The sequence below is a fragment of the Ranitomeya variabilis genome, chromosome 3 (genome assembly GCF_051348905.1).
Source record: "Ranitomeya variabilis isolate aRanVar5 chromosome 3, aRanVar5.hap1, whole genome shotgun sequence".
Taxonomy (NCBI): domain Eukaryota; kingdom Metazoa; phylum Chordata; class Amphibia; order Anura; family Dendrobatidae; genus Ranitomeya; species Ranitomeya variabilis.
The window spans coordinates 361,149,690-361,293,447 of NC_135234.1; the positions used below are offsets into that span (position 1 = coordinate 361,149,690).

At 50.6% G+C, this 143,758-nt stretch overlaps 2 long non-coding RNA genes across 2 annotated transcripts; one reads left to right on the plus strand and one right to left on the minus strand.

Annotated features, from left to right (window-relative positions):
- Positions 1-24,769: 24,769 nt before the first annotated feature.
- On the minus strand, positions 24,770-108,401 carry LOC143818237 (uncharacterized). The gene is made up of 3 exons (XR_013224407.1): positions 108,327-108,401; positions 70,173-70,201; positions 24,770-24,876 (listed from the first exon to the last, which is right to left on the minus strand). It is a non-coding gene; the product is annotated as an uncharacterized LOC143818237 (long non-coding RNA).
- Positions 55,790-57,260, plus strand: LOC143816006 (uncharacterized). Its single transcript, XR_013223871.1, has 3 exons — positions 55,790-56,457; positions 56,563-56,713; positions 56,794-57,260. It is a non-coding gene; the product is annotated as an uncharacterized LOC143816006 (long non-coding RNA).
- Positions 108,402-143,758: the final 35,357 nt, after the last annotated feature.

Genomic DNA, 143,758 nt, shown 5'->3' on the forward strand with positions numbered 1-143,758 from the left:
GAGACTCTGTAATGTGCACCATCTGGGGGTATTTTGCTGGGACTGTTCTGTGTGTTATCTTCCTGTTTTGAGGTTCAATAAAACAATGCCACACTGTTTTACCCTCACGCTGGGATGTCTGAGTAGCGTTATGCCCACGGTAAAAGGAGAGCGAGCGTTCGGTGGGATGATCCCTGGTCCATGTGGTTACAGCTAGCGGACCTGGGCGCCCGCAGATTCCCTGTGTGCACACCACTGTTATGACCCCAGTGGACAGGGTCTCAGAGGTACGTGTAAGTCTGCGAGATACAAAAATCCAGCTCATAAGGCAGTGGTAACTGAGTTGACCAAATATCTACTCCTAACACCAACACTAGAAGTAGCCGGGGATCATGCCTACGGTGATCGCTAGATGACTCGCGCCAGCCGGAGAATCTAACTACCCCTAGGAGAAGAAAACAAAGACCTCTCTTGCCTCCAGAGAAAGGGACCCCAAAGCAAGATACAAGCCCCCCACAAATAATAACGGTGAGGTAAGAGGAAATGACAAACACAGAAATGAACCAGGTTCAGCAAAGAGAGGCCAGCTAACTAATAGCAGAATAAAGCAAGATAACTTATTTGGTCAACAAAAACCCTATAAAAATCCACGCTGGAGATTCAAGAACCCCCGAACCGTCTAACGGTCCGGGGGGAGAACACCAGCCCCCTAGAGCTTCCAGCAAAGGTCAGGATACAGATTGGAACAAGCTGGACAAAAATACAAAACAAAACAAACGCAAAAAGCAAGGAAGAGACTTAGCTTTAACAAGCAGGAACCAGGATCAGTACACAAGAGCACAACAGATTAGCTCTGATTTCAACGATGCCAGGCATTGAACTGAAGGTCCAGAGAGCTTATATAGCAACGCCCCTGAACTAACGGCCCAGGTGAGCATATAGGAGAAGACAGAAGCTCCAGTGTCAAATCACTAATGACCACTAGAGGGAGCAAAACGCAAAATCACAACAGTACCCCCCCCTTAGTGAGGGGTCACCGAACCCTCACCACGACCACCAGGGCGATCAGGATGAGCGGCGTGAAAGGCACGAACTAAATCGGCCGCATGAACATCAGAGGCGACCACCCAGGAATTATCTTCCTGACCATAGCCCTTCCACTTGACCAGGTACTGAAGCCTCCGCCTGGAGAGACGAGAATCCAAGATCTTCTCCACCACGTACTCCAACTCGCCCTCAACCAACACCGGAGCAGGAGGCTCAGCAGAAGGAACTACAGGCACAACGTACCGCCGCAACAAGGACCTATGAAACACGTTGTGGATAGCAAACGACACAGGAAGATTCAGACGAAAGGATACAGGATTAAGGATTTCCAATATCTTGTAAGGACAAATAAAACGAGGTTTAAATTTGGGAGAGGAAACCTTCATAGGAACAAAGCGGGAAGAAAGCCACACCAAATCCCCAACACGTAGTCGGGGACCCACACCGCGGCGGCGGTTGGCAAAGCGCTGAGCCCTCTCCTGTGACAACTTCAAGTTGTCCACCACAAGATTCCAGATCCGCTGCAACCTATCCACCACAGAATCCACCCCAGGACAGTCAGAAGGTTCCACATGACCCGAAGAAAAACGAGGGTGGAAACCAGAGTTGCAGAAAAACGGCGAAACCAAAGTGGCGGAACTAGCCCGATTATTAAGGGCAAACTCAGCCAACGGCAAGAAGGTCACCCAATCGTCCTGATCACCAGAGACAAAACACCTCAAATAAGCCTCCAAAGTCTGATTAGTTCGTTCCGTCTGTCCATTAGTCTGAGGATGGAAAGCAGACGAAAACGACAAATCAATGTTCATCCTACTACAAAAGGATCGCCAGAATCTGGAAACGAACTGGGATCCTCTGTCTGACACAATATTCTCAGGGATGCCGTGCAAACGAACCACGTTCTGGAAAAACACAGGAACCAGATCGGAAGAGGAAGGCAGCTTAGGCAAAGGAACCAAATGGACCATCTTGGAGAAGCGATCACATATTACCCAGATAACAGACATGCCTTGAGACACCGGAAGATCAGAAATGAAATCCATGGAGATATGTGTCCAAGGTCTCTTAGGGACAGGCAAGGACAAGAGCAACCCGCTGGCACGAGAACAGCAAGGCTTAGCTCGAGCACAAGTCCCACAGGACTGTACAAATGACCGCACATCCCTTGACAAGGAAGGCCACCAAAAGGATCTGGCCACCAGATCTCTGGTGCCAAAAATTCCTGGGTGACCTGCCAACACCGAGGAATGAACCTCGGAAATGACTCTGCTGGTCCACTTATCAGGAACAAACAGTCGGTCAGGTGGACAAGAATCAGGCCTATCAGCCTGAAATCTCTGCAACACACGTCGCAGATCTGGAGAAATAGCTGACAAGATAACTCCATCCTTAAGAATACCAACAGGTTCAGCGACTCCAGGAGCATCAGGCACAAAGCTCCTGGAAAGAGCATCGGCCTTCACATTCTTTGAACCTGGCAAATACGAGACAACGAAGTCAAAACGGGAGAAAAACAATGACCAGCGGGCCTGTCTAGGATTCAGGCGTTTAGTAGACTCGAGATACATCAGATTTTTGTGATCAGTCAAGACCACCACACGATGCTTAGCACCCTCGAGCCAATGACGCCACTCCTCAAATGCCCATTTCATGGCCAACAACTCCCGATTGCCCACATCATAATTTCGCTCAGCAGGCGAAAACTTCCTAGAGAAAAAGGCGCAAGGTCTCATAACAGAGCAACCAGGGCCTCTCTGCGACAAAACGGCCCCTGCTCCAATCTCTGAAGCATCCACCTCAACCTGAAAGGGAAGCGAGACATCAGGCTGGCACAAAACAGGCGCCGAAGTAAACCGACGTTTCAACTCCTGGAAAGCCTCCACGGCAGCAGGAGCCCAATTAGCCACATCGGAGCCCTTCTTGGTCATATCCGTCAAAGGTTTCACAATGCTAGAAAAATTAGTGATGAAACGACGGTAGAAGTTAGCGAAACCCAAGAACTTCTGAAGACTCTTAACTGACGAGGGCTGAGTCCAATCAAGAATAGCTCGGACCTTGACTGGGTCCATCTCCACAGCAGAAGGGGAAAAAATGAACCCCAAAAAGGGAACCTTCTGTACACCAAAAAGACACTTTGAGCCCTTGACAAACAAAGAATTTTCACGCAAAATTTTAAAGACCATCCTGACCTGCTCCACATGCGAGTCCCAATTATCAGAAAAAACCAGAATATCATCCAGATAAATGATCAAAAATTTATCCAGATAGTTCCGAAAAATGTCATGCATAAAGGACTGAAAAACTGAAGGGGCATTAGAGAGCCCAAAAGGCATCACCAAGTACTCAAAATGACCTTCGGGCGTATTGAATGCGGTTTTCCATTCATCACCTTGCTTAATGCGCACAAGGTTGTACGCACCACGAAGGTCTATCTTGGTAAACCACTTGGCACCTTTAATCAGGGCAAACAAGTCAGACAACAGCGGCAAAGGATACTGAAATTTGACAGTGATCTTATTTAAAAGCCGATAGTCAATACAAGGCCTCAAAGATCCGTCCTTTTTAGCCACAAAAAAGAATCCCGCACCAAGAGGGGAAGAAGACGGACGGATGTGTCCTTTCTCCAGAGACTCCTTGATATATGAACGCATAGCGGTATGTTCAGGTACCGACAGATTAAACAGTCTTCCCTTAGGAAATTTACTGCCTGGAATCAAATCTATTGCACAGTCACATTCCCTATGAGGAGGCAATGCACTGGACCTGGACTCGCTAAAGACATCCTGATAATCAGACAAATACTCCGGAACTTCCGAAGGCGTAGAAGAAGCAATAGACACAGGCAGGGAATCCTCATGAATACCACGACAGCCCCAACTTGACACTGACATAGCCTTCCAGTCCAGGACTGGATTATGGGTCTGTAACCATGGCAGCCCCAAAACAACCACATCATGCATTTTATGCAAAACAAGAAAACGTATCACCTCGCGGTGTTCAGGAGTCATGCACATGGTAACCTGTGCATGGTAAACTGCGGTTTATTTTCTGCTAATGGCGTAGCATCAATACCCCTAAGAGGTATAGGATTTTCTAATGGTTCAAGAATAAAACCACAGCGCTTAGCAAATGAGAGATCCATAAGACTCAGGGCAGCACCTGAATCTACAAACGCCATGACAGGATAAGATGACAGTGAGCAAATCAAAGTTACAGACAGAATAAACTTAGGATGCAAATTACCAACGGTGACAGGACTAACAACCTTAGTTATACGTTTAGAGCATGCTGAGATAACATGTGTAGAATCACCACAGTAGTAGCACAAGCCATTCCGGCGTCTATGAATTTTCCTCTCATTTCTAGTCAGGATTCTATCACATTGCATCAAATCAGGTGTCCGTTCAGACAACACCATGAGGGAATTTGCGGTTTTGCGCTCCCGCAACCGCCGGTCAATTTGAATAGCCAGGGCCATGGCATCATTCAGACCTGTGGGAATAGGAAAACCCACCATAACATTCTTAATGGCTTCAGAAAGGCCATTTCTAAAATTAGCAGCCAGTGCACACTCGTTCCAATGTGTCAGCACGGACCACTTCCGAAATTTTTGGCAATACACTTCAGCCTCGTCCTGGCCCTGAGACATAGCCAGCAAGGCTTTTTCAGCCTGAATCTCAAGATTGGGTTCCTCATAAAGTAAACCGAGCGCCAGAAAAAACGCATCAATATCAGCCAATGCCGGATCTCCTGGCGCCAACGAAAAAGCCCAATCTTGAGGGTCACCCCGTAAGAATGAAATAACAATTTTTACTTGTTGAGCAGAGTCTCCAGACGAACAGGGTCTCAGGGACAAAAACAATTTACAATTATCCCTGAAATTCCTAAACTTAAATCGGTCTCCTGAAAACGGTTCAGGAATCGGTATCTTGGGTTCAGACCTAGGATTTCTGATAACATAATCTTGTATACCCTGCACACGAGCAGCAAGCTGGTCCACACTTGTAATCAAGGTCTGGACATTCATGTCTGCAGCAAGCTTAAGCCACTCTGAGGTAAAGGGGAAAAGAAAAAAAAAAATGAGAGAGGAAAAAAAAAAAAAAAAACTCAAAATTTTCTTTCTTATAATCCCACTTCTGCAATGCATCAAACATTTAATACTGGCCTGGCATACTGTTATGACCCCAGTGGACAGGGTCTCAGAGGTACGTGTAAGTCTGCGAGATACAAAAATCCAGCTCATAAGGCAGTGGTAACTGAGTTGACCAAATATCTACTCCTAACACCAACACTAGAAGTAGCCGGGGATCATGCCTACGGTGATCGCTAGATGACTCGCGCCAGCCGGAGAATCTAACTACCCCTAGGAGAAGAAAACAAAGACCTCTCTTGCCTCCAGAGAAAGGGACCCCAAAGCAAGATACAAGCCCCCCACAAATAATAACGGTGAGGTAAGAGGAAATGACAAACACAGAAATGAACCAGGTTCAGCAAAGAGAGGCCAGCTAACTAATAGCAGAATAAAGCAAGATAACTTATTTGGTCAACAAAAACCCTATAAAAATCCACGCTGGAGATTCAAGAACCCCCGAACCGTCTAACGGTCCGGGGGGAGAACACCAGCCCCCTAGAGCTTCCAGCAAAGGTCAGGATACAGATTGGAACAAGCTGGACAAAAATACAAAACAAAACAAACGCAAAAAGCAAGGAAGAGACTTAGCTTTAACAAGCAGGAACCAGGATCAGTACACAAGAGCACAACAGATTAGCTCTGATTTCAACGATGCCAGGCATTGAACTGAAGGTCCAGAGAGCTTATATAGCAACGCCCCTGAACTAACGGCCCAGGTGAGCATATAGGAGAAGACAGAAGCTCCAGTGTCAAATCACTAATGACCACTAGAGGGAGCAAAACGCAAAATCACAACACACCACTCTGCTTCACCGCTGACAATGACACCATTTTACTACCCAGGGCCTGCAGCATTGCTCCACTTCTGCTGGTGTCGGCTTCCTGAGGAAGGGACCATGCCAACTGTGAACCAGCTCAGCAGCCGCCCTTTCCCAGGTAAGATACCTTAAAATCGGACTAAACAACGGACGCCCAGCTTATAAAAAACTTGTTTTTTCTATTTTCTACCTTAAATTTGGGGTGCACCCTATAGTACAAAATACGGTAGATAAAGTATATCACATGCTAGTAAAACAAAGTAAAGAGCAATAAGCCTACATATAATATATACCTTGAGACATGCTGAACCACAAACTAAAGACTGAGGAATAAAGAGCGCACTGCCAGCTTTACCACATGTCTACTTTATGATGACATGATTTGTCAAACATCCTTATCATTTTAACATCATCAACTTTTCATAGTTTTCAAAGAAATGTTAAAAAAATGCATTTTAGCTACCTATTCACTTTTGAAGTGACTTTGAAGGGAATCTTTATGGTAGTCTCTCAAAAGTCACCCCAATTTAAAGAATGCAGCCTTCAAAGTATACAAGACGTTTGCTAATCCTTGAGGAGATTTACATTAATTCATGAAAAATGGAATAAATAAATAAAAAATTCCATTTAGTCAAATACCATTCAAAAAATGTTACCTCAGACCCAAATTTTTGCCTCCACAATTTATTATGCAATTTTTCCTGAACGTACCAATGCCCTATATATGGCATACACTAATGTTTTATAGCTATAACCAGTATATGTCATTAAGGGTAAACAATTAAAGGAATATTCCGATCTACAAGATCTTATCCCAGTATGTAGTAGAGGTAATAATAATAATATTAGCAAAGAATTCCAATTAGAAATGTAGAATAGTTTTTTTTATTAGCTATGTCTCCTTCCTCATATGCAGGCATTGCAGGATCTTAGGTATCCATCGTTACCACCACTAGCAACTAGCTGTCAATTCATCAATGGACGTAACTATAGATACCTAAGATCCTGCAATGCCTGCATATGAGGAACGAGACATAGCTAATCAAAAAAACTATTCTACATTTCTAATTCGAGGTATTTGCTAATATTATTATTATTACTACCCCTACTACATATTGGGATAGGATCTTTTAGATGGGAAAATGCCTTTAAATTAAAAATTTGCACATTTTCAACATTTCCAGAAACTGTGTCATAATTTCATGAATAAAGCAAACCTTATTAATCTAAATCTACCAGTAGTAAAAGGTACAATGTTTTACAAAAAGAAAATCGCAATCTCAGAATCACTGGCAGAAGCAGAAACATTTCAAAGTTATTACCACTTAAGTGACGTGTCAAACTTTAAAAATGGGGCTGTCAGGAAGGTTAATACTGATTACCACGAGACAGGGTTAGGAAACATGGAACGGTAATGTGCAGTACATACCGACATTGTCCTCATGGTCAGCGATACCTATATAGTAATTAAAGGAAATACTCATCAGTCCAGGCGATAAAATAACATGTAACACGTAGGTGTGTGATATATTTATGAATGGATAAATACAAGTTTTTCAGTGCTCAGCATAAAGTGACTACAGACCGTCTAAAAAGTAAGATCTTAATTAATACCTCACTGAACACAAGAACAGTTTCCAAAATGTGGACAAGACTGCGTTTCACAAAAATGAATACGCCCCACATCAAAACTACTCCGTCTAGTATTTGGTATGACCTCTATGATTGCTAAGGACACCACCAAGTCTTCTAGCTTAGGGATGATATTAAAAATAAATGACATTCATATACCGTAATTTTTGGACTATAAGATGCAATTTGTCCACATAAGATTGGGAGAAAAATGAAGGGTGTGTCTTATAGTCCAAATGTAGATTGCGGGGGGGAGGGGGTGGCATCGGTGATGGAGCAGAATCACAGGATACAGGGACACTTCTTCCCTGGAGGCCAGAGGCGGCAGAAGCCCACATGCTCCTGATGAGGTGGGGGATGGTCTCCTGAGGGATCTTCTCCAAGACCTGGACTAAAGCATCTTCATCTTGCAGGAACTTCTGACACACTCTAGCCACATGAGGTCTGGCATTGTCCTGCATTAGGAGAAACTCAGGGCCAACCGCACCAGCATATGGTCTCACAAAAGGTCTGAGGATCTCATCTCGGTACCTAATGGCAGTCAGGCTACCTCTTCGAGCACATGGAGGGCTGTGCGGCCCTCCAAAGAAATGCCACCTCACACTATTACTGACCCACTGCTAAACCGGTCATGTTGAAGGATGTTGCAAGTAGCAGATAGCCCTCCACGGCATCTCCAGACTCTGTCACGTCTGTCACATGTGCTCAGTGTGAACCTGCTTTCATCTATGAAGAGCACAGGGCACCAGTGGTGAATTTTTCAAGCAGAAGATTGATAACATCAGAGAGCTTTGGTCGACAACCCCCCAGAGCCCTTCCTCCCAACTGCCCAGCCCTCCACATCCAAAACAAACTTCTCCACCATTACAGAAGATCGACTCTCCACTCTACTCTCAAGATCGCATCTCAATACCTGTGCATTGTCCCGATCCCTTCCCACTTCATCCCAAACCTCGCCACAGTCTTCATCCCAACCCTAACACATCTCTTCAACTTATCATTAAAAACGGGTGTTTTCCCCTCAAGCTTTAAACATGCCTCAATCACACCTATCCTCAAAAAGCCCTCTCTTGACCCATCCTTTGTATCTAGCTATCGACCTATATCACTTCTTCCCTATGCCTCAAACTACTGGAACAACATGACCATCTTGAACTGTCCTCCCATCTCTTTTCCTGCTCCCTCTTTGACAGCTTACAATCTGTCTTCCGGTTACACCACTCCACTGAAACGGCCCTAAGGTCACCAATGACCTATTAACCGCCAACAGCAAGCGACACTACTCTATCCTCCTCCTCCTGGACCTGTCCTCTGCCTTTGAAACAGTGGACCATTCCCTATTATTACAGACCCTGTCATCCCTTGGCATCACACACTTGGCCCTATCCTGAATCTCGTCATACCTAACAGACCGTATATTCAGCGTCTTCCACTCACACACCACCTCTTCACCTCACCACCTATCTGTCAGAGTCCCGCAAGGTTCAGTCCTAGGGCCACTGCTCTTCTCCATTTACAGCTTCGGCCTGGGACAGATCATAGAATCTCACGGCTTTCAGTATCACCTCTATGCTGATGACGCACAGATCTACATCTCTGGACCAGATATCACCAGCCTACTAACTAGAATCCCTCAATGTCTGTCCGCTTCACCAGCCTACTAAATAGAATCCCTCAATGTCTGTCCGATATTTCATCCTTTTTCTCCACTAGATTTCTAAAACTTAACATGGACAAAACAGAATTCATCACCTTTCCCCCCCATCTCACGCGACCCCCCCCCCAATGAACCTATATATTACAGTAAATGTCTGCCCACTCTCTCCAGTCCCACAAACTCGCTGCCTTGGGGTACTCCTTTACACTGATCTCTCCTTCAAAATACATATCCAAGCCCTTTCCACTTCCATCTGCCTTCAACTCAAAAATACACTTTACGTCCTACCCTATTTAACGATAATCCTGATTATTGTTTGAAGTATATACAAATCCTTAACAAATGTTCCTTTGATTTAATGACCCTTACGGTTGAGTACCTCCATAAGAAGATTGATGCCAACGCAGCGGAGATTTGGAATATCGAAACGCAACTTGCAACAGCAGGTACAGCTGAGGAACTTAGTACTCTCAAAACACAGATACAAACCCGAATCGACCAGCACAAGAGGGACACAGAAAACAGGAAGAGGAGCAAGTTCTCAAGGGACACTGTCGACTACGAGCAGAACCAGATCTATCGATGGCAGGCCAACTCTACTATAAGGCGTTCGTCCCCCCGCAATCCAAGAAACTCAACGGACCTCTCTACCTCAGGATCAGAAGTGGAACGGGACGCCCCTTCTGCCAGCCAATCTGCTTCTTTTTTAGGTCAAAGATGCCGTTTTCCACGAAGAAAACGAGGTGGGGGCGGAAACAGAGACTACGATCCGGACAGAACAAGGGTGACACGCTCCATGGTACGGACTCATTGGTGGTAAATATTTCCTCCAGGTCTCTAGGGATTGCAGAATTAAATGTACTCCAGAAGGGCCTCTCCTTTTGCCATTCGCGCAAATGCCAAACATTTCAATTAGAAATGGACCTACAGAGATTTTTTCGCCTTCTTAGATTAAAGGCACACTTCTCCATGACACCACCTCCTCCCCCCGACCTAGAAGCCTCTCCTAACCCGTTGTCTATTACACAACTAGGGTTACGAAATAAGAGCAGTTTCCGCCCACCACACGGGCTACACGCAGTAGAAACCTTTATTGATTTCATAAATAAATCCTTTCACGATTTACGTGATGATATCGAGAAAGGGAGACTACACTTCCCTCCTAATTTGTCTGCTATCGAAAACCAGGCCCTTAGAACCCTTCGGGAAGATGGGAGCTTAATAATAAAACCAGCGGACAAAGGAGGTGCTTTGGTGGTCATGGACAAGTCCCTTTACCTGTCGGAAATCATCCGACAACTCCAAAACGAATCAATTTATACCAAACTCACTAAGCACCCCGTCAGTGACATACGGGCGAAAATAGAGTCCATACTAAAGAAATACTCGACAATGGGAATCTTGGATTCCAAAACTATGGAATTCCTAACTAAGCGGAGCCCCAATACACCAGTCTTTTATACTTTGCCAAAAATTCATAAGGCTCTACAAAACCCTCCAGGGAGACCCATAGTAGCCTCCACTGAGTCCATCTTGTCACCGATTTCAATCTTTCTCGAAAAAATCTTTACACCTTTAATCAAAGAGACACCTTCCTTTTTATTGGACACAGGGGCATTCCTTAACAAAATTTGATTCATTGGCACAATACCACCCCATACCATTTTGGTCACAATGGACGTAAAGGACCTCTACACTTTGATCCCCCATGTAGAGGGTATCAATTCTGTACATCATCTCCTTACTACAGCGGGCTTGCACACCAATGCGATTAATCTGTGTGTGGACCTCCTTTCCCTGATTTTGTTCAATAATCATTTTCTTTTTCAGGATCAATTCTACCTACAGACCCGTGGGACCGCCATGGGTTCCAACGTTGCGTCCCCTTATGCAAATGCCTACATGGCCCACTTTGAAGAATCAGTCATCTACAAACATTCCCTTTTTGAGGCCCACGTCCTATACTGGACCAGTTACATAGATGATATTTTTTGCCTGTGGGGGGGCACGTTGGAATCCTTGGAGATATTCTTTTCTTTCCTAAACGGGGCGTGGCCAGGTATACAGTTTACCATGACCCACGATAGTCAATCAGTGAGTTTTCTAGATACTGTGGTTTTGAAAGACAGGAACGGATATCTTACCACTGATCTCCACATAAAACCAACTGATCGGAACAGCATCCTACATTATCAGAGTTTCCACCCCCCCCGCTGTAAAACGCTCCATACCTAGGTCATAGTACCAACGCATACAACGCATTGTCACTGACAATAGCCTACGGGATCAACGCACTCATGAAATGACGACCAAGTTTCAACATCGCGGTTGTCCTACTGATGTCCTGAATAGACAAAGAAATCCTCCTCCCCGCAAACAAGCCAGAGACCATGACAGAGGCATTCCATTCGTACACGTCTACCATCCGTTTACCTCCATCTTACACAAGCACATCAGAAAACATTGGCCCCTACTCTCCACAGCATACCCCAACGTCCCGGAGTTCAGACTTCCCTTTCTTCCGTGTTACAAGAGACCACAAAATCTCAGAGACAGTTTGGTAAAGGCCGACTTCGGCCCCACACAAATCAAAAAGTCGAGATTTTTGACACAACCTAGAATGGGTACGTTCCCATGCTTACATTGTGCACAATGTGGGAATGTGCAGAAGGGTAGCACCTTCCAGAACCCACACGCGGGCAAGAGTTTTGGGATTAGAGACTATTACACATGCGATTAATCTTTCGTAGTGTACTTAATTAAGTGTCCTTCTGGATTATTGCATATATTGGTGAAACCACGCAGTCTATACGCAATAGGATTTCCAAGCACAAATCCACCATTCGCTGCAATAATTTGCTCCTACCAATACCTCATCACTTCTCTACACAAGGACACTCGATCTCACAGCTAAAATATCAGGTCATCGACTCAGCTTCTCCGCAGAAACGTGGCGGAGATAGGGTTACATTGTTAAAAAGACGAGTAGCTTATTGGATACATACCCTGGAGACCCTGTCCTGTTGTGAATTCCGTTCTTGGGCTCCCTCCGGTGGTTGTGAATGGCACTTTTGTGAATTCTGCCCTTGGGCTCCCTCTGGTGGTTTCAAGTGGAACTGCTGGTCCTTGGGTTTAGCATTAGCAGCTGTTTTCACTGATCGTCTCTCCTGGCTTTGCTATTTAACCTGGCTCTGGTCTTCAGTCCGTGCCAGCTGTCAATGTTTCTGGGTTGGATTCAGATCTCTCCTTGGATTTCTCTTATGGCCTGTCCATTTCAGCAAAAGATAAGTTCTTGCTAGTTCTTTTGTGGTCCATTTGCTGTGGACTTAATCGCTCAGCTCATGTTATGTCTTTTCTTGTCCAGCTTGTCAATATGATTTATTCAGTCTAGCTGGAAGCTCTGGGGAAGCAGATTTGCCCTCCACACCGTGAGTCGGTGTGGAGATTATTTTTGTAAACTCTGCGTGTACTTTTAGTTTTTAATACTGACCGCACAGTATCCTTTTCTATTCTGTCTATCTAGATTAGTAGTGGCCTCCTTTGCTAAAATCTGTTTTCATTTCTGTGTATGTCATTTCCCTCTCCACTCACAGTCAATATTTGTGGGGGGCTATCTTTCCTTTTGGGATTTTCTCTGAGGCTAGATAGCTTTCTATTTCCATCTTTAGGGGTAGTTAGTTCTCAGGCTGTGACGAGGTGTCTAGGGAGTGACAGGAACATCCCACGGCTACTGCTAGTGTTAGGATTAGGAACTGCGGTCAGTACAGATACCACCTCCTCAGAGCTCGTCCCATGTTGCTCCTTAACCACCAGGTCATAACAGTACAGCTGGCCCACAATGTGTTGAATGCATCTCAAAAGAGGGGGAAAAAAAGTTCTGAGCCATTTTTTTTTTCTTTGCAGTCTGTTTGGTCTTTTTTTTCCCCTTAACCTCTGGGTGGTTCAGGATTCTGGTGCTGACATGGATATTCAGGGTTTGTTCTCTCGTGTGGATCAACTCGCTGCAAGGGTACAGAGTATCCAAGATTGTGTTTTTCAGACTCCGGTTTTAGAACCTAGAATTCCTACTCCTGATTTGTTTTTTGGGGATAGATCCAAATTTTTGAATTTCAAAAATAACTGCAGATTGTTTTTTGCTTTGAGACCCCGTTCCTCTGGTGACCCCATTCAGCAGGTGAAGATTGTTATTTCTCTGCTGCGTGGAGACATGCAGCACTGGGCATTCTCCCTTGAGTCAGGAAATCCTGCATTGCTCAATGTAGACGCATTTTTTCAAGCGCTCGGTTTGCTGTATGACGAATTTAATTCTGTGGATCAGGCAGAAAAAACCTTGCTGGCTCTGTGTCAGGGTCAGGAAGCGGCAGAAGTATACTGCCAGAAATTTAGAAAGTGGTCTGTGCTCACAAAATGGAATGAGTATGCCCTTGCAGCAATTTTCAGAAAGGGTCTTTCTGAAGCCCTTAAGGATGTTATGGTGGGGTTCCCCACGCCTGCTGGTTTGAACGAATCGATGTCTTTGGCCATTCAGATTGATCGGCGCCTGCGCGAGCGCAAGGTGGTGCACCATATGGCGTTGTCCTCTGAGCAGAGTCCTGAGCCTATGCAGTGTGATAGGATTTTGACTAGAGCAGAACGGCAGGAATTCAGACAGCAGAATAGGCTGTGTTTTTACTGTGGTGATTCTGCTCATGCTATTTCTGATTGCCCTAAGCGTACTAAGAGGGTTGCTGGGTCTGTTGCCATTAGTACTGTACAGCCTAAATTTCTCTTGTCTGTTACCCTGATTTGCTCATTGTCGTCCTTTTCTGTTATGGCATTTGTGGATTCAGGCGCTGCCCTGAACTTAATGGACTTAGAGTTCGCCAGACGCTGTGGTTTTTCCTTGCAGCCTTTGCAGAGCCCTATTCCCTTAAGGGGGATTGATGCTACTCCATTGGTCGAGAATAAACCTGAGTACTGGACACAGTTGACCATGTACATGGCTCCAGCACATCAGGAAGATTGTCGTTTTTTAGTGTTGCATAATTTGCATGATGTTGTTGTGCTGGGTTTTCCATGGTTACAGGTACGTAATCCAGTGCTGGATTGGAAATCTATGTCTGTGACTAGTTGGGGTTGTCAAGGGATACATAGTGATGTTCCTTTGATGTCAATTTCCTCTTCCCCCTCTTCTGAGGTTCTTGAGTTTTTGTCGGATTTCCAGGATATATTTGAGGAGCCCAAGTCCAGCTCCCTTCCTCCTCATAGGGACTGCGATTGTGCTATTAACTTGATTCCTGGCTGTAAGTTCCCTAAGGGCTGACTTTTCAATCTATCTGTGCCAGAGCATGCCGCCATGCGGACTTATGTTAAGGAGTCTTTGGATAAGGGGCATATTCGCCCGTCTTCGTCACCATTGGGAGCGGGATTCTTTTTTGTTGCCAAGAAGGATGGCTCCTTGAGACCCTGTATAGATTATCGCCTTCTCAATAAGATCACGGTCAAATTCCAATACCCTTTACCTTTGCTTTCTGATTTGTTTGCTCGGATTAAGGGGGCTAGTTGGTTTACTAAGATTGACCTTCGAGGGGCGTATAATCTTGTTCTTATTAAACAGGGTGACGAATGGAAAACAGCATTTAATACGCCCGAAGGCCACCACCTTGTGATGCCATTCGGGCTCTCTAATGCTCCATCTGTGTTTCAGTCCTTTATGCATGATATCTTCCGGAATTATCTTGATAAATTCATGATTGTATATTTGGATGATATTTTGTTTTTTTCCGATGATTGGGAGTCTCATGTGAAACAGGTCAGGATGGTATTTCAGATCCTTCGTGCTAATGCGTTGTTTGTGAAGGGGTCTAAGTGCCTTTTTGGAGTTCAGAAGGTTTCTTTTTTGGGTTTCATTTTTTCTCCCTCGGCTATTGAAATGGATCCTGTTAAGGTCCAGGCCATTCATGACTGGATTCAACCCACATCTGTGAAGAGCCTTCGGAAATTTTTGGGCTTTGCTAATTTTTATCGCCGTTTCATTGCTAACTTTTCCAGTGTGGTTTGACGAAGAAGAGCGCTGATGTAACGAATTGGTCCTCTGCGGCTGTTGAGGCCTTTCAGGAGCTTAAACGTCGTTTTACTTCTGCCCCTGTGTTGCGTCAGCCGGATGTTTCTCTCCCTTTTCAGGTTGAGGTTGACGCTTCTGAGATTGGGGCAGGGGCCGTTTTGTCTCAGAGAAGTTCTGATGGCTCTTTGATGAAACCGTGTGCCTTCTTCTCCAGAAAGTTTTCGCCTGCTGAGCGTAATTATGATGTCGGTAATCGGGAGTTGTTGGCTATGAAGTGGGCTTTCGAGGAGTGGCGACATTGGCTTGAGGGAGCCAAGCATCGCGTTGTGGTCTTGACCGATCATAAGAATCTGATTTACCTTGAGTCTGCCAAGCGGTTGAATCCTAGAAAAGCTCGATGGTCCCTGTTTTTCTCCCGTTTTGATTTTGTGGTCTCGTATCTTCCTGGATCTAAGAATGTGAAGGCTGATGCCCTTTCTAGGAGTTTTTTGCCTGATTCTCCGGGAGTCCTTGAGCCGGTTGGTATTCTCAAGGAGGGGGTGATTCTTTCTGCCATCTCCCCTGATTTACGGCGGGTGCTTCGGGAGTTTCAGGCTGATAAGCCTGACCGCTGTCCAGTGGGGAAACTTTGTTCCTGATAGATGGACTAGTAAGGTAATTTCTGAGGTTCATTGTTCAGTGTTGGCTGGTTATCCTGGGATTTTTGGTACCAGAGATTTGGTTGCTAGGTCCTTTTGGTGGCCTTCCTTGTCGCGGGATGTGCGTTCTTTTGTGCAGTCCTGTGGGACTTGTGCCCGGGCCAAGCCTTGCTGTTCCCGTGCTAGTGGGTTGCTTTTGCCTTTGCCAGTCCCTGAGAGGCCCTGGACGCATATTTCCATGTTTTTTATTTCAGATCTTCCCGTTTCCCAGAAGATGTCTGTCATCTGGGTGGTTTGTGACTGATTTTCTAAGATGGTCCATTTGGTACCTTTGCCCAAGTTGCCTTCCTCCTCTGATTTGGTTCCATTATTTTTTCAGCATGTGGTTCGTTTGCATGGCATTCCGGAGAATATTGTGTCTGACAGAGGTTCCCAGTTTGTTTCTAGGTTTTGGCGGTCCTTTTGTGCTAAAATGGGCATTTATTTGTCTTTTTCTTCAGCATTTCATCCTCAGACAAATGGCCAAACTGAGCGAACTAATCAGACCTTGGAGACCTATTTGAGATGCTTTGTGTCTGCTGATCAGGATGATTGGGTGACCTTCTTGCCGTTGGCCAAGTTTGCCCTGAATAAACGGGCTAGTTCGGCTACCTTGGTTTTGCCTTTTTTTTGTAATTTTGGTTTTCATCCTCGTTTTTCTTCAGGGCAGGTTGAGCCTTCTGACTGTCCTGGTGTGGATTCTGTGGTGGACAGGTTACAGCACATTTGGACTCATGTGGTGGACAATTTGACGTTGTCTCAGGAAAAGGCTCAGCGTTTTGCTAACCGTCGTCGGTGTGTTGGTCCCCGGCTTCGTGTTGGGGATTTAGTCTGGTTATCTTCTCGCCATGTTCCGATGAAGGTTTCTTCCCCTAAGTTCAAGCCTCGCTTTATTGGTCCTTATAAGATTTCTGAAATTATCAATCCGGTATCTTTTCGTTTGGCCCTTCCAGCTTCTTTTTCCATCCATAATGTTTTCCATAGATCTTTGATATGTGGTGCCCGTGGTTCCCTCTGTTGATCCTCCTGCTCCGGTGTTGGTTGAGGGGGAGTTGGAATATGTGGTGGAGAAGATTTTGGATTCTCGTTTTTCGAGGCGGAAGATTCAGTATTTGGTCAAGTGGAAGGGTTATGGCCAGGAGGATAATTCTTGGGTTGTTGCCTCCGATGTCCATGCTGCCGATTTGGTTCGTGCTTTTCACTTGGCTCGCCCTGATCGGCCTGGGGCCTCTGGCAAGGGTTCGGTGACCCCTCCTCAAGGGGGGGTACTGTTGTGAATTCCGTTCTTGGGCTCCCTCCGGTGGTTGTAAATGGCACTTTTGTGAATTCTGCCCTTGGGCTTCCTCCGGTAGTTTTAAGTGGAACTGCTGCTCCTTGGGTTTTGCATTAGCAGCTGCTTCCACTGATCGTCTCTCCTGGCTCTGCTATTTAGCCTGGCTCCGGTCTTCAGTCAGTGCCAGCTGTCAATGTTTCTTGGTTGGATTCAGATCTCTCCTTGGATTTCTCTGATGGCCTGTCCGTTTCAGCAAAGATAAGTCCTTGCTTGTTCTTTTGGTTGTCCATTTGCTGTGGACTTAATCGCTCAGCTCATGTTATGTTTTTTCTTGTCCAGCTTGTCAGTATGATATATTCAGCTTAGCTGGAAGCTCTGGGGAAGCAGATTTGCCCTCCACACCGTGAGTCGGTGTGATTATTTTTGTAAACTCTGTGTGGATTTTTAGCTTTTAATACTGACCGCACAGTATTCCTTCCTGTTCTGTCTATCTAGTTAGTATTGGACTCAATTGCTAAATCCTGTTTTCATTCTGTGTATGTCATTTCCCTCTCCACTCACAGTCAATATTTGTGGGGGGCTATCTTTCTTTTGGGGATTCTCTCTGAGGCAAGATAGCTTTCTGTTTCCATCTTTAGGGGTAGTTAGTTCTCAGGCTGTGACGAGGTGTCTAGGGAGTAACAGGAGCATCCCACGGCTACTTCTAGTGTTGGTGTTAGGGTCAGGAACTGCGGTCAGTACAGATACCACCTCCTCAGAGCTCGTCCCATGTTGCTCCTTAACCACCAGGTCATAACAGCAGCGTGTGCGCGTAGCCTAAACCTCTTACTGATCTTAGACATAAGGGGGCAGATCCATTGAAGCCTTTATTAAATTGAAAGTGTTTGATGTCCCAGATTTATTCCAACTAGATCTCCAAAAGCCATTCATTGTAGAGGTGGATGCTTCAGAGGTCGCGAAGGGGCTGTTTTGTCTCAAGTTCCCCAAACTCTGAAGACCTTGAAGCCATTTTCATTTTGCTCTAGGAAATTTTGTCTGCTGGAATTATGACGAGCTGCTCGTTGTCAAACTAGCTTTTGTAAAATGGAGACATCTTTTGGATTGAGCAATTTATCAGGTCACTGCTGTGATGGATCATAAAAATGTATGTTATATTGAATCTGCTAAACGTTTATGCACAAGAGAGAACAGATGACCCTTATTTTTTTCTAGATTATAATTTTCTATCACATTCAGGTACCAAGAAAGTTACGGATGACGCTTTAGCACACAGCTTTCATTCAATTCAGTTTCTCCCCTAGAACCAGCATTCTCCATTCTTCCTCAATGTATTGTGGTTTCTATGGTATCCTCGGAGTTGAAAGCAAGAGATCCGTGAAGTTCAGTCATTGACTCCTTCCGTTACTCCAGAGTCCAAATTTTTAGTGCCCATGTATCTAAGATTGAATCCGTCTTTAGTGAGCATCCTGGGGTCACAGCTACGCATAACGCCATTGCTAGACTCTTTTGGTGGCCATCCATGCTTAATGATATTAAAGATTTTGCATCCACTTGTGATGTTTGTGTCAGTTACAGAAAGACCTGAACTCATTTGTCCATGGAATTCAGTACACATTTGCCTTTGCCTGGAGGGAAAACTGTTATTTCAGTGGTTGTTCATCAGTTCAGCAAACATGCACATTTTCTTCCTTTATCGGAGTTACTGAATGCTGAAACACTTTTCAGGTTTTTTATCAATTATGTGGTGAGATTGCTTGGAATCCCTTTGAACATTGTATCTGATAATGGGTGGTGCAATTTGTCTCCAAGTTCTGAAGAGCGTTTTGTTAGAAATTGGGGACTGTTTTGTCATTTTCCTCTGCTTGCCACCCTGACACCAATGGTCAGAGAAATTAATCATTGCAACAAATTTTAAGGTTTTCGTTGCGGCACAATCGAGAGAACCAGCGTGCGAGAATCTCGGCTTTCTTTTTTGTAATTATGGATTTCATTCACATTTTAGTGAATTCTCTAAAAAGAGTTTTAAGTGTCCTGGAGTAGACGCTGCTATACAGAAACTCTGAAGGGAAGCTCAAAAGAATATTGGGATGGCTCAGCTTGACCAGAGACGAAAGACTATTAGGAAACGTTAGGCAGGTCCATATTCAAAGTATGTGAAAAGGTTTGTCTGTCATCCAAAAATATTAATTTAAAAGTGCCATCAACAAAGTTATTTGACCCTTTTGAGATTTTTTATAGTTAAACTTGTAGCCTTTAGATTAAAACTGCGTTCCCTAGATCACTGCTATAGGATTTTTTCCCTTCAGCTTTGTCTCTCTCAATCCCACCTCCTCTGGTTTCTGTTAATGAAAGTTTACAGTACAATGTACAAAAGATTGTTGATTCTCGAAAAGTCAGTAATTTCCTCCAGTAACTCATCAATTGATATTGATAAGGACTGGAGCAGAGATTCTGGGTGACAGCTCGAGCAGTGAAGACTGATCATCATCATAAGTTTCCTGGGAAGCCTGGGGGTCCGATCCCCCTGCAATAAAAGAAGTGGAACTGTTATGATCCCACCAATCACTGTGTTGTATGGATACTGTGACCAACAGCTCTGTCGCCCTTTGGAATCGAGGGCTTGCCGAGTGACGATTGTGAGTGACAGCTCGACCACCGAAACTGAGACAGAGGTGTGAGTATTGTGAATGACAGCTTAGCTGTCCTATCTGGCGGAGTCTGTGGGATATCCAGGTGTCATCCGTTCTGGGTGAATTTAAGGCTATTTAGCATACTGACAATGGTCCAACCACGTCATCTGCTGGTGTAGGTCCACTGTGTTTTATCAAGACCAAAGTCAGCACAGCCGTCTACCAGGAAATTGTAGCGCACTTCATGCTTCCCTCTGCTGACAAGCTTTTTGGAGATGGAAATGTCATTCTCCAGCAGGACTTGGCCCCTGTCCACGCTGCCAAAAGTACCAATACCTGGTTTACAAACAACAGTATCAGTGTGCTTGATTGGCCAGCAAACTCGCCTGACGCAACAATGCAGACGAGCTGAAGGCTGCTATCAAAGCAACCTGGGCTTCCACAACACCTCAGCAGTGTCACAGACTGATCGTCTCCATGCTACACCGCTTTGATGCAGTAATTTGATGCAAAAAGCCCTGACCAAGTATTGAGTGCATTTACTGAACATACATTTCAGTAGGCCAACATATCGGATTTTAAAATCATTTTTTCAAGCTGGTGTGATAAAGTATTCTAATGTACTGAGTAATGACTTTTGGGTTTTCATTGGTTGTAAGCCATAGTCATCAACATTAACAGAAATAAACACTTGAAATAGATCACTCGGGTTTGTAATGACTCTATATATGAGTTTCACTGATTGTAATGAAGAACTGAAATAAATTAACTTTTTGATGATATTCTAATTTTTTGAGAAGCACCTGTATATCCTTGGTCAAAAAGTAAACCTATTTCCAAGGAAACTGGTGATCCAAAGGCAGAGCGCCAGTGTACCTTACCCACATGGTAAACAAATGTCATATTGCGAACAAAGAAAACAGATGACAACTGTTACAGGTGGTAACGGACTACTGTTTGTTTCTCACAAGGAGACCCATAGCAAGGCACGTCACTTTTGCTAAAAGTGGCAGTCTTTTTTGGAGTGTCTCAAATTAGTTCAGCTGACTGAAGCACTAGAGACACAGAAAGCAACACGTATCGAGGTCTGGCAGGTTATTCCCCACTCAGCTAATCCTCATTCTGTGAAGCATCTCTACATTCTAACAGATTTCACATCTATACACAAGTAGGCATAGATTTTTTTATGTAGGATTCAATGCATCAATCATAGCGGGTAATTACTTAGATTATATTTTTGAACTGTTACTGGTGGCTGCATGATTGGGTCTTCCCAGGGTAAAGATGTTTTGCATAAAATAATAAGCCAAGCACATCGCCAAATGGTGCCCGGGAGGGTTCATGAACCATGAAACCACAAAACTGTGTCCCCAAATGAGGTAGACAACAAAGAGGTTGATGGAGACTGCAGGCTTCTGAAGTGCTGGAAAACCAGGAAAATGAAATGCAGACATAAAAAGTCTGTGCCAAAGAGAAGCTATGACTAGAAAACAGGAGGACAGTACAGAAAAAAAAAACATTTACCAATAATAAACGTCAATAAAGTACTAATTGGGAAAAAAGACCACTCTCCATCTTCCATCCAAGGAAGTGGTTCGGAAGATGGACCAGATTGCCCATGGCTGGAACAAAGATTGCAGCCTAGCTGAAAGTTAAGTCGTCGCCTCAATTATTTGGGCCTTCCAGGTGGCACTCCCTGACACAAATGTCTGCGGCAGAAGACATAAAGACGTAGAGTCCAGTCCAGGTGGGGCAGGGAGGACACCTACAGTAGAAATAAATCACAAAAAAGACGCAATGAAAATATCAGCTGCCTGCAAGTGACCAGGAGGGGAACCTGACAGTTGGCCATGTCAAGAGAGAGAGTGGCTTAAGGTGGGAATAAAAAGGAGGAACAAACACCTAAAAAAAACAATGAGGGCCCTCTAAGTACTAGGCCAGTCTGATGTCTTGAGATGCGAGCAGGGTCACCCGTCTGATGACCTCATGATTGTGGAGTCACCAGCACACCACTGCAGCAACAGCTTCAGGGAACAGGTGAATGGTGGAGATATAGGGTCTGAAGGAAGGTACACTACTGTGGAGTGCAGTGGGTCCTTCCACAGGTGATGTCTACTTTCTAATTACACTAGGCTAAAAACTGAGCTGGCTAGTGTCCTAAAAAGGGGAAGAAGCCACCAGGCAGAGCCAACACTTAATTTTTTCACCTGTGGTCAAGCCTCCTAGTGGCAGGCGGTACACCGGTCATCCTGTGTTCCCCAAAGCTAACAGAGAGACACATACAATTACCGTATATACTCGAGTATAAGCCGAGATTTTCAGCCCACTTTTTTGGGCTGAAAGTAACCCTCTCGGCTTATACTCGAGTCATCCCCAGGGGTCGGCAGCGGAGGGGGAACGGCAGCTGTGTAATTATAATCACCTGCTCCTGGCGCGGTCCCTGCAAGTCTTTTCCCCGGCGCCGGCAGCTTCTTCCTGTAGTGAGCGGTTACATGGTACCGCTCATTACAGCAATGAATATGCACCCGACTCCACTCCCATAGGGGTGGAGCTGCATATTCATTACTGTAATGAGCGGTACCATGTGACCGCTCACTACAGGAGGAAGCTGCCAGCGCCTGGGAACAGACGTGCAGCGACGGCGCCAGGAGCAGGTGAGTATGACGGGGGCAGTGCGCGATATTCACCTGCTCCTCGTTCCACCGTCGGCGCCGCTGCGTCTTCCGCTTCCTCTGCAATGACGCTCAGGTCAGAGGGCGCGATGACGCGATTAGTACGCGCCACCCTCTGCCTGAATGTCGGTGCAGAGGACGGGAAGACACAGCAGCGGTCGTCGGTGGAACGCAGAACAGGTGAATACTGCAAGTGCCGGGGGCCTGAGAGGTGAGTATGTGATTTTTTTAATTTTGTTTAAACGCAGCAACAGCATATGGGGCAAATATCTGTATGGAGCATCTTATGGGGCCACGTGCAGCATTATATGGGGCATACCTTGGTTAATGAAATCCATCTTGTGGTTGTTTAATCTTAATTTGTAGTTTTGAGTTAATTATATGTTTGTGCTTCGGGGCGGCCTGTGGAGGGGTCTTCATGTGGTGATCTGCTTAGCTATTCATAATGGAAACTGCTGACAGGTCACTGATCCCTCAGTGACCTGCCACCCTGATCCCTCAGTGACCTGCCCCCATGACTCCTCAGTGACCTGCCCCATGACCCCTCAGTGACCTGCCCCATGACCCCTCAGTGACCTGCCCACCTGATCCCGCACTGACCTGCCCCCTGATCCCTCAGTGACCTGCCTGTTATGATCCTAGTGGTAGAGGATCTCAGAAGTTCCAGCTAAGTCCGCAAACACAAAAACCAGCTCATAGGGAGGTGGTAACTTGGCTGACCGTATATCTAATCCTAGCACAACAACTAGAAGTAGCAGGGGAACGTACCTACGTTGATTCTAGACGTCTCGCACCAGCCGGAGAACTAACTAACCCTTTCAGAGAAAATAAGACCTCACTTGCCTCAAGAGAAAGGACCCCAAAGTTATAATACAAGCCCCCAACAAATAATAACGGTGAGGTAAGAAGAAAAGACAAACGTAAGAATGAACTAGATTTAGCAAAGAGAGGCCCACTAATTAATAGCAGAAAATAGGAAGGAGACTTATACGGTCAGCAAAAACCCTACAAAAATATCCACGCTGAATATCCAAGAACCCCCGCACCGACTAACGGTGTGGGGGGAGAATATCAGCCCCCTAGAGCTTCCAGCAAAAATCAGGAATCACATTATGAACAAGCTGGAACAAAATAGAAGCAAGCGAATAAACAAAAATAAGAAAGCAGGACTTAGCTTATCTTGCAAAGAACAGGAGACCAGGAGACAGGAGCAAACAGACATAGACTGACTACATCGATTCCAGGCACTAGACTGAGTTTCCAGGAAGTCTAAATAGGAACACCCAAGGCCTAACGAACCAGGTGAGTACCAACCTGGAGAAAGATGATCCAAGTGTAATACCGCTAGTGACCACAAGAGGGAGCCAAGAAATATAGTTCACAACACCTGCCCCCTGATCCCTCAGTGACCTGCCCACCTGATCCCTCACTGACCTGCCCCGATCCCTCAGTGACCTGCCTCCCTGATTCCTCAGTGACCTGCCCCCCTAATCCCTCAGTGACCTGCCCCCCTGGTCCCTCAGTGACCTGCCCACCTGATCCCTCAGTGACCTGCCCCCCTGATCACTCAGTGACCTGCTCCCCTGATCCCTCAGTGACCTGACCCCCTGATCCCTCAGTGACCTGCCCCCCCTGATCTCTCAGTGACCTGCCCCCTAGTTTGCATAATGAATATCTGTATATACAGTAGAAAAAAAAACTTCTGCAGGCGGGTGATAGCCGTGGCAGGCGCCATCTTGCTGGAGAAGAAAAAAGTTCTCCTCCAAGATGGAGCCATCTGCGCCTGCGCAGTAGCAGCTCTCAGCTATCTCCGAGACATTACAGATATTCATTATGCAAACTAGGGGGCAGGTCAGTGAGAAATCAGTGACCTGTCAGCAGGCTGCATTGTGAATATCTAATCAGAGCACCACATGAAGCCCCCCAGAGGCCGCCAAGGAGCACGAGCATATCATTAACTCCAAACTGAGAATAAAGATTACACAAGAACCACAAGACGGATTGACGGATATGACCAGGTGTCATAGTAATCAGAATAATGGTGCCAAATCTACCATGCTATCCTTCATGCTCCACATCCTGCTATGTCTCTGTTTGCCTTGGAGTTGGTTTTCATTGCAAAAGTGGCTGCACCTATTGTTTTCCATTTAATATGCAACTGGGTTTAAAAACATGTAAAACAAACACACACAAATATAAACCTTACCTTCTGGTGGGACAGAAAAGGCCGGACCTCCAGGCTCAGACACATGCTGCGGCATGGGATCACCTTCAGGTCTGGCTCTGCCGCTGCCAAACAGAACACGAAGCAGAGGGCTGAAGGACAGAAAACATGTGAAATACAGTTACTAACATTTGCTACGTGTCTAATTTACATCAGCAGCATTCCTGAAATCCCTTTTTTTTTGCGTATTAAAACGTTTTAACATTCCGCAGAAAATTTTTAATAAAACGTACAAACCTTTTTACCTTAGAATGGACCACTTCAGTTCTGAAGTGACTTTGCGGGGCCTAATTTTCAGAGAACCCACTAGCGAGACCACATTTTAAATATGGCACCTTTCAAGGTATTCACAACCACCTTCAAACATTTGTTATCCCTTCAAGTCCTTCACAAAGTGAAGGAAAAAATGAAAAATGATATTTTTCTTTTAGTAAAATGTTACCATAGCCTTATATTTTCATTTTCCCAAGGGTAACAGCAGAATGTGTGGTGCACTTTCTCCTGCTTATGCCCGACATGTAGTCAGAAACTACTGTTTGGGCAAACCATAGGGCTCAGAAGAAAAGTACGGCTACTTGACTTTTGAAGCGCAATTTTGGCCAAAATGCTTTAAGGGTGCCATGTAACATTGGAGAAGCCCTGAGGGTGCCAAAACAGCGGAAACCCACTGCAAGTGAAGCCATTTTGGAAATTACACCGCCCCCCCCCCCCCCCCCCCCCCAGTTACGACTGTAACAATTATGACCGCACAGGTGTTTCCCAGAAATCAGCATGCAATTTATGCTGCAGAGTGAGAGTTGCTAATGTGTCATTGTATTAATCCAATACGTGACCACTTGTATGTAAAATTATTGTGTCATGCACCAATAAATACATAAATCATCCCAAATAAAAAGTGCAATTAAAGACAATATGTTAAAATTATTTTTGTTGAAAATATTAAAGCATAAACAAATAATATAAACATAATATAAACAAAATATAGCTGATAAAATTGAGCACAATATAATGGTATGATAGGACACCAACCAAAATATATCATCAGCCACCATCCATATGTGACATATCCCTGCACTATTTACCACTTGCGCAAAATTTAGATAGAAATAATTAATTAAACAGTGCAAAAGTAAAAAATATAATATATATATATATATATATATATATGTGATGTGAAAAATAAGAAATAAATAATTCATCCCAAAAAAACCTTTGAAGTGCACTAATTAATACAGTATATATAAAAAATATGTGAAGGATGCAAAAATCACAAATCTAATATATAAAGCTGAATGTGTGTGTGTGTGTATGTATGTATGTATGTATGTATGTCCGGGATTGGCATCTGAACCGTCGCAGCTACAGCCACAAAATTTTGCACAGTCACACGTCTGGACCCCGAGAGCGTCATAGGCTATGTTGTGAGGTGAAATTTTAACCCCGCGCTTTCCAATTCACCAAACAATTTTGCCCCTATCGACATAATGGGGAAAAAGTGAAAGGAAAAGTGTTGGAGGCGTCGCAGCTACAGGCACAAAATTTTGCACAGTCACACGTCTGGACCCTGAGAGCATCAAAGCTATGTTGTGAGGTGAAATTTTAACCCCGCGCTTTCCAATTCACCAAACAATTTTGCCCCTATCTACATAATGGGGAAAAAATGAAAGGAAAAGTGTTGGAGGCAAATTAACAGCTGCCAGATGTGAACAAGGGGGACTTAAAGAATGACAGCGATGGCGCCAAAGAGTATATACTGTACAGTTGCTAAGGTGGGGCCCCAACATGGGATAATCACCACACCACCACGGGGATATGAACACACACACAAAATGCGCCACATACTACCACGTGCTCGAACACATATACCACCCTCAGCGCACATTTCACCACACATACACCAACCTCGCCACATAAAAGTAGAAACACAAAAGTCGCCGCTCAAAACTCGCCACGCGCAAAACTCTCTACATGCAAAACTCGCCACACGTGCAAAACTCACCTCATGGAAAACTCGCCACACGCAAAACTTGCACACGCAGAAAAATTGCCACACGCAGAAAAATTGCCACATGCACAAAAGTTGCAACACATGCAAAAGTTGCCTCACACAAAACTTGCACATACTCAAAAGGCACCACACATAAAACTCGCCACGCGCAAAACTCGCCATGCGCAAAACTTGCTGCACACAACGCTAACCTGTCACATGCAACTCGACACACAAAAAGTTGCTACACGCATGTCGCCACACAAAACTCATCTCACAAAAGTCCCTACATGCATGTCGCCACACGCAACTCAACACACACAACTTGACACACGAAACTCGCCCTAAAACACACACAAGTCTGGTATTATCCTTCAAAAATAAAAATCTGCTTAATAAGCAGACAAACTACAAGAGCAACAAATGTACCATATAGGAATCCGGCAGCTGTCAGTCACATGACCAGTCTATTATGTGTATGTGTGAGCTAATATATACTGCCAGGGGGTGGGCTTACTGTTGGCTGGGGATTTATCAGGCTGCCATTTTAGCTTACAAATACTGAGGTAAAAATACTGACCAAATAACGTGTGAACGAGGTCTAATACAGGAGGAGATGACATACAGATATATACTATATACAGGAGGAGATGACACACAGGTATATACTATTTACAGGGGAGATGACACACAGGTATATACTATATACAGGAGGAGATGACACACAGATATATACTATATACAGGAGAGATGACACACAGGTATATACTATATAGAGGAGGAGATGACATACAGGTACATACTACATACAGGACGAGATGACATACAGGTATATACTATATACAGGAGGAGATGACACACAGGTATATACTATATACAGGAGCAGATTACCTACAGGTATATAGTATATACAGGAGGAGATGACATACAGGTATATGCTATGTATAGGAGGAGATGACATACAGGTATATACTATATACAGGAGGAGATGACACACAGATATATACTATATATAGGCGAGATGACACACAGGTATATACTATATACAGGAGATTACATACAGGTATATCTAATATATAAAGCTGAATGTGTGTATGTATGTATGTGTGTATGTCCGGGATTGGCATCTGCACCGTCGCAGCTACAGCCACAAAATTTTGCACAGTCACACGTCTGGACCCCGAGAGCGTCATAGGCTATGTTGTGAGGTGAAATTTTAACCCCGCGCGTTCCAATTCACCAAACAATTTTGCCCCTATCTACATAATGGGGAAAAAGTGAAGGGAAAAGTGTTGGAGGAAAATTGACAGCTGCCAGATGTGAACAATGAGGACTTAAAGAATGAGAGCGATGGCGCCAAAGGGTATATACCGTACAGTTGCTAAGGTGGGGCCCCGACATGGGATACTCACCACACACGGGGATATGAACACAAACACAAAATGCGCCACACACTACCACGTGCTTGAACACATATACGACCCTCAGCACACATTTCACCACACACACACCAACCTCGCCACATAAAAGTCGAAACACAAAAGTCACCACTCAAAACTCGCAACGCGCAAAACTCGCTACATGCAAAACTCGCCATATGCAAAACTAGGCTCACGCAAAACTCGCCACACGTGCAAAACTCACCTCATGGAAAACTCACCTCATGCAAAACTTGCACACACAGAAAAATTGCCACATGTACAAAAGTTGCACCACATGCAAAAGTTGCCTCACACAAAACTTGCACATACTCAAAACGCACCACACATAAAACTCGCCACGCGCAAAACTCGCCATGCACAAATCTTGCTGCACACAACTTGCTACACTAACCTGTCACATGCAACTCGACACACAAAATGTTGCTACACGCATGTCGCCACACAAAACTCATCTCACAAAAGTCGCTACATGCATGTCGCCACACGCAACTCAACACACACAACTTGACACATGAAACTCGCCCTAAAACACACACAAGTCTGGTATTATCCTTCAAAAATAAAAATCTGATTAATAAGCAGACAAACTACAAGAGCAACAAATGTACCATATAGGAAATACGGCAGCTGTCAGTCACATGACCTGTCTATTATGTGTATGTGTAAGCTAATATATACTGCCAGGGGGTGGGCTTCCTGTTGGCTGGGGATTTATCAGGCTGCCAATAGCAACCAATCACAGCTCAGCTTCTATTTTGCTACAGTTAATTAACCTGAGCTCTGATTGGTTAATATAGGCAACAAAGACATTCTCAGTATAACAAAGCTAATATATGTTGTGAAATGCTTCTATTAGCTTAGTTTTTGCCTTTTAATAATTACATTTCTATCTATTTGTTTTGTGGTTTTTGTGTGCAGAATACATTTTTGTTAACACATTCTATTTTGCTAACAGCAGTCATTAACCCGGGCGAAGCCGGGTAGTACAGCTAGTACAAAATATATATATAAATGTTTGATGACATCAAAACACTAGTATTGCACAATATATATTGCAACACACCCTAACCACCAAAAATTTAAAGTGCTAATAGTGCTATGAAAAATCTTTTGTATGAAATACCAGACCTATAAGGTGCAAAAATATAAAAAAAAACAATATTATTGTACACTGCAATGGGTGCTGCTTGTGCGCCCTCTTACGCCAACCTGTTCCTGGGGCTGTGGAAGAAGGAGCTTTTCTCTATCGATGCCATGGATCGGGTGGTGTTTTGGACCCGTTTTATTGATGACATATTTTTTATCTGGCGTGGCACTTCGGTTGAGCTTTTAGAATTTATTGAGTTTTTAAGGCTATGTTCACACTTTGCGGGTTTTGCCACGGATCCGCAGCGGATTTGACACTGCGGATCCGCAGCAGTTTTCCATGCAGGGTACAGTACAATGTTACCCTATGGAAAACAAAACCCGCTGTGCCCACGCTGCGGATTTCCACGGGAAAACCCGCGCGGCTTTTCTGCGGAAAAAAAGAAGGAGCATGTCACTTAGAAATAGAAATGCATTGATCCACTCACTTTCCGCACGGGGCTGTGCCCACATTGCGGGAAGTTAAGCGGATAATGTGCCGATGGTACCCGGGGTGGAGGAGAGGAGACTCTCCTCCAGGCCCTGGGAACCATATTTTGGTGTAAAAAAAAGAATTAAAATAAAAAATAGTGCTATACTCACCTCTCAGCGTCCGGTCTCAGTTGCTGTGCGAGCAGTACCTGTGGAGACGTCGCGGTCACATGACCGTGATGACGCCGCGGTCACATGACCGTGACGTCATGAAGGTCCTTGTCGGCACAGCCGCCTGCAGCACCGAGGAGATCCGGACATCGGAGGGCGAGTATAACCAATTTTTATTATTTTTTACATTACTATTGATGCTGCATATTGCTGCATATGCAGCATCAATAGTACAGGAGTAATCCCGCAGCGGAAACCGCAGAACAAACCGCGATAAATCTGCAGGGATAACCGCAGCGGTTTTGCCCTGCAGATTTATCAATTCCGCTGCGGGATTAACCCGCAGAGCAGGCCGCAAAGTGTGAACGTGGCCTAAATGTGAATCTTCTCAACATAAAGTTAACACGCCATTTTGATGCCAATGCCGTCGACTTCTTAGATATAACTATCAAGCGTGATAGTTTTGGTGTTTTACAGACTGATTTGTTTCGCAAAAAAACAGCTGTAAATTCAGTATTGCATGCTGCCTCCTCTCATCCGAAACATGTCATCAATGTCATACCTGTTGGGCAGTTTTTGAGGCTAAGACGTGTGTGCTCGTCATTTGAGGATTTTAAAATGAGGGCAGATGAAATGAAGAAAAGATTTTTGGACCGTGGGCACAGCCACAGATGCGTTAAGAAGGCCTATTATCGGGCTTTGAAAACAGAACGTGAAAATTTTTTCCACCAGCAAGCCCCAGAAAGAAGCCAAGGTGAGATTGATTACAGAATATCACTCTCATTGGGAGTTGATGCGTGATATTCTGTCTAAACACTGGTCTATACTTACGAGTGACCCAATTTTAAAACAATATTTACCCGAACGACCATGTGTTACAGCACGTCGTGCACGCAATTTGAAGGATCATCTTACTAAGAGTTTTTATCCTATTAATAATCAGTCGCTACTTTTTCCATCTCTTAATCCAAAACCAATTGAGAAATGGGGTTGTGCCCCATGTGGTAATTGTATTGCATGTTCTAATGTTGACCGTGCCACAGGTTTTGTTGGGTCAGATAATAAATCGTATAAGATCACACAGACAATTACATGCAATACAAAAGCAGAAATCTACCATGCTACATGTCCATGTTCGAAAATCTATATTGGGCTCACAACTAGGCCTTTGAAAAAGCGTGTGCGCGAACATGTAAGAGAGATAAAAGCAGCTGAGAAAGAAGCAACTGTTGAACATTTAAAAACGTTACCAAGACACTTCAAGATCCATCATGGATGTGATCCAACTGGTCTTCGTGTGATAGGTATAGATAGGATTATTACTGATTTGCGTGGGAGAAATGTTAGTCGTAGACTTGCCCAGAAAGAAAGTAGATGGATATGGACACTTCGCACACTTCAGCCTCTGGGTCTCAATGAGGCTTTGAGTTATTCGCCTTTTCTCTGACCATTTTAGAATTACATGATTTTTTATCATTTCTCTTTTATGCATTTTATCATGCTCACATCTTTTAACATCAATAATTGTTATTTTTATATGTTTTTTATAATAATTTTTACAATCGTAATAATTTCGTTTTAATCTTTCAGTAATGGTAGAATGTATTGGACCGATGCACAGTGACACCATCTGCAGCAAGTTGATGCTGCAGATCTCTGGAGGTGGCCTGAGGATTGTTCTTGACTGATCTCACCATTCTTCTTCTCTGCCTTTCTGATGTTTTTCTTGGCCTGCCACTTCTGGCCTTAACAAGAACTGTACCTGTGTTCTTCCATTTCCTTACTATGTTCCTCACAGTGGAAATTGACAGGTTAAACCTCTGAGACAGCTTTTTGTATTCTTCCCCTGAACAACTATGTTGAATAATCTTTGTTTTCAGATCATTTGGCAGTTGTTTTGAGGAGCCCATGATGCCACTCTTCTGAGGAGATTCAAACAGGAGAACTTGCAAGTAGCCACTTTAAGTAGCTTTTCTCATGATTGCATACACCTGGCTATGAAGTTCAAAGCTCAATGAGGTTACAAAACCAAAAAAAGTGCTTTAGTAAGTCAGTAAAAAGTAGGTATGAGTATTTAAAACAAGAAAATGATAAGGGTGCCCATACTTATGCACCTGTCAAATTTTGTTTGAATGCAGATTGCACATTTTCTGTTAGTACAATAAACCTCATTTTACGGTTAAATATATTTTTATTAAAGAGAAGAGAATTTTACAAGAAAAACAGTAGTTGAAAACTACGTCAATGATCAAAGTACTTTTTCTTATAATATACAATTCGAGAAGAGTAACACAAAAAAACACTCATTCACAAACCTTGCATAAATCTTACAAAAAAGAGAAAAAAAAAAAAATTAGAGGGAGTAAACCCTCAAGAATGACTACGGTATCTTTAACATATAAGCAATGACTCCTTGCCCCCGCAACAGGCGAGGACTTTCATTACCGTAAATAAAGTAAAGCATACCTAAAATCAGTTCGCCCATGTCCCCTAAAGCGAGACATGCACGCAGATAGTATCATTATAAAAGTAACTGGTAAATCATGGTACAGACCTATCACACCGAGCTGGTGGAAGGTGAACAGCTCACCCAGGGGGGAGATAGACAGAAGAAAAAATAGAGGGGGGAGCCCAATTAGGTGGGGCTCAAGAAAAGATATATAAAATGAGAACACGAAAAGAAAGGAAGAGTAGCTTAGTAATCGACTGTAGAATAGACAGGTGTATTCAGGTAAACCGGTCAGGGAAACGAGCAGAATCTTTAAATAGAATCCATTCAGTCCAGGTACCTAAGAAGGAGACCCTTGTCTGTGAAAATAAACCTCATTTTAAGGCAGAAACATTACTGTGTCCAACAGTTATTAGATATATGAAACTGAAATAGCTGTTGCAAAAAAAACAATTTTTATAAAACATTAAGCTTAAGATTAATAGGGGTGCCCAAACTTTTTCATATGACTGTATATTTGTTCATGGATAATAACGTAATATTAATTTTACGTGAGCATTTGTGCTTCCTTTATGGCAATTTGGTATACGTTATATTATTTGTACAATTTATTATTTTATTTAGTATTTCACATGCTTTATTTGTTTATTTATTTTTCTTTATTAATTGTTATATGTATTTGGTGCATAGCGCTATGAGCATGTATGAGTTTATTTATTGTGTAATTTATCTATTTATATTTATTACTTATCTATTTATTGTATATTTCATTTATTTATTTACACTTTATTCATTATTTTTCACTTTATCTATCTATTACTAATTGTCGTAATTACTGGATGCACAGTGCAATTATATGTATTTGTTTAATGTGAGCAGTTTCCCTTGTTCTACTATACTCTTACATTTGCGATTCTCTGAGTTCCAGCTTGGCTGTGGTGCGCGTGCGCGGTTTTCCTTGCTTTGTGGTCTCATTCATCTCGGCGTCTCCTTCCCTGGCTGTGTGTTCTCCGCCTTCCCTGGTCACGTGTTACACGTGGGCGGGGTTTTGGGTGGCGTGCACGTTGCCGGGGTGATCCTGGGTGGATGTGGCCATTGGCTGGGCGGCCGCGCATGCGCCGATATACACCGCTCAGCTTGGTTAACTCAGCGGTAATTAGTACCCTATATAAACATACCCCAATAAGCCTTTGTATACGCCCCCCGGAAGAAGGCAAGCGCCGAAACGCGCGTAGGGTCTGAGCACTTATAGGTATGTGGAGCCTTTGAGATTCTTTGATTTTATTTATGCCATCCACGTTTTTGTGATTTTATGCCAGCCTTTTATCCATTATTTGCACTGTCTGCACCTTGCTGCTTTTGATTAGTATAGCACTAGCTGCACCATTATATCTTGGGCTTATGTGCAATCCATTTATATACACTGTGCAATAAATTTATATACACTGTGCAATATTGATATATATTTGCACTTTCTGCACCTTACTGTGGCATTGATTATTATATCACTATTTGCACCATTATATTTTGGGTCTATGTGCAATAAATCCATATACACTGTGCAATAAACCTATATACACTGTGCAATACTAATTTATGATAATCACTAGTATTTTTAGTACTCTATAAAACTTATCTATAAGCACATGGTTATATTATAATTTTTGGTTGCAGTGTACAATAATATTGGGTTTTTTGATATTTTTGCACCTTATAGTCTTGTCTGGTATTTCATACAAAAGATTTTTCATAGCACTATTAGCACTTTAAATTTTTGGTGGTTAGGGTGTGTTGCAATATATATTGTGCAATACTAGTGTTTTGATGTCATCAAACATTTATATATATATTTTGTATTTGTGATTTTTGCATCCTTCACATATTTTTTATATATACTGTATTAATTAGTGCACTTCAAAGGTTTTTTTTGGATGAATTATTTATTTCTTATTTTTCACATCATATATATATATATATATATATTATATTTTTTACTTTTGCACTGTTTAATTAATTATTTCTATCTAAATTTTGCGCAAGTGGTAAATAGTGCAGGGATATGTCACATATGGGTGGTGGCTAATGATATATTTTGGTTGGTGTCCTATCGTACCATTATATTGTGCTCAATTTTATCAGCTATATTTTGTTTATATTATGTTTATATTATTTGTTTATGCTTTAATATTTTCAACGAAAATAATTTTAACATATTGTCTTTAATTGCACTTTTTATTTGGGATGATTAATGTGTCATTGTAGTGCCCAATACGTTGTGCCCAGCTTGTGCTTCTGGAGACTCGCACCATGACAACTGCTACGTGACCTCTCCCTGCAACAGTAATTACAAAAACAGATTTGCCAAGAATATTTATTATGTCAGCCTTCCGTGCCCACGATCCGGAAGTAGCAGCGCTTTGTTCACTGGATCCAAATCGCTGCCTAAAGTTGAACGCAGGTAAATCCACGTGATCACTGAACCGTGCAGATTTACTGCATTCAATACATTCTACTGGGTGACATTTTGGTTGTGGAGAACACGTCTCCGCAAAAGATATTGTGGGCTTGAACGTTGCCCACATGTCAGTGTCCGCAGGTGATTCGCATGCATGCAGCCATAGTAGACACGGCATTTCTAGAAATCCCATCCACTATGCTGTAACGTCTAGCAGCTGCGGATTTGATGCTGCATAAATAAGCAATCCCTGATCGTGGGCATCTGCCCTTAGAGACAGATAAATGTTTCACCAACGTTTCGCTTCTCTCGCCTTTTTCAAGGTTATCTGTCTCCTTGTGTGCTATGGTATAAAAGTGAAGTTCACCAGCAGAGACCATCTTTGCCATGACGAGTCAACATCATCATGTCATCATCGGGCTCCCCAGGACGAGCAAGCTAGTTAGATCCTGCTCAGTTCATGTGTGGCACCCAAAGAGGGATGGAGGGATTCCATAATCAGGTAAGGCTACGTTCACATTTGCGGTCGGCGCCGCAGCGTTGGGCGCCGCAGCGTCGCCACATGCGTCATGCGCCCCTATATTTAACATGGGGGCGCATGGACATGCGTCGCACTTGCGTTTTGCGCCGCATGCGTCACTGCGGCACCCGCGTCCGGGCGCAGAGGACGCAGCAAGTTGCATTTTTGCTGCGTCCAAAATCAATGGAAAAAAGGACGCATGCGGCGCAAAACGCAGCGTTGTGCATGCGTTTTGCTGCGTTTTTGTTTGCGTTGTGCGTTGCGGCGCCGACGCTGCTACCTGTACCCTGGACTGTACCTGCATTCCACCGGTAAAAGGTAAAAGAAACTGCTATCCCTGTGTCCTTGAATTATTTCCTGCACCCTCAGTCCTGCATCCCACCGTCAATCATCCCTCTTACCAACTGTACTGGTAGCCCTCGGGACTAAGCTCTACCTGTGGGAAGCTATACCAACTCTGCTGCAACTCCATCAGCCCCAGTGGACCCCTTTAAGCAGGGTCAACCATTCCTGGCTGAATACCACAGGTTGCGTCACAAATTATCCTTTATAGATTTTATTCTCCACTTTCATTCACCAGGGCCACGGACCGGGCCACTGCCAATCTGACCACCCCTTTAAGTACCGCCGGACCCAGCCCGAGTACACCACGGCCCCAGGGGCACTCCACATGGTCTAACTAGCTTGTATCAGTGCAACACTGACAGTGTAGAAAGCACTGCAATGTTTGTGCTTTAGAACTACGATCAGAGATGTGAAAGTGAAAGTCCCATAGAGGGACTAAGTAAATAAGTAAAAAAAATATGTTGTAGCCCCTTCTCAACATTTGCAGTATATATACGCCATGGTCAGGAAGTATTTTACAGCTACCGGCAGTTTAACCCGTTAAATGCTGTGATCGATATAGATCACAGCATTTCGATGGCAGGCAGCAGGAGGGGGCCCCCTCTGCTCTCCGATCAACGCCCCTGCGATGTTATCGCGGTGGCCCCATAGTTGCCATAGCGACTAGTGATGAGCGAGTATACTCGTTGCTCGGGTTTTCCCGAGCACGCTCCGGTGGTCTCCGAGTATTTTTGACTGCTCGGAGATTTTGTTTTTGTTGGTTCAGCTGCATGATTTACAGCCTGAATACATGTGGGGGTTGCTGTTGTGAATTAGACTTTTTGGCTCCCTCTTGTGGTCACTAGTGGTATGACTCTGGGATTGTCTTTTTTCTGTTTGGCACTCACCTGGGTCGTTAGTCCAGGGGTGTCGCTATATTAACTTCCTGGATCCTTAGTCCAGTGCCTGGCATCGTTGTAATCAGATCCTTCTGTTGCTCCTGTCTGCTGGTCCTGGCTCTTGCAAAATTAAGCTAAGTCTTGCTTCTTTGTTTTTTGAGTTACTTGCTTTGCTACTATTTTTGTCCAGCTTGTACTAAATGTGATTTCTGACCTTGCTGGAAGCTCTAGGGGGCTGGTGTTCTCCCCCCGGCCGTTAGACGGTTCGGGGGTTCTTGAATATCCAGCGTGGATATTTTAATAGGGTTTTTGCTGACCATATAAGTCATCTTACTATATTCTGCTATTAGCTAGTGGGCCTCTCTTTGCTAAATACCTAGCTCATTCTTATGTTTGTCTTTTCCTCTTACCTCACCGTTATTATTTGTTGGGGGCTTGTATCCAACTTTTGGGGTCTTTTCTCTGGAGGCAAGAAAGGTCTTTCTTTTCCCTTCTAGGGTTAGTTAGTTCTCCGGCTGGCGCGAGACGTCTAGAACCAACGTAGGCACGTTCCCCGGCTACTTCTATTTGTGGTGCTAGGATTAGATATATGGTCAGCTCAGTTACCACTGCCCTATGAGCTGGTTTTTGGTGTTTGCAGACTTAGTAATTATTTCTGAGACCCTCTGCCATTGGGGTCATAACAGTATGCCAGGCCAACATTGAATGTTTAATGCATTGCAGAAGTGGGATAATAAGAAAGGAAGTTCTGAGTTTTTTTTTTTTTTCCCTCTCTTCCTCCCCTTTACCTCTGAGTGGCTTGTGCTTGCTGCAGACATGAATGTCCAGACCTTGATTACAAATGTAGACCGGCTTGCTGCTCGTGTGCAGGGCATACAAGATTTTGTTACCAGTAGTCCAATGTCTGAACCTAAAATACCTATTCCTGAACTGTTTTCTGGAGACCGATTTAAGTTTAGGAATTTCAGGAATAATTGTAAATTGTTTCTATCTCTGAGACCCCGTTCGTCTGGAGACTCAGCTCAGCAAGTTAAAATTGTTATCTCTTTCTTGCGGGGCGACCCTCAGGATTGGGCTTTCTCGCTAGCGCCAGGAGATCCGGCATTGGCAAATATTGATGTGTTTTTTCTGGCGCTCGGATTGCTTTACGAGGAACCCAATCTTGAGGTTCAGGCAGAAAAAGCCTTGCTGGATATTTCTCAGGGCCAGGATGAAGCTGAAGTGTATTGCCAAAAATTTCGGAAATGGTCCGTGCTTACTCAGTGGAATGAGTGTGCTCTGGCCGCAAATTTCAGAAATGGCCTTTCTGAAGCCATTAAGAATGTGATGGTGGGTTTCCCCATTCCTACAAGTCTGAATGATTCCAAGGCGTTGGCTATTCAAATTGACCGGCGTTTGCGGGAGCGCAAAACCGCTAATCCTCTGGTGGTGTTGTCTGAACAAACACCTGATTTAATGCAATGTGATAGAATTCAGACTAGAAATGAGCGGAAAAATCATAGACGTCAGAATGGGTTGTGTTTTTACTGTGGTGATTCTACACATGTTATATCAGCATGCTCTAAACGCCTTACAAGGGTTGTTAGTCCTGTCGCCATTGGTAATTTGCAACCTAAATTTATTTTGTCTGTGACTTTAATTTCCTCATTGTCTTCTTACCCTGTTATGGCGTTTGTGGATTCAGGTGCTGCCCTGAGTCTTATGGATCTGTCATTTGCCAAGCACTGTGGTTTTGTTCTTGAACCGTTGGTAAATCCTATTCCTCTTAGAGGTATTGATGCTACGCCATTGGCGGAAAATAAACCGCAGTTTTGGACGCAGGTAACCATGTGCATGACTCCTGAACATCGGGAGGTGATTCGTTTTCTTGTTCTGCATAAAATGCATGATTTGGTCATTTGGGGTCTGCCATGGTTACAGACCCACAATCCAGTCTTGGATTGGAAGGCTATGTCTGTGTCAAGTTGGGGCTGTCAGGGAATTCATGCTGATTCCCCGCCGGTGTCTATTGCTTCCTCTACTCCTTTGGAAGTTCCTGAGTATTTGTCTGATTATCAGGATGTATTCAGCGAGTCCAGGTCCAGTGCTCTGCCTCCTCATAGGGACTGTGACTGCGCCATAGATTTGATTCCAGGTAGTAAATTTCCTAAGGGAAGACTATTTAATCTGTCTGTACCTGAGCATGCCGCAATGCGTTCGTATATCAAGGAGTCTCTGGAGAAGGGGCATATCCGTCCATCCTCTTCCCCTCTTGGTGCGGGATTCTTTTTTGTGGCCAAGAAGGACGGATCTTTGAGACCTTGTATTGACTATCGGCTTCTGAATAAAATCACTGTTAAATTTCAGTATCCTTTGCCTCTGTTGTCGGACTTGTTTGCCCGGATTAAAGGTGCCAAGTGGTTCACCAAGATAGATCTTCGTGGTGCGTACAACCTTCTACGCATTAAGCAAGGAGATGAATGGAAGACAGCATTTAATACGCCCGAAGGTCATTTTGAGTACTTGGTGATGCCTTTTGGGCTCTCTAATGCTCCCTCAGTGTTTCAGTCCTTTATGCATGATATTTTCCAGAAGTATCTGGATAAATTTATGATTGTTTATCTGGATGATATTCTGGTTTTCTCTGAAGATTGGGACTCACATGTGGAGCAGGTCAGGATGGTGTTTCAGGTTTTGCGTGAGAATGCTTTGTTTGTTAAGGGCTCAAAGTGTCTCTTTGGAGTACAGAAGGTTCCCTTTTTGGGGTTTATTTTTTCCCCTTCTGCGGTGGAGATGGACCCAGTCAAGGTCCGAGCTATTCATGATTGGACTCAACCCTCGTCAGTTAAGAGTCTTCAGAAGTTCTTGGGTTTTGCTAACTTCTACCGTCGTTTTATCGCTAATTTTTCTAGCGTTGTTAAACCTTTGACGGATATGACCAAGAAGGGTTCTGATGTTGCTAACTGGGCTCCTGCAGCCGTGGAGGCGTTCCAAGAGTTGAAGCGCCGGTTTACTTCGGCGCCTGTTTTGTGCCAGCCTGATATCTCACTTCCCTTTCAGGTCGAAGTGGATGCTTCTGAGATTGGGGCAGAGGCCGTTTTGTCGCAGAGAGGCCCTGGTTGCTCGGTAATGAGACCATGTGCTTTCTTCTCTAGGAAGTTTTCGCCTGCTGAGCGGAATTATGATGTTGGCAATCGCGAGTTGCTGGCCATGAAGTGGGCATTTGAGGAGTGGCGTCATTGGCTCGAGGGTGCTAAGCATCGTGTGGTGGTCTTGACTGATCACAAAAATTTGATGTATCTTGAGTCTGCTAAACGCCTGAATCCTAGACAGGCCCGCTGGTCATTGTTTTTCTCCCGTTTTGACTTTGTGGTCTCGTATTTACCAGGTTCAAAGAATGTGAAGGCTGATGCTCTTTCAAGGAGCTTTGTGCCTGACTCTCCTGGGGTCGCAGAACCAGTTGGTATTCTTAAAGAGGGAGTTATCTTGTCGGCCATTTCTCCTGATTTGCGACGTGTGTTGCAGAGATTTCAGGCTGGTAGACCTGACTCTTGTCCACCTGACAGACTGTTTGTTCCTGATAAGTGGACCAGCAGAGTCATTTCCGAGGTTCATTCCTCGGTGTTGGCAGGGCATCCGGGAATTTTTGGCACCAGAGATCTGGTGGCTAGGTCCTTTTGGTGGCCTTCCTTGTCTCGGGATGTGCGGTCATTTGTGCAGTCCTGTGGGACTTGTGCTCGAGCTAAGCCTTGCTGTTCTCGTGCCAGCAGGTTGCTCTTGCCTTTGCCTGTCCCGAAGAGGCCTTGGACACACATTTCCATGGATTTCATTTCAGATCTCCCGGTGTCTCAGGGCATGTCTGTCATCTGGGTGGTATGTGATCGCTTTTCTAAAATGGTCCATTTGGTGCCTTTGCCTAAGCTGCCTTCCTCTTCCGATCTGGTTCCTGTGTTCTTTCAGAATGTGGTTCGTTTACACGGCATTCCTGAGAATATTGTGTCTGACAGAGGATCCCAGTTTGTTTCCAGGTTCTGGCGATCCTTTTGTGCTAGGATGGGCATTGAGTTGTCGTTTTCGTCTGCCTTTCATCCTCAGACTAATGGACAAACGGAGCGAACTAATCAGACACTGGAGGCTTATTTGAGGTGTTTTGTTTCGGCAGATCAGGATGATTGGGTGACCTTCTTGCCGTTGGCTGAGTTTGCCCTTAATAATCGGGCTAGTTCCGCTACTTTGGTTTCGCCATTTTTCTGCAACTCTGGTTTCCATCCTCGTTTTTCCTCGGGACATGTGGAGCCTTCTGACTGTCCTGGGGTAGATTCTGTGGTGGATAGGTTGCAGCAGATCTGGAATCATGTGGTGGACAACTTAAAGTTGTCACAGGAGAAGGCTCAGCGTTTTGCCAACCGCCGCCGCGGTGTGGGTCCCCGACTTCGTGTTGGGGATTTGGTATGGCTGTCTTCTCGATTTGTTCCTATGAAGGTCTCCTCTCCTAAATTTAAGCCTCGCTTCATCGGTCCTTACAAGATATTGGAAATCCTTAATCCTGTGTCCTTTCGCTTGGATCTTCCGGTGTCGTTTGCCATTCACAACGTGTTCCATAGGTCTTTGTTGCGGCGGTACGTTGTACCTGTGGTTCCTTCTGTTGAGCCTCCTGCTCCGGTGTTGGTTGAGGGCGAGTTGGAGTACGTGGTGGAGAAGATCTTGGATTCTCGTCTCTCCAGACGGAGGCTTCAGTATCTGGTCAAGTGGAAGGGCTATGGTCAGGAGGATAATTCCTGGGTGGTTGCTTCTGATGTGCATGCGGCCGATTTAGTTCGTGCCTTTCACGCTGCTCATCCTGATCGCCCTGGTGGTCTTGGTGAGGGTTCGGTGACCCCTCCTTAAGGGGGGGGGTACTGTTGTGAATTAGACTTTTTGGCTCCCTCTTGTGGTTACTAGTGATATGACTCTGGGATTGTCTTTCCTCAGTTTGGCACCCACCTGGGTCGTTAGTCCAGGGGTGTTGCTATATTAACTTCCTGGATCCTTAGTCCAGTGCCTGGCATCGTTGTAATCAGATCCTTTCTGTTTGCTCCTGTCTGCTGATCCTGGTTCGTGCAAAATTAAGCTAAGTCCTGCTTCTTTGTTTTTTTTGGTTATTTGCTTTGCTCTTAATTTTGTCCAGCTTGTTCTAAATGTGATTCCTGACCTTGCTGGAAGCTCTAGGGGGCTGGTGTTCTCCCCCCGGGCCGTTAGACGGTTCGGTGGTTCTTGAATATCCAGCGTGGATATTTTGATAGGGTTTTTGCTGACCATATAAGTCATCTTACTATATTCTGCTCTTAGCTAGTGGGCCTCTCTTCGCTAAAAACCTAGCTCATTCTTACGTTTGTCTTTTCCTCTTACCTCACCGTTATTATTTGTTGGGGGCTTGTATCCAACTTTTGGGGTCTTTTCTCTGGAGGCAAGAAAGGTCTTTCTTTTCCCTTCTAGGGTTAGTTAGTTCTCCGGCTGGCACGAGACGTCTAGAACCAACGTAGGCACGTTCCCCGGCTGCTGCTATTTGTGGTGCTAGGATTAGATATATGGTCAGCTCAGTTACCACTGCCCTATGAGCTGGTTTTTGGTGTTTGCAGACTTAGTAATTATTTCTGAGACCCTCTGCCATTGGGGTCATAACAGGTTACATTCAGTAGAGGGGTGTGCGAAACATTTGCAAGGTGGAATGCAATATCAATAGCGTTAAATATCAAGAACTATTAGCTACCTCTTATATTCCAAATCATAAAAGGGGTCAAATTATGCAGTCGGATGGTGCTCCATTTCATACATCCATCTCTACAACAAAGTTCCTCCAGGCAAAAAAGATCAAGGTGCTCAAGGACTGGCCAGCCTAGTCACCAGACATGAACATCATTGAGCATGTTTGGGGTACAATGAAAGAGGAAGCTTCAAAGAAAAAAACAAAGAATCTAGATGAACTCTAGGAGGCATGTAAGACTGCATTCTTTGCTATTCCTGATCACGTCATTAATAAATTGTATAAATCATTGTTGAACCGCATGGATGCAGTCCTTCAAGCTCATGGAAGTCATACAAAATATTAAATATGACACTAATAGCACCACAACTTCATTCACCAATATTATGCAACATATATTTGCATTTTAAGTTAATTATTTATTTGACTATCACTTTACTTTCTATGGGTGACAAAATGTTTGTCTTGCCAAAATCTGACCATTCTGTGTCCATTAACTGATCAATATTGCTGCATTGATGCCAATTTATTTTCTTAACCTAAACCACATTTCGGAGGGTTTCAGCTTTTAAAAGAATAATTTATACAATCAGTGGATGAATTTAACGTCAGGTTATAAGCTTTTATTTACATAACATGGATAAGCGACATAACTTCTTTCTGGGAGTGTAGTAGAATTACTCACTTGCTATGAGCGCTGACCACTGGTTGTCGCTCACAGCAATCAGGCAGTGACAACCATAGAGGTCTCCAGGAGACCTCTGTTTGTCATGCCAATGAACTGATGACCTGCGATCACATGACGGGGGTCACCGATGGGCGGGTTTCCGGCCGGATGGCCGGAATCGAGAATTAACTGCCGCTGTCAGAGTCTGACAGCAGCATTTAATGTGTTAATAGCCGCGGGTGAATCGCGATTCCATCTGCAGCTATTCCAGGCACATGTCAGCTGTTCAAACAGCTGACATGTACCGGGAAAGATTTGGATTTACTGCCAGAGCTCACATCAAAGGGAGGGAGTCCGACATCAGTGTACTATTACGCCAGATGTCAGAAAGGGGTTAAAAAGCTCTTATTACTTAGGACTCTTATTAGGTTAGTGTTGTTCTCAGTACCTGATGGAAAAGGAGCAACCAAAAAGTCCATCTAATTTAGTCCTACCCAAGCACAGAAAAAGCATCTTGAATGCGGACTAGTTAATTGGCAGGTTCTAAAAACCACAGTTTACATTTTTTTTTTTATCAAAAAAAGGAGTGCGGTCTCAATTTTTTTTACGTTGTATCGTATTTTTTGGATTATAAGACGCAACCCAAATTTTAAGGAGAAAAATAGTAAAAAAAAAAATTTCTCAGCACTGAAATCTCATCTCCCGAGATGTCGGTGCCGAGATCTCCATCTGCACATGCGCCACCCCCTGGCAGCCATTTTACCAGAGTCCACCGAAAAAGGAAACCATTGAACTGCGTGGTCTCTGGCCTTTCACAAAATGTCGGCAGAGCTCCTCCGCAGCAGAACGAGACTGGAAACACCCACACCAGCACTGGGAAGCACCGCCGGACAACCCCACAGCACCGTCGGACAGTCCCTCATCCCGGCCTATGGCCTGCAGCAACAGTACCGGTAAGGTATATATGCATTACACTGTGTGCAAAATTATTAGGCCAGTTGTATTTTGATCACATGGTACTTTTGATTCATGTTGTCCTACTCCAAGCTGTTCAGGCTTGAGAGCCAACTACCAATCAAGTAAATCAGGTGATGTGCATCTCTGTAATGAGGAGGGGTGTAGTCTTTTTTAAATCATTTTTTTTTATTAAAGCATATGACATACCATTAACACAGTCCGATACAATTTTCAGACAAATACATTAGATACATGACCTGATAATACATTTTCATTTTACTAAACATCACCCTTACTCTAACCAACCCCCCTCTCCCTCCCCCAATCTCTTGCCCGTTATCCAATACAACCATCTGACAACATCACCTCTTGAGAAAAGAAAGCAAGCTTTACAAAAACACACCTGTACATGTAGTAGTCCCCCCAGAATCAACTACACGACCCCCATTCTACTGTATGCGGTCACGTGGGGCCGCCGATTAGTCATGAATATGCGGCTCCACCCCTATGGGAGGTGGAGCTGCATATTCATGACTGTAATCGGCGGCCCCACGTGACCGCTCATACAGTAGAAGCTGCGGCCAGGACAGGACACTGCGAGGGAGTATTTTAATAACAGCGGGCGGGCGCACAGGGGGTGGGAGGGGGGTGGGGACCTGGATCTTTATGTTAAAGACGAGAAACAAAAACAAAAAAAGGATTATTCCTATCTTCTCTACAGCAAACGCTGCTGCAGAGAAGATATGAATGGCGGCTTCAGCACCACGTGGGGGGGGACAGCGCTTATCTCTAGCGCCGTCTCCGACACGGTGCGTGTGGTACCCAGTCGGCACACAGGCAGCACACATGTGCCGCACGTGTGCCACACTAATGTGCCACAGAAACGCAGGGGCACACGGACACCGATAATTTCGGTACAGATTTTTCCGGTACCGGAATTATCTGGACGTGTGAGACTGGCCTTAAAGAAAACGGGAAAAAAATTCCAAGTGCGATGAAATTGCACAAAAAGTGCAATCTCACACTTGTTTTTTGTTTGGCTTTTTTGCTAGGTTCACCAAATGATAAACCTAACCTGCCATTATGATTCTCCAGGTCATTACGAGTTCATAGACACTGAACATGTATAGGTTCTCTTTTATCTAAGTGGTAAAAAAAAACACCAAAGTTTGCTAAAGAAAAAAATTAAAAAATTGCACCATTTTCCGATACCCATAGCGTCTCCATTTTTCATGATCTGGGGTCGGGTGAGGGCTTATTTTTTGCGTGCCGAGCTGGCGTTTTTAACCCTTTCACGACATGCGCCGTACTATTAGGCCGGCCTCACACTTGGCGTAAGACAATACGCCACGTATTATACGTCCGTACTACGGCCGTAATACAGAGAAATGTTCCCAAAATATTGATCCGTAGTCAGGGTGTTTCAGCGTATTTTGCGCATGGCATCCTCCGTATGTAATCCGTATGGCATCCGTACTGCGAGATTTTCGCGCAGGCTTGCAAAACCGACATCTAATGGATTTATGTGCTCAAATGTTCGGGAAAACATATATACAGTATATATACACTCACTGGCCACTTTATTAGGTACACCATGCTAGTAACGGGTTGGACCCCCTTTTGCCTTCAGAACTGCCTCAATTCTTCGTGGCATAGATTCAACAAGGTGCTGGAAGCATTCCTCAGAGATTTTGGTCCATATTGACATGATGGCATCACACAGTTGCCGCAGATTTGTCGGCTGCACATCCCTGATGCGAATCTTCCGTTCCACCACATCCCAAAGATTTCATGTTGTTTACTCCAAATTCTTACCCTACCATCCGAATGTCGCAGCAGAAATCGAGACTCATCAGACCAAGCAACGTTTTTCCAATCTTCTACTGTCCAATTTCGATGAGCTTGTGCAAATTGTAGCCTCAGTTTCCTGTTCTTAGCTGAAAGGAGTGGTACCCGGTGTGGTCTTCTGCTGCTGTAGCCCATCTGTTCAGAGATGCTCTTAGGCCTACCTTGGTTGTAACGGGTGGCGATTTGAGTCACTGTTGCCTTTCTATCAGCTCGAACCAGTCTGCCCATTCTCCTCTGACCTCTGACATCAACAAGGCATTTCCACCCACTGTTATGACCCCAATGGCGAGGGTCTCAGAGAAATCAGCAAGTCTGCGAAGTACAAAAATCCAGCTCATAGGGCAGTGGTAACTGGGTTGACCATATATCTACTCCTAACGCCAACACTAGAAGTAGCCGGGGAACATGCCTACGTTGGTCGCTAGATGTCTCGCGCCAGCCGGAGAGCTAACTACCCCTAGAAGAGGAAAACAAAGACCTCTCTTGCCTCCAGAGAAAAGACCCCAAAAGTAGGATACAAGCCCCCCACAAATAATAACGGTGAGGTAAGAGGAAATGACAAACACAGAGATGAACTAGGTTTAGCAAAGAGAGGCCCACTTACTAATAGCAGAATGTAGTAAGATAACTTATATGGTCAACAAAAACCCTATCAAAAAATCCACACTGGAGATTCAAGAACCCCCGAACCGTCTAACGGCCCGGGGGGAGAACACCAGCCACCCTAGAGCTTCCAGCAAGATCAGGATACAGATTATATACAAGCTGGACAAAAATGCAAACAAAAACAAATAGCAAAAAGCAAGAAAGCAGACTTAGCTTAATCAAGCAGGAACCAGGATCAGTAGACCAGAGCACTACAGATTAGCTCTGATATCAACGTTGCCAGGCATTGAACTGAAGGTCCAGGGAGCTTATATAGCAACACCCCTGACCTAACGACCCAGGTGAGCATACAAGGGATGACAGACATACCCAGAGTCAAATCACTAGTAGCCACTAGAGGGAGCCAAAAGGTAAATTCACAACACCCACAGAACTGCCGCTCACTGGATTTTTTTTCTTTTTCGGACCATTCTCTGTAAACCCTAGAGATGGTTGTGCGTGAAAATCCCAGTAGATCAGCAGTTTCTGAAATACTCAGACCAGCCCTTCTGGCACCAACAACCATGCCACGTTCAAAGGCACTCAAATCACCTTTCTTCCCCATACTGATGCTCGGTTTGAACTGCAGGAGATTGTCTTGACCATGTCTACATGCCTAAATGCACTGAGTTGCCGCCATGTGATTGGCTGATTAGAAATTAAGTGTTAACAAGAAGTTGGACAGGTGTACCTAATAAAGTGGCCAGTGAGTGTATATATATGTCATTGAGACACATATATATATATTCTGTATTTAGATTTCATTCAGCGCGATATCTGTGAACAGCCGGTAATTCAATTGCCGGCTTTTCATTTCTCCTGCACAAACCAGACAGGATATGAGACATGGTTTACATACAGTAAACCATCTCATATCCCCCTTTTTTTTGCATATTCCACACTACTAATGTTAGTAGTGTGTATGTGCAAAATTTCAGCGCTGTAGCTGCTGAAATAAAGGGTTAAATGGCGGAAAAAATTGGCGTGGGCTCCCGCGCAATTTTCTCCGCCAGAATGGTAAAGCCAGTGACTGAGGGCAGATATTAATAGCCAGGAGAGGGTCCATGGTTATTGCCCCCCCCCGTGGCTACAAACATCTGCCCCCAGCCACCCCAGAAAAGGCACATCTGGAAGATGCGCCTATTCTGGCACTTGGCCACTCTCTTCCCACTCCCTGTAGCGGTGGGATATGGGGTAATGAAGGGTTAATGCCACCTTGCTATTGTAAGGTGATATTAAGCCAGATTAATAATGGAGAGGTGTCAATTATGACACCTATCCATTATTAATCCAATTGTTGGAAAGGGTTAAAAAACACACACACATGATTTAAAAGTATTTTAATGCAATAAACACAGCGGTTGTTGTAATAATTTATTGTTCTCTCAATCCATCAGGAACACCCTCGCTTGGAAAAATAATAAACGCACAAGATACATACCTTCTGGTGAACCGTCTCGTCCCACGAAGTAATCCATCTGAAGGGGTTAACTAATATTACAGGCACGAGCCCTGCTAAATGCAGCTGTGCTCCGTGCCTGTAATCCCCCGGCGAATGAATGAAATGTAGGTCATTGACCTACATTTCCTTCAGTCGCGGTGATGCGCCCCCTGGTGGATGTCCTCATATGACCTGGAGCGTGGGAAAAAGTTCCCAGGCTGCAGTTCATGAGAACATCCACCAGAGGGCGCCTCACCGCGACTGAAGGAAATGTAGGTCAATGACTTACATTTCATTCATTCGCCGGGGATTACAGGCACGGAGCACAGCTGCATTTAGCAGGGCTCGTGCCTGTAATATTAGTTAACCCCTTCAGATGGATTACTTCGTGGGACGAGACGGTTCACCAGAAGGTATGTAACTTGTGCGTTTATTATTTTTCCAAGCGAGGGTGTTCCTGATGGATTGAGAGAACAATAAATTATTACAACAACCGCTGTGTTTATTGCATTAAAATACTTTTAAATCATGTGTGTGTGTGTGTGTTTTTTAACCCTTTCCAACAATTGGATTAATAATGGATAGGTGTCATAATTGACGCCTCTCCATTATTAATCTGGCTTAATGTCACCTTCCAATAGCAAGGTGGCATTAACCCTTCATTACCCCATATCCCACCGCTACAGGGAGTGGGAAGAGAGTGGCCAAGTGCCAGAATAGGCGCATCTTCCAGATGTGCCTTTTCTGGGGTGGCTGGGGGCAGATGTTTTTAGCCACGGGGGGGCCAATAACCATGGACCCTCTCCTGGCTATTAATATCTGCCCTCAGTCACTGGCTTTACCATTCTGGCGGAGAAAATTGCGCGGGAGCCCACGCCAATTTTTTCCGCCATTTAACCCTTTATTTCAGCAGCTACAGCGCTGAAATTTTGCACATACACACTACTAACATTAGTAGTGTGGAATATGCAAAAAAAAAGGGGGATATGAGATGGTTTACTGTATGAAAACCATGTCTCATATCATGTCGGGTTTGTGCAGGAGAAATGAAAAGCCGGCAATTGAATTACCGACTTTTCACTAACAGCGCTGCGTATTTCTCGCAAGTCACACTGCAGGTCCGTGTGGAATCCGTATTTTTCTCGCCCCCATAGACTTTCATTAGCGATTTTTTTGCGCAATACGCTGACAAACGCAGCATGCTGCGATTTTGTACGGCCGTAGAAAGCCGTATAATACTGAACCGTAATATACGGCTAATAGGAGCAGCCCCATTGAGAATAATTGTGCCGTTTATTTTGCGAGTTTTACGGACGTAATTTCTGCGCTCTTACGTCTGTAAAACTCGCTAGTGTGAGGCCGGCCTTACTGTGCATGTCGTGTCACCTCCTTTGATGTGGGCTCCGGCGCTGAGCCCACATGAAAGTCGCGACATGTCAGCTGTTTTGCACAGCTGACATGTGCGCGCAATAGCGGCGGGTGAAATCGCTATTCACCCGCCGCTATTAACCTGTCAAACGCAGACAGCGGCATTTAACTACCGCTTCTTGCCGTGCGGCCGGAAATGAGCGCATCGCCGACCCCTGTCACATGATCGGGGATCGGCGATGTGTCAGGACAGTAACCATAGAGGTCCTTGAGTCCTCTATGGTTACTGATGCCGGCCTGCTGTGAGCGCCCCCCTGTGGTCGGCATTTTTAAAAATATGAAAAAAATATAAAAAATATAAAAGTTTAAAACACCCCCTTTTCGCCCCATCCTAAATAAAACAATAAAAAAAAATCAAACCTACACGTATTTGGTATCGCCGCGTTCACGCGTTCAGAATCGCCCGATCTATCAATAAAAAAAAACATTAACCTGATCGCTAAACAGCGTAGCGAAAAAAAAAATGTAAACGCCAGAATTACGTTATTTTGGTCGCCATAATTAAAATGCAATAATGGGCTATCAAAAGAACGTATCTGCACAAAAGTGATATTATTAAAAACGTCAGCTTGGCACGCAAAAAATAAGCCCTCACCCGACCCCAGATCACGAAAAATGGAGACGCTTCGGGTATCGGAAAATGGCATTTTTTTTTCTTTTTTTAGCAAAGTTTTGAATTTTTTTTCACCACTTGGATAAAAAATAACCTAGACATGTTAGGTGTCTATGAACTCGTACTGACCTAGAGAACCACAATGGCAGGTTAGTTTTAGCATTTAGTGAACCTAGCAAAAAAGCCAAACAAAAAACAAGTGTGGGATTGCACTTTTTTTGCACAGTGCAAAGGACCAAAAACAAGACACTTAGCTGCCAGTAGAACGCCCCAACGCGTTCTACTGACAGCTAAGTGTCTTGTTTTGGGGACAAAACCCCCCCTCCTCCTTGGCTGTTTTTTGTATCATCTATATTTTTGGTCCTTTGCACTGTGCATAAGTGTAGACACTGACCACCTGTCATGATTGTCTATTGGCACCTGTATACTATTGTTTTTGAGTGCAGGTGCCTGTGCAATATTGTTTATACATCCTTGTATGCAGTCATCATGACTAATGTGTAATACTTGTCAGATAAGTGTGGGCATGCACAGTCTCTGATTCGGACTGAACCAGGTCTTCTATATTGTATGTCTTTCCTCCTATTGATCTTTCCACTATTTATGCACATAAGTTTATATGCTTTTTTATGATTGTGCTGAGGACAATTATATCAATATTTCACTAGCCAAATTGGTTATATGTCTCTAGTACATTGTCCTAAGTGGGACTTCAAGAATGGAGGCTGACATTGTTTTGATCTAGTGTGCACCTTAGTTTTTCTACTCCTGCTTTTTTCATTACTTTAAATTGCTCATTGTTTTCCCACCTTTAGCTGGCTAGTTACTCAATAGGGCCAGCAGGTGTTAGCCGCCGCGGAGTGGGGGCGCCAAATTATCTATCAGGGTGCCAACCTCCACTGTCAGGCAGGGACAGCAGGATAGTGGAGGGCCTATTTATTAGGTTAGGTGCACCTAGTATTTTTGGAGTCCATGCTATCAATTTTTTCTTTTTTCTGTTTTTCACTGGGAAGTGGTATTTTTAAGATATCCTATTAAAGATTTAATATTTTTAAGGGGAATTTATGTCACATACTCGCAAGTGTGACCCCGGCCTTACTCTGAACTAAGTCTGGCCTCTGGTCAGCAGTGTCCTTCTTTTCAGATGTGTACAAAACTGTGGCAGATCGCGTATGCATGCTTAACCCCTTACTGACCTCGGAAGGGATAGTACGTCCGAGGTCAGCTCCCCTACTTTGATGCAGGGCTCCGCGGTGAGCCCGCATCAAAGCCGGGACATGTCAGCTGTTTTGAACAGCATGAGTTGAGCACTACAACGTACTAATCACTAAAAATGTCAGTTTGCAATTTTCACTCCACAACATCTGTTGCTGCTTGTTTCTGGAAAACAAAATCATCACTACACCTGCAGATACCAAAAGGGAATACTTTACAAATGGGGTCACTTGAGGGGGGATTCTGCTCCTCTAGCTCTGAGGGGTGTTTGTGTATGGAGTCATCAAATAATTTTAGGAAAATTAGAAGACAAATAGCGCTTAATTCCTCCCAAGTCTCTCTCCGTATGGCTAAGGCCGGCCTCACACTTGGCGTAAGACAATACGCCCCGTATTATACGTCCGTACTACGGCCGTAATACGGAGAAATGTTCCCAAAATAGTGATCCGTAGGCAGGGTGTGTCAGCGTATTTTGCGCATGGCATCCTCCGTATGTAATCCGTATGGCATCCGTACTGCGAGATTTTCGCGCAGGCTTGCAAAACCGACATCTAATGGATTTATGTGCTCAAATGTTCGGGAAAACATATATACAGTATATATATACAGTATATATATATATATATATATATATATATATATATATATATATATATATATATATATATATATATATATGTCATTGAGACACATATATATATATTCTGTATTTAGATTTCATTCAGCGCGATATCTGTGAACAGCCGGTAATTCAATTGCCGGCTTTTCATTTCTCCTGCACAAACCCGACAGGATATGAGACATGGTTTACATACAGTAAACCATCTCATATCCCCTTTTTTTTTGCATATTCCACACTACTAATGTTAGTATTGTGTATGTGCAAAATTTCAGCGCTGTAGCTGCTGAAATAAAGGGTTAAATGGCGGAAAAAATTGGCATGGGCTCCCGCGCAATTTTCTCCGCCAGAATGGTAAAGCCAGTGACTGAGGGCAGATATTAATAGCCAGGAGAGGGTCCATGGTTATTGGCCCCCCCTGGCTACAAACATCTGCCCCCAGCCACCCCAGAAAAGGCACATCTGGAAGATGCGCCTATTCTGGCACTTGGCCACTCTCTTCCCACTCCCTGTAGCGGTGGGATATGGGGTAATGAAGGGTTAATGCCACCTTGCTATTGGAAGGTGACATTAAGCCAGATTAATAATGGAGAGGCGTCAATTATGACACCTATCCATTATTAATCCAATTGTTGGAAAGGGTTAAAAAACACACACACACATGATTAAAAAGTAGTTTAATGAAATAAACACAGCGGTTGTTGGTTGTTGTAATAATTTATTGTTCTCTCAATCCATCAGGAACACCCTCGCTTGGAAAAATAATAAACGCACAAGATACATACCCTCAGCTGAACAGTCACGTCCCACGAAGTAATCCATCTGAAGGGGTTAACTAATATTACAGGCAGGAGCCCTGCTAAATGCAGCTGTGCTCCGTGCCTGTAATCCCCGGCGAATGAATGAAATGTAGGTCATTGACCTACATTTCCTTCAGTCGCGGTGATGCGCCCCCTGGTGGATGTCCTCATATGACCTGGAGCGTGGGAAAAAGTTCCCAGGCTGCAGTTCATGAGAACATCCAGCAGGGGCGCATCACCGCGACTCAATGTAAGTACAGATCCAGCTTTCCTTTCAGCACCCGGGGATTACAGGCATGGAGCACAGCTGCATTTAGCAGGGCTCCTGCCTGTAATATTAGTTAACCCCTTCAGATGGATTACTTCGTGGGACGAGACGGTTCACCAGAAGGTATGTATCTTGTGCGTTTATTATTTTGCCAAGCGAGGGTTTGCAAATGGATTGCGAGAACAATAAATTATTACAACAACCGCTGTGTTTATTTCATTAAAATCCTTTTTAATCATGTGTGTGTGTGTTTTTTAACCCTTTCCTACAATTGGATTAATAATGGATAGGTGTCATAATTGACGCCTCTCCATTATTAATCTGGCTTAATGTCACCTTCCAATAGCAAGGTGGCATTAACCCTTCATTACCCCATATCCCACCGCTACAGGGAGTGGGAAGAGAGTGGCCAAGTGCCAGAATAGGCGCATCTTCCAGATGTGCCTTTTCTGGGGTGGCTGGGGGCAGATGTTTGTAGCCAGGGGGGGCCAATAACCATGGACCCTCTCCTGGCTATTAATATCTGCCCTCAGTCACTGGCTTTACCATTCTGGCGGAGAAAATTGCGCGGGAGCCCACGCCAATTTTTTCCGCCATTTAACCCTTTATTTCAGCAGCTACAGCGCTGAAATTTTGCACATACACACTACTAACATTAGTAGTGTGGAATATGCAAAAAAAAAAAGGGGGATATGAGATGGTTTACTGTATGTAATCATGTCTCATATCATGTCGGGTTTGTGCAGGAGAAATGAAAAGCCGGCAATTGAATTACCGACTTTTCACTAAGGCCATGTTCACACAGTGCGTTTTTTACCACGGAACCGCGGCGGTTTTGCCGCTGCGGTTCCGCAGCTGTTTTCCATGCAGGGTACAGTACACTGTACCCTATGGAAAACAGGACACACTGTGCACATGGTCCGGAAATTTTTAAAAAAAGCCGTGCTGAATAGCTCCCGGAAAAAAGAAGGAGCATGTCAATTCTTCTTCCTGAACCGCAGCGGTTCTGCACCCATAGACCTCCATTGTGAGGTCAAAATCGCAGTAAAACACGCAGATCAAAAATATATCTGCGTGTTTTACTGCGGTTTGATGTGCAGAACCGCTGCTGCAGGAAGTGCGGGGGAGCGGGCGGAAGTGCGTGGGCGGAAGTCCGTGGGCGGCGTGTGTGGTCCCGACTGTGTCACGAAGAGACTGTCATCATGGAGGCATACCGTCGCATGGGGATCGATGTCGGGCGTCTGATTGATTTGGTAAGTCTGTGTGTCCGTCCCCATGCGACGATATGCCTCTATTGTGCTAAGTCGCCGTATCGGACTACTACTCCCATCCGGTATTTAGGATGGGAGAGTTGTCCCTGTGTCCGGCGACTTAGCACAATACTAAAGTTCACACCAAACACAAACACACAATACACAAACATGACACACAGTACAGTACATACAACACATAACATAGAGTATATACTCACCATACACCACACTTGTAGGCGAAGCCCTCGATCCTCAATGAAAAAATCCCAAAATAATAAAGCAAATCCATACTCCCTGTCCGCAGAATCCATAACCGAGTGTCCCACGACGATCGGCTGCTCTCCGGCCATACACTGCCAGGAGCGAAGCTCCTAGCAGTGTATCGCGTACTGTCCCGGAGCTCAATGGCGCCGGCGTCTCGGTTAACGGCAGTACAGCTGCGTTGAACTTTCCCACGCAGCACTGCCGTTAAGCGAGAGTGCCGGGGTCAATGACCGCCGGTAAACTCGCTCGCGCATGCGCAGTAACACACCGACAGGAACTATGGCTCCTGTCAGTGTGTTTCTGCAGCCGTGGAGAGCAGACATATCTCTGGATGTGTCTGTTCTCCATGGAAGATCTTCGTGGGACCCTCGATGGATTTCTGCGGACAGGGCCAGGGAGTATGAATTTGTTTTTTTGTTTTGCCTTTTTTTCAGGTCGAGGGTCTTCAGGATGGATTGAGCGTGCAATAAAAGAATTGTCAAAAAGTGTGTTTCTTTATTTCATTAAAATATTTTTTCTAGTGTTTTTTTTTTTTTTTTTAACCCTTTCATTGGCTTAATAATGGATAGGCGTCTCATTGACGCCTCTCCATTATTAACCGGGCTTAATGCCACCTTACAATAGCAAGGTGGCATTAACCCCTCATTACCCCATATCCCACCACTACACGGGAGTGGGAAGAGAGGGGCTAAGTGCCGGAATTGGCGCATCTTTTTGATGCGCCTTTTCCGGGGCGGCTGCGGGCTTATATTTGTAGCCAGGGGGGGGCAAATATCCATGGCCCCTTTCCTAGGCTATGAATATAAGCCCACGGCTGTCTGCGTAGCCTTTCTGGCCTAAAAATATAGGGGGACCCCAACACGTTTTTTTTTCGGGGCCCCCTATATTTTAGTGCCAGAAAGGCTACGCAGACAGCTGTGGGTTAATATTCATAGCCTGGGAACAGCCATGGGTATTTTAACCCCTTCCCGGGCGTCAAATATTGGCCCACAGCTGTCTGCTTAGCCTTTCTGGCCTAAAAATATAGGGGGACCCCAACACGTTTTTTTTTTTTAGGGGGGTCCACATATATTATAGTAAACCTTATTAGGATTAATAATTGATCGGCGTCTTATTGACGCCTCGCCATTACTAACCGTGCTTAATGCCACCTTACAATAGCTTTAGGGGTAGGGTTAGGGTTAGGATCCCTGTAGGGTTAGGGTTAGGATTCCTTTAGGGGTAGGGTTAGGGTTAGGATCCCTGTAGGGTTAGGGTTAGGGTTAGGATTCCTGTAGGGTTAGGATCCCTGTAGGGGTAGGGTTAGGGTTAGGATCCCTGTAGGGGTAGGGTTAGGATTCCTTTAGGGTTAGGGTTAGGATCCCTGTAGGGTTAGGGTTAGGATCCCTGTAGGGTTAGGGTTAGGGTTAGGATTCCTTTAGGGGTAGGGTTAGGGTTAGGATCCCTGTAGGGTTAGGGTTAGGGTTAGGATTCCTGTAGGGTTAGGATCCCTGTAGGGGTAGGGTTAGGGTTAGGATCCCTGTAGGGGTAGGGTTAGGATTCCTTTAGGGTTAGGGTTAGGATCCCTGTAGGGTTAGGGTTAGGATCCCTGTAGGGTTAGGGTTAGGGTTAGGATTCCTTTAGGGGTAGGGTTAGGGTTAGGATCCCTGTAGGGTTAGGGTTAGGATCCCTGTAGGGTTAGGGTTATGTTTAGGATCCCTTTTGGGGTAGAGTGCTTAGGGTTATGAGCCCTAACCCTACCCTAACTATTTCAGTTTATAGTGTGTTTTTTAATGAATGTTGTTGATTGTCGCACGAACCACTCAGGATTGACGGCGACAGAGCTAGTGGTAAAACAACTGCACACAAGCGTTTTTATTGGTGTTTGTGTTTTCAGTTTGTGCTTGTGTTCAGTTATTAGGGGTTACTTTGAAATATTTCCAGCAATTGTTTAACATTACTTGGTCGCGCTATAGATTATGAGATGACACTATTGTATTTATTGTAGGTTCGGGATTATCCGGCCTTGTGGGACCCAGCTGATGAATCCTACAAGGATAAATATTTCCGGGAACTAGCCTGGACTAAAATAGTACGAGACCTTATCCCAGATTGGGACAAGTATCCAGGGAGTACACAGCAGCAAATTGGTAATTTTATTTAAATTTATTTAGTAAACCTTGAGTATATTAAAAATATAATTTGTTTAGATCTCACAAAAAATGTTGTTGTATTTTGTAACCTTTTTTTGGTAGATAACGATGTGAGGAAACGTTGGCGCTCAATCAGAGACCGTTTCACGAAGTTCCTGAACGAATGTTCTAAGAGTGGCTCTTCGCCAAGCAAAAGTAAATTTCCCTTTAGCGAAGAGCTGCAGTTTCTTGTGTCCAGTAGGACATTGAGAAAGTAAGTTAAAATCCACTCCACATGATTATTTAAATATAATATGTTGTGCGAAAAATTGATGTTTTTTTTTTCTCCAACAGGACGGAAGGAAACATGTCGGTGGCTGATTTGGAGGACAGCGACAAAGAGGATGGAGCAGGCAGTTCCTCTGGAGTGGGAGGGACCATCTCTACCTCCACTCCCACAGCTTCTGCTGAATCAGCATCCACTTCAGCAGCTGCTGCATCAACATCTAGTTCAGCAGCTGCTGAAGCATCTGATTCCGCAGAAGCTGTGAGAGTGGAGAAGAGAGCTGTCTATCCGGTGGCAGCAGAGAAAAAAAAAAAAAAAAACAAAGAAAAACCAAGATGACCAAACTGTCCAAATAGCTTGCGACACGTTAGATCTATTAAAAAAATCAAGTTCTGATGACCACTGCGACTCCTTCGCAATAACTGTGGCAAGAAAAACACGCTCCCTGCCACCGGATAGACAATCTCTTTTCATGTCCATGGTCCAGATGTCCCTCACTGCTCTGGAGGACCCTGCTCCGATATCTCCATACAATGAAGTTCTGATGGGGGTGTTGGGACTTTTCAGGCCCCGACACCGAACACCGGAAACACCAGCTTCCAGACCCCAGTATTTGGCCCACAGCCAAGTTACTTCTGGAGATAGAGGAAGTTCGCAGCATATGGGGGGAGCACCATATCAATCAGAGGGATCAAATTTCCTCTATTCTCCAGAATATACTTTTCTGAATTGAACGTGGGCAAAAGTTTTCAGTGGCACCGAGTTTTTTTTTGTTTGTTTTTTAGCTCCAGTTGCCGGTTGCCTTTGAAAGGGGCTTTTTTTTGTTTTTTTCTAATTGAAAAATCTTTTGTAAATATTGCAAAGAATTTGTGTTCTTTTAAATATATTATATTTCACACATAATATTCTCGTCTTTATTACAATGCGGTCAAGGCCGCTATCCTGGGTTTATGGGCTATCAATTAGTGGTTTATGTGTTGATGTGTTAACAATTGTATACGTCATACTGCTATTATTTTCATAAAACACCAAAATTTTTGTAGCCAAAAAAAACAAAAAAAAACAAATTACACCCAAATAGATTTTTTATTGATATTACAACCAATTATTTAAAACTTTTTTTGGTAACATGAAACAAAAAAATTTTTTTTCAAACTTTTGTGTTGGTTGCTGGCGTTTCTCATTCTTCGGGATGTTGTCAAAACTGTTATCAGCGATGTCGGCAACATTTCTGGGGGGGTCAGTGTAGATGCATCCTTCTCTGCTGGTCAGGCTGCTCAACACCAGCACAGGAGTATTGCCAGTGCACGGCACCTTCTGGACTCATGAAGTAGTCAGTGAAGGATTCTCTCACACGCACACCCGAGTTGGACGGCCTGCCCAGACCCCCGTTGACCACTGGATTAAATACTGCCTGCTGGTACTCCACATCTACGTCAGTGTTGTACTCACGAGCATAGTTGTGGAGTACACAGCAAGTCTTTATCACAGCATCAACGGTGTCTGTGTCCAACTGAATGGCAGTGTGAAAGATCCTCCACTGACTAGTCATGATCCCAAAGGTGCATTCCACATATCTGCGTGCACGACTCAGCCGATAATTAAAAATCCTCCGTCGGGCATCCAGTCCCCTTCGTGGGTATGGGCGCAGCAGGGTTGTCGTTAAGGGAAACGCCTCATCCGATACCATCACAAAGGGCACTGGATGTGTGGAACCCGGCAAAGGTCTTGGGGCTGGGAGCGTGCCGCCATCTCGAAGAATTTGCATCCCAATCTGTGACGTTCGCAACACCCGAGAATCCCCAGTACTACCATAGGCACCAACATCAATGGCAACAAATTTGTAATGGGCATCAGCCACCGCCATCAGGACCACTGAAAAATACTTCTTATAATTAAAGAAGCGTGATCCTGATCGTGGTGGCTGCTGAACCCGAACATGTTTACCATCGACTGCACCTATGCAGTTTGGGAAATTGGCCACAGACTGAAAGCCTGCTGCAACCTGCAGCCAAGTCTCCTCGGTTGGGGAAGGCATCACTATAGGTTGCAACTTCTGCCAGATGACGGTACATGTACACCTCACAATGTTAGAGATGGTAGATTTACCAACTCTAAATTGGAGGTGCAGTGATGTATAGCTCTCTCCTGTGGCCAAAAATCTGCAAAGAAACAAAAAAGAAAATTAGAAATGTCACACAAAAAGGTAATTACAACATGTCACAAGTAAAGCCGCTATAATATGCGTCCAGCACCATTCAATAATGATGGCATTAACACCCAGCACAACACAAAGGGTGTAAAAAATTTAAATAGAAAGCCTGATGGGACTTGGGCACACACGCATGCGAGATATGACCGAGTGTTGCATGGTAATCCCCGGACCTGCTGCATGCACTCCGTTGTGGAGCGTGCGGCTCCATGTATTGGTATGTGGGTGCACACTCCGCTCCAGAGTGCAGGCGGCAGGGCCGGGGATTACCATGCAACACTCGGCCGTATCTCACGTGTGTGTGTGTATGTGTGCACCCTGTCCAACAGGAGGACTGGGTGGGTTTAATCACACATACTGGACACAGAGACGTGTAGAATAGAGACCTAACTACATTCCCCTCTGAAAAATTGTTACTTACCGCAAGGTGATGAGCAGCCTTTCCTCAGCAGAGATGGACTTCCTCATCACCGTGTCTTGCCGTTTTAAATGGGGTGCCAGGATGGTAAGCAGTCTGTCGAAGGCCGTAATTGGTAGCCGACAAAAAGAGATAAATTTTTCAGGATATCTGAAAAATTAAAAAGAAACACAAAAAAGGGTTACTTCACAAGTATTGCTAGCAAAAAAATGTAAATTAGTCATTCAATATATTTCTACTTACCTCCTCAAATCATTGTACAGCACATAAAAGTGCCCCTTCTCCGTTCGGTCTGCTACAAGCGGGTGCACCCACATTCGTTTATGCGCACGTCTTCTCTGCCGCCGCAGCCTCTAAAATAAAAAAATAAAAAAATATTTTGTAAACACAACAATGAAAAATATATCCAACATGCCTGGAAAACAATGTGGATTATGTAAGGGTACGTGTCCACATTCAGGAAGGCCCACCCCCTTCTGGGACGCAATGATGCCAGATGTGTTCATTGTACAAATCCGGCATCATCGCACCCCACGCATAGGGCCCTGTTTTATTCCTTGCGGAGCCGCAGCTTCTCAGCAAGGAACACGGACATGCTGTGATCATAAAAGACGCGCAGCATGTCCAGAGTCGCAGGGCTGACGCATGACACACAGTGGACACGTGATTTCATGAAATCCCCTCCACTATGCTGTTACATCTGGACGCTGCATGTTTGGCGCTGCGGCCCCACGCAGCGCCAAACACACAGCGTTTCCAGAACGTGGACATGTACCCATAACCCAATATATAAAACAAACAGACATCTGCTTACCTGACGTTTATGACGATTCAAGATTAGAAGAATCAACCCCAGGATCGCAATCCGGTGTGGTGTGCGGAGCTGGATCCGCGGGCTGTCATCTGGCCTACTCTCAGCACTCTGCAGAGCGCTGTCATTACAAACACGTCCACTCATTTTGGTGTGTTAAGTTCCAAAATGGAGGATGGAAGAAGAAAAGGGTTGGACAAGGAAATTACAATATTTTTTTTTTCCCCCACTGCAGGAAGCTTTATTTGTGTCAAACACAGACAATCTGCAGAGAAAACTGCATCAAAAAACGCACTAAAAACCGCATCAAAAAACGCACCAAAAACGCACCAAAAACGCACCTGCGTTTTCTGCCAAGAGCTGCGGTTTTAGTCCTGAAAAAAAAAGGATTGAAATCAGGATCGTGTGAACATACCCTAACAGCGCTGCGTATTTCTCGCAAGTCACACTGCAGGTCCGTGTGGAATCCATATTTTTCTCGCCCCCATAGACTTTCATTAGCGATTTTTTTGCGCAATACGCTGACAAACGCAGCATGCTGGGATTTTGTACGGCCGTAGAAAGCCGTATAATACTGAACCGTAATATACGGCTAATAGGAGCAGCCCCATTGAGAATAATTGTGCCGTTTATTTTGCGAGTTTTACGGACGTAATTTCTGCGCTCTTATGTCCGTAAAACTCGCTAGTGTAAGGCCGGCCTAAGTAGTTGTCATGATCCAGGGCGAGGTTTGTTACATGTCATTCTCTCCCCGTTCTGGTCATGTGGGGGTTAACCTTCTCTGCCTCGTTTTGGATTCTGTGTGGCTATTTTAGTCTGTTGTGGCCTGCAAACCAATGTCAGTGTAAATTCTTAGTGTTTGCTCCCTGTGCTTGGACCTCTTGGTATGTGACCCGGTTTGTCCTCTGACCTGTTTGACCGTCTATCGTCTCTGTTATCTCTGCTCCCGCCTGCATCTGACTTCTGGCTAGTATTTGACCACGTGGATTGCTGTGACCTCTGGTACTTCTTGTCCTGACTGTTTCTGACTCGGCCCGTCTGACCACTCTTTCACCACCAGGTGGCGCTTGTGTTGCTGCTCAGTGGTGTTGTACTGTGTGTGCAACCTCTCTTCCCTCACCTTCCCTGGTGAAGGTTGCGCTATACTGCACTGCAACAGCATTAGTACAGTACTGCACAGCCACATATGGGGTATTTCTAAGGCTAGTTTCACATTTGCGTTAGAATTCGCAGCGTTTAATCCGCAACCGCAAATGAAGGAAAAAAACGTTTTGAAACGCGTACAAATGCATTTTTTAGACGCATACGTTAACGCACGAGTTTAAAAAACGTGGCGTTTTCAAGCTTTTCCATGCGTTTTGTATGCGTTTGTGTTTTTTGCATGCATGGTGAAAAATTTAACAGGAGAAAAATCTAGATAACCGGTAACCAGACACCGCCAATGGGACTACAGTGTGCGTGTATTATGGGATATCTATATATAGACCCTTGGACTGCTGAAATCTTCACAGTTTGCTACTGTATCCTGTGTCATGATGGATCTTCGCATGGAGAGCTTTTATTTCAACCTGGATTTAAGTATCAAGCTGTTTCTTGCCTGTGAGTTTGCTTGGGAGCAACAAAGAAATAGAGAATGACAGAGAAGGACACGGTGTAGGCATTTTTGGAGACACCCCATTATTAAACTCCGGGAGAGCCGTGGAGCCTACTACATGCTATATGGAGAGCTTAATGCCAACTCGGACAAATTCCCTGAATATACCAGGATGTCTCAAGACTCTTTCCAGGAATTGCTTGGTCGTGTCCAAGGAGCCATCGGGAGAGAGGACACCCAGCTCCGTAGAGCGATTCCACCAGAGGAACGTCTCCTGGTTACATTAAGGTACGCAATAATTGTAATCAAATGCCAGTCATAATTATTGTTGGTCTGCCATGTATTTGTATTTTCCTTTAGGTCTTTAGCTAAACACCACCATGAATGGAATTTATTTTTTTATTCTTATTTCAGATTTCTGGCAACCGGAGAGAACTTATCATCCCTCCACTTTCAGTACCGGCTTGGAATTTCCACCCTGTCTGGAATAGTTGCGGACACCTGCCGGGCTTTGTGGAATGTTCTCCGGGATGAGTTTATACTCCTACCCACGGAAGACATGTGGATTGAAATTGCTGAAAAATTCTGGAGTGTGTGATTTCCCCAACTGTTTGGGAGAGGTGGATGGAAAGCACATACGCATTACCAAACCCGCCAGAACTGGATTGGAGTACTTCAACTACAAAAAATATGTTTCAGTTGTGCTCATGGCAATAGCAGATGCGGACTGTCGCTTCATCGCCGTGGATATTGGAGCTTTTGGCCATGGGAATGACTGACAGCCTTTCAAGAACTCGGATATGGACCGACGTGTGTATGGAAGAAATTTTAATTTTCCACTGACACGACCTCTCCCCAACACTCAAGGCCCACCGATGCCATTTGTTATGGTTGGGGATGAGGCCTTTCAGATGTGTGAAAACCTACTAAAGCCATATTCCAGTCGGGACTTGAACCATACTAAAAGGATTTATAACTACAGACTGACCAAGGCACGAATAACAGTGGAGTGCACCTTTGGGATTCTTGTCTCAAAATGGCGCATTCTTGCGACAGCCATTAATCTAAAAATGGAGAGAGTCGATGAGGTGGTCAAAGCCTGCGTGGTTCTCCACAATTACATAATGGCTAAGAAGCGACCCAACATTGAACTGGATGCACCTGTTGCAAACCCATTGCCAGATTACCAGCATCACCCGCTGCAGTCAACAGTTGAAGTTGGCCACATGCGGGACCAATTTGCTGCCTATTTTGATTCAGATATTGGACGTGTGGCATGGCAAGACAATATTGTGTAAAATTTCCTGTTGGATTTTGGCCTGTACCAGTTATGTTTTAAATGTTAATAATATTTGTGTTTTGCTATCTTGACCGAGTCTCCTATGTATTGCCTCTAAAAACCACTTATGTTGATAGTGGAAAGGTAGTTGACATCATTACGTCCAGTGTTATGAACTGGTGGTTTAGGAGCAACATGGGACGTGCTCTGGAGGAGGTGGTACCTGTACTGACCGCAGTTCCTGAGCTTAACACAACACTAGAAGTAGCCGTGGGATGTTCCTGTCACTCCCTAGACACCTCGTCACAGCCGGAGGACTAACTACCCCTAAAGATAGAAACAGGAAAGCTATCTTGCCTCAGAGAAAATTCCCAAAGGATAGGCAGCCCCCCACAAATATTGACTGAGTGGAGAGGGAAATGACATTTGCAGAATGAAACCAGGATGTAGCAAAGGAGGCCAGTCTAGCTAGATAGATAGAACAGGACAGAATACTGTGCGGTCAGTATTAAAAACTAGAAAAATCCACCACAGAGTTTACAAAAATCTCCACACCTGACTAAAGGTGTGGAGGGTAAATCTGCTTCCCAGAGCTTCCAGCTTAACTGAATAAATCCATACTGACAAGCTGGACAAGAAAAAACATAGGAAGTGCAGAACGATAAAGTCCACAACAAGTGGACAGCAAAGGAACAAAGCAAGGACTTATCTTTGCTGAACTGGTCAGAATATCAGGGAAATCCAAGCAGAGATGTGAATCCAAGCAGGAACCATTGACAACTGGCACAGGCTGAAGGATAGAACCAGGTTAAATAGCCGAGCCAGAAAGACAATCAGTGGAAGCAGCTGCTGACTGCTAAATCCAAGGAGCAGCCGTACCACTTAAAACCACCGGAGGGAGCCCAAGAGCAGAATTCACAAAAGTGCCACTTACAACCACCGGAGGGAGCCCAAGAGCGGAATTCACAACAGTCCAGATTCTGTTCTGCAGTAACTATTGGACACGGACTGAAGAGAAGATGGAGGTATAATAAAAAGCAGATCTACACTCATCAAGTCAGGTGTCAGAAATAATGAATTCATGAGGCAAAAATAACAGCCTCATGAATTCACTATTTCTGACACCTGTCCAGGTGAGTATAGATATGCCTTGTATGACCTACATCGTCTCTTCGGTTTGTGTGAAATAGATTACGTGCACAAGGCAGTTCTCTACTCACCAGGTCAGGTGTCATATATAATGAGTTCATGACGCAGAGTTTTGAGCATCATGAACTCATTATTTATGACACATGACCTGTTGAGTATAGTTCTGCTTTGTATTACCGCCATTTTCTCTTCAGTCTGCGACACAGATTAATCAGACTGAAGAGATTATTGAGAAAATACAAGTTATATTTTTTTTTGCCACCTCATAGCTCTATACCAAACACACAAAGCTGCAGTGTTGTACTTAATAACTACTGGACCGATGAGTTGGCAAAAAAATATAGTGTGCGGCACAGTGTTTTATTAGACGCACGGTGTTGCCGGCGGCGAAATACACAAATAACCAAACATTATTGGGGGCAAAAAACATTATTATTTATTTTTTAACACAAAAAAAAAAATTAACTGCGCCTGCTTGGGGTAGAGTGACGGAACTGGGGGGTGTGTAGCTGTGAGGCCTGGCTAAGTGTGGACGATGCAGGGGTCGCAGGAGATGGCAATGAAACTAGTGGGGTCTGGGAGTTCGGGGATGGGGCTTGACACATGAGAGGCCTGAGACACACTGGAAGGGTGAGACAAACCTGACATTACAGACACATTAGGAGGTGATGGGGGAAGAATACAGATAGTACGCCGTTTTGTTTTTTTTTTCCCTTTTTGGATCTACATGGTCTGGGGAGCCTCGGTGGGCTCATTTGTTGCGGCCTGGTCGTGGTGGGTGACCTGTCAGGGTCCTGCTGCTGCATTGTGCTCATAGAGCGTACTGCCATGCCAGAGTCCATTGTGCTCGTAGAGCGTACAGCCATGCCAGAGTCCATTGTGCTCGTAGAGCGTACAGCCATGCCAGAGTCCATTGTGTTCATAGAGCTTACAGCCATGCCAGAGTCCATTCTGCTCGTAGAGCGTACAGCCATGCCAGAGTCCATTGTGCTCGTAGAGCGGAAGGCCATGCCAGGGTCCATTGTGCTCGTAGAGTGAAAGGCCATGCCAGAGTCCATTATGCTCGTAGAGCGAAAGGCCATGCCAGAGTCCATTGTGCTCGTAGAGCGAAAGGCCATGCCAGGGTCCTGCTGCATCGTGGTGGTGGTGGAGCGGAAGGCCAAGCCAGGGTCCTGCTGCATCGTGGTGGTGGAACGGAAGGCCATGACAGGGTCCTGCTGCTGCATGGTGGTGGGGAAAGCCATGCCTGGGTCATGCTACATCATGGTGGAGCGCAAGGCCATGCCAGGGTCCTGCTGCTGCATGGTGGTGGCAGTGGAGGAGGTCCAAGCTGGAGCAGCAGTTGTCATGGTGGTGGCGGTGGGCTGTCCAACATCACTCGGCATGGTGGTGGTGCTGTAGTGGTGTCCGGCAGTGCTTGGAATGCAGGTGGCCGTGCAGTAGTATGCAGCAGAGCTCGGCATTGAGGTCAAGTGTGACAGTGTTGGCACAGGTGGATATGCCGCCACTGTCTGCTGAAAATACCGACTCTGCTGCATAGCCTGCACATAAGCAGCATTGCAGGCCTGCAAGAGTAAGGTGTTCCGACATGCCCTGTTCAATTTGATTAAAAGATGTGCTGGCCTCTGGAGGTCGGCTTTCACTTGGTCAAGGCTTTTGGTGACCTCCTGGATACGTGTATTCATATGGCTAATGGCAGTATGCAGTCGGTCACCCATCGCCTTGAGTCCATCATGAAAGACAGAGCACAAGTGCAAAAACTTGGCATGAGTGACCTGTCCGAGGCCCTCTGCCGCTGCCGAGAAGAACTCAAAAAAAAAAGGGGCAGAGGCAGAGGACAGGGAAAGGGGAACACCTCATGGACCAGCTTCCTGGTCTCCAGTTTGTGTGGCAGGCCCACTTGCTGCAGGGCTGCTGGATGGCTGGGACGGGTCCGTGGCTGTCTGATGAAGGACCGCTCCAGAACCAGGGTCAAGAGTGCTGCTCCATGTGCTGTGAAAAAGAAAAAAAAATTAATACCAAACATTTACAAAACGCCAATTAGTGTGGAATAGAAACATACAGATTATGGCAATACAACACAACCTAATACACCAAAAAAATACTTATGTTCTCTGGGCAAGGACCGGTCTCAAAAATGCCAGAATGCGGTATTTATATTTTCGGATCCTTGCACAAAGAACCACTAGGAAGCCGGCTCTCTTGATGAAGGTCCTTGTTGAAGCGATCCTTCATCGAACGCCAATGTGTTTTGACTTTGAGCACTGTTGAAAAAAACAAAAAAGAATGATTAGACAATGGACTTTTGGCTGTGATCACACAACTGTGTGTAATGAGAGAAACTCCTGAGAGTTTCTCTCATCACACACAGTTGTGTGATCTCGGCCAAGGTCACTGCTGCAGCACACCGCATTGCAATACTTACAAAATGCATTACGGACCCGAGTCGGGGCGTTGTCCCAGCCATCCAACATCGTTTTGGCCACCTCATTCCATAGCCGCTGGATCGTCACGTTGTCCGAGTGCTGCGGAACCTGGGTGTCCCACAACGGGACTTGCTCATGGACCAGGGAGATTAGGAGGTCATTTTCAATGAGGTCCTCATCCCGTTCTGGAACCTAAAAATTAAATAAATACATTAATGTTGGAGAGATTAACATAAGGAAAAGAAAAAAAACAGAGACAGAAAACTGGCATGAATATTGAACGTCAAGAAAAAAAGGAGTAAAGATGAAAAAGGTAAAGAAAGAGGAAAGTAAAGAAATGAACATTGAAGAATAGTCCAGTGAGGATACAATAAACAGTCAGCCAGGTATACTTACACGCTGCCGCCTTGCCACCCGACCGTGAACCCGGTGCTCCTGCTCAGCCTCTGCCGCAATGGAAGAAGTGCTCTAAAAAAAGGAAAACAAAATTGTCACATGTGTAGATGTGACAGTGAATAATCTGAGGAGGTGGGTACTCACTTCACTGACATGTTCGGCTTGTGCAAGCCCAGGACGTTGCTCCTCCTAAGAAGATGACATTCTGATGCATGCAGTAAGAAAAAAAAAAAAAAAGGGCAGAAATTAGGACATGTAAAGACAGAAAATAGAAAATAAAGGCATTGGCTACGATATACTCAAATTGTTCAGAATCTTGTTTCCTCCAAGATGCTTACCTCTGTCTGCTGTATATGCTGCTCGGTCTGCTTCCCAGTCTGCTGAGTAGTCACCTGCAAATGTCCACTCCCTCCCTTTATCACCTTGTATGTGGAGGGTGGCTAATCAGTGTCTAGACATGTTTTCCTGTGATGTAACACATGCGTTCCCAAACGCAAGCAAACGCATGTGTTTGTGAACGCATGCGTTCACATAGACCGTAATGCGTTTTTTTTGCCACATTCTTTCCGCTAACAACCGCATACGTTTCTAGGTGGCAAATTGACGCTTCTAAAATTACTACACGTAGCGTTTACCGCGCCAAACTGCAGACGACAAAACGACGCATGCGTCGTCAAATGTGGCAAAACGCAACCGATCGCAGACACATGCGTCCCTAATGTTGAATATAGGAATACACGACACATGCGGATAATTGCGGAAGAAGCGCTGCGTACACAACCGCAAATGTGAAACCAGCCTAAGCTCAGCAGAAAATGTGGGACAAATTTTGGTTCAATTTTAACCCATTTCCCGGTGTGAACATGTAAATTCTGTGCCGAAAACTAAATTTTGGTGGTAAAAATGTAATTACTTTTTCTTCACTGCCCAATAGTAAAAAATTATTTCACCCACCTGTGGTGTAAATATGATCACTGCACCTCTAGATGAATTCATTGAGAGGTGCAGTTTGTAAAATGGGGCCACTTATAGGGAGGGGGGCTCTGCCAGTGTGGCACAACACCCTCAAATTATTCCAGCAAAATCCGAACTCCAATATGGAGCTTCTTCCCTTCTGAGCTTTGCACTGTGCCTCAAAAGTAGTTTTATAACACATATGAGGTATCAGTGTTCTCAGAAGAAATTATGCAACAAATTTTGGTGTCCATTTTCTCCTGCTATCCTTGTGAAAAAGGAAAAAAATTGGGGCTGAAACAAAATTTGTATGAAAAAAAGTTTCTCTTCATTTTCACAGTTTAAATTTGTAAAATTCTGTGAAGCACCTGTGGGTTCAAGGTGATAGCACACACCTAGATTAATTCCTTGAGGGATCAAATTTCCAAAATGGGGTCACTTGTGTGGGAGTTTCCACTGTTTAGGTACATCAGAGGCTCTCCAAATGTGACATGACACCCATCATCACTCCTTCCTTTCTAAGCTCTGCTGTGCGCCATAATAGTAGTTTTCCCCCACATATGGGCTATCAGTGTACTTAGAACTTGCATAACAAATTTTGTGGGCCATTTTCTTCTGTTACCCTTGTAAAAATGTACAAATGTAGGGCTAAAGTAAAAACTTTTAGAAAAAAAATAAAAATGTTCATTTTTTTCCTTCTACATTGCATTAATTCCTGTGATGCATCTGAAGGGTTAATAAACTTGACTATAGTTTGAGAACTTTGAGGTGTTCAGTTTTTAGAATGGTGTCAGTTTTGGCCATTTTCTGTCAAATAGGCCCCCAAAATTCACTTCAAATCTGATGATGTCCCTACAAAAATGGTTTTGTAAATTTTGTGGGAAAAATTAGAAATCGTTGATCAACTTTTAACTCTTCTAGCTTTCTAACAAAAAAAAAAATAATGTTTTAAAAAAATGTGCTGATGTCAACTAGATATGTGGGAAGTGTTATTTATTAAAGGGAATCTGTCACCCCACAATCGGCCTATAAACTAAGGCCACTGGCATCAGGGGCTTATGTACAGCATTCTGTAGATAAGCCCCCGTTGTACCCTGAAAGAGAAGAAAAAGAAGTTGTATTACACTCACCCAGGGGCGGTCCCACTGCGGTCCGGTCTGATGGGCGTCACAGTCCGGGTTCGGTGCCTCCCATCTTCATAGGATGACATCCTCTTTTTGCCTTCCTGACGCAGCTCCTGCGCAGGCGTACTTTGTCTGTTTTGATGAGGGCAGAGCAAACTACTGCGGTGCGCAGGCGCTGGAAAAGGGCAGAGAGGCCCGACGCCTGTGCACTGCAGTACTTTACGCTGCCCTCAGGGCAGATAAAGAACGCTTGCACAGGAGCCGAGGCAGGAAGACAAGAAGAGGATGACATTGTATGAAGGTGGGAGGCCCCGGACCGGACCGCGATGCCCATTGGACTGGACCGCAGCGGGACCGCCCCTGGGTGACTATAATCTCACTTCTTTTTCTTCTCTTTCAGGTGACATCGGGGGCTTATCTACAGCATTACAGAATGCTGTAGATAAGCCACTGATGCCGGTGGCCTTAGTTTATAGGCCGATTTTGGGGTGACAGATTTCTTTAACTATTTTGTTTGACATACTGTAAATCGCTGGTTTAAGGGTATAAAAATTAAAAATTGTGAAATTTTTGCCACTTTTTTTTTTTTTTTTACACAAATAAACGCAAGTCTTAATGTTATCACTATGATGAAGTAAGTCATGAAAAAACTGTAAGAATCAGTGGGATCCATTGAAGCATTCCAGACTAATTATTACCCCATAAAGTGACACCGGTCACAATTGTAAAATTTGGCCTGGTGATTAAGGTGGAAACGGGCTTGGGGGTGATGAAGGGGCTAAAGGACCTTTGGTGACATCATGGTCACATGACCATGATGTCATCAAATGTCCTTAGGAAGTCTTAACCTCGGAATAGAAACACTGGAGACCTCTAAAGATTGGGGGTCCTGGTCAATTACCCAGTTTGATCCCCTGATGCCAGTCCTGTCTGTAATTAGGACTTAGTTTTGGAGTGGGCCTTACATTTCAAGCATACTCCAAAAAAATTTAGGGGTAGGTTTTATATCCAGGAAAACACGGTATTTATAAAGGGCTTGTCCTAATAGAGAACAACGTTTTTAAGAGATTAAAATCAGACTTACTTGTTTCGATGACCTCTCAGCTTCACACGCTGAAGAAAAAAGAATGCAAAGTATTTAGGATTTATACAGAGAGTGTTGCCACGCATCAAACACAAGTCACTCCAGCCTGGCCCAAACAGGTACTGGGCAGTAAAGCGGTCATCAAAGCTATTAGCTCATTTTCAGAGATTTGAAGTAACTGGTGTCTTTAAAACGCTAAATGACCTTTGGCCACTGATCTCACACCAACATCACACAGATAGTGATGCCCTAATATATATACTAATGAGACAATGAAGTCCCGCATTAAATTTAGGTCACTCCAGCCTGGACCAAATATAATCTGGGTATTAGAGCTGGCATAAAAGTGGGCAAATAGCGATTGTTCACTGATTTAATAAGTATCGTGTTTTTTAGGGTTAGTTCACACTGGGCGTTTTTTGTGCTCATTTTTATGAAGATTTTCAGCTGCGTTTTTTAGTACCAGAAATGAGATTTCAGGATTCTCATGCACAAACCTTGTTTTCTTTGTCATCAATATTCTGTGCTTTCCATAGTTTTTTGGACAATAGAGCAGAGGTCCCCAACCGCCGGTCCGCGGACCAGGACCGGGCCGTTGGGGTTTTTCAGCCGGTCCGCGGCGCCCCTGTTCAGCGGTCACGTGGGACCGCTCATTAGAGAAATTAATAGGCTGCTCCACCTCCCATAGGGGCGGAGCCGCATAATTCATTTCTCTAATCAGCGGTGCCGGTGACCGCTGACAGAGGAAGAGGCTGCGGCACCGAAGACCAGCTGTCCGGGGGAAGGAGCGGGACGCCGGGAGCAGGTAAGTATCGCATATTCACCTATCCTCGTTCCACACGCCGGGCGCTGTCTCCATCTTCCCGGTGTCTCTCCGCACTGACTGCAGGCAGAGGGCGCGGTGACGCCTATAGTGTGCGCGCCGCCCTCTGCCTGATCAGTCAGTGCGGAGAGACGCCGGGAAGATGGCGCCGAGGAGCTGCAAGCAAGACAGGTGAGTATGTGTTTTATTATTTTTATTGCAGCAGCAGCAGCACAGCTATGGGGCAATAATGGACGGTGCAGAGCACTATATGGCACAGCTATGGGGCAATAATGGACGGTGCAGAGCACTATATGGCACAGCTATGGGGCAATAATGGTGCAGAGCACTGTATGGCACAGCTATGGGGCAATAATGGTGCAGAGCACTGTATGGCACAGCTATGGGGCAATAATGGTGCAGAGCACTATATGGCACAGCTATGGGGCAATGGTGCAGAGCACTATATGGCACAGCTATGGGGCAACGGTGCAGAGCACTATATGGCACAGCTATGGGGCAATAATGGTGCAGAGCACTGTAATGGTGCAGAGCACTGTATGGCACAGCTATGGGGCAATGGTGCAGAGCACTATATGGCACAGCTATGGGGCAATAATGGTGCAGAGCACTATATGGCACAGCTATGGGGCAATAATGGTGCAGAGCACTGTATGGCACAGCTATGGGGCAATAATGGTGCAGAGCACTGTATGGCACAGCTATGGGACAATAATGGTGCAGAGCACTGTATGGCACAGCTATGGGGCAATGGTGCAGAGCACTATATGGCACAGCTATGGGGCAATAATGGACGGTGCAGAGCACTATATGGCACAGCTATGGGGCAATAATGGTGCAGAGCACTATATGGCACAGCTATGGGGCAATAATGGTGCAGAGCACTATATGGCACAGCTATGGGGCAATAATGGTGCAGAGCACTGTATGGCACAGCTATGGGGCAATAATGGTGCAGAGCACTGTATGGCACAGCTATGGGGCAATAATGGTGCAGAGCACTGTATGGCACAGCTATGGGGCAATGGTGCAGAGCACTGTATGGCACAGCTATGGGGCAATAATGGTGCAGAGCACTGTATGGCACAGCTATGGGGCAATAATGGTGCAGAGCACTGTATGGCACAGCTATGGGGCAATAATGGTGCAGAGCACTGTATGGCACAGCTATGGGGCAATGGTGCAGAGCACTATATGGCACAGCTATGGGGCAATAATGGTGCAGAGCACTATATGGCACAGCTATGGGGCAATAATGGTGCAGAGCACTGTATGGCACAGCTATGGGGCAACGGTGCAGAGCACTATATGGCACAGCTATGGGGCAATAATGGTGCAGAGCACTGTATGGCACAGCTATGGGGCAATGGTGCAGAGCACTATATGGCACAGCTATGGGGCAATGGTGCAGAGCACTATATGGCACAGCTATGGGGCAATAATGGACGGTGCAGAGCACTATATGGCACAGCTATGGGGCAATAATAAACGGTGCAGAGCACTATATGGCACAGCTATGGGGCAATAATGGTGCAGAGCACTGTATGGCACAGCTATGGGGCAATAATGGTGCAGAGCACTGTATGGCACAGCTATGGGGCAATAATGGTGCAGAGCACCAGGGAAACAAGCATGGTGCTCCCACTCATTCTGAACCTATGGTAAGTTGAATCACATTCTCATTATAAATGTCAAAATTATATGATAAGTATGCACTAAGCTCCATCCCTCCATAACCCCACCCCCATATGACCAAAGCCCCGCTCCTGCCCCACCCCCACCGGGCCATGGAAAACTGGTCTTGCTTAAAGCCGGTCCCTGGTGCAAAAAAGGTTGGGGACCTCTGCAATAGAGCATGTCATTTCTTTCAGTGTTTTTCACCAAATGAAATGGTGATTAAAAAACGCTGAAAATCCGCAGTAAAACCGCAGGTATAAGGTTAGCTGCATTTTTCTTTGCCAAAACATGATTCTATAGAATAGGACTTTTTTTCAGCACTAAACTTTATTAGCATGCACAAGAGACAAACTTAGCATGCCAGAACAGCAGCAAAAGCCACGCAAAAAATGCAGGCAAAACCAACAAAAACATGCTTTTTTCTGCAGCTTCTTTCCTGCCATCAGGTTTTGCTGCAGAAAAAAAAAGTCGAAAAGACGACTAGTGTGAACTCACCCAAAAGGGTTAAATGACTTTGGGCCACTGATCTCTAATCGGTTAGGCCAGTCTCACACATCCAGATAATTCCGGTACCGGAAAAATCGGTACCGGAATTATCCGTGTCCGTGTGCTTACGGAGCACATCAGTGTGGCACACGTGCGGCAGCCGTGTGCAGCCCGTGTGCCGACTGAGGACCACACGGACCGTGCAGGAGACAGCGCTACAGTTAAGCGCTGTCCTCCGCGTGCGGTGCTGAAGCCGGTATTCATCCCTTCTTCCCAGCAGCGTTCGCTGGAAAGAAGGAATGAGTAATCTTTTCTTTTTTTTTTTCCCCTTAAAAATAAATTTTGTGCGTCCCCTCCTGCCTCCCATCCCCTGTGCGCCCCCCCCCCCCCCCGCTTGCCAGGAAATACTCACCGACACCCAGCTCCAGCAATGTCTCCTCTCACCGGCTGCAGCCTGTACTGTATGAGCGGTCACGTGGGGCCGCTGATTACAGTAATGAATATGCGGCTCCACCTCCCATAGGGGTGGAGCTGCATATTCATTACTGTAATGGGCGGCCCCACGTGACCGCATACAGGAGAAGCTGCGGCCAGGCCAGGACAGGACACTGCAAGGGAGGCGGGTGAGTATTTTAATAACAGCGGGCGGGCGCACAGGGGGTGGGAGGGGGGTGGGGACCGGGATCTTTATGTTAAAGACGAGAAACAACAAAAAAAAAAGGATTATTCATATCTTCTCTACAGCAAACGCTGCTGCAGAGAAGATATGAATGGCGGCTTCAGCACCACGTGGGGGGGACAGTGCTTACTGTAAGCGCTGTCTCCTGCACGGAACACGGACCGCACACGGAACACGCACAATGGAAAACGGACCCATTGACTTTAATGGGTCCGTGTAATCTGTGCGCTCCCACAAACACTGACATGTCTCCATGTTTGGCACACGGAGACACGGTCCGCAAAAAATCAATGACATCTGCACAGATGCATTGATTTCAATGTGTCTACGTGTGTCAGTGGCTCCGGTACGTGAGGAAACTGTCACCTCACGTACCGGAGCCACTGACGTGTGAAACCGGCCTTAGTGATGCCCTGCACCAAATTCAGGTCCCTCCTGTCTGGCACAAATGTGTTCAGGGCATCAAGCTGAGCTCAAAGTGGGCAATTAGCCAATTTTAAGAAATTTTTATTAAGTACTGATATTTTAAAAAGGTCAAATGATTCTGAGTGTCAGAGCTAGATTCAAAGTGGGAAATAAGCCAATTACTACAAACATGAATAAGTAATGTGTTTTTAAAGGGTAAAATGACTTTTGGCCAGTGATCTCACATTCAGGTCACTGTAGCCTGGCAGTAATGGGTTCTGGGTATCAAAAATGGCATCAAAGTGGGCAATTAGCCAATTTTCACAGAACTAAATAAGTACCTGGTGTTAAAGGGTTAAATGACTTTGGACTACTGGTCTTACAGCAATAACACACAGAAGAGGAAGACCCATATCACAATCAGTTTCCTTCAGGAAGGCCAAGGTGGTTACTGATCAGAAAAGCTGGCATCAAAGTGGGCAAATTGCAACTTTGTACTGATTTGAATACATTACTGATTTGCTTTTAGAGTTAAAGGGGTTGTCAGGCCTTAGGCTACAAGTCTGAAGTCACTGTATGTGACTGCATACTTATGAAATCTCACATTGGACATACTGCTCACTGTGAGGATCTTCCCGTGCAGGCCCCACATGTTCATAAACTATATATCAGTGATGGCAACCCTTCTAGAGACCAAACTGCAACCCAAAGCAAACTTATTTATCACAAAGTTACTGAGGTTTTAGTTTAGAAATAACAACTCATACAGAAAGCAGGCAAAAGCAGCGGAGAGCAGAAGGGGCAGCAGAGCAAGCAGAGGCAACAGAGAGCAGTCACAGACACGACCAAGGGTAGCAGACTGCAGACATAAAGGGATATGCTTCCTATCCTGGTATATGCTCCCCCCATTCTGGTATATTCCTCTCATCCTGGTATAAGCACCCACATCCTGGTATATGCGCCCACACACTGGTATACATAACCCCATCCTAGTATATGCACCCCATCCTGGTATACATGCTCCATTCTGGTATATGCTCCCCCAATCTATGGCTATGACTTCAATCCATATATATGTTCACCCAATTTATGTATATCCTCCATCCAAGTATATGTTCCCCCATCCTAGTATGTGCTCCCCCAATCCATGTAAATGACCCCAATCCATGTATATGTTCCAACAATTCATGTATATGCCAATGTGTATGTTCCCACATCCTAGTATATGTTCACCCTTGTATATGCTCTTCATTCTGGTATATATGCTCCCCCAATCCCTGTATATGACCCCTCCCTGAGTTATGGCACTCACTCCTTGCATATGTGCCCCCACCCTGGTATATGCCCCCGTCTCACAGCTGCCGTTATTCAACGCATAGAAAAAAAAACACACAAACACGGCTACTCATCTTCCTTCCTCTCCACGCTGTCTTTTGAAGCTGGCACCGACGGGGCCGCATGACGTCACTGACACTTGTGTGTGTACGCTGACATCAGCTGCTGGCCTCTGATTGGCCACTAGTGTGTATTGTGGGGAATGGACCTGAAAAGTTTGTGCGCTGCAATACACTTGAGCTGGATGGGTGTCCTTCCATCGAGGACCAGAGGACAAATATGCGTTATACATACTCCGGGCCAGAGCTCGACTAGGGAGTATCTATAACGCATACATATACTCCAGTCCCACCTCAGAAACCAGCAAATCCTCCCAGCGCAAATTGCCTGTGCTGGGGGGATTCATAAGCCTGCAGTCTCACATAATGACTGCAAACTTATCAATTTAAAGCAGACATCCCCTTTAAACCCTTCATGCCAGGGCCATTTCCCTTTTTGCTCATCTTCTTCCCAGAGCCATAACTTTTTTACTTTTCCATCAACATGGTGTTGTGAGGGCTTGTTTTTTGTGGGACGACTTGTACTTTTGGACAACACCATGGAGTTTACCATATAATGTACTGAAAAACAGGAAAACGGGAAAAAAATTCAAAGTGCGGTGAAATTGTAAAAAAGTGCAATTACACAATTGTTTGGGGGTTTTTACCATGTTCACTAAATGCTAACACTGGCCTGCCATTAGGATTCCCCTGGTCATGACGAGTTTGTCGGTACCAAACATGTATAGGTTCTTTAGTTATGTGGTGAAAAAATCCAAAGTATGTTTAACCCCTTTCCGACATCGGGTGCAATAGTTCGCCGATGTCGGAATCCCACCCTTTGATGTGGGCTCCGGCGCCGAGTCTACATCTTTCCCGCCACATGCCCCGTTTTGAACACCTGACGTGTGCCTCTAACAGCCGTGGGTGGAGCATGTTAAGTGCCGCTGTGAATCTCTGACAGCGGCATTGAACTCGCGCTTCCGGCAAGCGCACCAGAAATCCCACCTATCAGTGACCCCGTCACGTGTCACCAATGGTTCACCAATGGGTTGGCATGATAACCTGAAGTCTCCAGCAGACGTCTATGGTTGTCATAGCAGGATTACTATGAGCGCTGCCCGCTGGTCAGTGCTCATAGCGAGTGAGCATTTCTGCTACATACAGGTGATCTGATCATTGCTTGTATGTAGCAGAGACGTTCAGACAACTGCAGCTTCTAGTCTCCCAAAGAGACTAGTGAAGCATGCAAAAACAAAAAAAGCGTTTTTAAAAATATTGAAAAAAAAAAATGTATAAAAGTACAAATCACCCCTTTATTCCCCCATTCAAAGTAAAAAATACACATATTTGGTATCCCCACGTTTAGAATCACCTGATCTATCAAGATAAAAAAAGAATTAACCTGATCAGTAAATGGCATAATAAAAAAAAATTCAACCCGTCAAAATTGTTTTTTTGGGTCACCGAGTCATTGCAATAAAACGCAATAACAGGCGATCAAAAGAAAGAATCTGCACCAAAATGGTATCAATAAAAAAGTCAGCTTGGAGAGCAAAAAATAAGCCCTCACCAGTACCAGATCCCGAAAAATGGAAATGCTACGAGTCTTGAAAAATGGCGGCTTTTTTTTACCACTTAAAAAATAACCTAGACATGTTTGGGGTCTATGAACTCGTAGTGACCTGTAGAATAACAGCTGGAATTGCACTTTTCTTTGCAATTTCACCGCAATTGGATTTTTTTTCCCCGTTAACTGGTACACAATAGGTTAAAACCAACGGTGTCTTTCAAAAGTACAACTTGTCCTGCAAAAAAACAAGCCCCGATATGGCCATTTTTGACTGAAAAATAAAAAGTTACAGCCATGGGAAGAAGGGGAGCAAAAAACAAAAACGGAAAATAGCCTGGGGTTTAAGGGGTTAAACAAATGGTGTCATTTTGCGTGACCTGGTGCTGGGTGAGGGCTTAGTTATTGCACGCTGAGTTATTTTTATTTATATCATTTTGGTGCAGGTACGATGTTTTAATCGCCTGTGCTGTTGCAGAGACCAAAAAAAAAAACAATTCTAACGTTTTCTTGTCACATCGTATACCGATCGGATTCATTCGTTTATATATTGATAGACTGGGCGATGATTTTGAACCCGGCGATACCAAAGATGTGTATTTCTTTTAATTGTTTTTGAATGGGGCGAATGGAGGGCTGAATTAAACTCTTAGGGCTCATTTCCACTTGCGAGAGACAAAACGGTCCGATTAACGGACCGAAAAAATGGATGAAAATCATGCAATTGTCATGGGAGTGTCATGCGATTTTTTATCGCAACATCCGTATGACATCCGTATGACATCCGTATTGCTGTCCGATTTTTACGCACTGGTGTCCTTTGAAAAACCGGCAAATCAGTGCTGTGTACAGTAAAATCACACTGACAGGTTAGAATAGAGTAGATATATACACATAGAATGTGTATATATACATATATATATATATGTCAATGAGACACCTATATATATATATATATATATATATATTTATACTACCTATTGAACCCGTTCTACGCCCGGGTGGCGAGCATTTATATTGGTATATGGTCTCCATCCTGGTATGTGCTGCTCCCATCTTGCTCCCCCATCCTGTCATATGCTGCTCCATCCTGCACCCCCATCCTGTCATGTGTGCGCCCCCATTCTGTCATGTGCTGCTCCCATTCTGCGCCCCCATTGTCATGTGCTGCTCCCATCCTGCGGCCCCATTCTGTCATGTGCTGCTCCATCCTGCGTCCCCATCCTGTCATGTGCTCCCATCCTGCGCCCCCATCTTGTCATGTGCTCCCATCCTGCACCCCCATCCTGTCATGTATGCGCCCCCTTTCTGTCATGTGCTGCTCCCATCCTGCACCCCCATTCTGTCATGTGATGCTCCCATCGTGCGCAACCATTCTATCATGTGCTGTTCCCATCCTGCGCCCCCATTCTGTTGTAATGTGCTGCTGCCATTCTGCCTGTTCCAGTTTCCATTCTGCCATATGTTGCTCCCATCTTTCTCTCTCCGGCTCTACTGCCCGAGTGCGGCTGTGCTGAGTGCGGGCCGCTGTGCTGAGTGTGGGCGGCTGTGCGAGGCTGTGCTGAGTGCGGGCGGCTGTGCTGAGTGCAGGCGGCTGTGCGCGGCTGTGCTGAGTGCGGGCGGCTGTGCTGAGTGAGGGCGGCTGTGCTGAGTGCGGGCGGCTGTGCTGAGTGCGGGCGGCTGTGCTGAGTGCGGGCGGCTGTGCTGAGTGCGGGCGGCTGTGCGTGGCTGTGCTGAGTGCGGGCGGCTGTGCGTGGCGGTGCTGAGTGCGGGCGGCTGTGCGTGGCTGTGCTGAGTGCGGGCGATTGTGCGTGGCTGTGCTGAGTGCGAGCGGCTGTGCTGAGTGCGAGCGGCTGTGCTGAGTGCGGCCGGCTGTGCTGAGTGCGGCCGGCTGTGCGTGGCTGTGCTGAGTGCGGGCGGCTGTGCGTGGCTGTGCTGAGTGCGGGCGGCTGTGCTGAGTGCGAGCGGCTGTGGGGCGACTGTGCGTGGCTGTGCTGAGTGCGGGCGGCTGTGCGAGGCTGTGCTGAGTGCGGGAGGCTAAGCGTGGCTGTGTTGAGTGTGGGCGGCTGTGCGTGGCAGTGCTGAGTGCGGGCGGCTGTGCGTGGCGGTGCTGAGTGCGGGCGGCTGTGCGTGGCGGTGCTGAGTGCGGGCGGCAGTGCGTGGCGGTGCTGAGTGCGGGCGGCAGTGCGTGGCGGTGCTGAGTGCGGGCGGCAGTGCGTGGCGGTGCTGAGTGCGGGCGGCAGTGCGTGGCGGTGCTGAGTGCGGGCGGCTGTGCGTGGCTGTGCTGAGTGCAGGCAATTGTGCGTGGCTGTGCTTAGTGCAGGCAATTGTGCGTGGCTGTGCTGAGTGCAGGCAGCTGTGCGTGGCTGTGCTGAGTGCGGGCAGCTGTGCGTGGCTGTGCTGAGTGCGGGCGGCTGTGCTGAGTGCGGGCGGCTGTGCTGAGTGCGGGCGGCTGTGCTTGGCTGCGCTGAGTGCGGGTGGCTGTGCGTGGCTACGCTGAGTGCGGGCGGCTGTGCGTGGCTGCGCTGAGTGCGGGCGGCTGTGCGTGGCTGCGCTGAGTGCGGGCGGCTGTGCGTGGCTGCGCTGAGTGCGGGCAGCTGTGCTGAGTGCGAGCGGCTGTGCGCAGCTGTGCTGAGTGCGGACGGCTGTGCGCGGCTGTGCTGAGTGCAGTCGGCTTTGCGTGGCGGTGCTGAGTGCGGTCGGCTGTGTGTGGCGGTGCTGAGTGCGGTCAGTTGTGCATGGCTGTGCTGAGTGCGGGCGGCTGTGCGTGGCTGTGCAGAGTGCGGGCGGTTTTGCGTGGCTGTGCAGAGTGCGGGCGGCTGTGCTGAGTGCGAGCGGCTGTGCGTGGCTGTGCTGAGTGCGGGCGGCTGTGCGAGGCTGTGCTGAGTGCGGGAGGCTGAGCGTGGCTGTGTTGAGTGTGGGCAGCTGTGCGTGGCAGTGCTGAGTGCGTGCGGCTGTGCGTGGCGGTGCTGAGTGCGGGCGGCTGTGCGTGGCGGTGCTGAGTGCGGGCGGCAGTGCGTGGCGGTGCTGAGTGCGGGCGGCAGTGCGTGGAGGTGCTGAGTGCGGGCGGCAGTGCGTGGCGGTGCTGAGTGCGGGCGGCTGTGCGTATCGGTGCTGAGTGCGGGCGGCTGTGCGTGGCGGTGCTGAGTGCGGGCGGCTGTGCGTGGCGGTGCTGAGTGCGGGCGGCAGTGCGTGGCGGTGCTGAGTGCGGGCGGCAGTGCGTGGCGGTGCTGAGTGCGGGCGATTGTGCGTGGCTGTGCTGAGTGCGGGCGGCTGTGCGTGGCTGTGCTGAGTGCGGGCGGCAGTGCGTGGCGGTGCTGAGTGCGGGCGATTGTGCGTGGCTGTGCTGAGTGCGGGCGGCTGTGCTGAGTGCGGGCGGCTGTGCGTGGCTGCGCTGAGTGCGGGTGGCTGTGCGTGGCTGCGCTGAGTGCGGGCGGCTGTGCGTGGCTGCGCTGAGTGCGGGCGGCTGTGCGTGGCTGCGCTGAGTGCGGGCGGCTGTGCGTGGCTGCGCTGAGTGCGGGCGGCTGTGCGTGGCTGCGCTGAGTGCGGGCGGCTGTGCGTGGCTGCGCTGAGTGCGGGCGGCTGTGCGTGGCTGCGCAGAGTGCGGGCGGCTGTGCGTGGCTGCGCTGAGTGCGGGCGGCTGTGCGTGGCTGCGCAGAGTGCGGGCGGCTGTGCGTGGCTGCGCTGAGTGCGGGCGGCTGTGCGTGGCTGCACTGAGTGCGGGCGGCTGTGCGTGGCTGCACTGAGTGCGGGCGGCTGTGCGTTGGTGTGCTGACTGCGGGCGGCTGTGCGTGGCTGTGCTGACTGCGGGCGGTTTTGCGTGGCTGTGCAGAGTGCGGGTGGCTGTGCTGAGTGTGAGCGGCTGTGCGTGGCTGTGCTGAGTGAGGGCGGCTGTGCGTGGCGGTGCTGAGTGCGGGCAGCTGTGCGTGGCGGTGCTGAGTGCGGGCGGCTGTGCGTGGCGGTGCTGAGTGAAGGCGGCAGTGCGTGGCGGTGCAGAGTGCGGGCGGCTGTGCGTTGCTGTGCTGAGTGCGGGCGGCTGTGCGTGGCTGTGCTGAGTACGGCCGGCTGTGCGTGGCTGTACTGAGTGCGGGCGGCTGTGCGTGGCTGTACTGAGTGCGGGCGGCTGTGCGTGGCTGTACTGAGTGCGGGCGGCTGTGCGTGGCTGTACTGAGTGCGGGCGGCTGTGCGTGGCTGTGCTGAGTGCAGGTGGCTGTGCTGAGTGCGGGCGGCTGTGTGTGGCTGTGCTGAGTGCGGGCGATTGTGCATGGCTGTGCTGAGTGCGGGCGGCTGTGCTGAGTGCGGGCGGCTGTGCTGAGTGCGGGCGGCTGTGCTGAGTGCGGGCGGCTGTGCGTGGCTGCGCTGAGTGCGGGCGGCTGTGCGTGGCTGCGCTGAGTGCGGGCAGCTGTGCTGAGTGCGAGCGGCTGTGCGCAGCTGTGCTGAGTGCGGACGGCTGTGCGCGGCTGTGCTGAGTGCAGTCGGCTTTGCGTGGCGGTGCTGAGTGCGGTCGGCTGTGTGTGGCGGTGCTGAGTGCGGTCAGTTGTGCATGGCTGTGCTGAGTGCGGGCGGCTGTGCGTGGCTGTGCAGAGTGCGGGCGGTTTTGCGTGGCTGTGCAGAGTGCGGGCGGCTGTGCTGAGTGCGAGCGGCTGTGCGTGGCTGTGCTGAGTGCGGGCGGCTGTGCGAGGCTGTGCTGAGTGCGGGAGGCTGAGCGTGGCTGTGTTGAGTGTGGGCAGCTGTGCGTGGCAGTGCTGAGTGCGTGCGGCTGTGCGTGGCGGTGCTGAGTGCGGGCGGCTGTGCGTGGCGGTGCTGAGTGCGGGCGGCAGTGCGTGGCGGTGCTGAGTGCGGGCGGCAGTGCGTGGAGGTGCTGAGTGCGGGCGGCAGTGCGTGGCGGTGCTGAGTGCGGGCGGCTGTGCGTATCGGTGCTGAGTGCGGGCGGCTGTGCGTGGCGGTGCTGAGTGCGGGCGGCTGTGCGTGGCGGTGCTGAGTGCGGGCGGCAGTGCGTGGCGGTGCTGAGTGCGGGCGGCAGTGCGTGGCGGTGCTGAGTGCGGGCGATTGTGCGTGGCTGTGCTGAGTGCGGGCGGCTGTGCGTGGCTGTGCTGAGTGCGGGCGGCAGTGCGTGGCGGTGCTGAGTGCGGGCGATTGTGCGTGGCTGTGCTGAGTGCGGGCGGCTGTGCTGAGTGCGGGCGGCTGTGCGTGGCTGCGCTGAGTGCGGGTGGCTGTGCGTGGCTGCGCTGAGTGCGGGCGGCTGTGCGTGGCTGCGCTGAGTGCGGGCGGCTGTGCGTGGCTGCGCTGAGTGCGGGCGGCTGTGCGTGGCTGCGCTGAGTGCGGGCGGCTGTGCGTGGCTGCGCTGAGTGCGGGCGGCTGTGCGTGGCTGCGCTGAGTGCGGGCGGCTGTGCGTGGCTGCGCAGAGTGCGGGCGGCTGTGCGTGGCTGCGCTGAGTGCGGGCGGCTGTGCGTGGCTGCGCAGAGTGCGGGCGGCTGTGCGTGGCTGCGCTGAGTGCGGGCGGCTGTGCGTGGCTGCACTGAGTGCGGGCGGCTGTGCGTGGCTGCACTGAGTGCGGGCGGCTGTGCGTTGGTGTGCTGACTGCGGGCGGCTGTGCGTGGCTGTGCTGACTGCGGGCGGTTTTGCGTGGCTGTGCAGAGTGCGGGTGGCTGTGCTGAGTGTGAGCGGCTGTGCGTGGCTGTGCTGAGTGAGGGCGGCTGTGCGTGGCGGTGCTGAGTGCGGGCAGCTGTGCGTGGCGGTGCTGAGTGCGGGCGGCTGTGCGTGGCGGTGCTGAGTGAAGGCGGCAGTGCGTGGCGGTGCAGAGTGCGGGCGGCTGTGCGTTGCTGTGCTGAGTGCGGGCGGCTGTGCGTGGCTGTGCTGAGTACGGCCGGCTGTGCGTGGCTGTACTGAGTGCGGGCGGCTGTGCGTGGCTGTACTGAGTGCGGGCGGCTGTGCGTGGCTGTACTGAGTGCGGGCGGCTGTGCGTGGCTGTACTGAGTGCGGGCGGCTGTGCGTGGCTGTGCTGAGTGCAGGTGGCTGTGCTGAGTGCGGGCGGCTGTGTGTGGCTGTGCTGAGTGCGGGCGATTGTGCATGGCTGTGCTGAGTGCGGGCGGCTGTGCTGAGTGCGGGCGGCTGTGCTGAGTGCGGGCGGCTGTGCTGAGTGCGGGCGGCTGTGCTGAGTGCGGGCGGCTGTGCTGAGTGCGGGCGGCTGTGCTGAGTGCGGGCGGCTGTGCATGGCTGTGCTGAGTGCGGGCGCTTGTACGTGGCTGCGCTGAGTGCGGGCACTTGTGCTAGGCTGCGCTGAGTGCGGGCGGCTGTGCATGGCTGTGCTGAGTGCGGGCGGCTGTGCGTGGCTGTGCTGAGTGCGGGCGGCTGTGCTGTGTGCGGGCGGTTGTGCGTGGCTGTGCTGAGTGCGGGCGGCTGTGCTGAGTGCGGTTGGCAGTGCGTGGCTGTGCTGAGTGCGGTCGATTGTGCGTGGCTGTGCTGAGTGCGGGCGGCTGTGCTGAGTGCGGGCGGCTGTGCGTGGCTGCGCTGAGTGCGGGCGGCTGTGCGTGGCTGCGCTGAGTGCGGGCGGCTGTGCGTGGCTGCGCTGAGTGCGGGCGGCTGTGCGTGGCTGCGCTGAGTGCGGGCGGCTGTGCGTGGCTGCGCTGAGTGCGGGCGGCTGTGCGTGGCTGCGCTGAGTGCGGGCGGCTGTGCGTGGCTGCGCTGAGTGCGGGCGGCTGTGCTGAGTGCGAGCGGCTGTGCGCAGCTGTGCTGAGTGCGGACAGCTGTGCGCGGCTGTGCTGAGTGCAGTCGGCTTTGCGTGGCGGTGCTGAGTGCAGTCGGCTGTGTGTGGCGGTGCTGAGTGCGGTCAGTTGTGCATGGCTGTGCTGAGTGCGGGCGGCTGTGCGTGGCTGTGCAGAGTGCGGGCGGTTTTGCGTGGCTGTGCAGAGTGCGGGCGGCTGTGCTGAGTGCGAGCGGCTGTGCTGAGTGCGGGCAGCTGTGCTGAGTGCGGGCGGCTGTGCGAGGCTGTGCTGAGTGCGGGAGGCTGAGCGTGGCTGTGTTGAGTGTGGGCGGCTGTGCGTGGCAGTGCTGAGTGCGTGCGGCTGTGCGTGGCGGTGCTGAGTGCGGGCGGCTGTGCGTGGCGGTGCTGAGTGCGGGCGGCAGTGCGTGGCGGTGCTGAGTGCGGGCGGCAGTGCGTGGCGGTGCTGAGTGCGGGCGGCAGTGCGTGGCGGTGCTGAGTGCGGGCGGCTGTGCGTATCGGTGCTGAGTGCGGGCGGCTGTGCGTGGCGGTGCTGAGTGCGGGCGGCTGTGCGTGGCGGTGCTGAGTGCGGGCGGCAGTGCGTGGCGGTGCTGAGTGCGGGCGGCAGTGCGTGGCGGTGCTGAGTGCGGGCGGCTGTGCGTGGCTGTGCTGAGTGCGGGCGGCTGTGCGTGGCTGTGCGTGGCTGTGCTGAGTGCGGGCGGCAGTGCGTGGCGGTGCTGAGTGCGGGCAATTGTGCGTGGCTGTGCTGAGTGCGGGCGGCTGTGCTGAGTGCGGGCGGCTGTGCGTGGCTGCGCTGAGTGCGGGTGGCTGTGCGTGGCTGCGCTGAGTGCGGGCGGCTGTGCGTGGCTGCGCTGAGTGCGGGCGGCTGTGCGTGGCTGCGCTGAGTGCGGGCGGCTGTGCGTGGCTGCGCTGAGTGCGGGCGGCTGTGCGTGGCTGTGCTGACTGCGGGCGGTTTTGCGTGGCAGTGCAGAGTGCGGGCGGCTGTGCTGAGTGCGGGCGGCTGTGCTGAGTGCGGGCGGCTGTGCGTGGCTGTGCTGAGTGCGTCCGGCTGTGCGTGGCGGTGCCGAGTGCGGGCGGCTGTGCGTGGCTGTGCTGAGTGCGGGCGGCTGTGCGTGGCTGTGCTGAGTGCGGCCGGCTGTGCGTGGCTGTGCTGAGTGCGGCCGGCTGTGCGTGGCTGTGCTGAGTGCGGCCGGCTGTGCGTGGCTGTGCTGAGTGCGGCCGGCTGTGCGTGGCTGTGCTGAGTGCGGGCAGCTGAGCGTGGCTGTGCTGAGTGCGGCCGGCTGTGCGTGGCTGTGCTGAGTGCGGGCGGCTGTGCGTGGCTGTGCTGAGTGCGGGCGGCTGTGCGTGGCTGTGCTGAGTGCGGGCGGCTGTGCTGAGTGCAGGTGGCTGTGCTGAGTGCAGGTGGCTGTGCTGAGTGCGGGCGGCTGTGCTGAGTGCGGGCGATTGTGCGTGGCTGTGCTGAGTGCGGCCGGCTGTGCTGAGTGCGGCCGGCTGTGCTGAGTGCGGCCGGCTGTGCGTGGCTGTGCTGAGCGCGGGCGGCTGTGCGTGGCTGTGCTGAGCGCGGGCGGCTGTGCGTGGCTGCGCTGAGTGCGGGCGGCTGTGCGTGGCTGTGCTGAGTGCGGGCGGCTGTGCGTGGCTGTGCTGAGTGCGGGCGGCTGTGCTGTGTGCGGGCGGTTGTGCGTGGCTGTGCTGAGTGCGAGCGACTGTGCTGAGTGCGGTTGGCTGTGCGTGGCTGTGCTGAGTGCGGACGCTTGTGCGTGGCTGTGCTGAGTGCGGGCGGCTGTGCTGAGTGCGGGCGGCTGTGCTGAGTGCGGGCGGCTGTGCTGAGTGCGGGCGGCTGTGCTGAGTGCGGGCGATTGTGCGTGGCTGTGCTGAGTGCGGGCGGCTGTGCTGAGTGCGGGCGGCTGTGCTTGGCTGCGCTGAGTGCGGGCGGCTGTGCGTGGCTGCACTGAGTGCGGGCGGCTGTGCGTGGCTGCACTGAGTGCGGGCGGCTGTGCGTTGGTGTGCTGACTGCGGGCGGCTGTGCGTGGCTGTGCTGACTGCGGGCGGTTTTGCGTGGCTGTGCAGAGTGCGGGTGGCTGTGCTGAGTGTGAGCGGCTGTGCGTGGCTGTGCTGAGTGAGGGCGGCTGTGCGTGGCGGTGCTGAGTGCGGGCAGCTGTGCGTGGCGGTGCTGAGTGCGGGCGGCTGTGCGTGGCGGTGCTGAGTGAAGGCGGCAGTGCGTGGCGGTGCAGAGTGCGGGCGGCTGTGCGTTGCTGTGCTGAGTGCGGGCGGCTGTGCGTGGCTGTGCTGAGTACGGCCGGCTGTGCGTGGCTGTACTGAGTGCGGGCGGCTGTGCGTGGCTGTACTGAGTGCGGGCGGCTGTGCGTGGCTGTACTGAGTGCGGGCGGCTGTGCGTGGCTGTACTGAGTGCGGGCGGCTGTGCGTGGCTGTGCTGAGTGCAGGTGGCTGTGCTGAGTGCGGGCGGCTGTGTGTGGCTGTGCTGAGTGCGGGCGGCTGTGCTGAGTGCGGGCGGCTGTGCTGAGTGCGGGCGGCTGTGCTGAGTGCGGGCGGCTGTGCTGAGTGCGGGCGGCTGTGCTGAGTGCGGGCGGCTGTGCATGGCTGTGCTGAGTGCGGGCGCTTGTACGTGGCTGCGCTGAGTGCGGGCACTTGTGCTAGGCTGCGCTGAGTGCGGGCGGCTGTGCTGAGTGCGGGCGGCTGTGCGTGGCTGTGCTGAGTGCGGGCGGCTGTGCTGTGTGCGGGCGGTTGTGCGTGGCTGTGCTGAGTGCGGGCGGCTGTGCTGAGTGCGGTTGGCAGTGCGTGGCTGTGCTGAGTGCGGTCGATTGTGCGTGGCTGTGCTGAGTGCGGGCGGCTGTGCTGAGTGCGGGCGGCTGTGCGTGGCTGCGCTGAGTGCGGGCGGCTGTGCGTGGCTGCGCTGAGTGCGGGCGGCTGTGCGTGGCTGCGCTGAGTGCGGGCGGCTGTGCGTGGCTGCGCTGAGTGCGGGCGGCTGTGCGTGGCTGCGCTGAGTGCGGGCGGCTGTGCGTGGCTGCGCTGAGTGCGGGCGGCTGTGCGTGGCTGCGCTGAGTGCGGGCGGCTGTGCTGAGTGCGAGCGGCTGTGCGCAGCTGTGCGGAGTGCGGACAGCTGTGCGCGGCTGTGCTGAGTGCAGTCGGCTGTGTGTGGCGGTGCTGAGTGCGGTCAGTTGTGCATGGCTGTGCTGAGTGCGGGCGGCTGTGCGTGGCTGTGCAGAGTGCGGGCGGTTTTGCGTGGCTGTGCAGAGTGCGGGCGGCTGTGCTGAGTGCGAGCGGCTGTGCTGAGTGCGGGCAGCTGTGCTGAGTGCGGGCGGCTGTGCGAGGCTGTGCTGAGTGCGGGAGGCTGAGCGTGGCTGTGTTGAGTGTGGGCGGCTGTGCGTGGCAGTGCTGAGTGCGTGCGGCTGTGCGTGGCGGTGCTGAGTGCGGGCGGCTGTGCGTGGCGGTGCTGAGTGCGGGCGGCAGTGCGTGGCGGTGCTGAGTGCGGGCGGCAGTGCGTGGCGGTGCTGAGTGCGGGCGGCAGTGCGTGGCGGTGCTGAGTGCGGGCGGCAGTGCGTATCGGTGCTGAGTGCGGGCGGCTGTGCGTGGCGGTGCTGAGTGCGGGCGGCTGTGCGTGGCGGTGCTGAGTGCGGGCGGCAGTGCATGGCGGTGCTGAGTGCGGGCGGCAGTGCGTGGCGGTGCTGAGTGCGGGCGATTGTGCGTGGCTGTGCTGAGTGCGGGCGGCTGTGCGTGGCTGTGCGTGGCTGTGCTGAGTGCGGGCGGCAGTGCGTGGCGGTGCTGAGTGCGGGCGATTGTGCGTGGCTGTGCTGAGTGCGGGCGGCTGTGCTGAGTGCGGGCGGCTGTGCGTGGCTGCGCTGAGTGCGGGTGGCTGTGCGTGGCTGCGCTGAGTGCGGGCGGCTGTGCGTGGCTGCGCTGAGTGCGGGCGGCTGTGCGTGGCTGCGCTGAGTGCGGGCGGCTGTGCGTGGCTGCGCTGAGTGCGGGCGGCTGTGCGTGGCTGTGCTGACTGCGGGCGGTTTTGCGTGGCAGTGCAGAGTGCGGGCGGCTGTGCTGAGTGCGGGCGGCTGTGCTGAGTGCGGGCGGCTGTGCGTGGCTGTGCTGAGTGCGTCCGGCTGTGCGTGGCGGTGCCGAGTGCGGGCGGCTGTGCGTGGCTGTGCTGAGTGCGGGCGGCTGTGCTGAGTGCGGGCGGCTGTGCGTGGCTGTGCTGAGTGCGGCCGGCTGTGCGTGGCTGTGCTGAGTGCGGCCGGCTGTGCGTGGCTGTGCTGAGTGCGGCCGGCTGTGCGTGGCTGTGCTGAGTGCGGCCGGCTGTGCGTGGCTGTGCTGAGTGCGGCCGGCTGTGCGTGGCTGTGCTGAGTGCGGCCGGCTGTGCGTGGCTGTGCTGAGTGCGGCCGGCTGTGCGTGGCTGTGCTGAGTGCGGGCAGCTGAGCGTGGCTGTGCTGAGTGCGGCCGGCTGTGCGTGGCTGTGCTGAGTGCGGGCGGCTGTGCGTGGCTGTGCTGAGTGCGGGCGGCTGTGCGTGGCTGTGCTGAGTGCAGGTGGCTGTGCTGAGTGCAGGTGGCTGTGCTGAGTGCGGGCGGCTGTGCGTGGCTGTGCTGAGTGCGGGCGATTGTGCGTGGCTGTGCTGAGTGCGGGCGGCTGTGCTGAGTGCGGCCGGCTGTGCTGAGTGCGGCCGGCTGTGCTGAGTGCGGCCGGCTGTGCTGAGTGCGGCCGGCTGTGCGTGGCTGTGCTGAGCGCGGGCGGCTGTGCGTGGCTGTGCTGAGCGCGGGCGGCTGTGCGTGGCTGCGCTGAGTGCGGGCGGCTGTGCGTGGCTGTGCTGAGTGCGGGCGGCTGTGCGTGGCTGTGCTGAGTGCGGGCGGCTGTGCTGTGTGCGGGCGGTTGTGCGTGGCTGTGCTGAGTGCGAGCGACTGTGCTGAGTGCGGTTGGCTGTGCGTGGCTGTGCTGAGTGCGGACGCTTGTGCGTGGCTGTGCTGAGTGCGGGCGGCTGTGCTGAGTGCGGGCGGCTGTGCTGAGTGCGGGCGGCTGTGCTGAGTGCGGGCGATTGTGCGTGGCTGTGCTGAGTGCGGGCGGCTGTGCTGAGTGCGGGCGGCTGTGCTTGGCTGCGCTGAGTGCGGGTGGCTGTGCGTGGCTGCGCTGAGTGCGGGCGGCTGTGCGTGGCTGCGCTGAGTGCGGGCGGCTGTGCGTGGCTGCGCTGAGTGCGGGCGGCTGTGCGTGGCTGTGCTGAGTGCGGGCGGTTTTGCGTGGCTGTGCAGAGTGCGGGCGGCTGTGCTGAGTGTGAGCGGCTGTGGGGCGGCTGTGCGTGGCTGTGCTGACTGCGGGCGGTTTTGCGTGGCTGTGCAGAGTGCGGGCGGCTGTGCGTGGCTGTGCTGAGCGCGGGCGGCTGTGCGTGGCTGCGCTGAGTGCGGGCGGCTGTGCGTGGCTGTGCTGAGTGCGGGCGGCTGTGCGTGGCTGTGCTGAGTGCGGGCGGCTGTGCTGTGTGCGGGCGGTTGTGCGTGGCTGTGCTGAGTGCGAGCGACTGTGCTGAGTGCGGTTGGCTGTGCGTGGCTGTGCTGAGTGCGGACGCTTGTGCGTGGCTGTGCTGAGTGCGGGCGGCTGTGCTGAGTGTGAGCGGCTGTGGGGCGGCTGTGCGTGGCTGTGCTGACTGCGGGCGGTTTTGCGTGGCTGTGCTGAGCGCGGGCGGCTGTGCGTGGCTGTGCTGAGCGCGGGCGGCTGTGCGTGGCTGCGCTGAGTGCGGGCGGCTGTGCGTGGCTGTGCTGAGTGCGGGCGGCTGTGCGTGGCTGTGCTGAGTGCGGGCGGCTGTGCTGTGTGCGGGCGGTTGTGCGTGGCTGTGCTGAGTGCGAGCGACTGTGCTGAGTGCGGTTGGCTGTGCGTGGCTGTGCTGAGTGCGGACGCTTGTGCGTGGCTGTGCTGAGTGCGGGCGGCTGTGCTGAGTGCGGGCGGCTGTGCTGAGTGCGGGCGGCTGTGCTGAGTGCGGGCGATTGTGCGTGGCTGTGCTGAGTGCGGGCGGCTGTGCTGAGTGCGGGCGGCTGTGCTTGGCTGCGCTGAGTGCGGGTGGCTGTGCGTGGCTGCGCTGAGTGCGGGCGGCTGTGCGTGGCTGCGCTGAGTGCGGGCGGCTGTGCGTGGCTGCGCTGAGTGCGGGCGGCTGTGCGTGGCTGTGCTGAGTGCGGGCGGTTTTGCGTGGCTGTGCAGAGTGCGGGCGGCTGTGCTGAGTGTGAGCGGCTGTGGGGCGGCTGTGCGTGGCTGTGCTGACTGCGGGCGGTTTTGCGTGGCTGTGCAGAGTGCGGGCGGCTGTGCTGAGTGTGAGCGGCTGTGGGGCGGCTGTGCTGAGTGCGGGCGGTTGTGCGTGGCTGTGCAGAGTGCAGGCGGCTGTGCTGAGTGCGAGCGGCTGTGGGGCGGCTGTGCGTGGCTGTGCTGAGTGTGGACGGCTGTGCGCAGCTGTGCTGAGTGTGGACGGCTGTGCGCGGCTGTGCTGAGTGCAGTCGGCTTTGCGTGGCGGTGCTGAGTGCAGTCGGCTTTGCGTGGCGCTGCTGAGTGCAGTCGGCTGTGTGTGGCGGTGCTGAGTGCGGTCAGTTGTGCATGGCGTTGCTGAGTGTGGGCGGCTGTGTGTGGCTGTGCTGAGTGCGGGCGGCTGTGCATGGCTGTGCTGAGCGCGGGCAGCTGTGCTGAGTTCAGGCGGCTGTGCGTGGCTGTGCTGAGTGCGGGCGCTTGTGAGTGGCTGTGCTGAGTGCGGGCGGCTGTGAGTGGCTGTGCTGAGTGCGGGCGGCTGTGCGTGGCTGTGCTGAGTGCGGGCGGCTGTGCTGTGTGCGGGCGGTTGTGCGTGGCTGTGCTGAGTGCGAGCGGCTGTGCTTAGTGCGGTTGGCTGTGCGTGACTGTGCTGAGTGCGGGCGCTTGTGCGTGGCTGTGCTGAGTGCGGGCGGCTGTGCTGAGTGCGGGCGGCTGTGCGTGGCTGCGCTGAGTGCGGGCGGCTGTGCGTGGCTGCGCTGAGTGCGGGCGGCTGTGCGTGGCTGCGCTGAGTGCGGGCGGCTGTGCGTGGCTGTGCTGACTGCGGGCGGTTTTGCGTGGCAGTGCAGAGTGCGGGCGGCTGTGCTGAGTGCGGGCGGCTGTGCTGAGTGCGGGCGGCTGTGCGTGGCTGTGCTGAGTGCGTCCGGCTGTGCGTGGCGGTGCCGAGTGCGGGCGGCTGTGCGTGGCTGTGCTGAGTGCGGGCGGCTGTGCGTGGCTGTGCTGAGTGCGGCCGGCTGTGCGTGGCTGTGCTGAGTGCGGCCGGCTGTGCGTGGCTGTGCTGAGTGCGGCCGGCTGTGCGTGGCTGTGCTGAGTGCGGCCGGCTGTGCGTGGCTGTGCTGAGTGCGGGCAGCTGAGCGTGGCTGTGCTGAGTGCGGCCGGCTGTGCGTGGCTGTGCTGAGTGCGGGCGGCTGTGCGTGGCTGTGCTGAGTGCGGGCGGCTGTGCGTGGCTGTGCTGAGTGCGGGCGGCTGTGCTGAGTGCAGGTGGCTGTGCTGAGTGCAGGTGGCTGTGCTGAGTGCGGGCGGCTGTGCTGAGTGCGGGCGATTGTGCGTGGCTGTGCTGAGTGCGGCCGGCTGTGCTGAGTGCGGCCGGCTGTGCTGAGTGCGGCCGGCTGTGCGTGGCTGTGCTGAGCGCGGGCGGCTGTGCGTGGCTGTGCTGAGCGCGGGCGGCTGTGCGTGGCTGCGCTGAGTGCGGGCGGCTGTGCGTGGCTGTGCTGAGTGCGGGCGGCTGTGCGTGGCTGTGCTGAGTGCGGGCGGCTGTGCTGTGTGCGGGCGGTTGTGCGTGGCTGTGCTGAGTGCGAGCGACTGTGCTGAGTGCGGTTGGCTGTGCGTGGCTGTGCTGAGTGCGGACGCTTGTGCGTGGCTGTGCTGAGTGCGGGCGGCTGTGCTGAGTGCGGGCGGCTGTGCTGAGTGCGGGCGGCTGTGCTGAGTGCGGGCGGCTGTGCTGAGTGCGGGCGATTGTGCGTGGCTGTGCTGAGTGCGGGCGGCTGTGCTGAGTGCGGGCGGCTGTGCTTGGCTGCGCTGAGTGCGGGCGGCTGTGCGTGGCTGCACTGAGTGCGGGCGGCTGTGCGTGGCTGCACTGAGTGCGGGCGGCTGTGCGTTGGTGTGCTGACTGCGGGCGGCTGTGCGTGGCTGTGCTGACTGCGGGCGGTTTTGCGTGGCTGTGCAGAGTGCGGGTGGCTGTGCTGAGTGTGAGCGGCTGTGCGTGGCTGTGCTGAGTGAGGGCGGCTGTGCGTGGCGGTGCTGAGTGCGGGCAGCTGTGCGTGGCAGTGCTGAGTGCGTGCGGCTGTGCGTGGCGGTGCTGAGTGCGGGCGGCTGTGCGTGGCGGTGCTGAGTGCGGGCGGCAGTGCGTGGCGGTGCTGAGTGCGGGCGGCAGTGCGTGGAGGTGCTGAGTGCGGGCGGCAGTGCGTGGCGGTGCTGAGTGCGGGCGGCTGTGCGTATCGGTGCTGAGTGCGGGCGGCTGTGCGTGGCGGTGCTGAGTGCGGGCGGCTGTGCGTGGCGGTGCTGAGTGCGGGCGGCAGTGCGTGGCGGTGCTGAGTGCGGGCGGCAGTGCGTGGCGGTGCTGAGTGCGGGCGATTGTGCGTGGCTGTGCTGAGTGCGGGCGGCTGTGCGTGGCTGTGCTGAGTGCGGGCGGCGGTGCGTGGCGGTGCTGAGTGCGGGCGATTGTGCGTGGCTGTGCTGAGTGCGGGCGGCTGTGCTGAGTGCGGGCGGCTGTGCGTGGCTGCGCTGAGTGCGGGTGGCTGTGCGTGGCTGCGCTGAGTGCGGGCGGCTGTGCGTGGCTGCGCTGAGTGCGGGCGGCTGTGCGTGGCTGCGCTGAGTGCGGGCGGCTGTGCGTGGCTGCGCTGAGTGCGGGCGGCTGTGCGTGGCTGCGCTGAGTGCGGGCGGCTGTGCGTGGCTGCGCTGAGTGCGGGCGGCTGTGCGTGGCTGCGCAGAGTGCGGGCGGCTGTGCGTGGCTGCGCTGAGTGCGGGCGGCTGTGCGTGGCTGCGCAGAGTGCGGGCGGCTGTGCGTGGCTGCGCTGAGTGCGGGCGGCTGTGCGTGGCTGCACTGAGTGCGGGCGGCTGTGCGTGGCTGCACTGAGTGCGGGCGGCTGTGCGTTGGTGTGCTGACTGCGGGCGGCTGTGCGTGGCTGTGCTGACTGCGGGCGGTTTTGCGTGGCTGTGCAGAGTGCGGGTGGCTGTGCTGAGTGTGAGCGGCTGTGCGTGGCTGTGCTGAGTGAGGGCGGCTGTGCGTGGCGGTGCTGAGTGCGGGCAGCTGTGCGTGGCGGTGCTGAGTGCGGGCGGCTGTGCGTGGCGGTGCTGAGTGAAGGCGGCAGTGCGTGGCGGTGCAGAGTGCGGGCGGCTGTGCGTTGCTGTGCTGAGTGCGGGCGGCTGTGCGTGGCTGTGCTGAGTACGGCCGGCTGTGCGTGGCTGTACTGAGTGCGGGCGGCTGTGCGTGGCTGTACTGAGTGCGGGCGGCTGTGCGTGGCTGTACTGAGTGCGGGCGGCTGTGCGTGGCTGTACTGAGTGCGGGCGGCTGTGCGTGGCTGTGCTGAGTGCAGGTGGCTGTGCTGAGTGCGGGCGGCTGTGTGTGGCTGTGCTGAGTGCGGGCGATTGTGCATGGCTGTGCTGAGTGCGGGCGGCTGTGCTGAGTGCGGGCGGCTGTGCTGAGTGCGGGCGGCTGTGCTGAGTGCGGGCGGCTGTGCTGAGTGCGGGCGGCTGTGCTGAGTGCGGGCGGCTGTGCTGAGTGCGGGCGGCTGTGCATGGCTGTGCTGAGTGCGGGCGCTTGTACGTGGCTGCGCTGAGTGCGGGCACTTGTGCTAGGCTGCGCTGAGTGCGGGCGGCTGTGCATGGCTGTGCTGAGTGCGGGCGGCTGTGCGTGGCTGTGCTGAGTGCGGGCGGCTGTGCTGTGTGCGGGCGGTTGTGCGTGGCTGTGCTGAGTGCGGGCGGCTGTGCTGAGTGCGGTTGGCAGTGCGTGGCTGTGCTGAGTGCGGTCGATTGTGCGTGGCTGTGCTGAGTGCGGGCGGCTGTGCTGAGTGCGGGCGGCTGTGCGTGGCTGCGCTGAGTGCGGGCGGCTGTGCGTGGCTGCGCTGAGTGCGGGCGGCTGTGCGTGGCTGCGCTGAGTGCGGGCGGCTGTGCGTGGCTGCGCTGAGTGCGGGCGGCTGTGCGTGGCTGCGCTGAGTGCGGGCGGCTGTGCGTGGCTGCGCTGAGTGCGGGCGGCTGTGCGTGGCTGCGCTGAGTGCGGGCGGCTGTGCTGAGTGCGAGCGGCTGTGCGCAGCTGTGCTGAGTGCGGACAGCTGTGCGCGGCTGTGCTGAGTGCAGTCGGCTTTGCGTGGCGGTGCTGAGTGCAGTCGGCTGTGTGTGGCGGTGCTGAGTGCGGTCAGTTGTGCATGGCTGTGCTGAGTGCGGGCGGCTGTGCGTGGCTGTGCAGAGTGCGGGCGGTTTTGCGTGGCTGTGCAGAGTGCGGGCGGCTGTGCTGAGTGCGAGCGGCTGTGCTGAGTGCGGGCAGCTGTGCTGAGTGCGGGCGGCTGTGCGAGGCTGTGCTGAGTGCGGGAGGCTGAGCGTGGCTGTGTTGAGTGTGGGCGGCTGTGCGTGGCAGTGCTGAGTGCGTGCGGCTGTGCGTGGCGGTGCTGAGTGCGGGCGGCTGTGCGTGGCGGTGCTGAGTGCGGGCGGCAGTGCGTGGCGGTGCTGAGTGCGGGCGGCAGTGCGTGGCGGTGCTGAGTGCGGGCGGCAGTGCGTGGCGGTGCTGAGTGCGGGCGGCTGTGCGTATCGGTGCTGAGTGCGGGCGGCTGTGCGTGGCGGTGCTGAGTGCGGGCGGCTGTGCGTGGCGGTGCTGAGTGCGGGCGGCAGTGCGTGGCGGTGCTGAGTGCGGGCGGCAGTGCGTGGCGGTGCTGAGTGCGGGCGGCTGTGCGTGGCTGTGCTGAGTGCGGGCGGCTGTGCGTGGCTGTGCGTGGCTGTGCTGAGTGCGGGCGGCAGTGCGTGGCGGTGCTGAGTGCGGGCAATTGTGCGTGGCTGTGCTGAGTGCGGGCGGCTGTGCTGAGTGCGGGCGGCTGTGCGTGGCTGCGCTGAGTGCGGGTGGCTGTGCGTGGCTGCGCTGAGTGCGGGCGGCTGTGCGTGGCTGCGCTGAGTGCGGGCGGCTGTGCGTGGCTGCGCTGAGTGCGGGCGGCTGTGCGTGGCTGCGCTGAGTGCGGGCGGCTGTGCGTGGCTGTGCTGACTGCGGGCGGTTTTGCGTGGCAGTGCAGAGTGCGGGCGGCTGTGCTGAGTGCGGGCGGCTGTGCTGAGTGCGGGCGGCTGTGCGTGGCTGTGCTGAGTGCGTCCGGCTGTGCGTGGCGGTGCCGAGTGCGGGCGGCTGTGCGTGGCTGTGCTGAGTGCGGGCGGCTGTGCGTGGCTGTGCTGAGTGCGGCCGGCTGTGCGTGGCTGTGCTGAGTGCGGCCGGCTGTGCGTGGCTGTGCTGAGTGCGGCCGGCTGTGCGTGGCTGTGCTGAGTGCGGCCGGCTGTGCGTGGCTGTGCTGAGTGCGGGCAGCTGAGCGTGGCTGTGCTGAGTGCGGCCGGCTGTGCGTGGCTGTGCTGAGTGCGGGCGGCTGTGCGTGGCTGTGCTGAGTGCGGGCGGCTGTGCGTGGCTGTGCTGAGTGCGGGCGGCTGTGCTGAGTGCAGGTGGCTGTGCTGAGTGCAGGTGGCTGTGCTGAGTGCGGGCGGCTGTGCTGAGTGCGGGCGATTGTGCGTGGCTGTGCTGAGTGCGGCCGGCTGTGCTGAGTGCGGCCGGCTGTGCTGAGTGCGGCCGGCTGTGCGTGGCTGTGCTGAGCGCGGGCGGCTGTGCGTGGCTGTGCTGAGCGCGGGCGGCTGTGCGTGGCTGTGCTGAGTGCGGGCGGCTGTGCGTGGCTGTGCTGAGTGCGGGCGGCTGTGCTGTGTGCGGGCGGTTGTGCGTGGCTGTGCTGAGTGCGAGCGACTGTGCTGAGTGCGGTTGGCTGTGCGTGGCTGTGCTGAGTGCGGACGCTTGTGCGTGGCTGTGCTGAGTGCGGGCGGCTGTGCTGAGTGCGGGCGGCTGTGCTGAGTGCGGGCGGCTGTGCTGAGTGCGGGCGGCTGTGCTGAGTGCGGGCGATTGTGCGTGGCTGTGCTGAGTGCGGGCGGCTGTGCTGAGTGCGGGCGGCTGTGCTTGGCTGCGCTGAGTGCGGGCGGCTGTGCGTGGCTGCACTGAGTGCGGGCGGCTGTGCGTGGCTGCACTGAGTGCGGGCGGCTGTGCGTTGGTGTGCTGACTGCGGGCGGCTGTGCGTGGCTGTGCTGACTGCGGGCGGTTTTGCGTGGCTGTGCAGAGTGCGGGTGGCTGTGCTGAGTGTGAGCGGCTGTGCGTGGCTGTGCTGAGTGAGGGCGGCTGTGCGTGGCGGTGCTGAGTGCGGGCAGCTGTGCGTGGCGGTGCTGAGTGCGGGCGGCTGTGCGTGGCGGTGCTGAGTGAAGGCGGCAGTGCGTGGCGGTGCAGAGTGCGGGCGGCTGTGCGTTGCTGTGCTGAGTGCGGGCGGCTGTGCGTGGCTGTGCTGAGTACGGCCGGCTGTGCGTGGCTGTACTGAGTGCGGGCGGCTGTGCGTGGCTGTACTGAGTGCGGGCGGCTGTGCGTGGCTGTACTGAGTGCGGGCGGCTGTGCGTGGCTGTACTGAGTGCGGGCGGCTGTGCGTGGCTGTGCTGAGTGCAGGTGGCTGTGCTGAGTGCGGGCGGCTGTGTGTGGCTGTGCTGAGTGCGGGCGGCTGTGCTGAGTGCGGGCGGCTGTGCTGAGTGCGGGCGGCTGTGCTGAGTGCGGGCGGCTGTGCTGAGTGCGGGCGGCTGTGCATGGCTGTGCTGAGTGCGGGCGCTTGTACGTGGCTGCGCTGAGTGCGGGCACTTGTGCTAGGCTGCGCTGAGTGCGGGCGGCTGTGCTGAGTGCGGGCGGCTGTGCGTGGCTGTGCTGAGTGCGGGCGGCTGTGCTGTGTGCGGGCGGTTGTGCGTGGCTGTGCTGAGTGCGGGCGGCTGTGCTGAGTGCGGTTGGCAGTGCGTGGCTGTGCTGAGTGCGGTCGATTGTGCGTGGCTGTGCTGAGTGCGGGCGGCTGTGCTGAGTGCGGGCGGCTGTGCGTGGCTGCGCTGAGTGCGGGCGGCTGTGCGTGGCTGCGCTGAGTGCGGGCGGCTGTGCGTGGCTGCGCTGAGTGCGGGCGGCTGTGCGTGGCTGCGCTGAGTGCGGGCGGCTGTGCGTGGCTGCGCTGAGTGCGGGCGGCTGTGCGTGGCTGCGCTGAGTGCGGGCGGCTGTGCGTGGCTGCGCTGAGTGCGGGCGGCTGTGCTGAGTGCGAGCGGCTGTGCGCAGCTGTGCGGAGTGCGGACAGCTGTGCGCGGCTGTGCTGAGTGCAGTCGGCTGTGTGTGGCGGTGCTGAGTGCGGTCAGTTGTGCATGGCTGTGCTGAGTGCGGGCGGCTGTGCGTGGCTGTGCAGAGTGCGGGCGGTTTTGCGTGGCTGTGCAGAGTGCGGGCGGCTGTGCTGAGTGCGAGCGGCTGTGCTGAGTGCGGGCAGCTGTGCTGAGTGCGGGCGGCTGTGCGAGGCTGTGCTGAGTGCGGGAGGCTGAGCGTGGCTGTGTTGAGTGTGGGCGGCTGTGCGTGGCAGTGCTGAGTGCGTGCGGCTGTGCGTGGCGGTGCTGAGTGCGGGCGGCTGTGCGTGGCGGTGCTGAGTGCGGGCGGCAGTGCGTGGCGGTGCTGAGTGCGGGCGGCAGTGCGTGGCGGTGCTGAGTGCGGGCGGCAGTGCGTGGCGGTGCTGAGTGCGGGCGGCAGTGCGTATCGGTGCTGAGTGCGGGCGGCTGTGCGTGGCGGTGCTGAGTGCGGGCGGCTGTGCGTGGCGGTGCTGAGTGCGGGCGGCAGTGCATGGCGGTGCTGAGTGCGGGCGGCAGTGCGTGGCGGTGCTGAGTGCGGGCGATTGTGCGTGGCTGTGCTGAGTGCGGGCGGCTGTGCGTGGCTGTGCGTGGCTGTGCTGAGTGCGGGCGGCAGTGCGTGGCGGTGCTGAGTGCGGGCGATTGTGCGTGGCTGTGCTGAGTGCGGGCGGCTGTGCTGAGTGCGGGCGGCTGTGCGTGGCTGCGCTGAGTGCGGGTGGCTGTGCGTGGCTGCGCTGAGTGCGGGCGGCTGTGCGTGGCTGCGCTGAGTGCGGGCGGCTGTGCGTGGCTGCGCTGAGTGCGGGCGGCTGTGCGTGGCTGCGCTGAGTGCGGGCGGCTGTGCGTGGCTGTGCTGACTGCAGGCGGTTTTGCGTGGCAGTGCAGAGTGCGGGCGGCTGTGCTGAGTGCGGGCGGCTGTGCTGAGTGCGGGCGGCTGTGCGTGGCTGTGCTGAGTGCGTCCGGCTGTGCGTGGCGGTGCCGAGTGCGGGCGGCTGTGCGTGGCTGTGCTGAGTGCGGGCGGCTGTGCTGAGTGCGGGCGGCTGTGCGTGGCTGTGCTGAGTGCGGCCGGCTGTGCGTGGCTGTGCTGAGTGCGGCCGGCTGTGCGTGGCTGTGCTGAGTGCGGCCGGCTGTGCGTGGCTGTGCTGAGTGCGGCCGGCTGTGCGTGGCTGTGCTGAGTGCGGCCGGCTGTGCGTGGCTGTGCTGAGTGCGGGCAGCTGAGCGTGGCTGTGCTGAGTGCGGCCGGCTGTGCGTGGCTGTGCTGAGTGCGGGCGGCTGTGCGTGGCTGTGCTGAGTGCGGGCGGCTGTGCGTGGCTGTGCTGAGTGCAGGTGGCTGTGCTGAGTGCAGGTGGCTGTGCTGAGTGCGGGCGGCTGTGCGTGGCTGTGCTGAGTGCGGGCGATTGTGCGTGGCTGTGCTGAGTGCGGGCGGCTGTGCTGAGTGCGGCCGGCTGTGCTGAGTGCGGCCGGCTGTGCTGAGTGCGGCCGGCTGTGCTGAGTGCGGCCGGCTGTGCGTGGCTGTGCTGAGCGCGGGCGGCTGTGCGTGGCTGTGCTGAGCGCGGGCGGCTGTGCGTGGCTGCGCTGAGTGCGGGCGGCTGTGCGTGGCTGTGCTGAGTGCGGGCGGCTGTGCGTGGCTGTGCTGAGTGCGGGCGGCTGTGCTGTGTGCGGGCGGTTGTGCGTGGCTGTGCTGAGTGCGAGCGACTGTGCTGAGTGCGGTTGGCTGTGCGTGGCTGTGCTGAGTGCGGACGCTTGTGCGTGGCTGTGCTGAGTGCGGGCGGCTGTGCTGAGTGCGGGCGGCTGTGCTGAGTGCGGGCGGCTGTGCTGAGTGCGGGCGATTGTGCGTGGCTGTGCTGAGTGCGGGCGGCTGTGCTGAGTGCGGGCGGCTGTGCTTGGCTGCGCTGAGTGCGGGTGGCTGTGCGTGGCTGCGCTGAGTGCGGGCGGCTGTGCGTGGCTGCGCTGAGTGCGGGCGGCTGTGCGTGGCTGCGCTGAGTGCGGGCGGCTGTGCGTGGCTGTGCTGAGTGCGGGCGGTTTTGCGTGGCTGTGCAGAGTGCGGGCGGCTGTGCTGAGTGTGAGCGGCTGTGGGGCGGCTGTGCGTGGCTGTGCTGACTGCGGGCGGTTTTGCGTGGCTGTGCAGAGTGCGGGCGGCTGTGCGTGGCTGTGCTGAGCGCGGGCGGCTGTGCGTGGCTGCGCTGAGTGCGGGCGGCTGTGCGTGGCTGTGCTGAGTGCGGGCGGCTGTGCGTGGCTGTGCTGAGTGCGGGCGGCTGTGCTGTGTGCGGGCGGTTGTGCGTGGCTGTGCTGAGTGCGAGCGACTGTGCTGAGTGCGGTTGGCTGTGCGTGGCTGTGCTGAGTGCGGACGCTTGTGCGTGGCTGTGCTGAGTGCGGGCGGCTGTGCTGAGTGTGAGCGGCTGTGGGGCGGCTGTGCGTGGCTGTGCTGACTGCGGGCGGTTTTGCGTGGCTGTGCTGAGCGCGGGCGGCTGTGCGTGGCTGTGCTGAGCGCGGGCGGCTGTGCGTGGCTGCGCTGAGTGCGGGCGGCTGTGCGTGGCTGTGCTGAGTGCGGGCGGCTGTGCGTGGCTGTGCTGAGTGCGGGCGGCTGTGCTGTGTGCGGGCGGTTGTGCGTGGCTGTGCTGAGTGCGAGCGACTGTGCTGAGTGCGGTTGGCTGTGCGTGGCTGTGCTGAGTGCGGACGCTTGTGCGTGGCTGTGCTGAGTGCGGGCGGCTGTGCTGAGTGCGGGCGGCTGTGCTGAGTGCGGGCGGCTGTGCTGAGTGCGGGCGATTGTGCGTGGCTGTGCTGAGTGCGGGCGGCTGTGCTGAGTGCGGGCGGCTGTGCTTGGCTGCGCTGAGTGCGGGTGGCTGTGCGTGGCTGCGCTGAGTGCGGGCGGCTGTGCGTGGCTGCGCTGAGTGCGGGCGGCTGTGCGTGGCTGCGCTGAGTGCGGGCGGCTGTGCGTGGCTGTGCTGAGTGCGGGCGGTTTTGCGTGGCTGTGCAGAGTGCGGGCGGCTGTGCTGAGTGTGAGCGGCTGTGGGGCGGCTGTGCGTGGCTGTGCTGACTGCGGGCGGTTTTGCGTGGCTGTGCAGAGTGCGGGCGGCTGTGCTGAGTGTGAGCGGCTGTGGGGCGGCTGTGCTGAGTGCGGGCGGTTGTGCGTGGCTGTGCAGAGTGCAGGCGGCTGTGCTGAGTGCGAGCGGCTGTGGGGCGGCTGTGCGTGGCTGTGCTGAGTGTGGACGGCTGTGCGCAGCTGTGCTGAGTGTGGACGGCTGTGCGCGGCTGTGCTGAGTGCAGTCGGCTTTGCGTGGCGGTGCTGAGTGCAGTCGGCTTTGCGTGGCGGTGCTGAGTGCAGTCGGCTGTGTGTGGCGGTGCTGAGTGCGGTCAGTTGTGCATGGCGTTGCTGAGTGTGGGCGGCTGTGTGTGGCTGTGCTGAGTGCGGGCGGCTGTGCATGGCTGTGCTGAGCGCGGGCAGCTGTGCTGAGTTCAGGCGGCTGTGCGTGGCTGTGCTGAGTGCGGGCGCTTGTGAGTGGCTGTGCTGAGTGCGGGCGGCTGTGAGTGGCTGTGCTGAGTGCGGGCGGCTGTGCGTGGCTGTGCTGAGTGCGGGCGGCTGTGCTGTGTGCGGGCGGTTGTGCGTGGCTGTGCTGAGTGCGAGCGGCTGTGCTTAGTGCGGTTGGCTGTGCGTGACTGTGCTGAGTGCGGGCGCTTGTGCGTGGCTGTGCTGAGTGCGGGCGGCTGTGCTGAGTGCGGGCGGCTGTGCTGAGTGCGGGCGGCTGTGCGTGGCTGCGCTGAGTGCGGGCGGCTGTGCGTGGCTGCGCTGAGTGCGGGCGGCTGTGCGTGGCTGCGCTGAGTGCGAGCGGCTGTGCGTGGCTGCGCTGAGTGCGGGCGGCTGTGCGTGGCTGCGCTGAGTGCGGGCGGCTGTGCGTGGCTGCGCTGAGTGCGGGCGGTATTGCGTGGCTGTGCTGAGTGCGGGCGGTATTGCGTGGCTGTGCAGAGTGCGGGCGGCTGTGCTGAGTGCGAGCGGCTGTGCTGAGTGCGAGCGGCTGTGGGGCGACTGTGCGTGGCTGTGCTGAGTGCGGGCGGCTGTGCGAGGCTGTGCTGAGTGCGGGAGGCTAAGCGTGGCTGTGTTGAGTGTGGGCGGCTGTGCGTGGCAGTGCTGAGTGCGGGCGGCTGTGCGTGGCGGTGCTGAGTGCGGGCGGCAGTGCGTGGCGGTGCTGAGTGCGGGCGGCAGTGCGTGGCGGTGCTGAGTGCGGGCGGCAATGCGTGGCGGTGCTGAGTGCGGGCGGCAGTGCGTGGCGGTGCTGAGTGCGTGCGGCTGTGCGTGGCTGTGCTGAGTGCAGGCAATTGTGCGTGGCTGTGCTGAGTGCAGGCAATTGTGCGTGGCTGTGCTGAGTGCAGGCAGCTGTGCGTGGCTGTGCTGAGTGCGGGCAGCTGTGCGTGGCTGTGCTGAGTGCGGGCGGCTGTGCTGAGTGCGGGCGGCTGTGCTGAGTGCGGGCGGCTGTGCTTGGCTGCGCTGAGTGCAGGTGGCTGTGCGTGGCTGCGCTGAGTGCGGGCGGCTGTGCGTGGCTGCGCTGAGTGCGGGCGGCTGTGCGTGGCTGCGCTGAGTGCGGGCGGCTGTGCGTGGCTGCGCTGAGTGCGGGCGGCTGTGCTGAGTGCGAGCGGCTGTGCGCAGCTGTGCTGAGTGCGGACGGCTGTGCGCGGCTGTGCTGAGTGCAGTCGGCTTTGCGTGGCGGTGCTGAGTGCGGTCGGCTGTGTGTGGCGGTGCTGAGTGCGGTCAGTTGTGCATGGCTGTGCTGAGTGCGGGCGGCTGTGCGTGGCTGTGCAGAGTGCGGGCGGTTTTGCGTGGCTGTGCTGAGTGCGGGCGGCTGTGCGAGGCTGTGCTGAGTGCGGGAGGCTGAGCGTGGCTGTGTTGAGTGTGGGCAGCTGTGCGTGGCAGTGCTGAGTGCGTGCGGCTGTGCGTGGCGGTGCTGAGTGCGGGCGGCTGTGCGTGGCGGTGCTGAGTGCGGGCGGCAGTGCGTGGCGGTGCTGAGTGCGGGCGGCAGTGCGTGGAGGTGCTGAGTGCGGGCGGCAGTGCGTGGCGGTGCTGAGTGCGGGCGGCTGTGCGTATCGGTGCTGAGTGCGGGCGGCTGTGCGTGGCGGTGCTGAGTGCGGGCGGCTGTGCGTGGCGGTGCTGAGTGCGGGCGGCTGTGCGTGGCGGTGCTGAGTGCGGGCGGCAGTGCGTGGCGGTGCTGAGTGCGGGCGATTGTGCGTGGCTGTGCTGAGTGCGGGCGGCTGTGCGTGGCTGTGCTGAGTGCGGGCGGCAGTGCGTGGCGGTGCTGAGTGCGGGCGATTGTGCGTGGCTGTGCTGAGTGCGGGCGGCTGTGCTGAGTGCGGGCGGCTGTGCGTGGCTGCGCTGAGTGCGGGTGGCTGTGCGTGGCTGCGCTGAGTGCGGGCGGCTGTGCGTGGCTGCGCTGAGTGCGGGCGGCTGTGCGTGGCTGCGCTGAGTGCGGGCGGCTGTGCGTGGCTGCGCTGAGTGCGGGCGGCTGTGCGTGGCTGTGCTGACTGCGGGCGGTTTTGCGTGGCAGTGCAGAGTGCGGGCGGCTGTGCTGAGTGCGGGCGGCTGTGCTGAGTGCGGGCGGCTGTGCGTGGCTGTGCTGAGTGCGTCCGGCTGTGCGTGGCGGTGCCGAGTGCGGGCGGCTGTGCATGGCTGTGCCGAGTGCGGCCGGCTGTGCGTGGCTGTGCCGAGTGCGGCCGGCTGTGCGTGGCTGTGCTGAGTGCGGCCGGCTGTGCGTGGCTGTGCTGAGTGCGGCCGGCTGTGCTGAGTGCGGCCGGCTGTGCGTGGCTGTGCTGAGTGCGGCCGGCTGTGCGTGGCTGTGCTGAGTGCGGCCGGCTGTGCGTGGCTGTGCTGAGTGCGGCCGGCTGTGCGTGGCTGTGCTGAGTGCGGCTGGCTGTGCGTGGCTGTGCTGAGTGCGGCCGGCTGTGCGTGGCTGTGCTGAGTGCAGGTGGCTGTGCTGAGTGCAGGTGGCTGTGCTGAGTGCAGGTGGCTGTGCTGAGTGCAGGTGGCTGTGCTGAGTGCGGGCGGCTGTGCGTGGCTGTGCTGAGTGCGGGCGATTGTGCTGAGTGCGGGCGGCTGTGCTGAGTGCGGCCGGCTGTGCTGAGTGCGGCCGGCTGTGCTGAGTGCGGCCGGCTGTGCTGAGTGCGGCCGGCTGTGCTGAGTGCGGCCGGCTGTGCTGAGTGCGGCCGGCTGTGCTGAGTGCGGCCGGCTGTGCTGAGTGCGGCCGGCTGTGCTGAGCGCGGCCGGCTGTGCGTGGCTGTGCTGAGTGCGGGCGGCTGTGCTGTGTGCGGGCGGTTGTGCGTGGCTGTGCTGAGTGCGAGCGACTGTGCTGTGTGCGGTTGGCTGTGCGTGGCTGTGCTGAGTGCGGACGCTTGTGCGTGGCTGTGCTGAGTGCGGGCGGCTGTGCTGAGTGCGGGCGGCTGTGCTGAGTGCGGGCGGCTGTGCTGAGTGCGGGCGGCTGTGCTGAGTGCGGGCGGCTGTGCTGAGTGCGGGCGATTGTGCGTGGCTGTGCTGAGTGCGGGCGGCTGTGCTGAGTGCGGGCGGCTGTGCTTGGCTGCGCTGAGTGCGGGTGGCTGTGCGTGGCTGCGCTGAGTGCGGGCGGCTGTGCGTGGCTGCGCTGAGTGCGGGCGGCTGTGCGTGGCTGTGCTGAGTGCGGGCGGCTGTGCGTGGCTGTGCTGAGTGCGGGCGGTTTTGCGTGGCTGTGCAGAGTGCGGGCGGCTGTGCTGAGTGTGAGCGGCTGTGGGGCGGCTGTGCGTGGCTGTGCTGACTGCGGGCGGTTTTGCGTGGCTGTGCAGAGTGCGGGCGGCTGTGCTGAGTGTGAGCGGCTGTGGGGCGGCTGTGCTGAGTGCGGGCGGTTGTGCGTGGCTGTGCAAAGTGCAGGCGGCTGTGCTGAGTGCGAGCGGCTGTGGGGCGGCTGTGCGTGGCTGTGCTGAGTGTGGACGGCTGTGCGCAGCTGTGCTGAGTGTGGACGGCTGTGCGCGGCTGTGCTGAGTGCAGTCGGCTTTGCGTGGCGGTGCTGAGTGCAGTCGGCTTTGCGTGGCGGTGCTGAGTGCAGTCGGCTGTGTGTGGCGGTGCTGAGTGCGGTCAGTTGTGCATGGCGTTGCTGAGTGTGGGCGGCTGTGTGTGGCTGTGCTGAGTGCGGGCGGCTGTGCATGGCTGTGCTGAGCGCGGGCAGCTGTGCTGAGTTCAGGCGGCTGTGCGTGGCTGTGCTGAGTGCGGGCGCTTGTGAGTGGCTGTGCTGAGTGCGGGCGGCTGTGAGTGGCTGTGCTGAGTGCGGGCGGCTGTGCGTGGCTGTGCTGAGTGCGGGCGGCTGTGCTGTGTGCGGGCGGTTGTGCGTGGCTGTGCTGAGTGCGAGCGGCTGTGCTTAGTGCGGTTGGCTGTGCGTGACTGTGCTGAGTGCGGGCGCTTGTGCGTGGCTGTGCTGAGTGCGGGCGGCTGGGCTGAGTGCGGGCGGCTGTGCGTGGCTGCGCTGAGTGCGGGCGGCTGTGCGTGGCTGCGCTGAGTGCGGGCGGCTGTGCGTGGCTGCGCTGAGTGCGGGCGGCTGTGCGTGGCTGCGCTGAGTGCGGGCGGCTGTGCGTGGCTGCGCTGAGTGCGGGCGGCTGTGCGTGGCTGCGCTGAGTGCGGGCGGCTGTGCGTGGCTGCGCTGAGTGCGGGCGGCTGTGCGTGGCTGCGCTGAGTGCGGGCGGCTGTGCGTGGCTGCGCTGAGTGCGGGCGGCTGTGCGTGGCTGCGCTGAGTGCGGGCGGCTGTGCGTGGCTGTGCTGAGTGCGGCCGGCTGTGCTGAGTGCGGGCGGCTGTGCGTGGCTGTGCTGAGTGCGGCCGGCTGTGCGTGGCTGTGCTGAGTGCGGGCGGCTGTGCGTGGCTGTGCTGAGTGCAGGTGGCTGTGCTGAGTGCAGGTGGCTGTGCTGAGTGCGGGCGGCTGTGCTGAGTGCGGGCGGCTGTGCGTGGCTGTGCTGAGTGCAGGTGGCTGTGCAGAGTGCAGGTGGCTGTGCAGAGTGCAGGTGGCTGTGCGTGGCTGTGCTGAGTGCGGGCGATTGTGCGTGGCTGTGCTGAGTGCGGGCGGCTGTGCTGAGTGCGGGCGGCTGTGCTGAGTGCGGGCGGCTGTGCGTGGCTGTGCTGAGTGCGGGCGGCTGTGCGTGGCTGTGCTGAGTGCGGGCGGCTGTGCGTGGCTGTGCTGAGTGCGGGCGGCTGTGCGTGGCTGTGCTGAGTGCGGGCGGCTGTGCTGTGTGCGGGCGGTTGTGCGTGGCTGTGCTGAGTGCGAGCGACTGTGCTGAGTGCGGTTGGCTGTGCGTGGCTGTGCTGAGTGCGGACGCTTGTGCGTGGCTGTGCTGAGTGCGGGCGGCTGTGCTGAGTGCGGGCGGCTGTGCTGAGTGCGGGCGGCTGTGCTGAGTGCGGGCGGCAGTGCGTGGCTGTGCTGAGTGCGGGCGATTGTGCGTGGCTGTGCTGAGTGCGGGCGGCTGTGCTGAGTGCGGGCGGCTGTGCTTGGCTGCGCTGAGTGCGGGTGGCTGTGCGTGGCTGCGCTGAGTGCGGGCGGCTGTGCGTGGCTGCGCTGAGTGCGGGCGGCTGTGCGTGGCTGCGCTGAGTGCGGGCGGCTGTGCTGAGTGCAGGCGGTTTTGCGTGGCTGTGCAGAGTGCGGGCGGCTGTGCTGAATGTGAGCGGCTGTGGGGCGGCTGTGCGTGGCTGTGCTGACTGCGGGCGGTTTTGCGTGGCTGTGCAGAGTGCGGGCGGCTGTGCTGAGTGTGAGCGGCTGTGGGGCGGCTGTGCGTGGCTGTGCTGAGTGCGGGCGGTTGTGCGTGGCTGTGCAGAGTGCGGGCGGCTGTGCTGAGTGCGAGCGGCTGTGGGGCGGCTGTGCGTGGCTGTGCTGAGTGTGGACGGCTGTGCGCAGCTGTGCTGAGTGTGGACAGCTGTGCGCGGCTGTGCTGAGTGTGGACGGCTGTGCGCGGCTGTGCTGAGTGTGGACGGCTGTGTGCGGCTGTGCTGAGTGCAGTCGGCTTTGCGTGGCGGTGCTGAGTGCGGTCGGCTGTGTGTGGCGGTGCTGAGTGCGGTCAGTTGTGCATGGCGGTGCTGAGTGTGAGCGGCTGTGTGTGGCTGTGCTGAGTGCGGGCGGCTGTGCATGGCTCTGCTGAGCGCGGGCGCTTGTGAGTGGCTGTGCTGAGTGCGGGCGGCTGTGAGTGGCTGTGCTGAGTGCGGGCGGCTGTGCTGAGTGCGGGCGGCTGTGCTGAGTGTGGGCGGCTGTGCTGAGTGCGGGCGGCTGTGCTGAGTGCGGGCGGCTGTGCTGTGTGCGGGCGGTTGTGCGTGGCTGTGCTGAGTGCGGGCGGCTGTGCTGAGTGCGGGCGGCTGTGCTGTGTGCGGGCGGTTGTGCGTGGCTGCGCTGAGTGCGGGCGGCTGTGCGTGGCTGCGCTGAGTGCGGGCGGCTGTGCGTGGCTGCGCTGAGTGCGGGCGGCTGTGCGTGGCTGCGCTGAGTGCGGGCGGCTGTGCGTGGCTGCGCTGAGTGCGGGCGGCTGTGCGTGGCTGCGCTGAGTGCGGGCGGTTTTGCGTGGCTTTGCTGAGTGCGGGCGGCTGTGCTGAGTGCGAGCGGCTGTGGGGCGGCTGTGCGTGGCTGTGCTGAGTGCGGGCAGCTGTGCGAGGCTGTGCTGAGTGCGGGAGGCTAAGCGTGGCTGTGTTGAGTGTGGGCGGCTGTGCGTGGCGATGCTGAGTGCGGGCGGTTGTACTTACTGCCCGAGTGCAGCGCTGGCTATAATAGATACAGCACCCCTGCAGCCAGCACAGCGAGGGCTGACTCTGCCCACTCGCGTCACTGGTCACATGCTGATGGTGACATCATCGAAGGTCCTCGAGCTAGCTCCGTTGGGCTCTACAGCTACCCTGACTGGAGCTGCAGAGCACGGAGCCCCCTTGTCCGGTATATTAGGGGGGAAAAGCGGGTGTGTGGAGCCCCCATGGCCAGTATATTGGGGGGGGATAAGTAAGTTCGGCTGCGTCACTCTGGTCCAGACTGCGCAGGTGCGGTGCGTCGCGCTTGCGCAGTCTATAAAGGCTTCGTACAGAGTGACGCTCCCACCGTTATAATATAGATTTCATGCAGCGCTAGATAGCATAAAAGCCGCTAATTCAATTGCGGCAATTGAATTAGTGGCTTTTATGCTATCTAGCGCTGCAATAAATAAATATATATATATATATATATATATATATATATATATATATATATATATATGTGTCTCACTGACATATATATATGTATATACAGTATACCTATTCTATGTGTATATATCTACTCTATTCTAACCTGTCAGTGTGATTTTACTGTAAACTGCGCTGAATTGCCGGCTTTTCAAAGGACACCGGTGCGTAAAAATCGGACAGAACTCGCATGGTGCGAGTGCTGTGTGATGTTTTTTTCTTGCACCCATTGACTTGCATTGACGAGTCTCGTCCGAGAATTGCAGCAATACGCAGCATGCTGCGATTTTTTTCTCAGTCCGATTTCAGCTGAGAAAAAAAAAAACTCGCAAATGAAAAGACACCTATTGAATAACATTGGTCCGAGTGCAATCCGATTTTTTATTGGATTGCACTCGTCCGTTTTCCTCGCAAGTGGAGATGAGCCCTTATACATATATTTTTGAAAACATTTTTTTTTACTTTTTACTAACTTCATTAGTTTCAAATGACTAATAGCTCCGGCGGTGACAACCACACGTGACACGGGCGCTGATGGTTGGGGTTTGTGATGCGCTTCTGCCACGATCATATTAAATGCTGCTTCCGCCACTGATTCACAGCATCATTTATTAGGTTATTAGCCACTGGTGGGTCATGAAAACACACAGGCTCATGGCCAAAGCCCACATCAAAGGGGAGACCCAACATGCGCCGTACATGTATGGCGCAAGTCATGAAGTGGTTAACAAGCTCCATCCTACATAGTATAGACATTATACAGAGACTGGTGTGTATCTCCCATAGGAGAGCTGTGCAGTGAGGCTCCTGTAGAGCCACTGTGCTGTGCATACTCCGAGGAACAATCTACCGTGGCAGCCACTCACAGCAGGAGGCGTCCATCTTAGAACTTACCATGCTGCTCTTTGCCGCCATTTTACTAGCACTGCTCAGATTAGCAAAGTCTCTTCTCGCTCCACTGCACTCCAGGAAGTAGACAGCCTCCGCGGGCAGAGAGCATCGCCTTCTATATGCCTGGAGGGGGTGACGTCATCGGGGGCGGGGCCTCTCGCCAGCCTCACCAGGAGCAGAGAGAGGAGCTTGTGTGCGGGGGAAAATGGCTTCCCTCAGCATTCTGCGGCATGCTACCACGGGGGTCACCCAATGTTGGCTTCAGTGGCAGGCTTAGGGATGGAGGGGATTTCAGGGGCTGCTCCTCATAGGGCCAGTCTCCTGCCTACAGAACTGGCTGGAGAGGGACACATGTATATAGCTGTACGGATACCACACCTCATTGCCACACATGTATATATACAGTACACTGGTCCGTAGTCACCACTAAACACGCAGAATTTGGGTGAAAAATGGTTAACATAATTGGTATTGTATTTATTCCATATGGCAAACTACACAATAAATTAGAAATAAAAATGGCGCTTTCTCATCATACTGACAAAAAGGAATAAAAAACAATCCCTAATATGACGTACTAGGGAGAAAAATGACCCCTTCCAGAATGTGGCGATGCAAAAACAATTTTTTTGTAAACTATTGTATTTAGTGTGTAAAAGAAGCAAAGCAGACAAGAAGACAATCCTGAAGTGTTGTGCACATGATCCGCAACTTGCCGTGCGTACTTGCAGTGCGTTTTTTTCTGCAGCATGTCAGTTCTTTGTGCGTTTCTGCAGCGTTTTTTTCACCCATTGACTTCAATTGAGTCAGTCAAATCCACAGCAAAAACGCAGGGCGGCTGTGCCGAGTGCGGGCGGCTGTGCATGGCTGTGCTGAGTGCGGGCGGCTGTGCGTGGCTGTGCTGAGTGCGGGCGGTTGTGCGTGGCTGTGCTGAGTGCGGGTGACTGCTGAGTGCGGGCGGCTGTGCGTGGCTGTGCTGAGTGCGGGCGGCTGTGCGTGGCTGTGCTGAGTGCGGGCGGCTGTGCGTGGCTGTGCTGAGTGCGGGCGGCTGTGCGTGGCTGTGCTGAGTGCGGGCGGTTGTGCGTGGCTGTGCTGAGTGCGGGTGACTGCTGAGTGCGGGCGGCTGTGCGTGGCTGTGCCGAGTGCGGGCGGCTGTGCGTGGCTGTGCTGAGTGCGGGCGGCTGTGCGTGGCTGTGCTGAGTGCGGGCGGCTGTGCGTGGCTGTGCTGAGTGCGGGCGGTTGTGCGTGGCTGTGCTGAGTGCGGGTGACTGCTGAGTGCGGGTGGCTGTGCTGAGTGCGGGCGGCTGTGCGTGGCTGTGCTGAGTGCGGGCGGCTGTGCGTGGCTGTGCTGAGTGCGGGCGGCTGTGCGTGGCTGTGCTGAGTGCGGGCGATTGTGCGTGGCGGTGCTGAGTGCGGGCGGCTGTGCGTGGCGGTGCTGAGTGCGGGCGGCTGTGCGTGGCTGTACTGAGTGCGGGCGGTTGTGCGTGGCTGTGGTGAGTGCGGGTGACTGTGCTGAGTGCGGGCGGCTGTGCGTGGCTGTGCTGAGTGCGGTCGGCTGTGCTGAGTGCAGGCGATTGTGCGTGGCGGTGCTGAGTGCGGGCGGCTGTGCGTGGTGGTGCTGAGTGCGGGCGGCTATGCGTGGCTGTGCTGAGTGCGGGCGGCTATGCGTGGCTGTGCTGAGTGCGGCGATTGTGCGTGGCTGTGCTGAGTGCGGGCGGCTGTGCATGGTGGTGCTGAGTGCGGGCGGCTGTGCGGGCGGCTATGCGTGGCGGGGCTGAGTGTGGGCGGCTGTGCGTGGCGGTGCTGAGTGCGGGCGGCTGTGCGTGGCGGTGCTGAGTGCGGGCGGCTGTGCGTGGCGGTGCTGAGTGCGGGCGGTTGTACTTACTGCCTGAGTGCAGCGCTGGCTATAATAGATACAGCACCCCTGCAGCCAGCACAGCGAGGGCTGACTCTGCCCATGCTGAGTGCGGACGGTTGTGCGTGGCTGTGCCGAGTGCGGGCGGCTGTGCCGAGTGCGGGCGGCTGTGCCGAGTGCGGGCGGCTGTGCGTGGCTGTGCTAAGTGCGGGCGGTTGTGCGTGGCTGTGCTGAGTGCAGGTGACTGTGCTGAGTGCGGGCGGCTGTGCGTGGCTGTGCTGAGTGCGGTTGGCAGTGCGTGGCTGTGCTGAGTGCGGGCGGCTGTGCGTGGCTGTGCTGAGTGCGGCGATTGTGCGTTGGTGTGCTGAGTGCGGGCGGCTGTGCGTGGCTGTGCTGAGTGCGGGCGGCTGTGCGTGGCTGTGCTGAGTGCGGGCGGCTGTGCTGAGTGCGGGCGGCTGTGCTGAGTGCGAGCGGCTGTGCGTGGCGGTGCTGAGTGCGGGCGGCTATGCGTGGCTGTGCTGAGTGCGGGTGGCTGTGCGTGGAGGTGCCGAGTGTGGGCGGCTGTGCGTGGCTGTGCTAAGTGCGGGCGGTTGTGCGTGGCTGTGCTGAGTGCAGGTGACTGTGCTGAGTGCGGGCGGCTGTGCGTGGCTGTGCTGAGTGCGGTTGGCAGTGCGTGACTGTGCTGAGTGCGGGCGGCTGTGCGTGGCTGTGCTGAGTGCGGGCGGCTGTGCGTGGCTGTGCTGAGTGCGGGCGATTGTGCGTGGCGGTGCTGAGTGCGGGCGGCTGTGCGTGGCGGTGCTGAGTGCGGGCGGCTATGCGTGGCTGTGCTGAGTGCGGGCGGCTGTGCGTGGCTGTGCTGAGTGCGGCGATTGTGCGTTGGTGTGCTGAGTGCGGGCGGCTGTGCGTGGCTGTGCTGAGTGCGGGCGGCTGTGCGTGGCTGTGCTGAGTGCGGGCGGCTGTGCTGAGTGCGGGCGGCTGTGCTGAGTGCGAGCGGCTGTGCGTGGCGGTGCTGAGTGCGGGCGGCTATGCGTGGCTGTGCTGAGTGCGGGTGGCTGTGCGTGGAGGTGCCGAGTGTGGGCGGCTGTGCGTGGCTGTGCTGAGTGAGGGCGGTTGTGCGTGGCTGTGCTGAGTGCGGGTGGCTGTGCTGAGTGCAGGCGGCTGTGCGTGGCTGTGCTGAGTGCGGGCGGCTGTGCGTGGCTGTGCTGAGTGCGGGCGGCTGTGCGTGGCTGTGCTGAGTGCGGCGATTGTGCGTGGCTGTGCTGAGTGCGGGCGGCTGTGCATGGCGGTGCTGAGTGCGGGCGGCTGTGCGGGCGGCGCTGAGTGTGGGCGGCTGTGCGTGGCGGTGCTGAGTGCGGGCGGTTGTACTTACTGCCTGAGTGCAGCGCTGGCTATAATAGATACAGCACCCCTGCAGCCAGCACAGCGAGGGCTGACTCTGCCCACTCACGTCACTGGTCACATGCTGATGGTGACATCATCGAAGGTCCTCGAGCTAGCTCCGTTGGGCTCTACAGCTACCCTGACTGGAGCTGCAGAGCACGGAGCCCCCTTGTCCGGTATATTAGGGGGGAAAAGCGGGTGTGTGGAGCCCCCATGGCCAGTATATTGGGGGGGGATAAGTAAGTTCGGCTGCGTCACTCTGGTCCAGACTGCGCAGGTGCGGTGCGTCGCGCTTGCGCAGTCTATAAAGGCTTCGTACAGAGTGACGCTCCCACCGTTATATTATAGATTTCATGCAGCGCTAGATAGCATAAAAGCCGCTAATTCAATTGCGGCAATTGAATTAGTGGCTTTTATGCTATCTAGCGCTGCAATATATATATATATATATATATATATATATATATATATATATGTGTCTCACTGACATATATATATATGTATATACAGTATACCTATTCTATGTGTATATATCTACTCTATTCTAACCTGTCAGTGTGATTTTACTGTAAACTGCGCTGAATTGCCGGCTTTTCAAAGGACACCGGTGCGTAAAAATCGGACAGAACTCGCATGGTGCCAGCGCTGTGTGATGTTTTTTTCTCGCACCCATTGACTTGCATTGACGAGTCTCATCCGAGAATTGCAGCAATACGCAGCATGCTGCGATTTTTTTCTCAGTCCGATTTCAGCTGAGAAAAAAAAAAACTCGCAAATGAAAAGACACCTATTGAATAACATTGGTCCGAGTGCAATCCGATTTTTTATTGGATTGCACTCGTCCGTTTTCCTCGCAAGTGGAGATGAGCCCTTATACATATATTTTTGAAAACATTTTTTTTTACTTTTTACTAACTTCATTAGTTTCAAATGACTAATAGCTCCGGCGGTGACAACCACACGTGACACGGGCGCTGATGGTTGGGGTTTGTGATGCGCTTCTGCCACGATCATATTAAATGCTGCTTCCGCCACTGATTCACAGCATCATTTATTAGGTTATTAGCCACTGGTGGGTCATGAAAACACACAGGCTCATGGCCAAAGCCCACATCAAAGGGGAGACCCAACATGCGCCGTACATGTATGGCGCAAGTCATGAAGTGGTTAACAAGCTCCATCCTACATAGTATAGACATTATACAGAGACTGGTGTGTATCTCCCATAGGAGAGCTGTGCAGTGAGGCTCCTGTAGAGCCACTGTGCTGTGCATACTCCGAGGAACAATCTACCGTGGCAGCCACTCACAGCAGGAGGCGTCCATCTTAGAACTTACCATGCTGCTCTTTGCCGCCATTTTACTAGCACTGCTCAGATTAGCAAAGTCTCTTCTCGCTCCACTGCACTCCTAGTCCGGTTCACTATGTAATTTCGCCGGAATTTTCTGGAGAGTTTCAAATATGCACATTTTTGGAAAGGCTATGGTATAAGCAATAAGAAAAACAATGTTTCCATTTGCCCCGAGTCCTAAGTGGCCGCCATCTTGGATTTTACAAAATGGCTGATTTACATCGATTTTCGTTAATATCTCAGCTTGTAAGTAACGTAAAACTTAAATTTTGACAGCTAAACATACATTTTGAGTACTAAGAAATGCAGTGGTATCCAAATAAATACTCTATATACGACTACAAATTGTATCGGTTTATATTTGAACAAATTTTCGAACTCGAAAAGCAGAGAGTTAATGTTTTTAACTTTTGAACAACCAGAGTGTCTTTACATATCGCCACCATCACTGTCATCATCAGTTTCATATTTGGTCTGAGTGTCCTCGTCATTCATACACTCGCTGTCACACTGACAAAGATCGGTACAGGATAAGTTATTTTTTCGGCACGAACACCTTGAAGAAGAACAGTCATGTTTGCATTGACAACTAATCATCTCGATTATTGCTTTTGGAGCTGGAAGAACATCTGTCATGGTTGGTTTCAACTGTCCATCCAACCCTTTGTGATAGCCATTCTTCTCGGGATCCAGCTGAGAATCCTGCAAAGCAATGTTAGCTTGTCCCCACACTCTGGCTTGGATATGGACTCTGAGGACATGTTGTTTTAGAGCTCCGAGTGTAGGAGGTAACCTGTCACTTTCTGCCATATGCTTGCAAAATAGATGCCATCGCAGTTCGGGAATATTCTTAATAAAAATGCCTTTTGGAGAGTAAGCAAAACATACGAAGGTAGCAAGAGTTGACAACATAGTTTCGCTCACTTCTTTTTCAGTCGAAAGCATCTGCAGAGATCTGATTACATCTGGTGTTGCGTTCATGTAAGCTTGCAGCCAGATTGCTTTGCCAATTCGAGAGAACCTTCCAGTTGTGTCAGCACCAGTGAATGCATGGAAGGCTGTCAAAGCCTTTGCTCTGTCTGCCCCTATGACTCTCCTTATTGGCTCTATCTCGATCATCCCAGAGACCATTGAAATCGATGTATTCTTCAGCATGAGGTCATAGTTAGCTATGACCAACACCAGTACATCGGTATCAGGGGAGAAGAAAACCATCCTTGCATCCGGTGGGTTTCGTTGTGTTGCCAAGACAGCTTGGTAGATCAACAGTGTGTCTGCTTCTTCGTGATTGTTGTCGTCGAAAACTAAGTTTTTGTTGCTCCTGGTACACCCTGAAGAACAAGTGATGACCAGTTTTTGTGATGAACTGTTGAACTCTAGAGTCTTTGCAGCAAGATAGTTGGTCAGGTCAGCCTTTGTCTTGTCATGTGAAAGGAACCTGTTCATTGGAATATGATTAATGTTTGTTTCATCTCTGACCTGGTACTGAATTGGTGCCTTTCCTTTTCTTCTTTTATCCCTGGTAGCATCCTTGAGAGAATTTTCCCTATACGTATCAAACACAAGGATTATTTCATCGTAATTTTCTGTGAGAGACATAAGCCTGTCATTGAAGCAGTAACTGAGATCTTTGACTGTCACTAGTGTTGCCGGTTTCTTGGCCATCTTTTGCAGAAGAACCATCCATCTACCAGGGCTATCTTGCGACTTGGAGCATCTGATCTTGTGTCCATCCTATCTTCTGGCTGCAGATCTTTCTGTGGAGTTTCTACTATAACCAACTTGTTAAGGAGACTGATCAGTTTTGATTTGTCATGGCATGGTAACATTGTACCATCTGGAGCAAAAAAGGCTCTTGGGGTCAGAGTGAATTCGTAGTTCCCAATGGCCACTTTCTGGTTTATGTCTCTGTTGGACCTTGCCAAAACCATCATTCTTCCATACAAGTCCTTGGTCTCCTTAAGATCAACAGTCTTGTCTCGGAGTTTTACTGTGGTTTTCTTGTTTGCCGACATGAACATCCTGTTGTTCTCCTTCTTTACTGGTGCCCATAGGCTAACATCCCCATTGATTCGCGCCAACACATAGTCTTCATACAGCTTTTGACCTGTCTCATCTGCATTCAGGATCATTTTTACGTACTCATCAGGGATGTAGGCATGGGTGATTACATTGTGCAACTTGTCACCTACAACAGCAAATGGGTTGCCATGTTTCAAAATTGCTTCCTTAATCTTGTCAATAACATGATGACACTTCTTGACTGCACTTGGCCCAAGATCGTGATGCTCTCTGGTTTTGTCACGTTCTAAATCAAACTGTCTGGTATATTCTTTGACAACTCGGGAGAGTTCAGGTGTGGCCATGAAGAATCTCTGACGAGCATTGGCATTGTTCGAGATGCCGACTATGCCAGCATGGATTTTCATCAGCTTGTTCAGATGCTCGCATGCATGGTCCGCCCCAATGGATACAAATGGGATAGCACTTTTCGTGACTGAAATGTTACCCGCTTTCATTTCTTCCCATGTTTGAGGGTGATTTATTTTAAGGTCATGCATGTCCGTGATATACCTTGGCCACAATCGCTTGTATTTCATCCGGTCAAATGCAAAGAAGAGCTTGCTGAGCTGCTCTCCGGCTTGAAGATGAAGCTCAAGGTCTGCATTCCTGGTTGCAGCAACAAATAAAAGGATTGTTTCCACTCGCTGTAGGTAGTTCATCATTGACTTGAACATTGCATTTTTGGATCTCTGTTTCACCCATGTTTGAAAGACTGTGATTATGTCAGCAGTGGTCAAGGCCTCTAGTAGGGAAGTGTAGTAGGGAAGTGCTTGCTTGTTTCACTGACTTACTTTTTGTGTTCTTGTTTTCCTCAGAACAGGCAGCTTCAATTCCCTCTGTTGCCATCAAACACACCTGTTTTAGTTCTGGATTATCAATGAAGAACTCGTCCAGCAACAGTTCATACAGAGCAACATATGTATATGTGTGAGCACGAAGAGCACGCTTGTAATGGGTACATTTCAGTATTTGCCTTGTTGTTGCAGACCCATACACATCACCTTCTATCCATGCATCATCAATACCCGAGTTCTCCGTAGAGGTACCCAGAGCGCGCAGGGCAGCCATTACAACATGTAGCTCTCCCAGTCGTGGAACAACGGTGCGTTTCAGATCAGGTCTTGCATCTAGAAGTTGGACAACCTTCTCATACAGAGCCATATCAAATGAAATAACAGTGGGATGATCTTCACCAACAGTCAACTTCCTCAGTTCACTTGCTTGCATGATCACAGTCAGCAAGGTTGACCACTCGTGTGCTAGCTCTGGTAGCAGTGGTAAGGCTCCAACGTTGGTAAATCGCTTGCTTTCGGACAACAGTGAGTTGTATCCTGACCATCCAGGAATTTTGCTCGATGCTTTCTCTAGTTGCTGCATTCTGGATACAGCAGTAGCAACAATCCATCCAAATTGTGAAAGTTGGGAAGAACCTGATATTTCCTTGTTTGTGACAAAGTGTTCTGATCTTTGGGTATGTTGTACTTTTGGCTTGTCACAGTGCAACATATGTACATGGTATGGAGTGACAGATAAAGTGTGGGCATCTGTTATCTTCAAGGGTGGTGCAACTGGTTCTCCAACAGCATCTACTTGCTGATATACAGCAGTAATAGTTCCATGTGTGGTTCCTTTCCCATCAGGGGTATCCTCTGCAAAGTCTGTGTTATCAACTGCAAAGAACACAAAGGTACCCTTCTTCAAGAATGGTGGCACGTAAAGACCTTTTAACTCTTGGGTGTTTGCATTAGCCAAAGCAGTTTCCATTCGTAGGGTATGGCCATAGGGAACACAAAACCCATGTGAACTAAGAAGATTCATTAATTTCTTATCGCGAGTGGTGTGATGAACAGTCAGAGCTAGCCCCAGGACCTGTGGGTTTTCTCGTGCGTTGGGTTGTCTGAATACTGATGATTCGGTTTTTGGCTTGTAGTTGACCTGGCGTTTTGATTTGAATTCATACATGATGTTCTGACTCATAGTGAGTGCTGCTCGGTCAACAATTTTGGTCCTTCTTTGAGTTTCAAGGCTGTTAATCGGCCCTGTTATGATCCAACGGATAGCGGAATATAATTCTGCTGGAACGTCGTGTATGTCACTAATGACCGTTATGGTGTTTTTATCATTGACTTCCGTTGTAAAATTAGCAATGCTTTTCCTAATTAACTGTGCTGCTTTGTAGATTGTCTGCATGTTGTCTGCATCATCACTACGACATTCCATTGCAGAATTAACCATGATTTCCTCACAGGCTTCTGGTGAATAAAGAACTGCTGATTCCCTTCTGTTTTTTGAAAGACAGGATTTCAGATGTGGCAAGGCATTCATTATAATTTCTTTGAGCCACTTTCTAGTGAATGTAGGTTTGTGATTTTCCACGCCTTCTATACCAAGCATATTCAAATAAGTGGTTTTGATATCTTGTATAGATAGATATGATTGGTTCTGTGTTTGAATATCCACTAGGTTTATCAACTCTAGCAGACTTGCACGTTGTAATAAGGGTTCTTTGTGGTCTGTTCTGTTGGTACTACGTTCTCGTTGTCCATGAAAAACATGCTTTGTCCAACAGCTTTTGTGGTACCGGACGTCAATAGAATGTGCATCCCCTGGTGCAATGCATGTGTTCAGTCTTGTTTTCAGTGTTAAATTATCTGATGTTTCAATAGCTTGTTTCAAAGATTTCCCTGCGTTGACTGTCCTCACATTATAAAGCTTCTCATTCTCATCGTTCTGACAAAAGAAACATTTTTCCTTATCCAGTGGCCATGTATGTGACCTCGTAAATGGTGATGAAGAGTCAGATGTTAATGAACCTGATTCGTCCATTTCAGCACGTCCTCTTTTTAATCCTCGTTTCTTGGTAATGTGGCTACCAGTAGCTAATGCATGTGCATAACGGTCCCGGGCTCGTTGTATTTGGTCGTTGTTAATTGCATTTGTGTAACAACTTCGATGGTAGACTGCCTGATGTGTAGCGATTGTGTCTTTCCTGTTGCTAATCCGTCGATGGATATCAACATAGTTGCCATCTTGTAAACTTGCCCTCTCTGCTACTATGTCCAAAACGTGCTGGTAAGACTGTATCCGAGGATTTTGCACCAACTTCTCATTGCCATTGGAAGACTGACAGAGCATACATAGCTTCCAGTTGATAGGTGCCTCACCTTCACAAGTGACTTCAGTAGCTTGTGGTTTGTCTGTCATGTTCAACTCCTGTAATAAAAGAAAAAAAAAACATGTGATTCCTGTCATTATGTATTATTATGTCAATACTAATTAATTATAAAAAACTGCTGTAGTAAATATCTAAAACACATCTGCAACTAGTAATATTGCATTTCTTAGCCCTAAAATGTATGTTTAGCTGTCAAATTTTATTTTTATGTTATTTATAAGCTGAGATATTAACGAAAATTGGTTTTACGTCAGCCATTTTGTAAAATCCAATATGGCGGTCACGTGGGACTCGGGGCAAATGGAAACATTGTTTTTCGTATTGCTTATACTATAACCTTTCCAAAAATGTATAGTTTTCAGACTCTCCAAAAAATTCCGGCGAAGGCCTAAATCAATACATAGTGAACCGGGCTATCCAGGAAGTAGACAGCCTCCGCGGGCAGAGAGCATCGCCTTCTATATGCCTGGAGGGGGTGACGTCATCGGGGGCGGGGCCTCTCGCCAGCCTCACCAGGAGCAGAGAGAGGAGCTTGTGTGCGGGGGAAAATGGCTTCCCTCAGCATTCTGCGGCATGCTACCACGGGGGTCACCCAATGTTGGCTTCAGTGGCAGGCTTAGGGATGGAGGGGATTTCAGGGGCTGCTCCTCATAGGGCCAGTCTCCTGCCTACAGAACTGGCTGGAGAGGGACACATGTATATAGCTGTACGGATACCACACCTCATTGCCACACATGTATATATACAGTACACTGGTCCGTAGTCACCACTAAACACGCAGAATTTGGGTGAAAAATGGTTAACATAATTGGTATTGTATTTATTCCATATGGCAAACTACACAATAAATTAGAAATAAAAATGGCGCTTTCTCATCATACTGACAAAAAGGAATAAAAAACAATCCCTAATATGACGTACTAGGGAGAAAAATGACCCCTTCCAGAATGTGGCGATGCAAAAACAATTTTTTTGTAAACTATTGTATTTAGTGTGTAAAAGAAGCAAAGCAGACAAGAAGACAATCCTGAAGTGTTGTGCACATGATCCGCAACTTGCCGTGCGTACTTGCAGTGCGTTTTTTTCTGCAGCATGTCAGTTCTTTGTGCGTTTCTGCAGCGTTTTTTTCACCCATTGACTTCAATTGAGTCAGTCAAATCCACAGCAAAAACGCAGGTACAAAAATGTTTGCGGATTTGCTGAGTTTTTGTATTGCGTTTTACCATCTTCCTATGGTGTTTCCCACTCTGTCTTCTGTGTGACAGCATGGGAAACACCAGCGCGGAGGTTCTTATCGGCGGTAACGCTACCACCGGTAATACCGTCGGTCACAGTGCTGCGGGATCATGCTGTCAGATGTCAGCGCAACCCCGCAGCTGTGACTGCGACCCACGGTAACACCACAGACTGTCGGTCACAGCGCTGCGGGATCATGCTGTCAGATGTCAGCGCGACCCCACAGCTGTGACTGCGACCCACGGTAACCCTACCGCAGCTGACTGTGACCCACAGCGGTGACATGCAGTAAAAAGATGGCGTGTGCCAATGAGAATACTCCCATCGGGCCATGTCTGCTGTCACTGATGACAATCTCCGCTGTTGAATGCCGTAGTATCATCTGCCAGCGCCTGTGCTCACAGTTAAAAAAAAAAACAAAGTAAGATTACATACAAACTCACATACAAATAAAAAAAACATTATACACACTTTAACCCCTTTCTGACATGTGACATACTGTCCCGTCGAGGTGGGGTGGGCCCGTATGACCACCGACAAGAGCGCAGCCGATTGCGGCCGGGTGTCAGCTGCCTATCCCAGCTGACATCCGACACTATGTGCCAGGAGCGGTCACAGACTGCCCCCGGCACATCAACCCCCGACACACTGCGATCAAACATGATCGCAGTGTCCCGGCGGTATAGGGAAGCATCGCGCAGGGAGGGGGCTCCCTGCGTGCTTCCCTGAGACCCCCGGAGCAACGCGATGTGATTGCGTTGCTCTGAAGGTCTCCTACCTTCCTCTCCCTGCAGGCCCCGGATCCAAAATGGCAGCGGGGCTACATCCGGCTCCTGCAGGGAGGTGGCTTACCAAGCACCTGCTCAGTGCAGGCGCTGGTAAGCCTGCAGCACTGTAAGGGTACCGTCACACAGTGCAATTTTGATCGCTACGACGGTACGATTCGTGACGTTCCAGCGATATCGTTACGATATCGCAGTGTCTGACACGCAGCAGCGATCAGGGATCCTGCTGAGAATCGTACGTCGTAGCAGATCGTTTGGAACTTTCTTTCGTCGCTTGATCACCCGCTGACATCGCTGGATCGTTGTGTGTGACAGCGATCCAGCGATGCGTTCGCTTGTAACCAGGGTAAACATCGGGTAACTAAGCGCAGGGCCGCGCTTAGTAACCCGATGTTTACCGTGGTTACCAGCGTAAAAGTAAAAAAAAACAAACCGTACATGCTCACCATCTGATGTCCGTCCGGTCCCTTGCCGTCCGCTTCCCGCTCTGACTGTCTGCCGGCCGGAAAGTGAGAGCAGATCACAGCGGTGACGTCACCGCTGCACTCTGCTCTCACTGTACGGCCGGATCTGTCAGAGCAGGAAGCGGACGGCAAGGGACCGGACGGACATCAGATGGTGAGCATGTACGGTTTGTTTTTTTTTACTTTTACGCTGGTAACCACGGTAAACATCGGGTTACTAAGCGCGGCCCTGCGCTTAGTAACCCGATGTTTACCCTGGTTACCCGGGGACTTCGGCATCGCTCCAGCGCCGTGATTGCAACGTGTGACCGCAGTCTACGACGCTGGAGCGATAATCATACGATCGCTGCGACGTCACGGATCGTGCCGTCGTAGCGATCAAAATTGCACTGTGTGACGGTACCCTAAGTCAGATCGCTGATCTAACAGAGTGCTGTGCAAACTGTCAGATCAGCGATCTTACACTATAACATGATGCCCCCCCCAGGGCAATGTTATAGTGTAAAAAAAAAAAAAGAAATGTTCACATGTGTAAAAAAAAATAGAAAAAAATTCCTAAATATATATATATATATATATATATATATATATATATATATATATATATATATTGTTCCAGTAACCAGTTAACCCCTTCAGTGAACACCGTAAAAAAAAAAAAAAAACAAGGCAAAGAACAACGCTTTATTATCATACTGCCGAACAAAAAGTGGAATAGCACGCGATCAAAAACACGGATATAAATAGCCATGGTACCGCTGAAAACGTCATCTTGTCCCACAAAAAAATGAGCCGCCATACAGCATCATCAGAGAAATTATAAAAAAGTTATAGTCCCCAGAAAAAAGTGATGCAAAAATAATTATTTTTTCTATAAAATAGTTTTTATCGTATAAAAGCGCCAAAACATAAAAACATGATATAAATGAGGTATCTCTGTAATCGTACTGACCCGAAGAATAAAACTGCTTTATTCACTTTACCAAGGTTAGGGTTGGTGCTAGGGTTAAGGCTACAGTTAGGGTTGGGGCTAAAGTTAGGGTTAGGGATGGGGCTAAAGTTAGGGTTAGGGATTGGATTACATTTACGGTTTGGAATAGGGTTGGGATTAGGGTTAGGGGTGTGTCAGGGTTAGGGGTGTGGTTAGGGTTACCCTTGGGATTAGGGTTAGGGGTGTGTTTGGATTAGGGTTTCAGATAAAATTGGGGGGTTTCCACTGATTAAGCACATCAGGGGCTCTCCAAACGCGACATGCCGTACGATCTCAATTCCAGCCAATTCTGCGTTGAAAAAGTAAAACAGTGCTCCTTCCCTTCCAAGCTCTCCCGTGCGCCCAAACAGGGGTTTACCCCAACATATGGGGTATCAGCGTACTCAGGATACATTGGAAAACAACTATTGGGGTACAATTTCTCCTGTTACCCTTGGGAAAATGCAAAACTGGGGGCTAAAAAATATTTTTTGTGGAAAAAAAAGGATTTTTTATTTTCACAGCTCTGCGTTATAAACTGTAGTGAAACACTTGGGGGTTCAAAGTTCTCACAACACATCTAGATAAGTTCCTTGGGAGGTCTGGTTTCCAATATGGGGTCACTTGTGGGGGTTTCTACTGTTTAGTTGCATCAGGGGCTCTGCAAATGCAACGTGACGCCTGCACACCAATCCATCTACCGTATATACTCGAGGATAAGCCGACCCGAGTATAAGCCGACCCCCCTAATTTTGCCACAAAAAACTGGGAAAACTTATTGACTCGAGTATAAGCCTAGGGTGGAAAATGCAGCAGGTACCGGTGAATTTAAAAAATAAACATAGATGCTCCATACCGTTCATTATGGCCCCATAGATGCTCCACATAAAGCTGTGCCATATATACAATGCTCTGCACCGTTGCCCCATAGCTGTGCCATATATATAGTGCTCTGCACCATTGCCCCATAGCTGTGCCATATAGTGCTCTGCACCGTTGCCCCATAGCTGTGCCATATAGTGCTCTGCACCGTTGCCCCATAGCTGTGCCATATAGTGCTCTGCACCGTTGCCCCATAGCTGTGCCATATAGTGCTCTGCACCGTTGCCCCATAGCTGTGCCATATAGTGCTCTGCACCGTTGCCCCATAGCTGTGCCATATAGTGCTCTGCACCGTTGCCCCATAGCTGTTCCATATAGTGCTCTGCACCGTTGCCCCATAGCTGTGCCATATAGTGCTCTGCACCGTTATTGCCCCATAGCTGTGCCATATAGTGCTCTGCACCGTTATTGCCCCATAGCTGTGCCATATAGTGCTCTGCACCATTGCCCCATAGCTGTGCCATATAGTGCTCTGCACCATTGCCCCATAGCTGTGCCATATAGTGCTCTGCACCGTCCATTATTGCCCCATAGCTGTGCTGCTGCAATAAAATAATAAAACACATACTCACCTCTCTTGCTTGCAGCTCCTCGGCGTCCCGTCCCAGCGTCTCTCCGCACTGACTGATCAGGCAGAGGGCGGCGCGCACACTATATGCGTCATCGCGCCCTCTGACCTGCACAGTCAGTGCAGAGAGAGAGACGCCGGGAAGATGGCACGACGCCCGGCGTGTGGAACGCGGACAGGTGAATATGAAATACTTACCTGCTCCCGGCGTCCCGCTCCTTCCCCCGGACAGCTGTTCTTCGGTGCCGCAGCCTCTTCCTCTATCAGCGGTCACCGGCACCGCTGATTAGAGAAATGAATTATGCGGCTCCGCCCCTATGGGGGGTGGAGCAGCCTATTCATTTCTCTAATGAGCGGTCCCACGTGACCACTCAGGGGAAGAGGCTGCGGCACCCAGAGACCGTGGGACGGGCAGGGGGGAGCGACAGGATCGCCGGGACTAGGTAAGTATGCCTCAGCGCCCTCTCCCCCTCACCCGCCGACCCTGCCACCGATCATGACTCGAGTATAAGCCGAGAGGGGCACTTTCAGCCCAAAAATTTGGGCTGAAAATCTCGGCTTATACTCGAGTATATACGGTAAGTCTGCATTCCAAATGGCGCTCCTTCCCTTCCGAGCTCTGCCATGCACTCAAACGGTGGTTCCCCCTCTCATATGGGGTATCTGCGTACTCAGGACAAATTGGACAATAACTTTTGGGGTCCAATTTCAACTGTTACCCTTGGAAAAATACAAAACTGAGGGCTAAAAAATATTTTTTGTGGGAAAAAAAAGAATTTTTATTTTCACGGCTCTGCGTTATAAACTGTAGTGAAACACTTGGGGGTTCAAAGCTCTCACAGCACATCTAGATGAGTTAATTAGGGGGTCTACTTTCCAAAATGGTGTCACTTGTGGGGGTTTCAATGTTTAGGCACATCAGTGGCTCTCCAAACGCAACATGGCGTCCCATCTCAATTTCTGTCAATTTTGCATTGAAAAGTCAAGCAGCGCTCTTTCCCTTCCGATCTCTCCCATGCGCCCAAACAGTGGTTTACCCTCACATATGGGGTATCAGCGTACTCAGGATAAATAGTCCAACAACTTTTGGCATCCAATTTCTTCTTTTACCCTTGGGAAAATAAAAACTTGGGGGCGAAAAGGTCATTTTTGTGAAAAAATATGATGCTTTGTTTTTACGGCTCTGCATTATAAACTTCTGTGAATCACTTAATGGGTCAGAGTGCTCAGTCACCACACATCTAGATAAGTTCCTTAGGAGGTCTACGTTCTAAAATGGTGTCATTTGTGGGGGGTTTCAATGTTTAGGCACATCAGTGGCTCTCCAAACGCAACATGGCATCCCATCTCAATTCCAGCCAATTTTGCATTGAAAAGTCAAATGGCGCTCCTTCGCTTCCGAGCTCTGCCTGTGCCCAAACAGTGGTTTACCCCCACATATGGGGTATCAGCGTACTCAGGACAAATTGTACAACAACTTTTGGGGTCCAATTTCTTCTCTTACCCTCGGGAAAATAAAAAATTGGGGGTGAAAAGATCATTTTTGTGAAAAAATATGATTTTTTTATTTTTACGGCTCTGCATTATAAACTTCTGTGAATCACTTAATGGGTCAAAGTGATCACCACACATCTAGATAAGTTCCTTATGGGGTCTACTTTCCGAAATGGTGTCACTTGTGGGGGTTTCAATGTTTAGGCACATCAGGGGCTCTCCAAACGCAACATGGCGTCCCATCTCAATTCCAGTCAATTTTACATTGAAAAGTCAAATGGCGCTCCTTCGCTTCCGAGCTCTGCCATGCGCCCAAACAGTGGTTAACCACCACATATGGGGTATCGGCGTACTCAGGACAAATTGTACAACAACTTTTGGGGTCCATTTTCTCCTGTTACCCTTCGTAAAATAAAACAAATTGGAGCTGAAGTACATTTTTTGTGAAAAAAAGTTAAATGTTCATTTTTATTTAAACATTCCAAAAATTCCTGTGAAACACCTGAAGGGTTAATAAACTTCTTGAATGTGGTTTTGAGCACCTTGAGGGGTGCAGTTTTTAGAATGGTGTCACACTTGGTTATTTTCTATCATATAGACCCCTCAAAATGACTTCAAATGAGATGTGGTCCCTAAAAAAAATGGTGTTATAAAAATGAGAAATTGCTGGTCAACTTTTAAACCTTATAACTCCCTAACAAAAAAAAATGTTGGTTCCAAAATTGTGCTGATGTAAAGTAGACATGTGGGAAACGTTACTTATTAAGTATTTTGTGTGACATATCTCTGTGATTTAATTGCATAAAAATTCAAAGTTGGAAAATTAAGATATTTTCAAAATTTTCGCCAAATTTCCGTTTTTTCACAACTAAGCGCAGGTAATATCAAAGAAATTTTACCACTATCATAAAGTACAATATGTCTCGAGAAAACAGTGTCAGAATCACCGGGATCTGTTGAAGCGTTCCAGAGTTATAACCTCATAAAGGGACAGTGGTCAGAATTGTAAAAATTGGCCCGGTCATTAACGTGCAAACAACCCTTGGGGGTAAAGGGGTTAAAGGGAACATGTCAGCAGGGTTATGCATAGTAACCTACACGCACTGTCAGGTCGGCGCCATTATACTGAATAAAATGATACCTTGCTTGATGAAATCAGTCTTGTGGCTGTTTCTTAATGTTTTTGGAGTTAATGATATGCTCGTGCTCCCGGGCGGCCTCTGGGGGGCTTCATGTGGTGCTCTGACTAGCTACTCATAATGCAGACTGCTGACAGGTCACTGATCCCTCACTGATGTGCCCCCTAGTTTGCGTAATGAGTATCTGTAATATCTCAGAGATCTCCGACAGCTGCTATTTCGCATGCGTGGACGGCGCCATCTTGGCGGAGGACATTTTTTTTTCCTCTCCAGCAAGATGGCACTACCGACGCAGCAGCAGTTATCAGATCTCTATTCAAAATGATATCTGCTACTACGCAGGTGCGGCAGGCGCCATTTTCAAAATGACTTTTTTTTCCTCGCTCAAGTAAATCTGCAAAAGGTATTAAGTGCATATTAACTGTGCGATTATTCTGCAGCGCAGGTGCCATGGCCGGAACCTGCCTGCAGAAGCGTTTTTTTTATTCAGTATGTGATGGTATTCATTATGCAAACTGGGAGGCAGGTCAGTGAGGGATCAGTGACCTGTAAGCAGGCTGAATTATGAATACCTAATCAGAGCACCACATACCCCAACCCCATCTCAGGGCACGAGAATCTCATTAACACAAAACTGAAAATAAAGATTAAGAAACAACCATGAGATGGATTTCTTCAAGCAAGGTATTATTTTATTCAGTATAACGGCGCCGACCTGACACTGTGTGTAGGTTACTATGCATAACCCTGCTGACAGGTTCCCTTTAATACCCATTCCCCGACACTCTCGTTTCCTAGAAATAATGTAAAATAATAAACAATCATATACTCACCTGTCCTCTGTAGTCCATGTAATCCAGATTGTCCCATGGCAATCTCGCGTGTAGAACAGTCACATCGCGTGATGTGACCGCTCTTCCCGACCGCCGGCGATACACTACGGGAGCGATTACCTCCTGTGTCAGTGTATCACTGAGCTGCCGTGAGAGAGTTCACCAGAGTTCATCAGCTCTAGTGCTTTCTCTTACGGCACCGCTGCGTGAGAACTTTCCCACACAGCAGTGGTACCATAAGGGAGATCACCGAAGCTGATCAGCTGGTGAACTCCGGTATTCTCTCTCACGGCAGCTCAGTGCTATACACTACCGGAGCAATTACCTCCTATCAGTGAATCGCCAGCTGTCTTTGCGAGCAGTCACATCACTGATGTGACTGCTCGCAAAGTGATCAGGATCGTCGTGGGTTTTGTGGTTTTTTATTTTATTTTTGTTGCAGGAGAAGTTTGCTTTGGTGGATTAGGCGTACGGTAAGTATAGTTTAATTAAGATTCATGAAAGGAGTCTGTGTCATTGTTTCAAATAAAGGACTTTATTCTGGGTGCCTGTGTTTTTATACAATATCACTATGAGGTTACTAATGGATAAGTGTCTTATAGACGCCTTTCCATTACCAACCTGTGGGCTTGATGTCACTTGACAATACAAAGGTGACATCAACCCCACAAATATGAACTCCACTTGCCACCGCTACAGGGCAAGTGGGAAGAGCGAGGCAAAGCGCCAGATTTGGTGCATCTATAAGATGCGCCATTTCTGGGTTTGCTAATAGCTGATGTTTTTACTCTGGGAGGGGCCAATATTCATGGCCCCTTCTTAAGCTATTAATATCAGCCCGCAGCTGTCTGCATAGCCTTTGCTGGTTAATAGTTATAGGGGTACCCCACGTCATTTTGGGGGGGATTTTCCCCCATTATAACATCCAGTAAAGGCTAAGTAAACAGCAGTGAACTCATATTAATAGCCTGGGAATCTCCATGGCTATTACCTCATTCCCAGGCTAAAAACATCAGCCTCCAGCCATCAGCTTTCCCTTTGCTGGTTATTAAAATTACCGGGAGCCCTTGCCATTATTTATTTTTTCATTTCTTTTCTTTAACCCCTTTCTGACATCAGATGTAATATTCCATCCATGTGACCTGGGCCTATTTCACCATGGACAGAATATTACGTCATTGCGATCGGCCGAGCACACGGGGGGTGCATGGGCGATCGCCGCCGGGTGTCAGCTGATTCTGACAGCTGACACCCGGTTCTAGGTGCCAGGAGCGGTCAAAGACCGCTCCCGGCACTTTAACCCCTGAACACGATAACATCATTCCAGAAGCCATCACACAGCTGACAGCCCCTCTGCCTTTGGATCGGAGTCCCCGCTGCGTGATGCACCATCCCGATCATTGCCATGGTGACCCGATGTCGTCATAATGGCATCCGGGTCACCAGAGCTAGGAAACTTGCTGATCATGCACAGTGCATGATCAGCAAGTCTTTCTGTCAGTGCAGCGCTGACAGCTTCTATGGCATGGTGATGATGCTTCCTCTCCATGCTATAGAAGTGATCAGCCGGCAAAAAATTATTATCCCATAGTGGGACTAAGTAAAAAAATAATGTTTTTAAATAATTGCAAAAATATTAAAAACAATAATAATTATAAAAAAAAATCAGGATATACCGTATATACCCGAGTATAAGCCGACCCGAGTATAAGCCGAGACCCCTAATTTTGCCACAAAAAAATGGGAACACTTAAAGGGAACCTGTTACCCCCAAAATCGAGGGTGAGCTAAGCCAACCGGCATCAGGGGCTTATCTACAGCATTCTGTAATGCTGTAGATAAGCCCCTGATGTATTCTAAAAGAGCTTAGATTATACTCACCCAGGGGCAGTCCTACTGCAGTGGTCGTCGCGGTCCGGTCCGGGGCCTCCCATCTTCTTACGATGACGTCCTCTTCTGGTCTTCACGCTGCGGCTCCGGAGCCGCAGCGTGAAGACCAGAAGAGGACGTCATCTGATGAAGATGGGAGGCGCCGGACCGGACCGTGACACCCATCGGACCGGGACTGGGACCGCCCCTGGGTGAGTATAATCTAACCTCTTTTTCTTATCTTTTAGGATACATCGGGGGCTTATTCTCAGCATTACAGAATGCTGTAGATAAGCCCCTTATACTGGTGGGCTTAGCTCACCCTCGATTTTGGGGGTAACAGGTTCCCTTTAATGACTCGAGTATAAGCCTAGGGTGGAAAATGCAGCAGCTACTGGTAAATTTCAAAAATAAAAATACATACCAATAAAAGCAAAAATGGATTGAGACATCAATAGGTTAAGTGTTTTTGAATATCAATATTGAATCAGGAGCCCCATGTAATGCTCCATACAATTTATGATGGGGCCCATAAGATGCTCCATATTAAAATATGCCTCATATAATGCTGCATAAAAGGTTAATGATGGCCCCATAAGATGCCCCATATAATGCTGCACAAAGGTTGATGGCTCTTAAGATGCTCCATAGAATATTATGCCCCATATAATGCTGCACAAAGGTTGATGGCCCAAAAATATGGAAAAATTATAGCTCTCAAAATGTGATGCAAAAACTATTTTAACAATTTCCAGTACCGGAGAGTACGTGTGTGTAAAGTTTGCAGCACATGTGTGGCATCTGTGTGCCGCATCAATACCACACGGATGGGCGCCAGGGAAGAAGCATTACAGTAAGCGCTGTTCCCCGGTTCCGGGTGCTGAACACGACTCTCATCATTCTCCCCTGCTCTGCCGGTGATCAGTGGAGAATGATGAGAGTTACATTTAAGTGATAAAAGAGACAGCAGGCGGTGGCTGATGGGACTATTACTCCCGTCAGCCTATCCCTGCTGCTGCTAATAACAGTGACAGCGGAGCAGCTGATGGGGGTTTTCATCAGCTGCCACCTGCGCTATAAATGACAGCAATGGCATGGGTTCCCCTGTATTGTCTTTAACCAGTCAGGCAAAACGCACAGCTGGGGGCTGCAATCCTCAGCTGTCAGATTTAGCAAGGTTGGTTATCAAGAATAGAGGGGTCCCCATGCTGTTTTTTTCCCCCATTTTTGACAACTAGCCTTGCTAAAGCTCACAGCTGGGGGCTGGTATTCTCAGGCTGGTTAGGGCCATGGATATTGACCACCCCAGCCTAAAAATAGCAGCCTGCAACTGCCCAGAAAAGGCACTTCTATTAGATGCGCCAATTCTGGCCCTTTGCCCAGCTCTTCCCACTTGCCCTGTAGCGGTGGCAAGTGAGGTTCATACTTGTGGTATTGATGTCACCTTTGTATTTTTGTATTGTCAGGTGACATTCAACCCCAAGGTTAGTATTGGAGAGGCATCAATAAGACACCTATCCATTACTAACCCCATAGTCACATAGTATAAAAACATACACACCAATAATAAAGTCCTTTAATTGTAAAAATGACACAGACTCCTTTAACCCCTTTCCAACCTATGATGCATACGCTGCATCATGAAAGTCAGTGCCAATCCGACCTGTGACGCCTATGTGGCGTCATTGTGGGATCGCATTCCTGCGGGTCGGGTTAAAGGGTTAACTGAAAATCCACCCGACCTGCAGGTACAGGGGGACTTGTACTTAATCCCAGGGGGGTGGCTTTGCCTCCCTTCCCGTGGCTACGATCGCTCTGATTGGCTGTTGAAACTTTGTGAAATATTACAATCCAGCCATGGCCGATGCTGTAATATCATTGACCACGGCTGGAGACTGCGATCTGCCCCCGCCACCGACTGATGGCGGCGATCTGCAGCCATCAGTCTTTCCTCCCATTCGTCCTGAACTTCCCTCCGTCCTGTCCTCCGCTGCCCTCCTCTTCCCTCCATCCTGTCTTTTGCTCCCCCCTGTGGTCCGATCCCACCCCCACAGTACCTCCTGAATCCCAGTGTCCGTCCCGGTGTCCGTCTATCTTCCCCCATGGGCGCCGCCATCTTCCAAAATGCATTTTGATCACTGTGATAGGGTCTATCACAGTGATCAAAATAAAATTAAAAAAATAGTAAATAACCCCCCTTTATCACCCCCATAGGTATGGAAAATAATTAAATAAAGAAAATATATTTATTTTTATTTTTCCACAAGGGTTAGGGTTATAATTAGGGTTAGGGTTTGGAATTAGGGTTAGGGTTGGAATTAGGGTTAGGGTTGGAATTAGGGTTAAGATTAGGGTTAGGGGTGTGTTGGGTTAGGGTTAGGCTTGTGGTTAGGGTTGGGATTTGGGGTGTGTTGGGGTTAGGGTTGTGGTTAGGGTTGGGATTATGGTTAGCGGTGTGTTGGGGTTAGTGTTGGGGTTAGAATTGGGGGGTTTCCACTGTTTAGGTACATCAGGGGGTCTCCAAACGTGACATGGAGCCACCATTGATTCCAGCCAATCTTGCGTTCAAAATGTCAAACGGTGCTCCCTCCCTTCCGAGCCCCAACGTGCCCCCAAACAGTGGTTTACCCCAACATATGGGGCATCAGCGTACTCAGGAAAAATTGCACAACAACTTTGGTGGTCTAATTTCTCCTTTTATTCTTGGGAAAATAAAAAATTGGGGGCTAAAAAATTATTTTGTGGAAAAAAACAAATAATTTATTTTCACAGCTCTGCGTTATAAAATTCTGTGAAGCCCTTGGGGGTTCAAAGTGTTCACCACACATCTAGATAAGTTCTTTGGGGGGGTCTAGTTTCCAAAATGGGGTCACTTTTGAGGAAGCTCCAATGTTTACGCACACAGGGGCTCTCCATACACAACATGGTGTCCGTTAACGATTGGAGCTAATTTTCATTCAAAAAGTCAAATGGCACTCCTCCCTTTCTGAGCCCTGCTAGGTGCCCAAACAGTGGTTTATGACCACATTTGAGATATCGATGCACTCAGGAGAAATTGCCCAACAAATTTTAGAATCCATTTTATCCTGTTGCCTATGTGAAAATGAAAAAATTGTGGCTAAAAGAAAACTTTGGGGAAAAAAGGTACTTTTTCATTATTATGGATCAATTTGTGAAGCATCTGGGGGTTCAAAGCAGTCACTATGCATCTAGATAAGTTCCTTGTGGGGACTGGTTTCCAAAATGGGGTCACTTGTGGGGGAGCGCCAAAGTGTAGGCACGCAGGGGCTCTCCAAACGCGACATGGTGTCCGCTAGCGATTGGAGCTACTGTTCCATTCAAAAAGTCAAATGGCGCTCCTTCCCTTCCGAGCCCTGTCGTGCGCCCAAACAGAGGTTGCCCCACATATGGAGTATTGGCGTACTCAGGACAAATTGGACAACAACGATAGGGGTCCAGTTTCTCCTTTTACCCGTGGGAAAATAAAAAAAATGTTGCTAAAAGATCATTTGTGACTAAAAAATTAAATGTTAATTTTTTCCTTCCATGTTGCTTCTGCTCCTGTGAAGCACCTGAAGGGTTAATAAACTTCTGGAATGTGGTTTTGATCAGCTTGAGGAGTGCAGATTTTATAATGGTGCCACTTTTGGGTATTTTCTGTCATATTGACCCCCCAAAGTCTCTTCAAATGTGATTTGGTCCCTAAAAAAATGGTTTTGTCAATTTTGTTGTAAAAATGAGAAATCGCTGGTCACCTTTTAACCTTTATAACTTTCTAACAAAAACATTAATTCCACCAAAGCCCTCGTTCTCCTGTAATAAAACTAAAATAAAAAGACAACAATATTCCATACCTGTCTGTCGTTCTGTCCCACACCGGAATCCATGTCTGGGGGATAATTAGTTTTCAACCTGGATGGTGCCAAGATGTGACCGTCCAGGCTGAGAACCACTGGTGAATGACCTGATGGGAGCACAGCGTCAGTGACCAGGGGTGACGTCATAGAGGTTACCTCCGGTCACTGGGCTTCGTTCCCAGCTGGGCTGAGCTGCGATGAGATCCCCACTAGCATCGTGAGCACTCAGTGACCAGGGGTGAACTGCAGAGTGTACATTATACATTATACCCTCTATGATGGTGCAGGAGACCCCTGTATATAATATATGACCCCGTATATATACTGCAGTACAGGAGGCCCCTGTACATAATATGTGGCCCCCGTGGGCCCACTCTGAGCCATGGCTCTCTGATGCGTAGGATACATGTCCGGGACACTGTGGCACCGCTGCCTAGCGGAGATTCTGCATGCTGCACAGCAGCCAATAGCAGAGTCTCACTGCAGCGCATGGTGTGGGCTGGAGCCTGGAGCGCTGCTAACCTGATAGTGAGCTCCGATTGGTCCACTCTGGCCCTGGGTCCTAGTGAGCAGCTGCAGCTTAGGTTGTGTCAGGAGCCCAAGACAGTGCCTTGCCTGGACCGACCAATTTTTATCACGGACTAACATTTTCATAAATGTAAGGGCTGCTGTGGAACAAAATGTTAAAATTAAAGCACATGATGTATGTATGTTAATGTGGGAGTAGGGTGAATGTGAGGGGAAGAGGGGGAGCTGAATTAGGGAAGTGGGGTGGTGAAGCAGGGGCTTTGTATTCCATTTCTTAGATATGCAATCTTATAGTTGTCTGCAGAGGGTGGAGGTAGGGTGCCTATATTTACATAGGGTGCTTATTATATCTACAGCTTAGGTCTTATAATAAGCCCTAGCCTGTTAATGTAACAACCCTCCATACCAGTAGCATAGCTACCGGGGGGCAGAGGGGGATCCGCGCTCTGAGGGGGCACACCTGGAGCTACTCTACTGTAACTGTATCGGCATGCGCATCGTGCCGATAGTTACATTCTGCGGCAGAGCAGGGAGACACGATCTCCCTACTCTGCCGCCGGCCGCTGTGCAGCCCCTGAAGAGGTGGTGGGGGCCCTGTACCAGCAGTGGGCCCCCCACCTGTCATAGCAGGGTCAGCTTGTTGAGAGGGAGCGTTATGCTCCTTCTCCCATCATCCCCCTGTTAGCATCTGACTTTACCAACGCCTACCATCAACTTGACACTCAACTACTCCTGTACTGAAATTAACTTTTTGGACACCATCATTAAGCTGCAGAACAATAAAATAGAGACATACCTGTATCAGAAGCCAATCGACCATCCAACATACCTTACATGGGACAGTTTCCATCCAAAACACATTAAAAACTCCATTGTCTACAGCCAAGCCATCAGATGCAATCGTATATGTTCCAACCCAATGGACAGGGATGAACACCTTGATCGCCTCAGAAAGACCTTTTTGAATCAGGGCTACCATCCAAGAACAAATGAAAACCAGATTACAAGAGCCACCAGAATATCAAGGAATCACCTGCTACATTACAAAGCTAAAGAAGAAAATATCTGGGTACCTCTAGTAGTTACCTACAATCCAGATCTGGAGGTGCTAAGGAGAGCTGCATGGAAATTACAACCTTTACTACAAAAAGATGCCCGATTACAATCCATTTTTCCAGACCCCCCACTACTGTGTTTTAGGCAGCCCCCAAATCTAAGAAGCATCATTGTCAAGAGCTCCCTGTCCTCTCCAACAGCTGCAGGTACCTTTCCCTGCAATCAGAAAAAATGTAAAACCTGTCCATTTATAATGACCACAGACAAGATAAAGATCCCCAATTCACATCAGGACTACAAGATACCAGGTACTTTCAGCTGCGAAACTTCTAATGTGGTGTACCTAATTATTTGTACTAAATGTCCAACTGGGGGTCTGTATGTGGGGGAGACAGGGCAAAAGTTTAGAACAAGAATGAATTCTCACCGCAACACAAGAAGAGAAAAAAGAATGGATCTACTTGTGGCAAAACATTTTTGTCTCCCAAATCATAGCATTATGGACATGAAATTACTTGTGTTAAAAGGTAACTTCAAAACTAAAGAGAGACAGAAGAGTCTGGGAATATAAACTGATGACGACCTTTGACTGTCTTAGTGGTGGATTGAATGTGTCGCATGGATTTATGTCTTTTACCTCAACTAAGGAACTTTCCCCTCAGACTATGAGGGGTCATCCCTCAACAGAGACCCCAATCAGAGGACAATAAAACATTCCTTATCTAAGAACTGTCCCAACATTTATGGACATAACTGTTTATCACTCATGGTCATTCTGCTTCATGCCACCTATCTTATCCATGTTTTTTTTTTCTGTGCTATGTTGTGCATAAATATGTGATTCTTCAGAATTTGTATTAGTCTATGCCTGGTGAAGAGACCTGTGTAGTCTCGAAAGCTTGCAATTTGTTACCATCTTTTCAGTTAGCCATTAAAAGGTATCAACCACTGAGGACTCTCAATTCTAAACATTTTTTTACCAACGCCGACTCTGACAGGGGTTAGCAATGATGTCAGTACCCGGTGCCCGCTGTCAGGAGATGAGCGGGCGGTCAGAGCACCGTGGGAACAAGGAGGGAGGAAGAAAGGCGAGGTTTTTTTTTTTTTTTAATCGGGTGCATTATACTATACAGGCTGCCTAATGGGGGTGCATTATATTGTACTGGCTGCCTAATGGGGGTGCAATATACTATACTGGCTGCCTAATGGGGGTGCATTATATTGTACTGGCTGCCTAATGGGGGTGCATTATACTATACTGGCTGCCTAATTGGGCGTGCATTACATTGTACTGGCTGCCTAATGGGGGTGCATTATACTATACTGGCTGCCTAATTGGGCGTGCATTACATTGTACTGGCTGCCTAATGGGGGTGCATTATACTATACAGACTGCCTAATGGGGGTGCATTACATTGTACTGGCTTCCTAATGAGGATGCATTATACTAAACAGGCTGCCTATAGGGGGTGCATTATATTGTACCGGCTGCCTAATGGGGGTGCAATATACTATACAGACTGCCTAATAGGGGTGCATTACATTGTACTAGCTTCCTAATGAGGATGCATTATACTAAACAGTCTGCCTAATGGGGGTGCATTATACTATACAGACTGCCTAATACGGGTGCATTATACTACAAAAAAGAAAAGAATGTCCAGCTTCACCGAGTCCGTAAAAAAGAGTTTTCTTTATTCACAAACTTTAAACATGGAGGATACAGACTTCAGCACAACCATATGGGTAAGAATCTCAACGCGTTTCTGGAGACAAAGCTCCCTTAATCATGACATGATTAAGGGAGCTTAGTCTCCAGAAACGCATTGAGATTCTTACCCATATGGTTGTGCTGAAGTCTGTATCCTCCATGTTTAAAGTTTGTGAATAAAGAAAACTCTATTTTACGGACTCGGTGAAGCTGGACATTCTTTTCTTTTTTGGACTTTATACACCTGGACACAGCGGGTCCGTGCTCCCGAGGTTTGGTTCTTGCATCACGGGTGAGCTGGTTTATATTCCTTCTTTCTATGCATTATACTACACTGTGTTCCAAATTATTATGCACAAAGAGTTTAGGAGTGATAAGGTTAGAATTTTTTTGTTTGTCATTTAAAGTCATTGATTAGGTCAATGACTTTAGGTCCGGTGCATTAAAAGAGGTCTGGATACACATGATGAGAGCATTATACTGCCTCTGTACAAATCCCTAGTTAGACCGCACATGGAGTACTGTGTCCAGTTTTGGGCACCGGTGCTCAAGAAGGATATAATGGAACTAGAGAGAGTACAAAGGAGGGCAACAAAATTAATAAAGGGGATGGGAGAACTACAATACCCAGATAGATTAGCGAAATTAGGATTATTTAGTCTAGAAAAAAGACGACTGAGGGGCGATCTAATAACCATGTATAAGTATATAAGGGGACAATACAAATATCTCGCTGAGGATCTGTTTATACCAAGGAAGGTGACGGGCACAAGGGGGCATTCTTTGCGTCTGGAGGAGAGAAGGATTTTCCACCAAAATAGAAGAGGATTCTTTACTGCTAGGGCAGTGAGAATCTGGAATTGCTTGCCTGAGGAGGTGGTGATGGCGAACTCAGTTGAGGGGTTCAAGAGAGGCCTGGATGTCTTCCTGGAGCAGAACAATATTGTATCATACAATTATTAGGTTCTGTAGAAGGACGTAGATCTGGGGATTTATTATGATGGAATATAGGCTGAAATGGATGGACAAATGTCTTTTTTCGGCCTTACTAACTATGTAACTATGTAAATTGATGGTGATGTGTGTCAGGGCTCTTTATATCACTGAAAGCAATTGCAGATACCTGTGCAAATTAGTTTGGCAGGTGTGTCCAAATAAAGCCAAGACTACTTAAGAAGGCTGTACCACATTATTAAGCAGCCTATATTTTTTGCCAAAAGGGGAAAGAAAAAGGATGTGTCGGCTGCTGAGAAGCAACAAATTGTGGAGTATTTAGGTCAAGGCATGACTACAATCAACATTGCCAAGACACTTCATCGTGATCATCGCACAATCAAGAAGTATGTAGCTGATTCCCAGCACACACGTGTGCTCACTGATAAGGAAAAATTGAGGACTCTTTCCAACAGGCAATTGCGTAAGTGTTACGGTTGAGGACTAGTGCAGCGCCCCCACTGCCGCAGGGCCGAGGGGTACCCGGTACCGGGCCTCTGAGTCTCTGCTCTGGGGTTGTCACGGTGGCTAGGCCCCGGTCCGTGACCCTGCCGAAGGGCGCACAGTAGTATGATAGATGTGGATAGTGGTGTTGCGGTGCAGTGTAGGTTGTAGTAAATAACGAGGACACCAGGTTGCAGTCTCTTTACTGAAGATCTCTGGGTCCTCAGTCCGGAATCCAGATAACCAGGCTGCGCAAGTCCGGCCGGTCCAATGGCACTTCCAGAGTTCTCTTAACAGGCGGAAATCTGTGCCTTCCTTCTAGCGCTAGGTGTTGCGGTCCTTCCCTGCTGTGCTTACGGAAAGTCCCCACAACTGTTGTGTCCGTTTCTTAAGTTCCCTCACAACTCGATTAGATGATGTTCTGCTAATCCTCCGTCCCTCCCTGATGTTACGGTTAGGACGGCACCCGTATGACGGGTAGGCTCGGAGCTCTTCCGGGACCCTAGAGTCGCCCCTCTCCACAAGTTGCCCCCCAAGACTGCATAGGTGATGTAGGTGAGACAGCCCGCCTTAGACTGACTGTCCTGCCGTTGGTTTAGAGTATTGCCTTAAGCTGAATATTGTAATACTCCCTCGGCGCTCCGGCCGCCGGTTGTGCGCCTCAGTAGGATGTTGCCGCAGTCTCACAGCACGACTCCTACTGGTATTCTCCTTCTTGCTTCGATCTCGTTTCTCACTCAGCACAATCTATCTCGCTTCCAATCCCTCCTTGGGCACCGCCGCTATACTGAGCAGGCACGGTCCCGTTACGTTCGCTCAAGTTGCCAGGCCTCTGTCAGGATCCCACCCCTGACAGGGACCCTACTGAATCTTCTCCCACAACACCCTCTGCCACAAGGTGTTGCCTGGTTCCAACCCAGTCAGCTTTTCTCTCTAACTTCCTGCCTGACCCCCAGTTTTACCAGTATGTGAGGAGTGGCCTAATGAATAGAACCCTTAGCTCCCCCTGGAGGCCCGACGGTGAAATCTATTGGTGTCTGTGATACCTGGTCAGATGAACTCCTTCAGTGCCATCAGACGTACCATAGCTCCCCTTAGTGGCAGAGCCATAGTACTGCAACGACCAGGACTCTGGGGCGCTGCACTCCCCCCCGGTTAAATCCAGTACGCCGGGACTGGGAAGAAAACAACAATACAGATTAGCAAAAAGACATACAATTTTGAAAATGCAATAACAATAAGTAAGCTTGAACAGAGCTTCCCTTTATGGGAGGTGAGGACACTTGAACGTTACAAACATGGTTAAACATTATAAATTACAGGCTATAAATAACTCCTGTTACCCAACCGGGTATTCTACTTAGTGCAAACTTTTGAATAATAAGTTAACATTGCCTTTAAGGACGTACACTTCCTATCCACTAATGACTTATGCTGAACATTATAATATTAATTAACTCTTTCTCTTTCATTCTCCTTCGTTAAATCTGCAGGACCGCCTGTCCTAACTGCTCCAGGCCTACTGCCTCTCCTTTCTTTACAGGACCGCCCCTTTCAGCCCGGGCCTACTGCCTTTTCAACTACTATACACAGTATAGAACATAACATTTGCTTTCAATTTAAGGTCACTGAGCCATCCCTACATGGCTCCTAGGAGGACTCGCTGACTAACCCCGTACGGGTTCACTCTCCGTCCTCATTCTTCTATCAACATTATCAATCATTTCTTACAATCAACTAATTGAATACATATAACTTTTACATGTAGGCATCATCATCACTTTCTTTTTGTCAAGACATTATTGCTATCTATCAGTCTTAAAGCAATACCATTCTTTTAAGTGCAACAAGTGAACATCCCCTTTAAGAGGGGACCAAGTCTTTATGAGGTAGCACATCTTCTCAAGCTACCAGTCCGTACACAATAAAGGCTCCGGTGCGGTATCTTCGCAAAGAGTCTCTCTTTAAGTAAAACCAGCAGGGAGCACCTTTAAGAAGGTGCAAACTATTTACAAGCAGTTTGTATCATGCACTGTTCATGATTGCGGCAGTTCTTTTCAACAGGAAACAAAAAGTGGAAAAACAAACCAAAGAGCAATAGGGATCCCGGGTCAACAAAGGGATCCCTTTAAAAAGTTAACCCTGAACGGGTTTAGCAGCAACGGAGCAGAACAGTAACTATTTACATTTATTAAAGCATCCCTGCTTACTTAGTCTTGTAGTGTAGGGGGTGGTCTCCTTCCAGGCCTCACCCGGCCAACGGGTCGCCTTGGTGTGGCAAGGGCCGGTCCTGGCTCCAGCAGCGACAGGATCCCTCACCGGGATGCCCTCCTAGCTTGTGGGCGAGCGCGACCCAGAGGCACGCGGTGGACCCGGTCCTCCTGAGGTTCCGTGGGGACGGGCTCCGGCACCTTCCCTACAGAAGGCACATCCTCCGGCGTTCCAGTAGCAGCCTGCAGGGCGATGCACTGCTGGACACCCCGAGCTATCCGGCCTGTTCCACCCGCTTCCCTCTTCCACCGGGTGTAGGTCACGGCATCGCCAGGCTCCAGGTCGGCGTCATACCTTCCTCCACAGGGCTCGACTTCCTCACGGTCAACGCGGACCGGCAGTGGCTCCCTGATCTCTTGGATAACTCCCTTCCCATGTCGGGAGTTAAAGGAGACCACCACACCCCAGTGGGACGGTGTGGTTTCTTCCACACTGGTTAGATCAACCTGGGCGGCAGGCTGAGGTCTGTCCCGCCAAGCTGCCATGAGGCGCCGCAGATGTTCGGCCTCCGGCAGGATCCTCAGGCCCGATGCGCGCAGCTCACACTCTGCCGCGGCCTGGATGGAGGAGGCAGGGGACACTGGAGACAGGCGGACCTCCGTAGGCTGGCCCAGCCGAGCGATCACACGGGCATCGGCTTCCAAGCGGTAGGCTATCCGCCGGGCCTCGGCTGCGGCCACGCACTCCTCGGACGGCGGCCGAGGAGGTCGGCCCATCGTTGGCTCTGCAAGGGTCAGCTCCCGCAGTGACGGCGTATCCTGGGCTGCATCGGGCTGTGCAGCCTCTCGCCGAGTCTGGTCATTCCCAAAAGGAGATAGCGGCCCCCCACAGATATTGACGGTGAGTTAAGAGGAAAAGACATACGTAGGATGAACAGCAGATTTAGCACAGTGAGGTCCGCTTTCTAGATAGCAGAAGGATAGGAAAGAGTTACTTCACGGTCAACTTCAAAACACTACTCAAAAACACCATCCTGAAATTACTTTAAAACTCCAGTGACAACTCATGCCACTGGAGTGGCAATTTCAGTCCAAAAGAGCTTCCAGCTACAGAGAGTCACATTGCAGCAAGCTGGACAAAAAATAGCATAAACTAGAAACAAAATTCAACTTAGCTGAACAGGAACTTGAGGCAGGAGAATGCAACAGAATGCTACTGATACATTGTTGGCCGGCATAGGACTAACAGCCAAGCAGCCTTAAATAGGAAACTCCCCTAATGGGTGGCGACAGGTGATCAGGGATAGAAGAAGGAACATAAGTGGCACTACCATAAAACACCACCGGGGGAGCCCACAAACAGAATTCACAACAGTACCCCCCCCTTAAGGAGGGGGCACCGAACCCTCACCAGAACCACCAGGGCGATCTGGACGAGCACTATGAAATGCACGAACCAAATCAGGAGCATGAACATCAGATGCTGTCACCCAAGAATTATCCTCCTGACCATAGCCTTTCCACTTAACCAGATACTGAAGTTTCCGTCTGGAAACACGGGAGTCCAAGATCTTTTCCACCACATACTCCAATTCACCCTCAACCAGCACAGGAGCAGGAGGATCAGCAGAAGGAACAACCGGTACCTCATACCTCCGCAATAATGACCGATGAAAAACATTATGAATAGTAAAAGATGCTGGGAGGTCCAAACGAAAGGACACAGGATTGAGAACCTCCAGAATCCTATAAGGGCCGATAAACCGAGGCTTAAACTTAGGAGACGAGACCTTCATAGGAACAAATTGAGAAGACAACCAAACCAGGTCCCCAACACAAAGACGAGGACCAACACGCCGATGACGATTAGTGAACTGTTGAGTCTTTTCCTGGGACAACTTCAGATTGTCCACAACCTGTCCCCAAATCTGATGCATTCTATCAACCACAGCATCTACTCCAGGACAATCCGAAGACTCCAATTGACCGGACGAAAAGCGAGGGTGAAACCCTGAATTACAAAAAAATGGAGAAACCAAAGTGGCAGAACTGGCCCGATTGTTAAGGGCAAACTCTGCCAATGGCAAAAAATCAAGCCAATCGTCCTGATCAGCGGACACAAAACACCTCAAGTAAGTCTCCAAAGTCTGATTAGTACGCTCAGTCTGGCCATTAGTCTGAGGATGGAATGCAGACGAAAAAGACAAGTCGATGCCCATCCTGGCACAGAACGCCCGCCAAAATCTAGACACAAACTGAGTACCCCTGTCAGACACTATATTCTCAGGAATACCATGCAAACGCACCACATTCTGAAAAAATAGAGGGACCAGCTCAGAGGAGGAGGGCAATTTGGGCAAAGGTACCAAATGAACCATCTTGGAAAAACGGTCACACACCACCCAGATGACAGACATCCTACGAGAAACAGGAAGGTCAGAAATAAAGTCCATAGAGATGTGCGTCCAAGGCCTCTTAGGAATTGGCAAGGGCAACAACAACCCACTGGCCCGAGAACAGCAGGGCTTAGCCCGAGCACAAACATCACAAGACTGCACAAAAATACGCACATCTCGAGACAAGGAAGGCCACCAAAAGGACCTAGACACCAAATCCCTGGTGCCAAAAATTCCAGGATGACCTGCCAACGCGGAAGAGTGAACCTCCGAGATAACTCTACTGGTCCAGTCATCAGGGACAAACAGTCTACCAGGCGGACAGCGATCAGGCCTATCCACCTGAAACTCCTGCAAAGAGCGCCGCAGGTCTGGGGAGACAGCTGACAATATCACCCCATCCTTCAGGATGCCAGTAGGTTCGGAATCACCAGGCGAGTCAGGCTCAAAACTCCTAGAGAGGGCATCCGCCCTCACATTCTTAGACCCAGGCAGATATGAAACCACAAAGTTAAATCGGGAGAAAAACAACGACCAGCGCGCCTGTCTAGGATTCAGACGCCTGGCTGACTCAAGATAAATTAGATTCTTGTGGTCAGTCAAGACCACCACCTGGTGTCTAGCACCCTCAAGCCAATGACGCCACTCCTCAAATGCCCACTTCATGGCCAAGAGCTCCCGATTTCCAACATCATAATTTCGCTCAGCGGGCGAAAACTTTCGAGAGAAAAACGCACATGGTCTCATCACTGAGCAGTCAGGACCTTTCTGCGACAAAACTGCACCTGCTCCGATCTCGGAAGCATCTACTTCAACCTGGAAAGGGAGCGACACATCAGGCTGGCGCAGCACAGGAGCAGAAGAAAAGCGGCGCTTAAGCTCCCGAAAGGCCTCCACAGCCGCAGAGGACCAATTAGCAACATCAGCACCCTTTTTGGTCAAATCAGTCAAAGGTTTAGCAATGGCAGAAAAACCCGCTATGAATCGGCGATAGAAATTAGCAAATCCCAAGAATTTCTGAAGACTCTTTAGAGAAGTAGGTTGTATCCAATCACAAATAGCCTGAACCTTAACAGGGTCCATCTCCATAGATGAAGGGGAAAAAATATATCCCAGAAAGGAAATTCTCTGAACCCCAAAAATACACTTTGAGCCCTTCACAAAAAGAGAATTAGCTCGCAAAACCTGAAAAACTCTCCTGACCTGTTGAACATGAGATTCCCAGTCCTCCGAAAAAATCAGAATATCATCCAAATACACAATCATAAATTTATCCAGATATTCACGGAAAATATCGTGCATAAAGGACTGAAAAACGGAAGGGGCATTCGCGAGACCGAAAGGCATTACCAAATACTCAAAATGGCCTTCAGGCGTATTAAATGCGGTCTTCCACTCATCCCCCTGCTTAATCCGCACCAAATTATACGCACCACGTAGATCGATCTTAGTAAACCACTTAGCCCCCTTTATGCGAGCAAACAGATCAGTCAGTAAAGGTAACGGGTACTGGTATTTAACTGTAATCTTATTCAGAAGTCGATAGTCGATACAAGGTCTCAATGAACCATCCTTTTTACCCACAAAGAAAAACCCTGCCCCTAGTGGAGACAAAGAGGGGCGAATATGACCCTTTTCCAAAGATTCTCTGATATACTCCCGCATAGCAGTATGTTCAGGTACAGACAAATTAAACAAGCGACCCTTAGGAAATTTACTACCGGGAATCAACTCAATAGCGCAGTCACACTCTCTGTGAGGAGGGAGAGAATCAATCTTAGGCTCCTGAAAGACATCATAAAAATCTGACAGAAATGCTGGGATCTCAGAGGGAGTAGATGAAGAAATGGGAACCAAAGGTGCATCCCCATGAATCCCCCGACATCCCCAGCTCAACACAGACATAGATCTCCAGTCCAAGACTGGATTATGAATTTGTAACCATGGTAATCCAAGCACTAAAACGTCATGTAGATTGTATAACACAAGGAAACGAATAATCTCCTGATGGTCTGGGGTAAGATTCATAGTCACTTGTGTCCAATATTGTGGTTTATTGCTAGCCAAAGGTGTAGAATCAATACCCTTTAGGGGAACAGAAACTTCCAGAGGCTCTAAATCAAACCCACAACGCTTGGCAAAGGACCAATCCATGAGACTCAGAGCGGCGCCAGA